A 144,179-nucleotide genomic window follows, 5' to 3' on the forward strand; every position below is an offset into this window, starting at 1 on the left:
AATGCCTTTATGGCCGTCCCTTTATGAGTCATCAGAATGCCTTTATAGCCGTCTCTTTATGGGTCATCAGAATGCCTTTATGGCCGTTCCTTTATGGGTCATGGAAAACGTCTCTGTGCACATGAGTCATTGGAATGCCTTTAAGGCCGTCCCTTTATAAGTCATCGGATTTGTTAGCACTAATGGATATGCCACGTACTATGATGTGAAATATATGAATTTTGAAAATGAATATGAACATGTATATGAATCTGTTTCTAATTTGAAATCTAAATATGCATAAGACTATGTTTTTGATAAGAATCTGTTTCTGATATAAACTTTGATTTATGACTTTGTGATGGACATCATTCATTAAAACCCTTTACTATGTTATTATTCACTGGGCTCCAACTCACTGTATTATTTACGTAAGTAGGTGATCAGACGCGTGACCAGGCCTAGAGCTTCTGCCTGGATTCTGTTTTGTCAGCCAGCCTATGTGCCTCCCGTGGAGGTTCTAGATATGTCTAGTGGTTATGGCTAAGTACATTAAGTTCAAGTTTTGTTTCTTGTTTGGTTAAACAAGTCTTTGTTTATTTTGTAAATAGGGTTAAGTCCCTTTTTGTCTAATCTGTAAATATATATGAAAACGTAAGAATGATGTGTAAATATGACTATAAAAAGTTTCAAATTTTTCTGTCTCATATAAGTCTGCATAGCTCAATGGATGTTGTATATTGTTATTTGCTTTCGCTAACCCCTAATATTATGTTAATATGTCTCTGAGGCCTTCGGTAATCCCAGGATTACTGGCCAGTTACGATGTTAAACCTATGGGGCGCGGGTTTGGATCGTGACACCACCCAAGCCCAGCCCCAGCCTAAGGCTCAAATAACCTCTGGGCCTGGGCCTAATTTTTTGACCCATGGATCGGCCCAACCAGGCCCAAATTTTGATAGAAACTCGCGAGGCTTGACATGAGCTAGGCCGAACTGGACCAAATTTACATTCCTACCCCTGATGGTCCCTTTCCTTACCAGGGTCCATAATTGTTGGAATTACATAATTATTGATGACATAAGAGTGACCGTAACAATAATTTCTCACATTTTTTTGTGGTTAGGCAGTGCTTATGGTGTTTGGGATTTTTTTTGTGGTTGAGTGTTAGAGTCAGTTTACGAGTACTTTCACTAATTTTAGGATTTACATAAAATATTTTCTTCATGTGGATTGGATAAATATCGAGTAGAATTAACGGGTGTGGGATCAAGAAATTAATAAAACTTTGAAAAATCTAGAAATCTCCTAAATGTTGATTTGTGATTATGTATCAATTTTAAGTAGTATATAACAATCCCAATCAAACAATCAAGACAAATCGACACAATAATTTTACGTGGAAATCCACAATCAATTGTGATAAAAAAATCACGGGCAATAACCACAGAACAATTCACTAAGAAGATATAAAGGAATTACACAGGTATACTCTCAATTACCTAGCGAATCCACGCCCGAATTGAACCAACCTCCATGTGTCTCTTCCAACCCCGTTTTCACCTCGGAATTATCTTGACGATGAGCCACTCCAGAATCCACCAAAGCTTCAGGCTCGAATTCTTCAAAATCCACCGAAGAACAACTCTCTCTTTTGTGTAGAATAAACAAACAAACGTTTGATGTATGCTTCTTAAACCATGAGTTGAATACTCAATGAAAACATCAAAGAAAACTAGCAAAATATCACCAGATATAAACCTTAGAACCCAAAAAGAAGATCTGGAGAAGTACTCCTAAATTTGGGCTGAAACACGTATTTATAGAAAATTGTCCCACGATCTCCGCTCGAGCGTCAAAATGGCTGCTCAAGCGGACTTACGCTCAAGCGCGGAAAGTTTCGCTTGAGCGGGAAAAAACAGCATCCAGTATTTTTGCAGGCGAACAAACTTCTGAAACCCAGCATTCTCCGCTCGAGCGGGGGAATGTCCGCTCGAGCGGACAGGCAACTTGGAATGCATTTTTGCATTTTACTTTGGGAGCGCTGCCCCTTGACCCCACCGTGGCGCTGCCCTGGACCCACCAAGGGGCGCTGCTCCTTCGACCCCGCGAGCTGACCAGGTAGCTCGATCCCTGTCATAATCAACGAAGTGGCAATCTTGAAAGTATTAACATCACAAATTTCTCTGCAAGGCACAATTCGGATTGGATTCGCATCTAAACACTCATAGCCTCACTGAAATAAAAAGTGCGAAAACAAATACAACTTAAAGGAGTTTTGTCAAACAGGGTTGCCAAGAAAAAAAACCTAACAAACTTAATGGGAGTTAAATCTGAGACCTAAAAATATACCCCAAGCTCTAAATTGCACCCACTAGACTAATCACTTGGGTTTATGGTGTTTGTGATTTGTTTATGGGGAAATAAAACGTCGGAGGCAACATGTAAAAATTATTACAATTTCATAAAAAAAAATTATAAAATTATCTTTTAATATTATAAAGTTTTTCATTAATATGCTATAATTTTTCTACGTCTCATTGAAATGATATTTTTCCTTTGTTCATTTGGTAATTTTTTTTAGTTTATTTTTATTTTGAGTAATTTTTAAAAAAATTACAAAAGTTTTAATGGTCTAGATTCAGTTTAACCAAACAAATCGAAAAATTAATTTTTTTATAATTTTTTTAAAAAGTCCATAAAAGAAGGGAAAAAAAAAATCAAAAAATAGTTAATTTTTTATATTTATTTTTGCTTTTTTATTTTTTTAGGAAATTTCAAAATTTTATACTTTTTTAAATTCGTCTACACAAGATGAATTTAAAAAAAAATATTACTAATATTTTTCAGATTCATCTAGGTTTGGTTCTAATTTTTAGAATTCAATTTTCTGATATTTAAGTTTTTTATTTTTTCATATACTTTTTTCATATTTAGTGAATTTTTTTTAATATTTTAATAATTTTTTTTAAATTTTTTTTAGATGCACATCATCTAGATGTGCTTAAAAATTAAAATATTTGAAAACAAATATTTAAAAAAATTAATAAATACACAAGAATATAAAATGTATTATTTTTTTTTTGAATTTTTATGTTTTTAGTATTTAGTGAATTTTAATTTTTTTTTATAAATGTTGTACTTTTTTATTGTATTTATATTAAGTGTATCTAAAAAATAAAAATAAAAATTTGCTTAAAAGAGTGAAATAAAAATTAACTAAAAAAATGAAAAATAAAAAATAAAAGAGTTAACTACTTAAAAGTCCTGTTTACAAATATTATGGTAGTTCAGGTCGTATCTACGGTTTTTTGAACCAATAATTTCTATGTAGTACAACTGAAAATATTATCAGTTTTTCCTAATTTTTAAAATTAAGAATATTGTCAATTTTGCATAGTAATGTTTCAGATAATTATTTTACTAACTGACAAAAAAAAAAAAAAACAAAGCATGAGATTAAACGTTTTTGTCCTTCTATTTATTGGTTTGATTCAACTATCAAATAAAATTGAGAACATTATCAGTTTTTTCCAGTATTAAAAATGAGAACATTATAAGTTTTTTCATTTAAATTTTTTTTTTCCAATTTTGCACATCAATGTTCCATCATCAAACTCCTTCATAGACACAAAATTTTCAATTTTGCACAAAAAATAATTCAATTTTTTCAATTTTTTGCAAAAAAAAAAAAAAAATTTGCACATAAATTTTTTTTTTTAGTTTTTTCAATTTGAAAGTTGATGTTTGAAAGTTTTAAAAAATCAAAATAAATGTCAAATCATCATATTACTTTATACATAAATGATGAAAAATTATATTTTAGTGAGAGAATTAACTAGATGAAATATCATAAATATCCTTTGGTGTTTTTGATATATTTTAATATTAAAAAAATTATATTTTATAAATATTTTTAAACTATATTATTTCAATATATATATATATATATAATGACATAATACCCACACACACAAAAAAAATAAATAGATAAAAAATACACAAATACACAATACACGACATGGGCAAAATAATCTTTTTTAACCTAATCCTCACAAGCTGCTTCTATTGCTAACCTTATTCTCTCCACCTGGATCCCTCTGTTGCAAGATCAGATCAAGTTTAACTGTGATGCTAGTTTCTCTAAGGATGGTTCCAGCTCCTCTATCACGGTGGTCTTGCAGGACTGGAAAGGTAGATTGATTGCTGATTCTACCTCTACTATTCCATCTTCTTCTGTCTCTCAAAGTGAAGCTCGAGCAGTCCGCCTGGCTTGTTTGCTGGCATCCTCTCTTGGCCTTGTTAATCTTCAGGTAGAGAGCGACAACAAGTCTGTGATTGAGCTAAGTGCAACTGAACTTGTTCCACCTTGGGAGAGTGTGGCAATTTTCCATGACATTCATGCTTCTCGCTCAAGACATGGGCTAGACTTTCGCTGGATTCCAAGGACTGCTAACAGAGTGGTACATTGGTTAGCTTCTTGTAGTCTGAAGGGTTCACTCCCTCTTGATTGGGTTGGCAACCCACCTGCTAAGTTTAAGGCTCTTCTTGTTTTTGATTTCCCGTTGTAGCTGTTTTTGCCATTTCCTAGTTCAAATATAAAAAAAAAAAAAAAAAAAAAAAAAAACCTAATCCTCTCACTAGTTTTGAAAGCCAATCCTTAGAGGCCTCTGTTAATCCTTCCATCCAAAGTCTAGCAACGGACTATAAATCTCCTTCCTTATTTTGTAAACAAACCCCACCCATGTCTATTCTTGTCCAATCCCCTCCTCTATTGTCCAAAACAAACAGGCCTAAGGACTCTTTAAATTGGGCTTGTTAGTCACTCCAATGACCTACTTATTATAATAGCTATTTCAGTAAAATTTTATAAAGTTAGTTACATTTAAAGAGTTTTGAAATACCGTTTAAAGTGATTTGTGTGTATATATAAGTAAAATAAAGAGCAACGTTGGAATACATAAACAAATAATATACTTTTTATATGTAACTAGTGAAAAAATGTAGAGTATGATTAAAATTATTTTAATACTACAAACTCATAAATTTTACTCACAAAACATCCCAAAACATTAATATATAATTTAAATTCATTTTAAACATAGACTTTATAATACATGGTGTCAATTTCCACGACACCTCCATTATTGACACAACTATGAAAATGGACGTTTGGTAGAGGTGTAAATCTGATTTGGCCCGGCCCATGTCGGAGCTCGTAGGCTCCCACCAAAATTCGAGTTGGGGGCCTAGGCCTAGTCCTAAGCCTAGTGGTATTTGGGCCTCGGACGGGTCAGTGGGTCGGGCCTTGGGCTAGCCTGATGGGTCTAGGCCTGGCCTCGGGCTTAGGCAAGCCTGACCATTTTTTTTTTTTTTTAAATTTTTTCTATTAAAATTTTGTTATTTTCCACTAAAAAAGACACTAGGCCTCGGGCGAGCCGAGCCTTTAATGGGCCATAAGCGGGCCGATGGGCAGGGCCAGGCTTCAAAATGATGGCCCAAACCCAGGGGCTCGGGTTGGGCTTAGGCCTAAACAGGTCGGGCCCAACCCAAGCCGCAGACGGGCTTCGGGCCATTCACGAATCGCGGGTCATTTTTACACTCCTAACGTCTGGTCCTAGACTTAATCCTTATCTATATTGTTCTTTGTTCCCAAGTGAAATGAAAAAAAGAAGGTGATATGAACATCGAAGAATTGCAACTAAGTGGAAAATTGAAAATAATTATACAAAAAATCTTCTGGTGCACCACAAATTAACATAATAAAATATTCAAAATTTTGTAAGGATTCATTTGGGAAGTGGGTTGGCTTTTTGGCTATTTTAGTCTGAGGCTAAAAATTCTCGTTTGAAAGGACTTTTTGACTTTTTTGACTTTTTTTGAGAGAAAAAATGTAATGATTATGGATTGAATGTGATGTTTTGTTTTATTGGGCTAAAAAACCTAATGCGTTTTTTTGGTTAAAATAGCCCCAAACCCAGCCCAAACCCTTCTTCCCAAACGAAGCCTAAGTAATATTGCAAAAATTTGTGATTTGTGGTTTGATGTTGCAAAGTGCTGAGTTATTAATTAAAATATATTTATGGTATTATTAAAAATTATTAATTAATTTAATAATTTAGAAAAATGATTCATTTACTGAATTTGAGTTTACTCGAATCACCTAAATTTGTGCATGCCGATCGACTATCCAGACGATTGGTGCAATCCTTGTCAACCGTGACTGTCACCCTTATTATCGGATGACTAGCTAGACGACCGGTCGGATGACTAGCCAAATGACTGGCATGCACAAATTCAAGCAAGTCAAAATTTTGTGAATGTAGCATTGCTAGATAATTTATTAATAAAAAAAGTCATTTCATTTGATATGAAATTATAAATTTCAAGAGGCAAAATATAACTTTTAAAATTACAAAAAATAATTATATTTTAAACAAATTTAAAAGAGTATATTTGTAATTTGTCCTTCAAATAACAAATATCCAACAAATATTGTGCCAAGTCATAGGATATAAAAATGTAGCATTAAAATAATTTTGACCTATTTTAAGAAGTAAGTTAAAAGTCAATATTTTGATTTTTTAAATTTTTTTAAAAGAATATATAAAAAATAAAGAAATAATATAATTTTTAACTCATTTATCAAAATAGACCTTTGTCAAAGTTTTGGTGGTTTGGTTTGTTTCTTACACGTGAATCACTTCACTAACTGCCAAAATCCGAGGGACACGCAAGCAAATTGAAAGTGGAGTGACCCCCCTGATGTACCCGTTCACCAGGGTCCATAATTGTTGGAATTACATAATTATTGATGGCATAAGAGTGACCGTGACAATAATTTCTCACATTATTATTATTATTATTATTTATTATTATTATTATTTTTTGTGGTTAGGCATTGCTTACAGTGTTTGGAATTTTTTTTATGGTTGAGTGTCGGAGTTAATTTATGAGTATTTTGACTTTTTTTTTGGTATAGATCGGATAAGTATGGAGCAAAATTTATGAGTTTGGTCTTAAGAAATTATTAACACTTAATAGAAGTAAAATTCGAGACTTAAAAGTACATCTTAGGCTTTAAACGACACCTATTAGACTAACTACTTAACCTTTATAGTGTTTGTGATTTGTTTATAGGGAAATAACATGTTAGAGGTAACATGTAAAAATTATTACAATTTCATGAAAAAATTTATAAAATTATTTTTTAATATTATAAATTTTTTCATTAATATGTTATTATTTATCTACATCCCACTTAAATGATATTTTTCCTTTGTTTATTTGGTGATTGTTTTTAGTTTATTTTTATTTTTAGTAATTTTTTTGAAAAAAAAAATTAAAAAATTTTAACCGCCTAGATTCAGTTTGATGAAATTGAAAAATTACAATAGTGTCTGATAGAGTTTTCTAAATATGATTTGAGAATAGAGTTGTATTTTGAGTTTGTGAATTTTAGAATTATGATTTGAGTGTGAAAAATTTATTTGGTCATAAATTTTGTTGAGAAGATTGGCTCCATCATTCGCAAATCGAGAATCGGACTCTTCTCGAAGCCTCTTGCCCCTGCACTTCCACCGATTGCCAAGTCTGATGCGATCAAAGTCAAGAAAGACGACGCACCGATTGCCAAGTCTACTGCGATCAAAGTCAAGAAAGATGACGTCCCAACGATCCGGTGGAGGAAAGATGAATTGATCGGTTGCGGCGCATTTGGAAGGGTTTATATGGGACTCAATATCAATTCTGGAGCTCTTCTAGCCATCAAGCAGGTTAATTTTTAATTTTTTTTTTTTTGAAATTTGTTTGGTTTTGATTTTGTTACTTTCTAATTTTTTAATATCTATGCAATGCAGGTTTCAATTGCAGGCAACAGTGCTGCAAAAGAGAAAACACGGGTTTTGTATTTCATAAATTAAAATTTTATTTGTTAGTTAAGTAGATTTCATGTCTTTATTTCTGCTCCTTCTTTTGTTTTAAATCAGATGAATGATGATGCTAGAGGGGTTTTATACCCCAGAACCTTGACTACTTTATTCTATTAGTTCACTGTTTTACCAAGAAAAAAAAAAAAGGAAAAAAAGAAGAAGAAGAAGTTATGAAAAATATACGAATTCAATGTATAAATGGTTTAATACAATGTGTTTGTTAATTTTATAATATTTATACAACTAGACAATTTTCTCCCATGATTTTTTTATTTTATTTTATTTTACATTATGAACCAACATGTATTTTCTTTGTACAATCACTCAAGAAACTCTGAAATTGTGTTTGGATAGAATTTGTAAAAATAAAAATAATAATAATAAAAAAAAGAATGGAAAAGTGAACGAAACAGGCTTTTATTTCATGCACAAATCTATTTAATTTTTTTATATATATAAATTCAAAATTCTATGATAATTGTTTTTGTACAAATCTAAAATTCAATAGTCAAACTGATTTTATTCGAATAGTTTCTTTGGCTCCAAGCAATTTGGGTGGATATAGAATACTCATTTGTGCATAATCAACATCAATGAGTATAATATGAATTCTAAAGAATCAAAATATTTTGATGGAGATATGAAGTTGTTTGGTAATTTTTAATTTTTAAAGGAATTTCTAACAAGATAGGATTGTAAAGTAGTTAATAGATATTTTTAAGCTAATAATTTTAATATTATTTTAAATTTTGGCCAAAAGTCATGATTAAATTGTAACAAATAATTCAATTAGATTTTTTGAATTACTTAAAAAAGCCCAAGTTTATTTCTAGTAATAGTATAAATCCGGTATTAGATCTATTTTTAGTGTGTAATGTGACTTCAAACCAATAGATGTATTTTTTAAATTATTCGTGGCATATAGATAAAGGAGCAAATGAACTAAATAATAGATTTTTTAATTAATTACAAATTAAGAAAATTAACAAATTAATTTGAATTTTTGATGCTTCCAAAACTCATCGATTAAATTTTTAAAAAAATAAACAAAAATTTATTGATTTTAGGAGAGTCCAATGCATACATATAATTGAACAAAACTCACAACTTGTTTAACAACCAGCAAATAAATGTTTAAATTTAAAGATAAACACAAATAAAATATTATTTTTTTAATATTATTAAGTTTGTATTCAATTTTGCACATTAATTCAAGTCCTCCTAGTTTTTTCATCTCCTTCTTCTTTTTACCCTTAACTTTAGCTTCTTATGATGATGATTATAAAAAGATATTCATTACTCTCAGTCACCATAGTGCCATACCCTCAACTTTAGCTTCTTATGATGATGATTACAAAAAGATATTCACCACTCTCAGTCACAACAGTGCCATTACTTTTTTGTTTGTCCAAAATATTTGAAAAGGAAAAACACTATGAAAATGGAGAAATGATTGAATAATTTTTAAGAAGTGATTCAATATTAAAAATAAAAATAAAAATATGAAGCACACAATTGAAAAATGTCCGAGAAAAAAAAAAGCAAATGAAAATAAAACCTTTAGAATTGTAGTGATATACCCATGTCTTTATAGGTAAATTGTAGATAAACAAGTTTTGAGCGAGTGTTTGTTTAGAAAGATGTAGAGAAGTAGTCATGTTGTTGTAACAAAGAAGAGAGCATGTAATCAAGAGTTGTGAGTGTTTTTTTTTCCTTCATCATCTTTAATTTCATTTTGGTGAGAATAGTACAACTATTTATGGAGACTGGAACACGAACATAAGAGAAGTTTTTTTTAGATTTTTTATAGAAAAGAAATAAGGATAACTATGTAGGATTTTTATCTCTCTTTTTTTTAATTTTATTTTTAATTTGCTTCTTTTTATCTCTTGGTTTTTTTGTGTTTTTATTTTTTTTTAGATTTTTGTAGAAGAGAGATGAGGATAACTGTATTGGATTTCTATTCTTTTATTTGAATTGTGGGAAATAAAGATATTATGTGATTTTTTTTTATTATTTTACTTTTATTTTTTTATATAGGGAGAGGGAGTGAGAAGATTTGAAAAGTGAAAAGGGAGCTAGAGGGGGGTTCCATGTATTTTTTTTTTCTTTTTAAAATTATGAGAATTTAGGAATGAATTTTTGAATTTTTTTGAGATAACACTGCATTTGCTTATATATATAGTATAGATCGCGTTTGTAGTACTAAGTGCCTGTAGACACCCCATTTTTGACCGATCTTAAGACTCAGGCGTCACCGATTGAGTGCTTGGTGATGTTGCATATTGTGCTCGTTCTGAGGTTTCAAAGTTTCGACTGCGAGCTTTGCCTCCGGACTTTGGGGCTCTTGCGTGCTTTGCCTCGGTTCGCGAACCAGGCTCGATTTTCTCTGTTTCTCTTCCAGAAGGGAGAGAAAGGTCTCATAGATCATCTCTCAGTGGCCGTAGGCTACGTTTCGTGGTCGTAGGCCATTTTGCCCGTTTGGAGTCCGGTTTCTAATTTTTCGGAGCCGTTGGCCGTGTGCCTCGGTTCGGGACCGCTTAACCATCTCCGTTTGCTCCGGTGTTTGGCATGCATCTCATTTACTCCCTTTTGAAGGACACTGCAGTCTGAAAAACCAACTTCGTGGTCGAACACCACTTTCGGTGCCTAACAGTCAGTTTTCGGGGCCTCGGGCTGCGCGTTTCGGCCCCCGAACCTCCATTTTGCATCGGTTTCAGTTCATTTTTGACAGGGACCTCTGTTTCATTGTTAGGAAGGTCGTAGAAGGGTGGGAGGCCAGTAATTGTTCTGACAACCAGTTTTATTCCTCCATCGCCCTCCGTCACCCGTTTTTCTCACTTGAAAGCCAATGTTGACCACCCTAAGGCCACTTTTTCCAGCCCTAAACCACATATTTGTGTTGTACACACCTGGGAGGCCACCAATATCACATGGCCGGCCAGTAATTGTGTTTGACCCTTTTGAACCCCTCCAAAAAGTGGGCTTTTCTCTCTCCTGGTTTACTTTCTCCAGTTTTTGACTACATGGTTGTGTTGTGCACACATGGGAGGCCACCAATCTGGGGTGGCCGGCCACTAATACTGCTTGAACCTTTTGACCTTTGGCCGACCGGCCATGGGGAGGGCCGGCCGGCCACCTGCAACTTAAATACCAGGCCGGCCTTGCTCCCCTCCTCTGGTACATTACAAATCTGTATTTTGTTTCCCCCTAGATTGTGTATCCGGGGGGTTGCACTTTTGGAGGGAAATTTGAAATCCATTTCCCCCATTTTTTCACACACTCTTGCCTATATATCCAGGCCCTCCAGCTCCCTTTTGAAAGGTGAGAAAGTTTGGTTTAAGCCTCCTACATTGTATCTCCCTCTCTCTACACTCCAACTCTCAAAACCTCTCAAATCCTACATCCATTCTACTCCATCTCCAAGCCAACCAATCCACACTCCATTCCAGCAGCTTCAAGGCCATTTCCAGAGGTCAAGGGCTCCCAAACTTGGTCCAAGAGTTGTTGAAGCATTGGTCTTCAAGGGTAAATCTTCTATCCCTCTCTTTGACCCTACTTTTGCTCAATATATTAGCTCCTCTTGCTTGCATATTTGGGCTCCGACCCTAACTGAAAATAGAATTATTTTGAGCTTCTTTTCATGTTTGTTTAAGGGCCTCTCCCTGTTTAAGGCTTCCTTTTTACACTTGCTTCTTTACCTCTCTTGTATGCCTCTTTCTTGCATAGTATTTTAGGCCTATTTGTAAACTATTTTGAGCTTGGTTATAAACTTTAAAGTATCTTATTTTGAGCCCTTCTTCAACATTGTTGAAGGGCTCTTCACTGTTTGAGGCTTCCTTTTGTCACTTGCCTCTTTATCCCTCTTTTGGCCTTATTTTTGCATTTTTTGTTAGCCCATTGTGCTTGTATTTTTGGGCTCTGTTCCAAACTATAAATAGACTTATTTTGACCCTCTCTTCATGTTTTATCAAGGGACTTTTGCTTTTTGAAGCTCCCTTTTTGCTCTTTGTGTTTAAACCTCTTTTTAGGCCATATTTTGCATAGTATTTTAAGCTTGCATGTGCACTGTTTTGGATTTGGTCACTAACTGTAAAATACCATGTTTTGGGCCCCTCTTCAACTTTTGTTAAAGGGCCCTCCTCTGTTTGAGGCCAGCAACCATCACTTGCTTCTTTGTCTCCCTTTTAGCCCATTTCTTGCACAATAGTTTAGCCATACTTGTGTTTGTTTTCGTGGCTTGTTGTAAACTGTAAAGTGATTCATTTTGAGCCCCTCTTCAACTTTTTTGAAGGGTTATTGGCCATTTAGGGCCAGAAGATGCTACTTGCTTCATTATCTCTCTTACGGGGCCATTTTTGCATGCTAACTTAGCCCTATTTGTGTTCACTTTTTGGCCTTGCTTAAAACTGGAAATATGCATGTTTTGGGACTGCCTTGCTTCTGTATTCATACTTCATGATCAAATAATACATGTTTTGTATAGCTATAGGCCAATGCATATGCCTAGTTTTGTGTTTCGAGTTCATTCCATGCATCGGGTGCCATGTTTCCATGTTTTGGGGCTGTTTTGCATCATATTTCAGCACCGAAATTTGCATACCATGTGTCATGCCTTGCCATGCCTTGTTAGTGTTGCATGTTATGCCTTGGGTTCAGTCCTCGGTTTGCGTGCATGTGTGCACGTATCTCGAGTGTCTCATTTTCATCCAATGGCTACTGATTTGAGTGTGGATGAGGTCCACTCATATTGGTGTAAGTCCATTGTGCATTGTGTATGCCATTTCATTTCATAGCATTGCGTATGCTAGGTTGTATGTTAGAGCATTGTGTATGCCATGTTACCTCGTGCATCGTGTATGCCATTTCATAGCATTGTACATGCTAGGTTGTATATTAGTTGCATTCATGCATGTCATGCATATTGTATTGTGTTTGGGATAGGAGTTAGCCCGAGCACGGGAAACGAGGGACGTTTCGTACTTCGAGTGACGGAACGTGTCTTAATTCCCAGTCACCGACACTCCGGATTATCCATGATGGAGTTTAGGTTTTGTTGTGTTTATATGTGCATTCATTTCATATTGAGTCGTGCAATTCGACTCCTCGGCCATCATGCATCGATATGCGTGATTAGTGGCACGAGGACCGAGGACTACACTCCCTGAAGAGTAGTCATGCATACATATGTGAAAATACGTTGCCATGCCTCTTTGTTGCTCTCTGTTGCAGCAAATCAGAAGTCGACAGCCTTCTGGAGCTTGGCACGCATTCCAAGAACAATTGCAAACAGAGACAAACCGGGGCATCGCGAGGGATTCTCCGCACAAGGCAACCCGAGCATGCATCATTCATCATCCGGAGCAGATTTGAGGCAGTCCCTGGCTTGCATGCCAATTTATTGCTTTCCTAATTTAATTTGTTAATTAATTAGGGTTTTGTACATATTTGTACTGTAATTATTCATTTGGGACTGTATATTATTTATTCGGATCCTCTGCGCGAGGGCAATGTTGTAATAAGTGTGCGTGTGTGTGATGTATGTCTTCCAACCCCACGTCTTTCTCCCTTTTATTTACCCGCTTATGATGGTTAGATTAGGGCATGTTTCAATTAGCATACAGTATGATAGCATGTTTGCATTCATTCATCTGTTTTGCATGCACCGGGCTCGACGCATCATACTAACTGCATTGTATTTTCAATTCCAAGTTGAATACATGTTAGTTGTAGCATTTCATATGCCATGTTTAGAATAGCCGAGCCTGCTATAGTTGCATTTTTGCATGTGTTGCATTAGGCATTTTCGTATAATTAGGATCATGCATGGATTTCTAATTACCTCCTGTTTTGGCTTGGAGTACTCGGTAAGTTTTTATGCTTTAGCATCCATGCATGTGTGTGAGTGACTGCCATGATAGCATACTTATCATGAGGCTATTTGCTTATGTGATATAACTACCTGAATGCTTGTGGGTGAAGGTTGGGTTATTTGAATTGGAACAATTCATCAAATGTGTGTTTTAAGTCCACTAGATAGTGACAAAATCATGTTTTTCTAAGCCCACCCGAGGGTGGCAAATCCACGTCTTAGCCTACTTGCGGGTAGCACCATCAAACCACTTTAAAAAAATAAACATGAAATGTTTTGTTCCAAATCAGATGATCCAGTCTATACTTGTATGCTGTGCGCATCACATAGTAAATCTAGGCTAATAACCGGAATAAGAACACATAATGTTTTCAAAAATAGATATCATGGTTAGTAGAGGCCGATCTTTGATCGGGCGAGCGGGGGTGCTCACGAAGTGACCTTCCCCAATCGTACCCAAGTTCCCGAGCTGAGGTAACTTTGGTGATGACGGACACGTGGCCTTAGGCAAACGAGTCAGGGTTTCCTAAATTTTCCCAAAATAAAACATTTAGGTGGTGACTCTGTATCTGGCAAAGCAGTCCATGTTTGGCACTTCTTTCAAAATCTGTTTTCTCAAAACGATTTGTCGGATTTGGACTCTTTGGTTCAGATTAAGAACCGTGACAATTTGAGTCCGAACTGTAGTGAGCCCAAATGAACAGAGCGAGACTCACCCTCCCGGGGCGTTCGGGGACGTCTACAGTTTCTGGCAACTCTGCTGGGGAATTAGAGAACTTGACTCGAACTCATGATATCTGGTTTTGACTACACTTATGTGTTTCTTTGCATTGCATTTGCATTGGTGCACCTAGGACACCGTGTTTGCCATCTACTATTCCTGAACGGTTTGCCGGAGGCTTGTCTTGTCAAGACATGACCATAAGGCTGACCGGTTGTGGGCTCTGCCAGTATGGGAACACAAACCCCGGTTTTACCGGGGCACCCTTTTGACCATTCGACCTAGTGCATATTCGGAATCCATAGTGACCATTCCAAGTTAGGACAGGTTGCTTACCCGATTTAGGTTGTTTGAAACCGCTGCGTGCGTAGTGAAACCCTAGCACCTGACAAAATAGGACAGGGAAACCCTCCCCCAAAATAGGGGTGTTTTGGCTCTCAATTATCCGTTATGTGCTGTTAGAGTGCATCTCTATAGGAATTCATGTATCAGTCTACATGTTTGGACATCAGGCTTGCGGGCACCAGTTTAGTAGTTTGGGCATCAGGCCTGCGGGCACCAATTCAGTATTTTGGGATTCAGTTTACCAAAGGGTAACAGTTTACAGGCCGAATTTTGGGGCAGAATTCAATAGAGGGCACAGTCATCCTGTTATGCTCATATCTGTTTTGGTGAAATTAGGCTGAGATGCTGCATGTTTTCTCTTTTGCTAGATAGTCCTAGAACTATAGCTTCAGAAGGCTTCGATATCCCCCGAGTACATTGGACTAGTGCTAATAGACTTTGTTAGGTTAGAAATTCAATTCAAGGGCAACCAGTGTTCTTTCGCTGAGGCAAGGCAAAGAAAAGCCAGTCAGGGCTCACCGGTTCATCTGATCCGTCAGTCGCCAGTCACATCACCTTTGTTCAGACTCAGCAGACCGTGATGGCACAGGGTTCAGAAGAATTTGTGGCCGTGATAGCAGCGCTAGATCAGGGAACTGCCATGCAGGTTGAGACCAGTATTGAAACGCAGCGCCCATCTGGGGCGTCTGCTTCACATCCAGCTTTGGGAACCCCCAGCCGAACTTTGACCCACTTCCACCAGCCGAAGATTTGCAGGGTCCATATCCTCAAGAAGGGTTAGCTCAAGCCCGAATTTTCAAACCCCTGGTGCAGCCTAATGAGAGACTTTATCCCCTTGATGCTAATGACCTCGATCAGACCGCAGTGAAAATTGCAAACCTTGAGAAGCAGTTCAAAAAGGCACAGGGCCTTAACTCCATTCCCGACATTGAGGATGGGTACACCGAGTCTGCCGTACGGCTCCCAGACAGATTCAAAATGCCATATATTAACCGTTTCAACGGGTTTGGGGATCCAATGGTACATATCCGACTTTTCTTGGATGTCCTAAAGCCGATGGGTCTGACTAAGCCACAAAAACTCTCTCTGTATGGAAGAACCCTGTCGGGTGTAGCAGCCACTTGGTACGCTAAGTTGGAGGACAAAGTGAAGCAAAATTGGGAAGAATTAGCTGAGGCCTTTGTCGAACTGTAGACGTCCCCGAACGCCCTCGGGAGGAGGAACGAGCCCCCTCCCCCGGGTTCCGTTCGATATTGGGCTCACTACAGCTCAGGACTCTAAAATTGTCACGGTTCTAAGTCTGAACCAAAGAGTCCAAATCCAGCAAATCGTTTTGAGAAAACAGATTTTTTGAAAGAAGTGCCAAACATGGACTGCTTTTCCAGATACAGAGTCGCCACCTAAATGTTTTATTTTGGGGAAATTTAGAAAACCCTGACTCGTTTGCCTAAGGCCACGTGTCCGTCATCACCAAAGTTGCCTCGGCTCGGGAACTTGGGTACGATTGGGGAAGGTCACTTCGTGAGCACCCCCGCTCGCCCGATCAAAGATCGGCCTCTACTAACCATGATATCTAGGTTTGAAAATCTTATGCGTTCTTATTCCGGTTATTAGCCTAGATTTATTATGTGATGCGCACAGCATACAAGTATAGATTGGATCGCCTGAATTGGAACAAAACATTTCATGTTTGTTTGTTTGAAAATGGTTTGATGGTGCTACCCGCAAGTAGGCTAAGACGTGGATTTGCTACCCTCGGGTGGGCTTAGAAAAACATGATTTTGCCACTATCTAGTGGGCTTAAAACACACATTTGATGAATTGTTCCAATTCAAATAACCCAACCTTCACCCACAAGCATTCAGGCAGATATATCATATAAGCAATTAGCCTCATGGTAAGCATGCTATTCATGGCAGTCATTCACACGCATGCAAGGATGCTAAAGCATAAAACTTACCGAGTACTCCAAGCCAAAACAGAAGCTAATTAGAAATCCATGCATGATCCTAATTATGCGGAAATGCCTAATGCAACACATGTAAAAAATGCAACTATAGCAGGCTCGGCTATTCGGCTATTCTAAACATGGCATATGAAATGCTACAGCTAACATGTATTCAACTTGGAATTGAAAATACAATGCAGCTAGTATGATGCGCCGAGCCCGGTGCATGCAAAACAGATGAATGAATGCAAACATGCTATCATACTGTATGGTAATTGAAACATGCCCTAATCTAACCATCATAAGCGGGTAAATAAAAGGGAGAAAGACGTGGGATTGGAAGACATACATCACACACACGCACACTTATTACAACATTGCCCTCGTTCGGAGGGTCCGAATAAATAGTGCAGTCCAAATAATACAGTCCAAATATATACAAATTCCTAATTAATTTACAAATTAACTAAGAAAAATAATAAACTGGCATGCAAGCCAGGGACTGCCTTGACTCTTCTTTAGATGATGGATGATGCATGTCCGGGTCGCCTTTGTGCGGAAATCCACTGGGATGTCCCAATTAGCCTCTGTTTTACAATTATTCTTGGAAAGTGCGCCATGCTCCGGAAGGTTGCTAATTCTTGATTTGCTACAACAGAGAGCAGGAAAGGGGCATAACAATGTATTTTCACAAATGTATGCATGCCTCGATCCTCGTGCCACCAATCACGCATCTCGATGCATGATGGCCGAGGAGTCGAATTGTGCAACTCAATATAGAATGAATGCACACATAAACACAACAAAACCTAAACTCCATCATGGATAATCTGAAGTGTCGGTGACTGGGAATTGAGACACGTTCTGTCACTCGAAGTACGAAACGTCCCTCGTTTCCCGTGCTCGGGCTAACTCCTATCCCAAGCACAATGCAATATGCATGATATGCACGAAATGCAACTAAGATACAACCTAACATGCACCATGCTATGAAATGGCATACACGATGCACGAGATAACACGGCATACACAATGCGCTAACATAAACCTAGCATACACAACGCTATGGAATGAAATGGCATACACAATGCGATAATGGACTTACACTAACACAAGTGGACCTCAGCCACACTCACATAAGAGGCCATGAGATGAAAATAAGACAACTCGGAATGCGTGCACACATACACGCAAACCGAGGACCGAACCTAAGGCACCAGATGCCACTCTAACAAGACATGGCAAGGCATGAAACATGGTATGCAAACATGCAAATTTCAGCGCTAAAATATGACCCAAAACAGTCCCAAATCATGGAAACATGGCATCCGATGCATGGAATGGGACCCGAAATGTAAAACTAAGCATGCGCAATGGCCTATAGCTATACAAAACATGCACTATTTGATCATGAAATGTGAAGACAGATTCAAGGAAGCCCCAAAAAAAGCATGTTTACAGTTTTAAGCAAGGCCAAACAGTGAACACAAATAGGGCTAAAGCAATATGCAAAAACGGCCCTAAATGTGAGATAAAGAAGCAAGTCATGGCTTCCGGCTCTAAAAAGATGAGGGCCCTTCAACAATGTTGAAGAGGGACCCAAAATATGACCTTTTACAGTTTATAACCAGACCCAAAACAGTGCACAAGCATGCTCAAAATACTATGCAAAACAAGGCCAAAAAGAGAGCTATAACACAAAGTATAAAAAGGATGCCTCAAACAATGAAAGACCCTTAATGAAACATGAATAGGGGGTCAAAATAAGACTACTTACAGTTCGGACCAGAGCCCAAAAACAGAAGCACAAGAGGCTAACAAATCATGCAAAAATGGAGCCAAAAGAGAGATATAAAGGCAAGTGGCAAGTGGAAGCCTCCAACAGTGATGACCCCTTCAACAATGTTGAAGAAGGGCTCAAATTAAGCCACTTTACAGTTTATGACATGCCTCAAAACAATTTATACATAGGCCAAAAATACTACACAAGAAAATGGCAAAAAAGGGAGCTAGTGAAGCAAGTGCAACAAGGAGGCCTCAAACAGTGAGAGGCCCTTAAACAAACATGAAAAATACCTCAAAATAATGTTAGCTCCAGTTAGGGTCGGAGCCCAAAACAGCAAGAAAGTATGGCTAATGTATTGAACAAAATAAAGCACAAAAAAGGAGAATAGGGACTCACCCTTGAAGACCAATCTTTGACAGCCTCTTGGCTTGAGTTTGGTGGCTCCTTAGCTCTGGAAAACAGCTTCAAGTGGCTGCAATGGAGGTTGGAGGTATGGTGCTAGGTGGTGGTGTAGAAAGGGGTGTAGGAACTTAAAGGTTTGGAGGGTTGAAGTGTAGAGAGAGGGAGATACAATGCAAGGGGCTTAAGGCAAATTTTTGTAACCCTAAAACATGCAGCTGGAGGGCCTGTTATATAGGCAAAAAAGGGGGGAAAAAGGGGGGGAAAAATGGAGGGAAATGAAGCCAAGTTTCCCTTCAAAAGTTGGCCCCGCCGGATACAGAATCTGGGGGGAAAAGGAGAGTGTATCTGCACTGTACTTGATGCAAGGATTCTGGCCGGCCAGTTATCTAGGGTTTAGGTGGCCGGCCGGCTACCTCCCATGGCTGGTCGGCTAGGGGTCAAAAGGGTCAAGAAGCATTAGTGGCCGGCCACCCCAAAAAGAGAGCCTCTGATGTGTGCACAACACAACCAAGTGGTTAAAAACTGGAGACAATGAACCAGGAGAGAGAACAATCCAAATTTCAAAGGGGTTCAAAAGGTTCAAAAGCAATTACTGGCCGGCCACCAAATATTGGTGGCCTCCCAGATGTGTATATCACAAATATGGGGTTTAGGGTGCAAGAAAATGGCCCAAGGGTGGTCAATATTGGCTTTGAAGTGAGGAAAAACGGGCGACGGAGGGCGATGGAGGGATAAAACTGGTTGTCTGAACAATTGTTGGCCTCCCACCCTTCTACGACCTTCTTACCAATGAAACAGAGGTCTCTGCCAAAAACGAACCAAAACCAATGCAAAATGAAGGTTCGGGGGCCGAAACGCGCAACTCGAGGCCCCGAAAACTGACTATTAGGCACCGGGAGTGGTGTTCGACCACGAAGTCGGTTTCTCGGACCACAGTGTCCCTCAAAAGGGAGCAAATAAGACGTATGCCAAAAACCGGAGCAAACGGAGATGGTTAAGCGGTCCCGAACAGAGGCACACGACCAACGGCTCCGAAAAAATCGAAAACCGGACTCCAAATGGGCAAAATGGCCTACGACCACAAAACGTAGCCTACGGCCACTGAGAGATGATCTACGGGACCTCTCCCTCCCTTCAGGAAGAGAAAACATAGAAAACAAAGCTTGGTTCGTAAACCGAGGCAAAGCACAAAAGAGTCCGGAAGTCGGGAGGCAAGGCTTGCAGCTGAGACTCTGAAACCTCTGAACGAGCACGATATGCAACATCACCAAGCGCTCAATCGGTGATGTCTGAGTCTTAAGGTCGGTCAAAATAGGGTGTCTACAGTTGCCCCTCTTTGACAGAACTCAAAAGTCATAAGTGACGGGAGTGAATGTCAAAGCCCAAAGACGACCCATTTTTGACAAGGCCGAAGACTTAGACAAACAGGCAAGATAAACAGAGATGTGCCCGCAGGCATGCCCGCAAGCAGGGGGCAAGATGCAAAATGATATGCAGGAAGATTTTGATAATTGGACTTATACGCTACGCGAAGCCGGTTTGAAAATTGGACTTATACGCTACGCGAAGCCGGTTTGATAATTGGGCTTATACGCTACGCGAAGCCGGTTTGAAAATTGGACTTATACGCTACGCGAAGCCGGTTTGTAGATTGGACTTATACGCTACGCGAAGCCGGTATGAAAATTGGACTTATATGCTACGCGAAGCCGGTTTGATAATTGGACTTATACGCTACGCGAAGCCGGTTTGAAAATTGGACTTATACGCTACGCGAAGCCTGGTTTGATAATTGAGGATTCATGCAATGCACTGTAATGTAATATCTGAAATGCAATGTAATAGCTAAGAGGTAAAGGTACCTTACAGGGGCAATTGGCAATGACTTACCTCATGCTGCTGGGGATCTTTCGCTTCTTCTTGGTTGAACTGCAGGTACTACTTTTCTCCCTGACTATGGTCGCAGCTTTCCCTATTCTCCAACAGGGTGACAGACTAGGTTAGATCAGTATCCAAAATTGAGGCGCATACACATGCTATCTCAACCTATGGGGCTGCCATACAGATTTCAAGCTGAGGATATACCTCTGGGTATTTAAACCAGACTTTAGTCTCGGAAATCCCGAACCTTTGCGTTCTAGGCATAAGCCATTCGAACTCTAGTTTCCACCGTCTCAGTTGGTCTTTTAGGAACTCACCGCAAACACAGGCAGGTGGCTATACCAGACCACCAGAAGTCATTCGGGCACGACAAACACCAAAGGAATTACACCTTTAGAGGATTTAAGGTCTCCTAGACCGGAAAGTGCGCAAGACGGTGCGAATAAATGCAAGTGCGATGCGCAAAACAACGTGAATGATGATGCAGGATTTAAGGTCTCCTTAGACCGAAGGATTTAAGGTCTCCTAGACCAGGTGAGTGCACAAGACAGTGCGATACATGTAAGGTGCGCAAGATAGTGCGAGTATAAATTGCACCAAACAGTGCGATGCACAAAATAGCGCGGTAAAATGCATGCACAATGCAAGTAATGGTCACAGCGCAAAATAGTGCGATGAGATGCATGCACAATGCAAGACTTAGCACACAGCTTACAACATAGCATTTCATTCAGTTGGCACACAGCTCACACCATAACACTCTGTTTAATCTCGGCACACAGCTCTTTTGGGCAGACAGTAGATCTCGGGCACACAGCACATTCTTCAGGTACGCAGTTCATTTTTGGGCACACAGCTATTTCTTCGGGCACACAGCTCATTTCCGGGCACACAGCTCGTTTTTCGAGTACATAGCTCCTTCTTCGGGCACACAGCTCCTTTTCAGGCACACAGCTCATTTTCCGGGCACACAGCTCCTTTTCGGGCACACAGCTCCTTTTGAGGCACACAGCTTATTTTTCCGGCACACAACTCCTTCTTTGGGCACACAGCTCATTTTCCGGGCACACAGCTCCTTTTCAGGCACACAGCTCATTTTTCGGGCACATAGCTCCTTCTTTGGGCACACAGCTCATTTCCCGAGCACACAGCTCGTTTTCGGGCACACAGCTCATTTTCGGGCACACAGCTTTTTTTCGGGCACACAGCTCGTTCTTCGGGCACACAGCTCGTTTTTGGGCACACCGCTCATTTCTGGGCACACAGCTCATAACACTGCTCAATCTGAACACTTAGTCCATAACACAGCATTTGGTTTGCATTTTGAACACACAGCTCAAGCACTTGAATTTCTAAACACGCAGCTCAAACTTTTGGCGTGACAACGTAACCCACATTTTTGAAATCTGAACACACAGCTCGAACTTTTGTCGTGAACACGCAGCCCACATTTTCTTGAAATCTGAACACACAGCTCAAACTCTTGCGGTGAACACGCGGCCCATATTTTCTTGAAATCAGAACACACAGCTCAAACTTGTTGTCGTGAACACACAGCCCACAATTTCTTGAAATCACACAGCTCAAACTCTTGCGGTGAACTCGCGGCCCACATTTTCTTGAAATCTGAACACACAGCTCAAACTCTTGCGGTGAACACGCGGCTCACATTTTCTTGAAATCAGAACACACAGCTCAAACTTGTTGTCGTGAGCACACAGCCCACAGTTTCTTGAAATCTGAACACACAGCTCAAACTCTTGCGGTGAACACGCGGCCCACATTTTCTTGAAATCTGAACACACAGCTCAAACTTGTTGTCGTGAACACACAGCCCACAGTTTCTTGAAATCTGAACACACAGCTCAAACTCTTGCGGTGAACACGCAGCCCACATTTTCTTGAAATTTGAACACACAGCTCAAACTCTTGCGGTGAACACGCGGCCTACATTTTCTTGAAATCAGAACACACAACTCAAACTTGTTGTCGTGAGCACACAGCCCACAGTTTCTTGAAATCTGAACACACAGCTCAAACTCTTGTGGTGAACACGCGGCCCACATTTTCTTGAAATCTGAACACACAGCTCAAACTTGTTGTCGTGAACACACTGCCCACAGTTTTTTGAAAGTTGAACACGCAGCCCAAACTTTGAGGTGAACACACAGCACACACTAGTTGAGAGTTGAACACGCAGCCCAAACTGTTGAATTTCTGAATACGCAGCCCAAATTTTGAGGTGAACACACAGCACACACTAGTTGAGAGTTGAACACGCAGCTCACTGTCTTTGAAGTCTGAACACGCAGCCCGAATGTTGAGGTGAACACACAGCACACACTAGTTGAGAGTTGAACACGTAGCCCAAACTGTTGAATTTCTGAACACACAGCCCATTTTTTGAGGTGAACACACAGCACACACTAGTTGAGAGTTGAACACGCAGCCCAAACTGTTGAATTTCTGAACACGCAGCCCATTTTTTGATTGTGAACACGCGGCGCACACTTGTTGAAAGTCGAACACGCAGCCCAAACTTTTGAATTCCTGAACACGCAGCCCATTTTTTGATTGTGAACACGCGGCGCACACTTTGTTGAAAGTCGAACACGCAGCCCAAACTTTTGAGTTTCTGAACACGCAACCCATTTTTTGATTGTAAACACGCAGCACACATTTGTTGAAAGTTGAACACGCGGCTCAAACTTTTGAACTTCTGAACACGCAGCCCATTTTTTGATTGTGAACACGCAGCACACACTAGTTGAGAGTTGAACACGCAGCCCAAACTGTTGAATTTTTGAACACGCAGCCCATTTTTTGATTGTGAACACGCAGCACACATTCGTTGAAAGTTGAACACGCAGCTCAAACTTTTGAACTTCTGAACACGCAGCCCATTTTTGAAAGTTGAACACGCAGTCCGAACTCTTGATGGTGAACACACAGCCCACAGTTTTTAGAAGTCGAACACGCAGCTCATTCATTTCATTTGCACGCAGCTTATACATCACACTTTGAACACACAGCTCACACATTTTACTTGTGAACACGCAGCCCACACATTTCTCTTCTGAGCATGCAACTCATTTATTTCATTTGCACGCAGCTTATACTGAACACACAGTTCATACACTTCACTTCTGAACACACAACTCATTCACTTTAGTTTGAACACGCAGCTCACATATTTCAATTCTGAACGCGTAGCTCATTCATTTTCATTTGCACGCAACTCATTCTTAATTCTGAACACGCAGCTCATAAATTTTCACTTCTGAACTCACAGCTCATTCACTTCATGTTGAACACACAGCTCACATACTTCAATTCTGAACACACAGCTCATATACTTCAATTCTGAACACACAACTCATATACTTCAATTCTGAACACACTGCTCATATACTTTATGTTGAACACGCAGCTCACATACTTCAATTTTGAACACACAGCTCATATACTTTATATTGAACACACAGCTCACGTACTGCAATTCTGAACTCATAGCTCATATACTTCAATTTTTGAACACGCAGCTCATATACTTTATGTTGAACACGCAGCTCACATACTTCAATTCTGAACACACAGCTCATATACTTCAATTTTGAACACACAGCTCATATACTTTATGTTGAACACGCAGCTCACGTACTGCAATTCTGAACACACAGCTCATATACTTCAATTTTTGAACACGCAGCTCATAACATAACACTGCTCAATTTGAACACACGGCCCATAACTCAGTAGTCTTTTAATTTTGAACACACAGCTCGTTCTGAACCTATAGGATGCGATGACGGAACTTGCAAAAGTTGAAACAAACTCAGATGTCCGACATCTTCCTCTTTTCCTTTTGCTTTGAAGTTTGGAACCTATATAGCTTCAGATGGGTTCTGGCTTTACTGTTCCCACATGGCTCAGAACAAAATCTTGTTTTGCACAAATGTGGAGAACGACACGGCACTCTGAGCACAAGACAATTTTTTGAAATTAAGAAATGTGTTCTTAACTGGGCATTGAGCCTACGACTGAACACAGTGAAAAAGACTGAACAATGGAAAAGAAAAGGTAAACAACCTAAACGCATCGAGACACACTCGAAACGACTCAAAGCAAGAATCGAGACAAACAAAACAAAAGACACGACACACAGACGTGTTACAAAGACGAGAGACCTCTCAATACGCGAGGAGCCAGTTTCTTCAGGTATTGTTTCCCACCCTTTCTCATTTGTGATTCTCACATCACTCGGCCCTCAGGCTCTGTTTTTGCTGAAAAAGCCATTTTCCTCACTTTTTCTCTCAGTGCACATCTCTCTATTCTTTAATCTCTCATTTTTTATCCCTTCCCTGGGTGGTTGATGGATGAACAGGAAGTTGCGGGCTCACGCCCAACATAATCAGCTCGCGGCTATTTCCTTCGGTGACATCTGTCGATGCGCCGGATGAGGGAATGGAGCATCTCGATCCATTCCAATTCGTGCTTCGCACTCGGCTTAATACCTCGCTTCTTGGAGGATGAGAGAGCTTTCAACCCTTTGTTGTTAACTTCAGTTATCCCCTTTTCTGGCGGGTAGAGTGTCCTTTCTGGCAAGTAGAGTGCCCTTTTCTGGCAAGTATGTTGACAATGGGGAAAAGACAGAACACCTGACTTAACTTTGCCCTTAGTTCATTATTTTGACCATTTTTGGTTTTTGACGTTCTGTTAAAACAATTTTGACCAACATGAGAGTTAGATTAACATGCTTGTTCGATTTTCTGATTTAAAATCATGCAAGTCAGGTTATGAACACTGAAAATTTTCCTTTTTTGGGTCTAAGAAATGGTCCAGTTTTGAAAAATGGAGTACTTTTCGAGAAGATTAGTCAACCTCAGTAAAAATTCTCAAAAACTATTTTTGCAAATGACCACTACTCAACGAGCACGGAACCTACTCTTGAGATGCACGACTTCGGACCCATAGCAATGGAAAATTGCCCCTTGTTTGAAGGACACTGCATGGCAACAGAAAGTTGCCCCTTGTTTGAAATGATACTCCGGCGTTTTGAATGGCAACGGAAAGTTGCCCCTTGCTTGGATAGCACCGCAGCGCATTGTAGTCAGTCCTCAGAGCGACGAACACAACCAGACTCTCAGATACAGAGAAGACAAAGATGACCAAAACCATCGCATGGACACAATCGAATTTGGAAGTGTTTGTGGTTGGACTTCAGAATGAAGTTGCCTACGTATCCCAAACATGGGAATCAAGCCTTACGTAGTTCGGGGTTAAGGTACACTCGGGTATTTAACCTCCCCTTTTGCGCTCTAACTTTTGCCAAGGCCGCCCTTCCGGGTTTTCAGCCTTGCGAGCTTTGTTTTTCTTTTTTCTTTTTCTTAATTTTTCTTTCTTTTTCTGTTTTGATATATTTTTTTGAATTTTTCTTTTTCTTTTCTTTTTGCATTTTTTTGTCTCGCTCTAACTTTTGCCTGAGTCGCCCTTCTAGGTTTTCGGCCCAGCGAGCCTCTCAAGGGTAAAAGTGTAGCTTGGTCCATGTCAAATGGTTCTGAGATCTCGAATCCGTCTGAATCCAAGAGAATGGTTGTTGTTCGTTGATGATGTAGGAGTCTATCCAATGGGGGGGCTGAATTTGCCCCCTAGTGTTTGTAGATCGGAACTCAGTTTTTCTTCAGCAATACTTTCTTCTTTCTTCCCCTCTGGGATTTGGCATTCTTGCCGATTTTTGTTAGCTTGAGAAACATCCCAAATTTTTTTACTCTTCGAGCACATCTGACAGTTTTGCCCCTAGTTTGAGGGCTTTTGATCTAGCTTCGCAAGCTTCCTTTGAAAACACTTGATCTTCTTGATCTAACTTTTCTTGCCCCTAGTCCGAGAGCTGCTTCGAATTTGGCCACGCAGGCCTTACATTATGGTTGACCCTTGAACTTTCTGAGTCCGAGTTTGAGGTTTGAAAGCAAGGGGTCGAGTCTCGAGGCGGAGGGCGATCCTAGGTTGCACAGTCTCAAGAGCGATTCCACACAGGTCTTCGCAGGACCGCGCAAAACATTTTTTGAAATCTTTTAAGAAAGCGACTAGTCGCTTGCGCTGAAGACAATGTAGAACCAATCTGGATCAAGCCAGGATCATTCTCAGTACTCACATTAACAAACATGATCTCATTCATTAAGGGCTTAGCACGCCTCTCTTTCTCTCAGTTGATCAAATTTTTGCAAATCCCGAGGAATTCCTTCCTCTTTGTTTTCACCACAGTGTTAGAAAAAGTTTTAAAAACTTAGGTTGATGCAATGAGTTCAAGGCACAGAAAAGACACAGTTCTGGTCAAATGCTGCCATCTCAACCAGAACTTCTGGCACAACTGGCACACGACAGAAGCAAATACAAGAGCGTGAAAATTACCGTTGTTCCATTCAAATTTGTTGGTGTAACTGGCTCCAAGCGGGAACAGACTCAAAGCAAAATGAAAAGACAAACACAAAACAAAATGGTGATGCTCGAGGTAACACCCCCGAAATCACCCGACCTTTGTACAACAGGACTGACTTGATACAACAAGACAGACCCTTAACTAACTCAGTATGAGAAGATTGACTCAAAACAAAAGGACAGACTCAAAACAAAACTACAGAACTGACTCAACACCCAAGTCAGAAACTACAAAACTAGCATTCGTAAATGCTCAAAATAGTGCTTGCCATACGCCACATCCGAGGTAAACCGCGCGCCACCCGCAGGTGGTCCAACCCCTGATCACATACTTGCATTATCCTTAAAATCCACCAACCCAGTGGTGATAGACTTTGCCAAGCTTGGAGGGAGGATGACTTCATTGTCAATCAAATCTTGCACTTCGTGGCGAAGACGGAAGCAGTTGTCGGTGCTGTGACCGGTTTGTTGATGGTATGCACAGTACTGGGTACCATCATGCTTAGCTGGAAGGGGACTCGGGAGAGGCCGAGGCTCAAGGGTTTTGAGATGCTCTTTTTTGATGAGGATTTGAAGGGCCTTAGACAAAGGCATGTAAAGGGCATGGAAGACCCTGCGACCTCGGGGCGGATACTTCGAGGCTTGCTGACTTTTGCTGGACGCACTCGAAAAAGGGTCGGCAGGTGCTACCTTGGCTCTCTGATCTTTTCCAGGTGCAGGGCTAGGATTGGAAGGAACTGTTCTGGTACGACGGTCCCCATCTCGATTTTCCCTCTGGCTTAAACTGCTCTCGGCCTGAGTGGGGAAAGTGTCATCCACAGTTTTTACAGCAACAGCGAGCACCTGTTGTTTATTCAATCCTTCGGCTTTCAAAGCCTCAACAGCCCACAGGAGTTGTTCGTAGGGATCGGTGTCCAGCTTCATCTTGTTCTTACCACTCGCCTCGGCTTGGTAGAAGGTTTGAGTTGCTACATCAGAGCGGAGCCCCGTTGTTGTCGACATGCCATTGCCGGAACTTGGTATGGCTTCAGGTTGGCTAAGTTTGATTACAATTCATCCCAGTAGCGGGGGCTCCTCCGATATGAAGTTCCCGGCATACGATGTGGTTGGTGGCGGAGCCGACATTCCGTAGGCTAAATCCGCCACAGATCTTTGAAGGTCACCAATCATTCCCATCAACTCGAATGTGGTGGGCTCACGGGTTTGACATAACTTGGGGTTCCCAGATCGGATGTGCGGCAGGTGACCTGGGTGGGTGTGGCACTTCAACATCGGTATCACCTTGCAATGTGATTCCTTGGTCTGATGCGGCTGCCATAATTTCTTCCGAATTTTGCGTCATCACGAGTTTTGCTAAACTGAACAGAGGTGATGTGACTGGTGACTGACGGATCTGATGGACCGGACTGGTGACTAACGGATCTGAAGAACTGGTGAGCCTTTTTCTGTCTTGCCTCAGCAAAGGAGAACACTGGTTGCTCTGAACCGAGTCTCTGAACCCCCCCTGAAAGAGAAAACATGCAGCGTCTCAGCCCAATCCCACTAATACAGACATGAGCATAACTGAATAACTGCATTCGACTGCTGATCACTGTTTCCAAAATTACTGCCCCCAAAACTGAATCCGATACCCGCAAATATAACTAATTCCCAAAATGCTGAACTGGTGCCCGTAGGCCCTTGATACCCAGAAACACTGAACTGGTGCCCGCAGGCCTGATGCCCAAACTTGCAAACTGATACATGCATTCCTGTAGGGACACACCCTAAAAGCACATAGCAAGCAAGTGAGAGCCAAAACACCCCTATGTTGGGGTAGGGTTTCCCTGTCCTATTTTGTCAGGAGCTAAGGTTTCACTACGCACGCAGCGGTTTCAAACAACCTATAAACGGGTAAGCAACCTGTCCTAGTTTGGAATGGTCACTATGGATCTGAATATGTACTAGGTCGAATGGTCAAAAGGGGTACCCTGGTAAAATCGGGGTTTGTGTTCCCATACTGGCAGAGCCCACAACTGGTCAGCCTTATGGTCATGCCTTGACAAGACAAGCCTCCAGTAAACCGTTCAGGAATAGCAGATGGCAAACACGGTGTCCTAGGCACACCAATGCAAATGCAATGCAAAGAAACACATAAGTGTAATCAAAACAAGATATCATGAGTTCGAGTCAAGTTCTCTAAATCCCCAGCAGAGTCGCCAGAAACTGTAGACGTCCCCGAACGCCCCCGGGAGGAGGAACGAGCCCCCCCCCCCGGTTCCGTTCGATATTGGGCTCACTACAGCTTAGGACTCTAAAATTGTCACGGTTCTAAGTCTGAACCAAAGAGTCCAAATCCGGCAAATCGTTTTGAGAAAATAGATTTTTTGAAAGAAGTGCCAAACATGGACTTCGTGAGCACCCCCGCTCGTCCGATCAAAGATCGGCCTCTACTAACCATGATATCTAGTTTTGCAAATCTTATGCGTTCTTATTCCGGTTATTAGCCTAGATTTACTATGTGATGCGCACAGCATACAAGTATAGACTGGATCGCCTGAATTGGAACAAAACATTTCATGTTTGTTTGTTTGAAAATGGTTTGATGGTGCTACCCGCAAGTAGGCTAAGACGTGGATTTGCCACCCTCGGGTGGGCTTAGAAAAACATGATTTTGCCACTATCTAGTGGGCTTAAAACACACATTTGATGAATTGTTCCTATTCAAATAACCCAACCTTCACCCACAGGCATTCAGGCAGATATATCACATAAGCAATTAGCCTCATGGTAAGCATGCTATTCATGGCAGTCACTCACACGCATGCAAGGATGCTAAAGCATAAAACTTACCGAGTACTCCAAGCCAAAACAGAAGCTAATTAGAAATCCATGCATGATCCTAATTATGCGGAAATGCCTAATGCAACACATGTAAAAAATACAACTATAGCAGGCTCGGCTATTCGGCTATTCTAAACATGGCATATGAAATGCTACAGCTAACATGTATTCAACTTGGAATTGAAAATACAATGCAGTTTGTATGATGCGCCGAGCCCGGTGCATGCAAAACAGATGAATGAATGCAAACATGCTATCATACTGTATGCTAATTGAAACATGCCCTGATCTAACCATCATAAGCGGGTAAATAAAAGAGAGAAAGACGTGGGATTGGAAGACATACATCACACACACGCACACTTATTACAACATTGCCCTCGCTCGGAGGGTCCGAATAAATAGTGCAGTCCAAATATATACAAATTCCTAATTAATTTACAAATTAACTAAGAAAAATAATAAACTGGCATGCAAGCCAGGGACTGCCTTGACTCTTCTTTAGATGATGGATGATGCATGTCCGGGTTGCCTTTGCGCGGAAATCCACTGGGATGCCCCAATTAGCCTCTGTTTTACAATTATTCTTGGAAAGTACGCCAAGCTCCGGAAGGTTGCTAATTCTTGATTTGCTGCAACAGAGAGCAGGAAAGGGGCATAGCAATGTATTTTCACAAATGTATGCATGCCTCGATCCTCGTGCCACCAATCACGCATCTCGATGCATGATGGCCGAGGAGTCGAATTGTGCAATTCAATATAGAATGAATGCACACATAAACACAACAAAACCTAAACTCCATCATGGATAATCCGGAGTGTCGGTAGCTGGGAATTGAGACACGTTCCGTCACTCGAAGTACGAAACGTCCCTCGTTTCCCGTGCTCGGGCTAACTCCTATCCCAAGCACAATGCAATATGCATGATATGCACGAAATGCAACTAAGATACAACCTAACATGCAACATGCTATGAAATGGCATACACAATGCACGAGATAACACGGCATACACAATGCGCTAACATACAACCTAGCATACACAACGCTATGGAATGAAATGGCATACACAATGCGATAATGGACTTACACTAACACAAGTGGACCTCAGCCACACTCACATAAGAGGCCATGAGATGAAAATGAGACAACTCGGAATGCGTGCACACATGCACGCAAACCGAGGACCGAACCTAAGGTACCAGATGCCACTCTAACAAGACATGGCAAGGCATGAAACATGGCATGCAAACATGCAAATTTCAGCGCTAAAATATGACCCAAAATAGCCCCAAATCATGGAAACATGGCACCCGATGCATGGAATGGGACCCGAAATGCAAAACTAGGCATGCGCAATGGCCTATAGCTATACAAAACATGCACTATTTGATCATGAAATGTGAATACAGATTCAAGGCAGCCCCAAAGAAAGCATGTTTACAGTTTTAAGCAAGGCCAAACAGTGAACACAAATAGGGCTAAACCAATATGCAAAATGGCCCTAAATGTGAGATAAAGAAGCAAGTCATGGCTTCCGGCTATAAAAAGATGAGGGCCCTTCAACAATGTTGAAGAGGGGCCCAAAATATGACCTTTGACAGTTTATAACCAGACCCAAAACAGTGCACAAGCATGCTCAAAATACTATGCAAAACAAGGCCAAAAAGAGAGCTATAACACAAAGTATAAAAACGATGCCTCAAACAATGAAAGACACTTAATGAAACATGAAGAGGGGGTCAAAATAAGGCCACTTAAAGTTTGGACCAGAGCCCAAAAATAGAAGCACAAGAGGCTAACAAATCATGCAAAAATGGAGCCAAAAGAGAGATATAAAGGCAAGTGGCAAGTGGAAGCCTCCAACAGTGATGAGCCTTTCAACAATGTTTAAGAAGGGCTCAAATTAAGCCACTTTAAAGTTTATGACATGCCTCAAAACAATTTATACATAGGCCAAAAATACTACACAAGAAAATGGCATACAAGGGAGCTAATGAAGCAAGTGCAACAAGGAGGCCTCAAACAGTGAGAGGCCCTTAAACAAACATGAAAAATACCTCAAAATAATGCTAGCTCCAGTTAGGGTCGGAGCCCAAAACAGCAAGCAAGTATGGCTAATGTATTGAACAAAATAAAGCACAAAAAAGGAGAATAGGGACTCACCCTTGAAGACCAATCTTTGACAGCCTCTTGGCTTGAGTTTGGTGGCTCCTTAGCTCTGGAAAACAGCTTCAAGTGGCTACAATGGAGGTTTGAGGTATGGTGCTAGGTGGTGGTGTAGAAAGGGGTGTAGGAACTTAAAGGTTTGGAGGGTTGAAGTGTAGAGAGAGGGAGATACAATGCAAGGGGCTTAAGGCAAATTTTTGTAACCCTAAAACATGCAGCTGGAGGGCCTGTTATATAGGCAAAAGTGGGGGGAAAAAGGGGAGAAAAATGGAGGGAAATGAAGCCAAGTTTCCCTCCAAAAGTTGCCCCCCCCGGATACAGAATCTGGGGGGAAAAGGAGGGTGTATCTGCACTGTACTTGATGCAAGGATTCTGGCCGGCCAGTTATCTAGGGTTTAGGTGGCCGGCCGGCTACCTTCCATGGTCGGTCGGCTAGGGGTCAAAAGGGTCAAGAAGCATTAGTGGCCGGCCACCCCAAAAAGAGAGCCTCTGATGTGTGCACAACACAACCAAGTGGTTAAAAACTGGAGACAATGAACCAGGAGAGAGAACAACCCAAATTTCAAAGGGGTTCAAAAGGTTCAAAAGAAATTACTGGCCGGCCACCAAATATTGGTGGCCTCCCAGATGTGTATATCACAAATATGGGGTTTAGGGTGCAAGAAAATGGCCCAAGGGTGGTCAACATTGGCTTTGAAGTGAGGAAAAACGGGCGACGGAGGGCGATAGAGGGATAAAACTGGTTGTCTGAACAATTGTTGGCCTCCCACCCTTCTACGACCTTCTTACCAATGAAACAGAGGTTCCTTCCAAAAACGAACCAAAATCGATGCAAAATGAAGGTTCGGGGGCCGAAACGCGCAGCTCGAGGCCCCGAAAACTGACTGTTAGGCACCGGGAGTGGTGTTCGACCACGAAGTCGGTTTCTCGGACCACAGTGTCCCTCAAAAGGGAGCAAATAAGACGTATGCCAAAAACCGGAGCAAACGGAGATGGTTAAGCGGTCCCGAACCGAGGCACACGGCCAACGGCTCCGAAAAAATCAGAAACCGGACTCCAAACGGGCAAAATGGCCTACGATCACGAAACGTAGCCTACGGCCACTAAGAAATGATCTACGGGACCTCTCCCTCCCTTCGGGAAGAGAAAATAGAGCCTGGTTCGCAAACCGAGGCAAAGCATAAAAGAGTCCGGAAGTCGGGAGGCAAGGCTCGCAGCCGAGACTCTGAAACCTCTGAACGAGCACGATATGCAACATCACCAAGCACTCAATCGGTGACGTCTGAGTCTTAAGGTCGGTCAAAAATGAGGTGTCTACAATCAGTATTCCTACAATACCCAAGTTGAAATGGCCATCCAAGAACTTGAAGCAACCCCCCAGAACCCAACAGAGCCTTTTGTGGAATTTGTTACAAGGTGGAGAGCAAAGGCAGCACAGATGACAGATCGTCGCCCTTCTGAGAGGGATCAAGTGCAGATGATGGTGCGAAACCTCGAGCATGATATGTTGCAAAATTTGATAGTCGCTCCGCTATCCACTTTCAAAAGTTTGCACGAACTGGGGGTCCAGATCGAGAATGCGTTCAACAGTGGGATCATTCCCAGAACAAGTGAATCGACAAGGAGGGTGATTTTAGGGAGTACCAACGCTGGTAGTAGCGCTATTCCCAAACCCACCGAAATCAATACAGTCGCCACAGCTGACCCTTTTTCCAAACCAAGCCTATAAACAGCTAGCCTAGCCCGAGCTCAGGGTAGAACTTTCACCCCCCTTTATATGAGCCTGACTAGCGCACTAAAAGCCTTGATGGAAAGAGGGCATCTCAAACCCCTCGATCCTCAAACTCTTTCTGACCCACTTCCAGCCAGACATAACCCCTCCAAGTACTGTATGTACCATTAGCAGTGCGGTCATGGCACCGACCGTTGCTACCGCCATCGTCATGAGATCCAAAATCTCATCGACAATCAGACGATAGCTCCACCTTCAGACCCCAATGACCAAATATCCTGCCTACCTCAATCTCATCCATATACTGCCATCCACCTATGACCCCAACATATACATCACCCCGGCCCATCTACCCAAGCCTGAGGTGTTTATCCCAGAAAGCATGGACTTATGCATAATGGGCGAACCTGAACCTCAACCATCTCAAACCCGTGAACCCACTACTTCTGAGTTGATGGGAATGATTAAAGATCTTCAAAGAATCGTGACAGATCTGGCCTCTGGGACATTGGCTCCATCATCGACCACACCACATACCGAGAACTTCATGTCAAAAGGCTCCTCGATCTTGGGACGGGCTGCATTTGAGGAAGGCCAATCCCTTGGCAAAGTGGAGGCGAGTGGAAAGAACAAAGTAGGGGCGGGCATGGATCACCATGAACATCTCCTGTTCGCTGTTAAGGCTTTGAAAGCCGAGGAACTGAACAAAGAGCAAGTCCTCGCAGTTGTTGCAAAAGCTGTGGATGACACTTTCGCTACTCAAGTTGGGGGCAGTCTGAATCAAAGGGAACATCGGAAGAAGGGCTGTCATACCAGAGACGATCCTGTTATCTCTAATCCTCCACTCGAAAGAGATCGGCAAACCAGGCCAGCACCTGCCAATCCCTTTGCTGGTGCGCCCAGTAAAAATCCACAAGCCTTGAAGTACCAACCCCGAGGTCGGAGGGTCTTCCATGCCCTCTATATGCCTTTGTCCAAATCTCTCCAAATCCTTATTGGACAAGGCCATCTCAAATCCCTTGAGCCTCGGCCTCTCCCGAACTCTTTTCCGGCTACACATGATGCTATCCAGTACTGCGCGTACCATCAACAAACTGGCCATACTACCAACGACTGCTTCCGTCTTTGCCATAAAGTAAAGGATCTATTTGACAATGGGGTCATCCTCCCGCCGAGCTCAGCAAAGTCTACCAGCACTAGATCGGTGAATTTGGGGGGATAATGTTATGTGATCGGGGGATGAACCACCTGCAGACAGCGCTCGATTAACTCCAGACGTGGGAATGGCATGCACTGTTCTGAGCAATATGCAAATACCAATTTTTTTGCTTTCTGACTTGGGTATTGGGTCAGTCCTGTTGTGTCGTACAGAGTCAGTCTTTTCTTACTGAGTCAATTGGGTCTGTCTTGTTGTACGGAGTCAGTCCTGTTTTGTTAGAGTCAGGTGATTCCAGGGGTGTTACCTCGGGCATCACTGTTTTGTTTTGTGTTTGTCTTTTTGCTTTTTTTTTGAGTGTGTTTCTGTCTTGGAGCCAGTAACGCCAACAAATTTGAATGAACAGCAGTGATTTTCACATTCTTGTGTTCGCTTTTGTCTTGTGCCAGTTGTGCCAGAAGTTCTAAATGAATCGACAGTGCTTTTCACCTGCTTTTCTGTGCTTTGAAAATCATTGCATCGACCTAAGTTTTTCAAAACCTTTTGAACATTGTGATGAAAACAAAGGGGAAGGAATTCCTCGGGATTTGTAAAACTTTGATCAAATTGAGAGAAAGAGAGGAGTGCTAAGCCCTTAATGAATGAAATCATGTTTGTTAACGTGAGTACTGAGAAGGATCCTGGCTTGATCCAGATTGGTCCCACACCGTCTTCAGCGCAAGCGATTAGTCGCTTTCTTAAAAGATTTCAAAAAAAATGTTTTACGCGGTCCTGTGAAGACCTGTGTGGAATCACTTTTGAGATTGTGCAGCTTAGGATCGCTCTCAGCCTCGAGACTCGACTCCTCATTTTCAAACCTTGGACTAGAACTCAGAAAGTTCAAAGGTCAACTACAATGTAAGGCCTGTGTGGCTGGATCTAGAGCAGCCCGTGAATTAGCGGCAACAAAGTCAGATCAAGAAGCTTGCGAAGCCAGATCAGGAGCATCCCTCGAACTAGGGGCAAGAATTTCAAATGTGCTCGAAGAGTCCAAGATGAAGATCGGCAAGAATGCCAAACCCCAGAAGGGAGGAAAGAAGAAGACATTGTTGAAGGACAACCGAGTTCCTATCCACAAACACTAGGGGTAAATTCACCTTCCATTGGATGGACTCTTGCATTGTCAGCGAACAACATCCATTCTCCTGGATTCAGATGACTTTGGGATCTCAAAACCATTTGACATGGACAAAGCTATACTTTTACCCTTGAGAGGCTCGCTGGACCGAAAACCCGGAAGGGCGGCCCAGGCAAAAGTTAGAGCAAGAAAAGAAGAAAAAGAACAAAAAAAGAAAATCAAAAAAGAAATGAAATGAAAAGAAAAGAACACAAAAATTGAAAAGAAGAAAAACATAGCTCGCAAGGTTGAAAACCCGCAAAGGGCGGCCTTGGCAAAAGTTAGAGCGCAAAAGGAGAGGTTAATACTCGAGTGTACCTTAACCCCGAACTACGTGAGGCTTGATTCCCACCTTTGGGATACGTAGGCAACTTCATTCTGAAGTCCAGCCGTAAAACACTGTGTCCATGTAATGGTTTTGATCATCTTTGCTTTCTCTGAATCCGAAAATTTGGTTGTGTTCGTCACTCTGAGGACTGACTACAATGCGTCGCGGTGCTATCCAAACAAGGGGCAACTTTCCATTGCCATTCAATACGCTGCGGTGCCGTTCAAACAAGGGGCAACTTTCCATTGCCAGGAAGCTCTCTTCAAGCACGGGGCAATTTTGCTCCGGATCTGAAGTTGTGCATCTCAAGAGTGGGTTCCATGCCCGTTGAGCAGTGGCCGTTTGCAAAAATAGTTTTTGAGAATTTTTAATGAGGTTGACCAATTTTCTCTCAAAAATTATTCCATTTTTCCAAAACTGGACCATTTCTTGGACCCAAAAAAGGAAAATTTTCAGTGCTCATAACCTGACTTGCATGATTTTAAATCAGAAAATTGAACAAGCATGTTAATCGAACTCTCATTTTGGTCAAAATTGTTTTAGTAGAAAGCCCAAAAAACAAAAAATGGTCGAAATGATGAACTAGGGGCACAGTCGAGTCAGGTGTTCTGTCTTTTCCCCATTGCCACAATACTTGCCAAGAAGGGCACTCTACCTGCCAGAAAAGGGCACAACTGAAGTTAACAGCAAAAGGGCTGAAAGCTCTCTCACCCGCCGAGCAACGAGGTATCAAGCCAAGTGCGAAGCACGAACTGGAATGGATCAAGATATTCCACTCCCTCATCTGGACAAATCTGATCACATCCAAACTCCCCAGTAGAGCATCGTCAACCGATGTCAGTTGCAGATTTGCTACACACCCAGTTGTAGCACAGCCCCTCTGTGGGAGAAACTCACTAGCCGCGTGCAGAAGAAGAAAAATCTAGCGGAATGCTAGGGGCAAGAGCCCACAACTTTCTGTTTATCCATCAACCACCCAGGGGAGGGATAAAAAATGAGAGATTAAAGAATAGAGAGATGTGCGCTGAGAGAAAAAGTGAGGAAAGGGCTTTTTCAGAAAAACAGAGCCTGAGGGCCGAGTGATGTGAGAATCACAAATAAGAAAAGGGTGGGAAATAATACCCGGAGAAACTGGCTCCTCGCGTACTGAGAGGTCTCTCGTCTTTGTAACACGTCTGAGTGTTGTGTCTTTTGTTTTGTCTCGATTCTTGCTTTGAGTCAGTCCGAGTGTGTCTCGATGTGTTTAGGTTGTTTACCTTTTGTTTTCCATTATTGAGTCTTTTTCGCTGTGTTCAGTTGTAGGCTCAATACTCGGCCGAGAACTCATTTCTCAATTTCAAAAAAATCATCTTGTGCTCAGAGTGCTGTGCCATTCTCCACATTTGTGCAAAACAGGATTTGTTCTTTCATAAAACTGCAGGGTCCACCCCCGATAAGTGTGAACGGTAAAACAAGGACCTATCTGAATTCCGGACTGCAAAGCAAAAGAAAAGATGGAAAATTTTGAGCATCTAAGTGTGTTTCACCTTCAGAAAATTCTGAGATTGCATTCCATATGTACCTCTTCAGGCCTTGTCAGTGCTCCGAAGAATGAGTGTGCCTCTACTCCAAGCTTAAGCATGCTTCAAGTCAAAATGGCAATTAAAGTAGCAGCAGATGTTATCTCTCGCCAATATGAACAGGGTGTGCCCTTTTTAAGCTGAGTGTGTTGCAAAGTCCTCTAAGAGGTAAATCAGAGGCACCAGAGTACATATTTGATGCTCCTCTACTGCATAGAATGTGAACTTTCATATACACTGTTGTTGCATGCGTGCCGCGCATCGTTATGATTCATGCATAGAATATGCTTGCTTTCGATTCCGCATAGAATATGCTTTGCTTGTTTCATGCATAGAATATGCTTGCTTTCAATATTGCATAGAATGTGCTTCCATACTTGCATAGAAAATGCCTGTATCTTTTGCATAGAAAATGCCCCCATACTTGCATAGAAGATGCATTTTATCGCACTTTCTTGTGCATTTTACCTCACTCGCACTGTCTTGTGCACTTACACTTTGTGTCTCACTTGCACTGTCTTGTGCATCTTGTGGTTGTATCTCAATCGCATTGTTTTGTGCATTTCAAATCACTCACGCTGTTTAGCGTATCGCACTGTCTTGTGCATTTCAAATCACTCGCGCTGTTTAGCGTATCGCACTGTCTTGTGCATTTCAAATCACTCGCGCTGTTTAGCGTATCGCACTGTCTTGTGCATTTCAAATCACTCGCGCTGTTTAGTGTATCGCACTGTCTTGTGCATTTCTAATCACTCGCGCTGCTTAGCGTATCGCACTATTTTGTGCATTGTACCATTCACGCTATCTTGCGCACCTCACCTGCACTTGTTAGTGTATTACATCGCGCTATCTTGCGCCGTGACCATTACTTGCATTGTGCATGTATTTTATCGTGCTATCTTGCGCACCTCACCTTTAGCTCGCACTGTCTTGTGCACTCACCTGGTCCAGGAGACTTTAAATCCTCCGGTCTAAGGAGACCTTAAATCCTACATCTTTATTCGCACTGTCTTGTGCACTCCCTGGTCTAGGAGACCTTAAATCCTCTAAAGGTGCAATTCCTTTGGTGTTTGTCATGCCCGAACGACTGCCAGTGGTCTGGTATAGCCACCTGCCTGTGTTAGCAGTGAGTTCCTAGGAGATCAACTGAGACGGTGGAAACTAGAGTTTGAATGGCTCTTGCCTAGAACGCAAAGGTTCGGGATTTCCGAGACTAAAGTCTGGTTTAAATACCCAGAGGTATATCCTCGGTTTGAAATCTGTGTGGCAGCCCCATAGATCGAGATAGCATGTGTATGCGCCTCAATTCTGGATACTGAACCAACCTAGTCTGTCACCCTGTTGGAGAATAGGGAAAGCTGCGACCATAGTCAGGGAGAAAAGTAGTACCTGTGGCTCAATCAAGAAGAAGCGAGAGATCCCCAACAGCGTGAGGCACGATATTGCATGTACGGTTCATTCGAAGCTGGTGCAACCAGACGAATCACGCAGGTATTGTATCTTCTCCGTGTGAAACGTGGCGAGAATCGAATAACTCTCCGAATTCTTAACTGCATGAAATGCAGTTGTTGCTTTGCATTCTTGCTTAAAACTGTTGCATCTATTTGCGAATACTTGCCTCATTACAGCTTGCTGCATTTGCATGATCATGAGCTACATTCGGCTTTGTGCATATCATTTTGCATTTTGCCCCTGCCTGCGGGCATGCCTGTGGGCACATCTTTGTTATTTTGTATGTTTGTCTAAGTCTTCGGCCTTGTCAAAAATGGGCCGTCTCTGGGCTTTGACATTCACTCCCGTCACTTATGACTTCCGAGTTCTGTCAAAGAGGGGCAACTGTAGACACCCCATTTTTGACCGACCTTAAGACTCAGACGTCACCAATTGAGCGCTTGGTGATGTTGCATATTGTGCTCGCTCTGAGGTTTCAAAGTTTCGGCTGCGAGCCTTGCCTCCGGACTTCGAGGCTCTTGCGTGCTTTGCCTCGGTTCGCGAACCAGGCTTGGTTTTCTCTGTTTCTCTTCCAGAAGGGGGAGAGAGGTCTCGTAGATCATCTCTCAGGGGCCGTAGGCTACGTTTCATGGTCGTAGGCCATTTTGCCCGTTTGGAGTCCGGTTTCTGGTTTTTCGGAGCCGTTGGCCGTGTGCCTCGGTTCAGGACTACTTAACCACCTCCATTTGCTCCGGTTTTTGGCATGCATCTCATTTACTCCCTTTTGAAGGACACTGCGGTCCGAAAAACCAAATTCGTGGTCAAACACTACTTCCGGGGCCTAACAGTCAGTTTTCGGGGCCTCGGACTGCGCGTTTCGGCCCCCGAACCTCCATTTTGCATCGGTTTGAGTTCATTTTTGGTAGGGACCTCTGTTTCATTGTTAGGAAGGTCGTAGAAGGGTGGGAGGCCGGTAATTGTTCTGACAACTAGTTTTATTCCTCCATCGCCCTCCGTCACCCGTTTTTCTCACTTGAAAGCCAATGTTGACCACCCTAAGGCCACTTTTTCCAGCCCTAAACCACATATTTGTGTTGTACACACCTGGGAGGCCACCAATATCACATGGCCGGCCAGTAATTGTGTTTGACCCTTTTGAACCCCTCCAAAAAGTGGGCTTTTCTCTCTCCTGATTTACTTTCTCCAGTTTTTGACGACATGGTTGTGTTGTGCACACATGGGAGGCTACCAATCTGGGGTGGCCGGCCACTAATACTGCTTGAACCTTTTGACCCTTGGCTGGCCGGCCATGGAGAGGGCCGGCCGGCCACCTGCAACTTAAATACCAGGCCGGCCTTGCTCCCCTCCTCTGGTACATTACAAATCTGTATTTTGTTTCCTCCTAGATTGTGTATCAGAGGGGCTGCACTTTTGGAGGAAAATTTGAAATCCATTTCCCCCCTTTTTTCCCACACTCTTGCCTATATATCCAGGCCCTCCAGCTCCCTTTTGAAAGGTGAGAAAGTTTGGTTTAAGCCTCCTACATTGTATATCTCTCTCTCTACACTCCAACCCTCAAAACCTCTCAAATCCTACATCCATTCTACTCCATCTCCAAGCCAACCAATCCACACTCCATTCCAGCAGCTTCAAGGCCATTTCCAGAGGTCAAGGGCTCCCAAACTTGGTCCAAGAGTTGTTGAAGCATTGGTCTTCAAGGGTAAGTCTTCTATCCCTCTCTTTGGCCCTATTTTTGCTCAATATATTAGCTCCTCTTGCTTGCATATTTGGGCTCTGATCCTAACTGAAAATAGCATTATTTTGAGCTCCTTTTCATGTTTGTTTAAGGGCCTCTCCCTGTTTGAGGCTTCCTTTTTACACTTGCTTCTTTACCTCTCTTGTATGCCTCTTTCTTGCATAGTATTTTGGGCCTATTTGTAAACTATTTTGAGCTTGGTTATAAACTATAAAGTGGCTTATTTTGATCCCTTCTTCAACATTTTTGAAGGAATCTTCACTGTTTGAGGCTTCCTTTTGTCACTTGCCTCTTTATCCCTCTTTTGGCCTTATTTTTGCATGTTTTGTTAGCCCCTTGTGCTTGTATTTTTGGGCTCTAGTCCGAACTGTAAATAGACTTATTTTGACACCTTCTTCATGTTTTATCAAGGGACTTTTTCTTTTTGAAGCTCCCTTTTTGCTCTTTGTGTTTAAACCTCTTTTTAGGCCTTATTTTGCATAGTATTTTAAGCTTGCATGTGCACTGTTTTGGGTTTGGTCACTAACTGTAAAATACCATTTTTTGGGCCCCTCTTCAACTTTGTTGAAGGTCCTTCCTCTTTTTGAGGCCAGAAACCATCACTTTCTTCTTTGTCTCCCTTTTGGCCCATTTCTTGCACAATAGTTTAGCCATACTTGTGTTTGTTTTTGTGGCTTGTTGTAAATTGTAAAGTGCTTCATTTTGAGCCCCTATTCAACTTTGTTGAAGGGCTCTTGGCCATTTAGGGCCAGAAGATGCTACTTGCTTCATTATCTCTCTTACGGGGCCATTTTTGCATGCTAACTTAGCCCTATTTGTGTTCACTTTTTGGCCTTGCTTAAAACTAGAAATATGCATGTTTTGGGACTTCCTTGCTTCTGTCTTCATACTTCATGATCAAATAATGCATGTTTTGTATAGCTATAGGCCAATGCATATGCCTAGTTTTGTGTTTCGGGTTCATTCCATGCATCGGGTGCCATGTTTCCATGTTTTGGGGCTGTTTTGCATCATATTTCAGCACTGAAATTTGCATGTTTTCATACCATGTGTCATGCCTTGCCATGCCTTGTTAGTGTTGCATGCTATGCCTTAGGTTCAGTCCTCGGTTTGTGTGCACGTGTGCACACATCTCGAGTGTCTCATTTTCATCCAATGGCTACTGGTTTGAGTGTGGCTGAGGTCCACTCATATTGGTGTAAGTTCATTGTGCATTGTGTATGCCATTTCATTTCATAGCATTGCGTATGCTAGGTTGTATGTTAGAGCATTGTGTATGCCATGTTACCTCGTGCATCGTGTATGCCATTTCATAGCATTGTGCATGCTAGGTTGTATATTAGTTGCATTCATGTATTTCATGCATATTGCATTGTGTTTGGGATAGGAGTTAGCCCGAGCACGGGAAACGAGGGACGTTTCGTACTTCGAGTGACGGAACGTGTCTCAATTCCCAGTCACCGACACTCCGGATTATCCATGATGGAGTTTAGGTTTTGTTGTGTTTATATGTGCATTCATTTCATATTGAGTAGTGCAATTCGACTCTTCGGCCATCATGCATCGATATGCGTAATTGGTGGCACGAGGACCGAGGACTACACTCCCTGAAGAGTAGTCATGCATACATATGTGAAAATACGTTGCCATGCCCCTTTGTTGCTCTCTGTTGCAGCAAATCAGAAATCGACAGCCTTTCGGAGCTTGGCACGCATTCTAAGAACAATTGCAAATAGAGGCAAACCGGGGCATTGCGAGGGATTCTCCGCACAAGGCAACCCGAGCATGCATCATTCATCATCCGGAGCAGATTTGAGGCAGTCCCTGGCTTGCATGCCAATTTATTGCTTTCCTAATTTAATTTGTTAATTAATTAGGGTTTTGTACATATTTGTACTGTAATTATTCATTTGGGACTGTATATTATTTATTCGGACCCTCTGCGCGAGGGCAATGTTGTAATAAGTGTGCGTGTGTGTGATGTATGTCTTCCAACCCCACGCCTTTCTCCCTTTTATTTACCCGCTTATGATGGTTAGATTAGGGCATGTTTCAATTAGCATACAGTATGATAGCATGCTTGCATTCATTCATCTGTTTTGCATGCACCGGGCTCAGCGCATCATACTAACTGCATTGTATTTTCAATTCCAAGTTAAATACATGTTAGCTGTAGCATTTCATATGCCATGTTTAGAATAGCTGAGCCTGCTATAGTTGCATTTTTGCATGTGTTGCATTTGGCATTTTCGTATAATTAGGATCATGCATGGATTTCTAATTAGTTTCTGTTTTGGGTTGGAGTACTCGGTAAGTTTTTATGCTTTAGCATCCTTGCATGTGTGTGAGTGACTGCCATGATAGCATGCTTACCATGAGGCTATTTGCTTATGTGATATAACTGCCTGAATGCCTGTGGGTGAAGGTTGGGTTATTTGAATTGGAACAATTCATCAAATGTGTGTTTTAAGCCCACTAGATAGTGACAAAATCATGTTTTTCTAAGCCCACCCGAGGGTGGCAAATCCACGTCTTAGCCTACTTGCGGGTAGCACCATCAAACCACTTTAAAAAAATAAACATGAAATGTTTTGTTCCAAATTAGACGATCCAGTCTATACCTGTATGTTGTGCGCATCACATAGTAAATCTAGGCTAATAACCGGAATAAGAACACATAATGTTTTAAAAAATAGATATCATGGTTAGTAGAGGCCGATCTTTGATCGGGCGAGCGGGGGTGCTCACGAAGTGACCTTCCCCAATCGTACCCAAGTTCCCGAGCCGAGGTAACTTTGGTGATGATGGACCCGTGGCCTTAGGCAAACGAGTCAGGGTTTCCTAAATTTCCCCAAAATATAACATTTAGGTGGCGACTCTGTATCTGGCAAAGCAGTCCATGTTTGGCACTTCTTTCAAAATCTGTTTTCTCAAAACGATTTGTCGGATTTGGACTCTTTGGTTCAGATTAAGAACCGTGACAATTTGAGTCCAAACTGTAGTGAGCCCAAACGAACAGAACGGGACTCACCCTCCCGGGGCGTTCGGGGACGTCTACAGTGCCCATTTGAGAACCAAGATTAAAAGCTACGTTTTTGTAGCTTGGGGGTAAAAGGCTAGATTGGCTTTTTTGACAATAAGTCATTTGGGAAGTCCAAAAAAGTTGCATGTGAAATTACCATTATACCCTTCATGTTGTCTAGGGTTGTACATGGGTGAAAATGTAAATTTACTAAATTGGGTAGGGATATTTTGGTCATTTGATTGTGATGTGACATTATAAACAAATATTAACCGAAAAAGTCAAAAGCAATTTTTTACGAACTTCCCAAATCACTTTCTAAAAAAGCCAAATACTTGGTAAAAAATCAAAAGTCAGCATTTTACCATCTTTCCAAAACACTCCTAAATTGGTAGTTTTCTATTTTAATGTTTAAAGATTTTTGCTTTAGTTTATTGGCAAGAGTATGTTATTTGAATTTGACCTTTTTTTAATTTTTGTTAGGCCCACATTAGAGAGCTTGAAGAAGAAGTGAACCTTCTTGAGAATCTTTCACATCCAAACATTGTTGTAAGTATTTGATTTGCATTCTTCCTGAAGCAATGGTTGTTCATTTTTATTGTCTTGTCTGTCTATTTTTATATTTTTGGTCGGTTTTCTAACTTTACTCGTCTTTTCTTTTTCTTGAAGAGATACTTGGGAACAACTAGAGAGGACGCATCGTTGAATATTTTGTTGGAAATTGTCCCTGGTGGATCTATCTCTTCACTTCTGGGAAAATTTGGTTCATTTCTCGAGTCTGTAAGTTGATTACCACTTATTCAAATTATATATTTTTGTTTTTAAGTATTGAAGTTTATATCAAATAACACTCTGTCGAGAGGCAAGGCCTGCTTATTGACTTAAAAAAATTTCATTTTAGGATTTTTTTTAATCAACAAAATAAGAAAACTTTATTGATAAAATCAAAACATTACATATGAAGACCATCAATAAAGAAAAGACGAGAGCTCGATAGCATCATAGCACCTCAACCTGATCCCAACTAGGTTGACACCAAGAAGGATGCCCAATCTTGTGCTAGCTCAAGCCAAAATGTTGGTGAGGAACCAACAACAAACAGAAAAATCACCCCAAAACAAAGGAGTAACAAACAATCAAACCGACCCCACCTGTTAAAACTACCAAACAGCAGCCATCTATCCTACAGACAACAATCTCCACAGCCAAAAATTAGCCCAGAATTCTGATTCTGTTCCGTTGCCTTGAGCAAGATCTTACTTGCTGAAGGTTGAACGCCACATCATTAATAAAAAAATATATCCCATGTGTTATATTTCAACCATAAAGCAATTCTAACCTTCAGCAACTCCCCAAAATCCGTAAAATCTGGTTGAATTGCATTGAACACACATTCATTTTTGAGCTTCCACACAGACCACGTGATAGCAAAAGGAATAGAATGCCATATCCTCCTTTCAAACCTGCTACAGCTTGTACCTAACTACTATTCCAGAAGATCTCCAATAGACCCAGGAATTACCCAAGACAAGTTCCACCAATCCAATCATTTAGACCACATTCTCCATACCCAAGGGCAATGTAGCAGGAAGTGATTGACAGTTTCCTTATTCTCCCTGCAAAACAGACAATAATTGTTCACATTGGGATCCAAAACTGCAATTCTTTGAAGATAGAAAGCCGTTTTCACTCGACCTTTCCAGGCCAACCAACCAACCAAAAGATTTCACTCTTGGTGGTGCATTGTTACCCCACAGCAGTTTAGTAATCCTAAAAGATGGGCCTTGAGCAAACTCACACCATCTTCTGGCAGAGGAAACAAAAAAAGAGCCTGATGGTTCTGCATTCCACCAAGCTTGATCATCAATATTGATCCTTAGATTGGGAACATCCTCCAATACCTCAATAAGCCTTTTAACCTCCTCCTCTTCCCAGGCTCGTAAAGGTCTTTTGAATGAAAACTGCAACCCTCCAGCTGCACATCTCTGGTTTGAACAAAAGACTTCAAGGAGCCATCCTTACCCCCTAATAAGTTAAAAAGCCTAGGGAAGACATCCTCCAACTTTCCAATCACCAACCATTTGTCTCTCCAAAAGTGTGTCCTTTCACCATTACCAATCACAATTTTAAAATTTTCAACAAAAAATAAGTGCAGATCAACATTTGACAGAATAGAAGATAATATATCTCGCCAAACTAAGGACATAGATCTAGTAATCACCACATTTGAAATTTCTCCTGGAACCTGTTTTCCAAGTAGGTTATGAGAATGTACATGAGATGAAAAGCTACACTCAGAACTTGAAAACCTTGCTTCTATACTATGTAATTTGCTTGTTTTTTTTTTTTTTGATATTCTTGCTGAATTTGTATGCTGAGCAGGTTATAAGAATGTACACAAAACAATTGTTGTTGGGAGTGGAATACCTCCACAGGAATGGAATAATGCGCAGGGACATTAAGGTATCTTCACCTTCTTGCAAATGATTCTTAACAAGGATAAAACTTCTCTCTCTCTCTCTCTCTCTCTCTCTCTCTATGTATATATATATGTATGATAAAGGGCTTGCTTTTGTCAGGGAGCTAATATCCTTGTTGATAATAAGGGGTGCATAAAACTTGCAGACTTTGGTGCATCAAAGAAAGTTATTGAGCTGGTGTGAACAATGTTTCCTCTATTTCATTTTTTATTTAATTTTTCTAGTTATTTATTTTGTTTTCTTTCTAAGGTAATATTATGTTAAATTATTTTATACCCGAGTTATGTATGTTGCTAGTACAGGCTACCATGATTGGTGCAAAGTCAATGAAGGGTACTCCATATTGGATGGCTCCAGAAGTTATCCTTCAAACCGGTCATAGCTTGTGAGTACAATCACACATTCCCATGCTTATAGCTGATCTATGATATGGATAAGACAAATGCGACCATGTGTTTTCTTACTAGCTCAACCCATGTCACCTTAGTTACATCTTCAATGTGGATAAAGTTACTCTTACGCATTGGTGCAGTAAATGCTTGCAATATTTTCACTTAAGCACGTACATATACACCATGCTTGTTGCACTCCTTATTTTGTGCTTGTTTTAGCTCATTAGTTTAATATCAAACATTCCAGCTCTGCTGATATATGGAGTGTTGGATGTACGGTTATTGAGATGGCTACAGGAAAGCCTCCTTGGAGCCAGCAGTATCAGGAGGTATTTTGAAACCATCATCTTCCATTGTTTTCCTACTGAAGTATTTATTTGTTCTGTTGACTACAACTTTGGGACTCAGTAAGATGTTAGTTCATTGTTTGTGAACTAACTAATTGGTGTTTCTTTTAGGTTGCTGCTCTCCTCCATATTGGGACAACTAAATCTCATCCACCCATCCCTGAGCATCTCTTTGCTGAAGCAACGGATTTTTTTGTTAAAATGTTTGCAGAAGTATGTTTCACATGCCTATTATTTTTGTTTCTTGCTTCTCTTGCCCTTTGTGTCCATTGTCAATTATTTTTTTTAGGCTGATATACAAATTTATAAGAAGATAATTTATGCTTTACTTTTAAATTTGTTTCATCCTCTTATCCTTCTATGGCAGGGAACCAAACTTAAGGCCAGCTGCATCAGATCTGCTGCGGGTACTATTACACTGCAGGCTAATTTAACTTATCAATTCCTTACAAATTAAGCTCTTGACTCATATATATATATATATATGTAAGGTTATCTTGTAGCAGAACATTCTTTGATTCTGATGAAAAACACAATGTTAGATAATAAAAGTTGTCACTTCTTTTAATAATTGTTCTAAAAAATGTTTTTGGCTTATCGTATGCAGCATCCATTTGTTACTAGGGAGTATCAGGAAACCTATACTGTGTTACGCGCTTCAGTTAAGTTCAGTATAACTGCATGAAGCCTTCTTTGTTTGCATTATGCAGCTTTTGTTTTTCCATTCTTATTTATTTTACAATCATTAGGAAAATTCTGGAAAAAAGATGGTAACACCTGAGATGGAGCTTAAGAACTCTTAAGGGTTTTTGTTAAATAACCTTGGGTGCTTTCAAGATATATTATTGTCTGTTATTTCTAATTATAACTCTGAGGTTGAATTTCTGTTTTAGCATGGACCCTATTATCAGGACAACCTACACACAATTGAAGGATGTTCATAATAGTGTGAGGTGCTCAACTATTTATCCTGAGAAGTTCCCAGGAAATGTCCCACATTGGGGATCAGGAAATTGTGATAATGACATGTGTCAGATAGATGATGCAGATGATCTTGTGAATAGAGCATCAGCAAAGTTTGATTTTACTTTACTTTGTGGTGATTTTAATAAGGTAACATATTGCTTTTATGCCTTCCAACAAATATAATATTTGTCAGCATAGTAACCCCTAACAACCAATGGTTTGTTGTTTTTGTTAATCTAGAGTTTTAATCCTATGTCTGAGCCCGACGATAATTGGCCATGCAAGTCTGATGACACTCTAGAGTTGGAAAGTAAAGTGAACTTATTGTTTGGTCAAACAGTTAACAAGGCTACTGACATCCCTCGAGCATCTGGTAAGGGGAACAATGATTTTACATTTCCATGTGGCCCCTCTGTAGCTGAGGATGATGATGATGATAATGAAGTTATTGAGTCAAAAATTAGAGCATTCCTTGATGAGAAGGTTTTATCGCTTTCACTTAAGTTTTCATTTTTGGTTATGGAAGCTTTGGGTTGTTTGTTGTCCAGGGCGGTTCATGGCGGTTTGTTGCAGGGACTTGAGGTGGATTATTCAGGATCAGGCCATTGTGATGATGACATGTGTCAGATAGATTATGAAGATGATTTTGTGATTGGAGTATCAGCAAAGTTTGATTCTGCTTTACTTTCTGATGATTTTAATGAGGTAACATATTTCTTTGATGCCCTCTAACAAATATAATATTTGTCAGCATAGTAACCCCTAACAACCAATGGTTTGTTGTTTTTGTTAATCTAGAGTTTTAATCCTATGTCTGAGCCTAACGATAATTGGACATGCAAGTCTGATGACACTCCAGAGTTAGAAAGTAGAGTGAACTTATTTTTTGGTCAAACAGTTAACAAGTCTGCTGACATCCCTAGAGCATCAGGTAAGGGTAACAATGATTTTACATTTCCATGTGGGCCCTTAGTAGCTGAGGATGATGATGATGAAGTGCTTGTGGCGAAGTATGGTTTGGGTAGAGGGGGGTGGTGTTCTGGAAGCGTGGGGCTGACACATGGTCGGGGTATTTGGAATGGCATTTGGTTGGGTTGGGAGGCATTTTGGCATCGGGTTCGGTTGAAGGTTGGAGTGGGGTGATTCTGCAGTTGTTAACGTTGCCTGTACTGCTAGCTTCGGAACTTATTCCCAATGTGTATCAAATATTGGCACTGAAAGTGTTCAAACTCTGTCGCAAGTACAACCACCTAAGCCTAGTGAATGGAAAGAGATTGTTCGTGATGATCAGGAGCTGATTAATCCAAGGTTTGTGAGTAGATGTTTGATGCTTGCTTTAGTTTGTATTTTCTTTTGGTGGACCATGTTTTCTTTCTGTAAACTGAGAATGAAAAATGTTTTACTGGCAGCACAAGCTTCTGTGAGAGAAAAAGAATATGGGAAGAAGAGCTTTATGAAGAGCTTGAAAGGAAACGAGGCAAGTGAAAATTTACCTTATATTCAAAAGATTATAAAAGCAAGCTGTTATGTTTATTGTGATTTGCTTGCTAGTCTTCAGGATCAGCGATAGTCTACTCTAGGTCTAGCTTGTTGCATTCTAGGTCCTGTGAGATCAAATCATTGAAAATCTCAAATTAAGTTCTGTTGTGAAACTGCACAAAGGACAATCTTGCATCATGCCATTGTATACCTTAACAAGACATGTAGAACAATGTTTCAAAGGTTTTGGACCTCTTTTGATTAAGTGGAATTCTTGTGTGTAAGGTTGTTGGAACTCCTGTTACAAATTGCAGAACACAAGCAACAAGAAGTCTGTGGCCTAGAGAACTCTGTTTCAACTACATATGGTTCTTGGGAAGAGGTATTGTGTTTGCTCGTTGAACATGGGGCTCTGATTGTAGTTGATATATATAGTACCACAATCATATATGCTTACATGTTTTATAAAATGTTTTATTCTGTTTATTTACTTGTTTATTTTTTGTGGAAACAAATTTTTAATCTGATATGGGACAATTAGTGAGTTGATTTCAGCTCAGGTTCATTGAACTTGGGGCTTTTGACTGGAGTTGCAAGTTCTAATTTGGTTCATTTGAGTTAGTGATGCACAGCTGGAGGTTGAACGTTAAGAGTGCATAGGCTCCACTCATTTTGTTAATATATTTGGACCCTTAATCGAACCTTATTTGTTAATCTATGGTTTAGTTTCATCTGCGAGGAATATTGCTTGGTTAGATGATTAGTCTTGTATGGATTGATTTTTATTTTTTTCCAAAATCATGAACTTCAATTTTTACTTAAGAAGTTAAGCTGGACCTCTGGCTTCAATTTGTGCTTGTTGCAACAACGAGCTGGGTTCTACAATGTTTGCCAAGCTTGTTGAGCCAATGCTGAGTTGGTGAGCAGTTCTAGATGAGCACTGTAGTAATTATTTACGGTAACCAAGGGTTGAAGGTAATACACCTTTTTGCTAAATCGGAAAATTTGGTTAAGACTCCACTGTTGATAATTTGATGCTCTTGAAACTGTATCTTCCCATTATGGCGTCTGTGCGCAAATTTTATTTGGTGATTATTGAACTTCCGTTTTCGTTTCTATCTCATTTTCAGTAGTTGCTTGCTCTTGTTTTGGCATTGTGCATTCATGTCCTCAGTGTGGAGGCTATGAAAGTTGCATTCATGGATATGCATGCTTTTTATCAAGCCAAAAAAAGCTCTTTTTGTTCATAACATATAATAATATACTTTCCTCCTGCACAACCCAGATCATGCACAATCTCTTGCATGAAAATACATTAAACATTAAGGCCATATTTGGGATTGCTTTCATTTTTTATGTTTTTGGTTTTGGTGAAAATAGAAATAATGAAAAACATTGAAAGCACCTATGATTTTTATATGGTTTTCACTTTTGTATGAATTTGTTTTCAAAGATTTACAAAGCAATGTAAAAGTAATTCCTAAAAAAGGGGTGTGTGCAGAATTTTTTTCAAAAATAGTCTGCAAACAAGTTTTGTTGTGTCAGTTTTCGTTTTTTCTATTTTCTAGAATAGAAAATGAAAACAGTACCAAATGTGCCCTACTTGTTTATTTGGAACCGTTCTTTTCTAGCTTGCAAGTGTTAATTTATTTATTTGTAATTTATATTTTATCACAAATCATGCAGATCACCATCTGGGTCAGTAGTATATCTTTTCATGCATATGCTGAGATTACATTTTAGAGCACATCTGATGTAAGTATTTACACCTATCTTTAGCCCGATTCTAGCTTTGTCTTCTGATGGTTTGCAAATGATTTCTATACCTTAACTGTTATAAGGGAGGCAAGGGGGATTACAGATCTGAAATTTGCTTTCCAGGTAATCATGGACCACCCATCTTAACCTATTCCCTTGACATCCAATATATATTTACTCATTGAATTCTGATCTTTAAGTCATTCCTTACAGAATATTTTTCCTTGGAATATTGTTGAGAAAAAGGAGGATTTCTTTCAACGGAGTGTGATTATGTTAAGTATGTTTCGTCAATGACTTACCTTTACATTTGATGCTTTCTTATTTTGTCTTCTGAAATTGTGTTATCTTGGTTGCTAGATTATTGTTAAATTTGATATTGTGATTTTTGTTCTTTGTCACAGATCTATTGTCTCGAAAGGGGAGATATTGCAGCAAAACACCACCAATGCGCACAACAGTGATTCTAACAGTTATTTGAAGACAGATTGTTCTGATTTGGAGGTGTTCTTTAACGCCTTTGCTATATTATTGTTAGTGAATAGAGTGTTTTCTTTGTTTTGCATTTCATGGATTTGCTATAAAGACTTACTATGATTAATGATACTGAATCTTGGGTAGTTAATAAAAGAAATGTTTGTAAAATGACTAACTGAAATGAGAATATTGAGATAGATGGTCTTTCATACAATGGTTAAGCTTTCTTGGCATGCTATCTACTAAAGATAGGATCAAGGATTGGGGTGTGGTAGATGATATATCTTGTGTGCTTTGTAATGTGGAGATGGAATCACATAATCATTTGTTTTTTCAATGCTGCTTTTCCCACTATGTTTGGAAAGAGATTTTGTTGAGTAAGCATGTGAGTAGAAAGAAACCCTATGTCCTTTGTAGCTGAGATTGATTGGGTAGTTCACAATATAGGTGGAAAGTCTTTTGGCCATTCAGTACACAAATTGGCAATAGCTGCTACTATCTATCTTGTGTAGATGGAGAGGAACTACAGAACTTTTTCTCACAGAAGGACTGATGAAAATTCAGTTCTAAATAAAGTGATCGATGACATAAGAGCAAGATTATATTCATGGGAGAATATAAAATAGTCATACAAATAACAAGTTATGTTCTTCTTGGGGATTTCCCCAACAAGGGTCAGTATTGGATGAGATGAAGGAATAGCTAAATACTCGATAGCTAGTTGATAGTTCTTTTATATGTGTAGTTTGTGAAAATATCTGTTCTGTTGAAAGCTACTAGGCTGTTGATCTTTGTTATAACTGGTTTGACTGGAGGATGCCCCTGTAAGGGTGTATCTATTTGTTTTATGAAATGAAATTTAACTTACGAAAAAGAAAATTAAAAATAATAAATGAATTCAATATAAAGAAGTTAAAAGTGGCACTAATTGAAGATAAAATGAGGTAAATCATTGGAGATTTTATGATCTTATGCATCATAGACCAATTAATGGTCATGTAAGGAGTATTGATTTGATGCACATAGAGGGTGACAAAAGAAATGTAGGAAGACGCGGGAGAACTTGGGTTGAAGTGATAAGAAATGACATGACTATCGTGAACTTGACTAAGAATGTGACTGTGAATGGAGCCAATGGCAGGAAATTGATCCATGTAGCTGGCCCCAAGTAAGTAGGACCAAGGCTTGTTGAGTTATAGACTTTCGAAAATGTCTTGCCTTTCAAAGACTCCTTGCTAGTAGACTTGTTCCCTCGTTCGTTCTTGGGAAGATTAAGGATGAGAACATACTCAATAAATCCATTTGCATCTTCTCACCCCCACCCGCAAAAATAATAAATAAGTAAACAAAAGAAAAACAAATTCCCTCCGTCATAGTTGCTTTTTAGAACACAGTGTAGCCATTACGCTTGAATTTTTTTTGCTGATAATGACAGTTCTTATTTTCTTTTGATTGTCATAATTATGGTTTCTTTCCAATTGGACCAGGTTATTCGGGTTGTGGTGGGAACCATGCCTATTGGGCACCTCTACAGTCGATTGGTACCTTTTGTTCTTATCCTTGTAGATGGTAATTTTTCGCCTCTATGCTTTCTTATCACATTCCTTGTAATAAAACTGAGCTGCAATTTTTAACCATTCATATCATTGAATCACGTAGCAATCCTATTGACATTATTGATCCAAGATGCGAGATTCTTCTCATAGTTCAAAAGAAAATTGATCTGCAGGGCGGCAATCAACTTAGATTGCTTGGTTTTGCAGCGATTTATCGTTTTTACGATTACCCCGACAGTTTGCGCTTGCGGCTTAGTCAGGTTTACACTTTTTTACATTAATAACTTGTTATCTTGAATTAAACAGAACCTGGATTTGGGGGTTCTATGATGCGTGTTTGATATCTTTGATTTTGTATGTCAGTGGAGTTTGAGAATTGCTTTTTTAGAAACTTTTTTGTTGGCTTTTTTTCGTCTTTAGTGAATTTTTTAGTAAAACATTTCAAGAAGCCTTACACTTTAGGTTCTACTGAATTAGACAGACTTGAAAAGTAAAAAATTAAAAATAAAAATTTAGTTGAAAGAAGTTGACTTTTTTTTACTTTAGTTAACCTTTTTTTGTTGTTGTTGTTATTTTGACCTTTTAAATCATTCTAGACTAAATAGATTTGAAAAGTAAAAAAAATTGAGAAATTTTTTTAAAAAGTTTCAAAAAAATTGGAGTTTTTTTTAGCTTATTCCAAAAAAAAGATGCGGTTATTTCTAGCATTTGATGAGATTTCTATTTCTATTGTGGGCAGATATTCGTATTGCCTCCTTACCAGCGCAAAGGTTACGGCCGTCATCTTCTAGAGGTGCTTAATAATGTTGCAATTTGTGAAAATGTTTATGACTTGACAATTGAAGAGCCTTTGGATTCCTTACAACACATGCGAACATGTATTGAGGTGGGACGCCTACTTGTTTTTAACCCAATCCAGAAAGCCCTCAATTCCACAATTTTACGTGTGAATCAAGAAAATCTCTCAAAGACAAGCCAAACTTAAGCAAATCGACAATTTCATGACTGTCATTTCAGATTATGTTAGAGCTAAGGTCATAAGGAAGGACTCGGGGGCTGCAGAGAAGCGGGTGATTGAATTTCCAATAGATTATGATCAAGAAATGTCATTTGCACTACTAGAAAAATAACTTTTTGCATATAATTATTTGACCGTTGCAAAAAAAATTATTTGCAACGGCAGATTAGCCGAAGCTAAAACTTATGAACCCCAGCCTAAGCAAAAACTTGCGAACCCACTATGCCCAATTTATATTTTCCTTTTTTTTTAAACTCTAATTTCCCCCAAATCTAATTTCGCTCGATCGTGTCTGAGTAAGAGAATCTGATTTCCCTCTCTCGATTTCGCTCTATAGATCACCATGGTCGTCTGAAGAAGAGATCTCCAACGGTATAAACTCTCTCTCTCTCTCTCTCTCTCAATGAGTCTCTTTGAATCATTCATTCATATTTCAACTTTTTCATCTCTCTACTTCGATCACTTGAACTCACTGTAATTCGTATTCAACTTCTTCATCTAAACTCACTGTAATCCAATCACTTTTTCATCAATCTATTGATTTTTCCACCAGGTAGCCTGATTCTGGAATCAAGCTTTGGTTTGAATCAATCCTTCCTCATCTGCTACAAGTACAAGTTGAACTATTCAATTCTTAATTGTTATCGCTTCACCTTCCAATTCTCACCTCTCTCTCTCTCTCTCTCTATATATATATATATATATAGCATTGCTCTCACATGCTTGCTTGTTTTCACCTCCTTGGTTGTAACTAATTGTGATCATATGTCATATAAGAATTGAGCATTTTTTTGTTTGATTTGCTGATGTCTTGCTAGTTGTGTGTTGTTGTTTTATCGAGACAGTAGAACTGCATTTCCATATGTATGTATTCTATGGAGCTACAACTAAATAGAAATAGACACTTGATTTTTTAATTTATTCTGTATAGTTGAATTGTGCCAATCCAATAAGGTTAGATGTTACTTTAGTCCCGGTCCCAATGTTAGAGAGCTTGCATCCCTGAGGGCTAGCTTGAAAGGGTAAGTCCCCAGGAAAACAATCAGAGCTCTTAAATTTGAATTCCTACCTCTCTCTATATATAACGTTAATGGATGGTTATATTTGGAGTTTTATCCTGGGTCTCACCAAATGTGGGATCAAGGGTTCCTCGTTATCTATACTATTATTAATATTATTATTATTATATACATACAACTCTGTTAGTGTGAACTATTACACTTATTTCCAAATTATCCCAATATAACTATCTCATATTTTGATTTTGAGTTTCAAATTTTGATAGCCTTTTCAATTTATTTATTTATTTTATTTTACATTCAACTGGTTGATTTCATAACACACCTATATCTATGGTAACACATTCACAACTTTGCTTGCATCTGTAATGTCTATTGGTTATGAGCAGAGCACCCTTGCATTTCTGGATTCCTGATATCTTGATGATAGAAACATGCAATTTTGCTCTATGTTGGGCAGCAACTAAAGAGATTGTTTAGACAATCCAATTTTTTTTTTTTTTTTTTGGGTGTCCTTTTCTTCCCTTTCTCATTCCTCTTGCTAAAAAAAGAAGATCATTTTGCAGTTTTTATAGATCTTTCACTTTCACTGACAAGGACCAACCAAAAAAGAAAGAAAAAGAAAAAAACTTAATCAAAAAAGGGGCATTCCGAGAATTGAACTTGGGACCTCTTGCACCCTAAGCAAGAATCATGCCACTAGACCAAATGCCCTTCTATATTAAGTACTTTATCTATTTTATATATCATGTAATTAATTAGGTTTGAATAAACAATGTTGTGCATCTATAACAGATTTGCTTGTTCAAATAATGATGACAATTCCAGAATGCAGTAAATAGCATCAAGGAGTGTTTTTAAGCAAACTTCTTCAATCCCAAGAATGACTTCTAAAATCATAAAATATCAACGATGATAAACTATGCATATTTAAATGTATTGTTCATCTGTTAACGTTATTGATCCAACAACTATAAATAGTGATCTCTAATTCTAGAAAAATATTCATGTTAAACATTAGGTTGGGCATTACATTTTATCTCTCTTCTGTTTTTCATTTTGTGAAATCTTTATGTGCAATTAATTGATTCTGTTAATTTGTTAAATATTGATGTTGGGCACGGCCTTATGTGTCCTTGTTACAATATCTGTAAAGGAACACATTGTTTACATACACCATAACAAATCACCAAAATCTATTTCACTAATGTTTCTAAATACTTTTTAGTGTTCTAAAGAAATGTAAACACTGATATTTATGATTTTGTTTTCCTCACAATGTTTCTGAAATATGCACTAATGTAGGGGATCACTACCTAAAACCATTTGTAATATGAAACCGACTACATGATAACAAATTGAAAGAGTGTTTCTCCTAATTAGTCAGGATTGAACTGCGTTTGAAAGTTTTTGTTTTTGAATTTGAGTTGAAGATGCTTTTATTGGAAGAAGGTGGTTTATTTTAGTTCTGTGCTAGTGTATGGGTAGCATTGGAGTGGTTTTTCTAAGAGATTTACTGATTTTTCTAAGTGGTTTTTCTAGGTGATTTTTCCAAATTAGAACCCCTCAATGCTCTTGAAAATGATGTACATGTGCCTAAAACCAAGGGTAAGGAGCATCGACGCAAATCAAAAGTTCAAGATGACAAGAATGGAACAATCTCACTTCCAGTGCCGGTCAAACGAAGAAGGATGTGTGTAGTTGATAAAAAATGCAGTTGGGAGGTTGTGTGCCCCGGCACAGGCTATGCTTGAAATGCTTGGAGCCAAACAGCACAGAAGAAAATGTTCAATTCGGTTCTCATTGGTTGCCTCAGAATACCAGTAAGAACATCCTGTAGTGGTGAAAATAACGCAATTTTTAATTTTTTTTTTTTTTATTTTGGGATATTTCAAGTTTTGATCGGTAATCATTTTATCTATGTTAAATGGTTTCAAGGGAGGAGATGTTCCCTTGCCACAGATATCTGCATGTTACTTGAGGATAAAGTAAGTTTTCTGGTCCCATCACTAATCTGTAGCTTTGTCAGTGATATTTTTCCCAATTGGATACTGTCAGGCCATTTACATGTTTGTCGGGTCATTTTTGCATGTTCTTCTATGCATACTTATGCTTGAGTAGTGTTTGAAAAGAGAAGTTTCTTGTGGCAAAAAAAAAGAAGAAGAAAACGGCCATGGAAAAGCAATGAAAAATAAGTTTTTGAAATGTACTTATGTTCAATAAGATTTCGTATATCTATTCTGTAGATAAATTACAAGTGTGGAACACTTTATGGAGCATCAAGTGGCTTGGGTTTTATACCTAAAGTACTTGCTTTTTCACTTCCAGAACTCCATTAAAAAAATTAGGAGCCACTTGATTTTTTATTTTTGATACCAAAAATAGTAAAGAATTATCTATCATATCAGATACTTTGTAAAATTAATTTATTGACAAATTGTTCCAAAAATATATTCTTGTCACTGACTTAAGTTATCTAATTAAAAGAGGAATATATTGAGGAAGGGCCTAAGGAGGTACACGTGGTGGCTGAGATTAGGTTGAGCCTTTGATTTTGAAACCTAAGTAGGATACAACTCTTGGGGAGAGTAAGAGAGGGGATGATATAAGACCAATGTGGTCAGGCAACGTTGGACTGAGCCAATAATCATCTGGGTAAGATAGTCATAAGGTGTGAGTTGAGGCAATTCTCTTGGACAGAGAAAGGTAAATGGTCCATGCATGAAAGTAAGTCACCAAAAATTTAAACCCCTAAATAAATGTTCCAATCCAGATGATATAAAATTGCAGGAGGGAGGTGGGTTTTCAAGGGTGGGCTGTTCCTTAGTGAAAATAAGATTTGAACGTAACACGGTCTTCATAAATTGTGACCTTGGTTATGAAGTTGGCAATGGACATCTATGGGCATATTCCTCTTCTCAACGTCAAATAACTTATTTAACTTCTTGGTTATGAAGTTGGCAATGGACATCTATGGGCCGTTCCTTGAAGATTTATTTGTTGGCTTGGTAGTAATTACAAGAAGTGGCTACTAGCTGTTTATTGATGCATCCATCTACAGTGACAAGGAATTGTCAAATTTACATGATCTAACATGATGCATGTTAGGTTATACATATGCATTTGGCTTCATAAATTCAGATGATTCAACACAAAAGAGCACATTAATACATGTTTGCATTTCATGATTCACATTATAGCTAATAATATCTGGGACAACTCAATACATACAAGAACTAAAATGAATTAAGGAAAAGAAAAGATAAAGGGATGAAGAAAAGAAACATACACCAATAGTATAGCGACCCCGGTCTTTTCCCATTTGATTATTATATAATTGTTGTTGTTGTCTTTTATTTTCTCATTTGGAATTATAGGATGTGTTGGGCAGGTTTGTTTCAGGTTGGTTGGGTTTAGAAACCAAGTGTTGCTGTCCAGGATTTTGGTTCTTCGCTCGAGCAAGGAGTTGGTCGCTCGATCGAGAGATGGCGTCCAGTATTGACCTGTAGCTCTGCATTCTTGGCTCGAGCGAGATTTTCTTCGCTCGAGCGAGTTAGTTTGTCCTTCGCTCGAGCGATGGTTCTTTCGCTCGAGCGTGAGTCTGATTACAGACCTGAGGATTTGAGTTCTTCGCTCGATCGAGTTTTCTTTCGCTCGAGCGAGCTTTTGGGTTGTTGGCTCGAGCAAGGTTTCCTTGGCTCGAGCGTAGCTTTTCTGTGTCTGGTCGCTCGAGCGACAAAGGCTTCGCTCGAGCGAGCCTGTCCAGTTTATATACACAGCAGCGGGTTTTGATCAGTCCTTTTCATCTTCTTTTTGATTCCAAACCCTAGGTCCGACTTCTCTCTCTCCCTACTCACCTTCTCTCTTAGATTTGATCCACTTAGGGAGTGTTTCTACCCTAGATCCTTTATTAAAAAGATAGAATGAGTCGAGGGCTTCCATTTAATCTGAACATTTGGCGATTTGGAGCACTTTGGTATTTGGGCACTCATCTCTGTCTTCACCATTTGGGTTGTTTTCTTTGAGGTAGGGATTTCCTACTCCATTTTATAGGTTTTGTTCTAAGTTTTGGTATTTTGATACGTTGGGGATACTTTGGTAAATTCTGGGAAAAACCCTAGTTGTATTATTAAATTAATTTGTATAATTAATTCATGGAGTTGGGAAAAGATGGTTTAATTCATGGAATTGGGAAATTCATTGATTAAATGGCGTAGTTGGATAATTTGAATTATTTGTCTATTGAATTGTTGACATAGTTATTTTCAGTTTAGAAATAACTGTTTTGGGCTATCGGTGGAGGATAGTCGTGATTGTTGTAGACATTGCATGTGGATTAGGAATAACTGAAACTAATCACATTGGTTAAGTCATTAATTTTGACTATTGCATTGATACAAAAAATACATGTATTGATTGAGCATTGCATTTGCATACATTGTTTTGTGTGGGAGGAGATAGGGGATGTACTCCACGGTTTAGGGGAAGATAGGGGATGGACCTCTAAACTGGATTCTTGTTTGGGAGGAGATAGGGGATGGACTCCATTAGCATCACTTTTATGTGTGCTTATTTATATAGAAGTGTTTTATTGATACAGCACTAAAATGTGTATCAATCTGGAAGTATGAAGTGTTTTGAATTGAGCTTGAGTCTCATTTGTTTGCTGATATTGGAAGAATGTGATTATGATATATATAATTCACTGTTGTAAGTTCGGCCAGGTTCTGAGCCATGTTGATTAAGTTGGAGAGTAAAATGTATCTTAGACAATAGTGTCATGAGGCTGTAAAATGAAGTAATTGATTATCTTGGTTAACCATCTGTTGAATGCTATTGCTTTATTCATTGCTTATATGTGGTTTAGAATATTTCTACTGGGCTGTGGCTCACCCTTTATGGGAACATCATTTTCAGGTTCAGGTGATAAACTACCTCCAAGGACTTAGCTTGGGAGGGTTTGGCTTCTGGTTTGAAGAAGACTACCTTTAGTTAATTGTCTTTATTTGTTAGTACATGTAAACATTCAAGCCTAGGGCTTTTCTTGTATTGAGTTAGAACTCATATTTTTGTATCCAAGTGTTGGCTTGGAAAGATGTAAGCCTGTAAGGCATTTTATTCAATGTTGCATGTAATGCTTTATTTAGTAATACTCTGATGAATGAATTAATAAATTGTCTTCTTTAAATAATGCATGTCAACGACATATATATAATGGGTTAATTTTGAGGGCGTTACAACTTGGTATCAGAGCGTACCGGGTTTGAATACTTTGGGTACGTGGGACGTGATTAGCATCACATTGGGTTCGTCTCGTTTTATAGAGACTTAGTGTAATGTTATATGCTTATGTGATAACATGTTTATGTGATTATGTGGGTATGGAATGTAATTTCTAGGATGTTGATTGGACCCTTGAGTTTCTAGTAGTCTTGTTGGAAAGGCACTTGATCACTGCTGCTTCCAACCGGAACTATAGTAACGCATTGGGACTATCATTATCCGGGAATGAAATTCGTAGGTGCTTATGTGATTATGTGCTTACGTGGAATGTATTATTGTTGTCCAGTGCATTAGGACGCGAGTGTTTAGCTTCGACACATTTATTAATGTGCTAATGCCTCTGTTTCCTTTATTAGGATGTCAGGACGAGGACGAGGACGCGGTAGGCGTGGTAGGCCGGGTAGGCAGGAGGTGCCTGTGCCAGAGGAGATTCCGGCAGTTCAGGAGGGAATTGGCCAGGCTAATGTGGCCAAGCCAGTAGGCCAGCAGGCTATGGGCGCTTTAGCTCGAGAGATAGCAGGAGCATTCAGGGAGTTAGTAGGCATTCTCAGAGCTGAGAATCAAGCTCAGGTTGTTGCTGCTGATGCAGGACCTTCCTTTCTGAAGAGGGAGTTCTTCCGGTCTAATCCGGATGAATTTGTGGGTGATCCTAAAGAGCCGCTTAAGGCAGATGAATGGCTCGAACAGACAACGAAGACGTTTGAGATGCTTGGCATCGAAGACGAGGGGTTGAAAGTGACCTTGCCATCTTTCCAGTTGAAGGGGGATGCAGGTCAGTGGTGGAAGTTTACTAAGGGGCGTATAGGAGGTACGTGGGAGGCTTTTGTGAATGCTTTCCAGGAGAAGTTCTTATCTCCAGCAGTCGGGGAGAAGCTGCGAGACCAGTTTTGTCAGCTTAAGCAGGCGAGTTCTTCAGTGGCCGAATTTGAGGCTGCATTCACTAGTTTGTCCAGGTTTGCACCTGAGTTGGTGGCGTCTGAGGAATGCCGTTGTATTGAGTTTGAGAAGAAGTTGAGGCGTGGCCTCAAGCTGAGAGTTGGGGGAACTATGATTCGGGATTATGGGCGTATGGTTGATGCTGCAGCCCACATGGAAATCATGATGCAGGAGGAGGAGGAAGGGCAGAAGGGCTCCAAGAGGAGTCAGGATGGTCAGAATGATGGTAGGAGACAGAAGGGTTTTAATCCCCAGCAGTCTCAGGGTAGCTTTTCTAGATCAACTTTTCCTGTACCGAGTGCTAGTTCGGGGAAAGGCAGTCAGGGAGACATTACCTGTTTCAAGTGTGGCCAGCTGGGCCACAAGTCTCCAGTTTGTCCTCAGAGGGGAGGAGTTCAGAGAGCAGCATCTTCTTCGGCTCGATCTCAGAGCCAGAGTCAGGGTAGAGGTCAGCCACTCTCGTGTTATCAGTGTGGTCAGCCAGGGCATATGAAGAGGTATTGCCCGCAGTTGGGTGGCACATCTGGTGCATCTGGTTTGAGGCCGATTCAGGGTCAGCAGCCAGCTCAGTCGGGTCAGGCCTCGAGGGCCAATCAGGGGGGGACTTCATCGTCTCAGTCGGTGCAGCAATCTTATGCTCCTAGGGTTGAGCAAGTTGATCAGAGGTCGTCTGGACGCGTGTATACTATTACCGCGCCAGATCTTGTGCCAGCACCATCAGTTGTGCGAGGTACCTTCTTGTTTTGCAACTCGGTTGCTAATGTTTTGATTGATACGGGTGCATCTCATTCTTTTGTGTCTGCTGCATTTGCATCTGTTTTGGAGTTGGAGTTAGCACAGCTAGCATCTCCTATTTGTGTAGTGTCACCTCTTGGGGGTGAATTGATTTTGAAACAAGGCGTTAGGGGTTGTGATATAGAGGTTGATTATCATAGAATCCCATTTTCCTTTGTAGTTATGCCTATGAGGGGTTTTGATGTTATTTTGGATATGGACTGGTTATCGTCATACCGGGCAGTTATTGATTGCTACCGCCAGAGGGTCACTTGTTGTACTGTGAGCAGAGAGTATTTTCATTTTCTGGGGGACCGGGTTGGTGATGTGTTGCCACCGGGGTATATTCCACGAGGACGGAGTGAGCTTAGTGGTCTACTTGCTAACCTTTCGATTAGTGAGGATGAGGAAACACAGATTGTGTTGCCAAGGGTGGTTTGTGAGTACTCGGACGTCTTTCCCGAGGATCTTGTTGGTTTGCCACCGCATAGGGAGATTGAGTTCTCCATTGACCTAGTGCCCGGCACGGCGCCGATTTCGATGGCACCTTATCGTTTTGCCCCAGCTAAGTTAGTTGAGTTGAAGATCCAACTCCAGGAGTTGCTAGATAAGGGCTTTATACGTCCTAGTGTTTCGCCGTGGGGAGCACCAGCCCTCTTTGTTAAAAAGAAAGGAGGCGCTTTGAGACTTTGTATAGATTACCGGAAATTGAATCGGGCTACGGTTAAGAATAAGTACCCTATGCCTCGTATAGATGATTTGTTTGACCAGTTGAAGGGTTCCCGTTGTTTCTCTAAGATAGACTTGAGATCGGGTTACCACCAGTTGAGGGTCAGGGAAGAGGATATTTCGAAGACGGCATTCCGTACGCGGTATGGCCACTATGAGTTTTTGGTGATGCCATTTGGGCTCACCAATGCACCGGCAGTTTTTATGGATTTGATGAACCGGATCTTCTGGAAATTCTTGGATCGATTTGTAATCGTTTTGTGGATGATATCCTTATCTATTCGCCTTCTGAGGAGGAGCACGAGGAACACTTGAGAGTGGTGCTTGAGTTACTTAGAGCCCATAGGCTGTATGCCAAGTTTGGGAAGTGTGAGTTCTGGCTGAGAGAAGTCAAATTCTTAGGCCATGTGGTATCCGGTGAAGGAGTGTCTGTTGATACATCCAAGGTAGAGGCAGTGCAGGATTGGGCACCGCCTAAGAGTGTATTTGAGATCCGCAGTTTTCTGGGATTAGCTGGGTATTACCGTCGGTTTGTGAAAGATTTCTCCAAGTTAGCATCACCGTTGACTAGACTGACTCGGAAGGGAGTCAAATTTTTATGGAGTGAGACTTGTGAAAAGTCGTTTCAGGAGTTGAAAGTTAGATTGACTACCGCTCCAGTATTGATTATTCCAGAGAGAGGGTTGGGTTATACAGTCTATTGTGACGCCTCACGAGAGGGTCTGGGTTGTGTGTTAATGCAAGAGGGGAAAGTAGTTGCCTATGGCTCACGTCAGTTGAAAATTCACGAGCAGAATTACCCTACACATGATCTAGAGTTAGCAGCTGTGATATTTGCCTTGAAGATTTGGAGGCATTATCTTTATGGTGAGAGGTTTGAGGTGTTCTCGGATCATAAGAGTTTGAAGTATTTGTTTACACAGAAAGACTTGAACTTGAGGCAGAGGAGGTGGATGGAATTTATAGAGGATTATGACTTTGAGTTGCATTATCATCCGGGAAAGGCCAATGTGGTGGCCGATGCCCTTACCAGGAAACCTGTTGGTGACATAGCTAGTATAGCCATCCGAGAATGGGAGATGTTGGGTGCACTTGGGGAGTTTGATTTACTTCTGGGCGAATCCGTTGAGGCTGCGGCCTTGTTTTCTGTTATTGCACAGCCTTCACTTGTGACTCGAGTGTTAGAGGCTCAGAGAGGTGACTTCGAGGTAGAATCTCTCCGTGAGAAGATTTCCAGTGGGAAGGTTGAGAAGGGTTTGACGGTGTATTCCGACCTGAGTGTGAGATACCGAGACCGTCTGTTTGTGCCGGAGTCTTGCCGAGAGGAGGAACTCCGAGAGTTTCATCATTCACGCCTTGCGGTGCATCCGGGAGGCACTAAGATGTATCGGGATTTGGGTCGCCAGTTTTGGTGGCAGGGTATGAAGAGAGATGTGGTAGCTTTCGTATCTAAGTGCCTTACTTGTCAGCAAGTGAAGGCCGAGCATCAGAGGCCAGCGGGTTTGTTGCAACCCTTGCCTATTGCCGAGTGGAAGTGGGAGCATGTCACTATGGACTTCCTTGTAGGTCTTCCGAGGACTCAGCGGGGTAGTGATGCTATTTGGGTGGTTGTAGACCGGTTGACTAAGTCGGCGCACTTTATTCCTATGCGCGTGAGAGATACGGTAGATCATCTTGCCGACTTGTATATTCGCGACATAGTGAGATTGCACGAGGTCCCAGTGACGATCGTCTCAGATAGAGATCCTCGTTTTACTGCCAGGTTGTGGCAGAGTTTGCAGAGTGCCTTAGGCACTAAGTTGACCTTTAGCACGGCTTATCATCCTCAGACTGACGGACAGTCCGAGCGTACTATTCAGATACTTGAGGATATGCTTCGGGGTTGTGTTCTAGACTTTAGTGGGTCGTGGGAGAGGCACTTGCCGTTGGTGGAGTTTGCCTACAACAACAGTTTCCAGTCTAGTATCGGTATGGCACCTTTTGAGGCCTTGTATGGCCGACCGTGTAGATCTCCTGTGTGTTGGGCCGAGGTGGGTGATGCACCTCTGTTGGGTCCAGAGTTGGTGAGGGAAACGACGGAGAAAGTTGAGCTTATCCGTAAGAGGCTTATTACAGCACAGAGTCGTCAGAAATCGTATGCCGACCGTAGGAGGAGACCTTTGGTGTTTGAGGTGGGTGATCATGTCTTTCTGAAGATATCACCTAGACGGGGTTTGATGAGGTTTGGGAAGAGTGGGAAGTTGTCCCCTCGGTTCATTGGTCCGTTTGAGATCCTTGAGAGGATTGGCGAAGCTGCTTTTCGTTTAGCTTTGCCACCGCAGTTGTCCGGAGTACATGACGTGTTTCATGTGAGTATGCTTCGGAAGTATGAGCCGGATCCATCACATGTGTTGGATTGGACCGATTTAGTGGTTGATGAGGATGTTTCGCATGAGGAGAGACCGGTTCGGGTCTTGGATAGGCGGGATCAAGTTTTGCGAGGCAAGACCATCCCTTTGGTAAAAGTTTTGTGGAAACATCATGGAGTGGAGGAAGCCACTTGGGAGCGTGAATTGGAAGTCCGCGAAAAATACCCGGACATGTTTATTGATTTGTAATCTTGTATTTAGATTTTGTAATATTGTTGAACTTAAGAGCTTTATAAATGTCTTAAGTTGTAAAACACTGGGTATGTTTTGGTCAATGGTTATATTTTGGAATTGAATTCGATATGGGAATTGCTAACATTGAAAGGAATAATGCACAATAGTAATGCAGGTTGAGATATATGTTGTTTTTATATATACATTGTGAGATGCCTCTTGATAAAGAGATGAAGTGACCAGTATTGGGTCAAGTTGTTTATTATTGTTTTATAATATCTTTGGGAATTGAGAAAAAAACCTGTTTTCAAAAAAAAAAAAATTTTTGCTTAATTTCGGGGACGAAATTCTTTGAAGGGGGGGAGGTTATAGCGACCCCGGTCTTTTCCCATTTGATTATTGTATAATTGTTGTTGTTGTCTTTTATTTTCTCATTTGGAATTATAGGATGTGTTGGGCAGGTTTGTTTCAGGTTGGTTGGGTTTAGAAACCAAGTGTTGCTGTCCAGGATTTTGGTTCTTCGCTCGAGCGAGGAGTTGGTCGCTCGAGCGAGAGATGGCGTCCAGTATTGACCTGTAGCTCTGCATTCTTGGCTCGAGCGAGATTTTCTTCGCTCGAGCGAGTTAGTTTGTCCTTCGCTCGAGCGATGGTTCTTTCGCTCGAGCGTGAGTCTGATTACAGACCTGAGGATTTGAGTTCTTCGCTCGATCGAGTTTTCTTTCGCTCGAGCGAGCTTTTGGGTTGTTGGCTCGAGCAAGGTTTCCTTGGCTCGAGCGTAGCTTTTCTGTGTCTGGTCGCTCGAGCGACAAAGGCTTCGCTCGAGCGAGCCTGTCCAGTTTATATACACAGCAGCGGGTTTTGATCAGTCATTTTCATCTTCTTTTTGATTCCAAACCCTAGGTCCGACTTCTCTCTCTCCCTACTCACCTTCTCTCTTAGATTTGATCCACTTAGGGAGTGTTTCTACCCTAGATCCTTTATTAAAAAGATAGAGTGAGTCGAGGGCTTCCATTTAATCTGAACATTTGGCGATTTGGAGCACTTTGGTATTTGGGCACTCATCTCTGTCTTCACCATTTGGGTTGTTTTCTTTGAGGTAGGGATTTCCTACTCCATTTTATAGGTTTTGTTCTAAGTTTTGGTATTTTGATATGTTGGGGATACTTTGGTAAATTCTCGGAAAAACCCTAGTTGTATTATTAAATTAATTTGTATAATTAATTCATGGAGTTGGGAAAAGATGGTTTAATTCATGGAATTGGGAAATTCATTGATTAAATGGCGTAGTTGGATAATTTGAATTATTTGTCTATTGAATTGTTGACATAGTTATTTTCAGTTTAGAAATAACTGTTTTGGGCTATCGGTGGAGGATAGTCGTGATTGTTGTAGACATTGCATGTGGATTAGGAATAACTAAAACTAATCACATTGGTTAAGTCATTAATTTTGACTATTGCATTGATACAAAAAATACATGTATTGATTGAGCATTGCATTTGCATACATTGTTTTGTGTGGGAGGAGATAGGGGATGTACTCCACGGTTTAGGGGAAGATAGGGGATGGACCTCTAAACCGGATTCTTGTTTGGGAGGAGATAGGGGATGGACTCCATTAGCATCACTTTTATGTGTGCTTATTTATATAGAAGTGTTTTATTGATACAACACTAAAATGTGTATCAATCTGGAAGTATGAACTGTTTTGAATTGAGCTTGAGTCTCATTTGTTTGCTGATATTGGAAGAATGTGATTATGATATATATAATTCACTGTTGTAAGTTCGGCCAGGTTCTGAGCCATGTTGATTAAGTTGGAGAGTAAAATGTATCTTAGACAATAGTGTCATGAGGCTGTAAAATGAAGTAATTGATTATCTTGGTTAACCATCTGTTGAATGCTATTGCTTTATTCATTGCTTATATGTGGTTTAGAATATTTCTACTGGGCTGTGGCTCACCCTTTATGGGAACATCATTTTCAGATTCAGGTGATAAACTACCTCCAAGGACTTAGCTTGGGAGGGTTTGGCTTCTGGTTTGAAGAAGACTACCTTTAGTTAATTGTCTTTATTTGTTAGTACATGTAAACATTCAAGCCTAGGGCTTTTCTTGTATTGAGTTAGAACTCATATTTTTGTATCCAAGTGTTGGCTTGGAAAGATGTAAGCCTGTAAGGCATTTTATTCAATGTTGCATGTAATACTTTATTTAGTAATACTCTGATGAATGAATTAATAAATTGTCTTCTTTAAATAATGCATGTCAACGATATATATATAATGGGTTAATTTTGAGGGCGTTACAAATAGTGCCAAAGCCTGCCCCAACTGTTCAATAATTGCCCATTGTACACTAAAGATGGTCTTGGTTTGATAAAAGGTTTCCAAAATTCTTTATTGCTAATTCTTGAATTACATAGTGAAATCAATAACTTGATGTAAACTTTTAAATAGTGAAGTCAAATTTCTTCTTCTTGTTTCCCATTGGTATTAATCTATGCTAGGACAAAGATTATGTTAATCATGTTCATTTTTCAAATTCTTTGGTTTATTCATTAATCTGATTGGATTGGGTGACCATTTTCTTGTCTATTTATTTGTGCAAATTACGAATTGGCATCTATATTTTTGTAATTTACTCCAAGCAAAAGAATTAAGAGAATGAACCTTTTTTTTTTCTCTTGACATTTTCTTTTGAAATAGTTTTATTTTTATTATTTCAAGTTAAACTACATTAAATTTTCAAGTCACGTGTATATGTTTTGCAGGTTTTGTTGAGGGAGTAATTGATATAATCGAACGAGTGATGTTTGGGAGCCAAACTGAGATTATGGTGCTTTTTTCTTTTTCTTTTTTTCTTTTTTTTTTGGAGGACTTAAATCTTTTAGTACAATATATTTTAAGGATGGTTGATGGATATTTGTTTAGCATGTATGAAAGTTTATATTTTGTTTGCACACTTACGTGTGAATAGGTTAATATTTCTATTATGAGTTTAAATGAATTTGTTAATTTTGTTATTTTTTATTAAAAAAAACTTGTTAGGTGCTTGCAATTGATTTTTTTGTTGTAGCAAACATATATGTGATTTTATTATAAAAATAATGATTTGTGACGGTAAAAAAATAGTCGCTAAACGTGTTTTTTTTGTTTTTTTTTGCGACGACAAAATAGCTGTCTCAAAAAGTAGGTTAGGCAGTCACAAATAGTTTGCGACTGTTATTTTGCGGTCACAAAGTATTTGCTACCCCCGCATTAGCGTCCCCAATTTGTGGTCGCATGGACCGTCACAAAAGGTCTTTTGCAACTGTATTTTCATTATTTGCGATGGCTTGTGACGATTGCAAAAAAACACTTTTTTTAGTAGTGTTGTCATGTTCAGGTGCACGAATGGTGAAGCCAGTAGGATTGAGATGGATGAAAATCAAACCAATCAAGAGCAGCAGCTGAAGGGACTAGTCGATGAAAGGATGAAAGAGATCAAGTCGATTGCACAGAAGGTATGCAAGGCCATTCCATTGTTGTTTGGTTTGTTTGGTGTCCATGAATCTACCAAGAAAGTGAAAGCTTTGGAAGAGGTTGGAATGCATTGAGGGCTTGCCTGTAAATGAATGAGCTGTTTTCCTTAGTTCTAGGATGAACTTTAATTTGCAGTCATGTTATTTGGATTATTAGCTAGAACTCCTTCATGATTTATGAAGTGAAACTTGAAATCATGCTATTGTTCTATATTTTGAGCAGGCTGTAGGTAGGCACTATTATTAACACACATGGAAAACAACCAACTTTTATGTTCAATTTGTTTTGGCATATTTTATTATGTTCAATTTGTTTTGGCATATTTTATTATGCTCAATTTGTTTTGGCATATTTTATGGCGTTTAGTACGATGACATGAGACAAATGTTGACAGAAAATGTGTTTTTGTGATCAACGAACAAGTTTATTTGGGTGTGGAAAATATTTTCTACTTTTGAATTGGGAAAAACATTTTCAAATTAAAGTTTGACCAATGTCACCATACTATCACCGCCATCATCTCTCCACCACCACTGCTGACACCGCACTACCACCTCTGCATCCCAATACTACTAATACAATCTCTAGTATATGAGTTTCAAAGTTGAACATAACTTGAAGCTCAAAGCCTTGCTCGGATCAAAGGTACTTGTACTAGTTATATCCCAGGAATCCTAGTAGCACTTGACAATTCCGTGAACTTTCACAGATAACTAGCTCAATAATAAATGCACATAGTAAAACCCCTAGATCTGCTTCCTGGCACAAACAGTAATTTTCTATGGAATCACTTCATTACAATACCATAAATTGTAGCCAAAAAAAGTGTTCTTTGAATATCTAAACTCTACAACTCGTTAATTCCAAGCACACATCCTTGCACAACCATCTCAAAATTGCATACATTTTGTACTACTCTTTAGACTCTACTACACCTATCTTTGGTTTGTTCAGGCATACAAAATAAGATATCGGTAAGATTGTAAGATGTTATAACTCATAAGGCAATGGTAATCATTGATGAGAAGGTATGGAATGATCCGGAAAGAAGAAGCATGATGCTGACATTCTCGTGATGTTCACTCAAGTTGCCTTAAATCTTGTGGATGCTATAACCTGCATCCTCCGCCTTCAAGTCCTCCCTCCAGTTCTCGAATTCATATCCACCAAACACCACTTGCTTAATTCCAATGTAGCTGTCAAATGAAAAGGCAATTGGGTAAGTTTCCTTTGGCAACAGCCATTTTTTTTTTAAATTATGTCAAAATCTACTCTCTTTTTTTAGTTCATCTAGACTAGATGACTCTGAAAATTAAAAAGAAAAAATAAAAAATTCAAAAAAAAAAGCTAATTAAAAACGGAATAAGTCAAATTTTATCAAAAAAGCCTATAAAAATTGACCCCCTTTTCCCCTTCTAATTCTTTAAATAAACAAAAAATTTAAAAAAAAAAAGAACAGAACATAAAACAAAAAATTTAGGATTGTCTAGTCTATAGATGAACCTAAAAAGTATCATATTTTGACTCAAAAGTTGAAAAAAGTTCACTAAAGCCAAAATAAGCCAAAAACATTTGTCAACTTATTTGAAACAAGAGGCTTAACTGCAAATTCAATTGGAGATGAGGGTGTGAAAACAACAAAAGTTGAAACAAAACTAGCAAAAGGTGATCGACCAACAAATGAGCAAAGAGCAGCATGACAGAAGGAAGCATAGCCTGGCAATTCATATCACATTCGTATACACAAGTTTACAGGAATCATGTTGTAGGAAAAATTGTGCAATCATGCTCCAGAAAACCATAAAAGTTCATCATGAACTGTTTTCTTCATTTTTTTTTAATTTTTTTTCTTTTCTTGTCTTTGGTCTCCTTTTTAGGATTATTATTTATTTATATTTAAACAGAACTACAGACTTTTAGTATTCTTTTCTTATATCTAATTATATTATATATATACAAATATACATCATTTATTTATATATTATTAATTATATCAGGTCAGGTTTGGATCGGGGAAGGTGATATCTGCCCCCCTCCCACTCTCATTGCAGGTGATCAAAATATAATTCACCCCTGCCCCACATAAGTGTCAAGTTGAGTAAAATTCGTCCCATTTGTGCGGGTATAGATGGATCGTCACGGATCAGACTAAAATAGTTATCCCAACATGCCTCCTTACCTTCGGGAAAAGTCATGCTTATGTATTACTTCTATAGCAACAAATGCTTTACATCTAATAGACTTGCCCCTCTCTTGCTTCACATGTGTCATTTGGTTTGAATTGATATTCATTAAGGCTACTTTCACATTAAAAAAATGTGTATAAGAAATTTAAAATGTGATAAGTAAAGCTTTTAATTTAATGATTGTATATCATTATTTTTGTAAGATTACGAGTGACACTTATTGCAGTGTTGAGTTCTCTCCCATCATGGGATTATTTCACGTAATTGTTTATTTTTTTTGAAGTTAATGTTATTTCTTGTGATAGTTGTTGGGCTTGGTGACTTTCTAGTTATGTAATGCTTTTTATATTTATAATATATCTTTTATAAATTTACAAAAATAAATAATTAATTAAAATGTGATTTCGACTCAATCTATATGTTATGAGGACCAAATTAAAATAAATTTAGATAACACATTTTACTATAGAGTCAATTGTGAAAGTTTTTTGGCATTTTAGAATTTAAAATGACGTTGAATTCTAGTTTGATAAATGTACAAAAAATCAATTAATTTATGACTCATTTTTTTATTATTCAATTTATGACTCTTGTTAAGATTGAATATATGACTTTTTATTTATTATACGTTAAGGGTTGTTTTGGCAACAACTTAAAATAGTTAAAAAATCAAATAGTCACTTCAGAAAAATCAACTATTCTCTTCTTTTGTGTAAATCTTTTCGTAAAGTCAAAAAATTAACTAAAATAGTTATTTTCTAAAACAACAATAGTACTAAAGAAATATTGGTTTATGTATATATATATATATATATTAATTTATTACTCATTATTCAATTGAAATATGTATAAGAATTGTTAAAATAAAAATTATTCATGACTCGGCCCCCTAAGATAAAATTATGGTTCCGTCCCAGATGAAAACAAATGATGTTGGTAGTATAATTTTTTGATTATTTTCTTATAAGCTCAAGGTTAAGTACTCAAATGTTTTAACTAATTTATTGGTAAGTATTTTTTCATCTCTAGCAACAAAATTAAATAATATAAAATATAAATATATGAAATGAGTGGATTGAGTCAGGCTTTAAGTGGTCATTCCAAACCTGCCATCAAATTTAAACGGGTCTAAAAAAGTTCTGTAGCTTGAACGTGTAGAAAGTTGTAATAAAATTAAAAAATAAATGTAAATATTGGTTATAAAAAAAATATATTTTTCTTGATGAATCTAAAATTGAACATAGCCTATAATGTAACGCCCTCAAAATAATAATATTAAATCCAACAAATAAGACATGCATTGATATTCAAAAGTTCCACATTCTTTCATTTCTCAGAGTTTCATTACAAAATGTATTACATGTTAACAACAAAAGTAAATGCCCTACAGGCTTACAGCTTTCCAAGTTAACACTTGGTTACAACAAAAGAGTACTAACTCATACACGTTAAGCCCTTGGCTTGTATTTACATGTAATACATCAAAAGTAAAACGACAACATTATGTCCGCCTCTAGCCCCCCAAGCTATGTCCTTGGAGGTGGCATGCTACCTGCACCTGAAAATGATATTCCCATATAGGGTGAGCCACAGCCCAGTAGAAATATACTAAACCAACCATGAACAATGACTAAAATATTAGCAATTGATAGATGGCCAACACTGATACATTCACATAAATCACATATTTATGTCATACGACTTATGAGTCCAAGTTTCCTTTCATTTTCCCTTTTTCAACGGATAGGCATATAAGCACTAACCACATTCTCAACAGATATGTATAACAACAATATCCACATTCTCAGATAAGCAAATAAGCTATATCCACATTCTACAACAGATATGTATAACCACAATATCCACAGATAAGCATATAAGCTATATCCACACATCACAAAGATAAGCATATAAGCTCTATCTTCACTTCTTTAGACAAGCATATGAGCTGTATCTACGGAGTTCATCCCCTATCTTCTCCCAACACTATCCGGTTTAGAGGTACATCCCCTATCTTCCCCTAAACCGCAGAGTACATCCCTTATCTCCTCCTCTACACATAACGTATACAAACACATTGGTTCTATATACAATCACTCAATACATGTAGTTAATGTATTCTATCAACCGTCAAGTTCCATGACACACTTCATTGATTAGTTTCAGTTTGCCTAATCATCATGCATTGTCAACAACAATCATGACTATCCTCCACCGATAGCCCAATGCAGTTATTTCTAAACAGAAAATAAATGCACAAATGGATATTCAATCAACATTTCATTTCCTCATTCCTCACAATTAATTATCCCAATTAATTAACAATGTAATTAGGTCAATTCCCATAATTAACATTTCAACCCTTAGGTCCCATTTTCATCAATGATTTAACATTTATCCCATTTCTCTATGCCAAACATGCATCTAGGTTTATTATGAATAAAATCCCAACTTTTGTAAAATTACACAAAATCCCCAAACTTTTATCAAATTACCAAACCAACCCCAACATCTCAAAATACTAAAATTTAAAGACAAAAGCCATAGAGAGGAGTAGGATATCCCAACCTTGAAGTTTGAGCCAAAAAGGAGATGAAGACTCGAAGACCAACGTGCTCCAAATCCAAACTTTTTCAGATTAAAACAAAGCTTTCAATGCCCTCTATCTTTTTAACAAAGCCCCTAGGCTAGAATCACACTCTAGGGAGATCAATTCTTAGAGAGAATATAAGTGTAGAGAGAGAGAGTCTCGGATCTAGGGTTTAAAAGAAAAAGAAGGTGAAAAAGTGATGTTTAAAATCGCTACTGTCCGCTGATATAAAACACGCTCGCTCGAGCGAATCCTTCGTCGCTCGAGCGACCAGACACAGAATACTCTCGCTCGAGCCAAGAAGCTCTTGCTCGAGCCAAAAACTCAAAAGTGCGCTCGAGCGAAGGAATTCTCGCTCGAGCCAACAACTCAAACCCTCAGGTCTGCAACCACAAGCACGCTCGAGCGACAGACCTCTCGCTTGAGCGAAGAACAAACCAGACCGCTCGAGCCAAGAAAAGCTCGCTCGAGCCAAGAAACGCAACTCTCAGGTCCAGAACCAGACGCCATCTCTCGCTCGAGCGAAGCCACTCTGGCTCGACCCACCAGACACAACTCAACTCTCGCTCGAGCGACAAACTCCTCGCTCGAGCGAAGGACCAAAAAAAATCTGGGCAGCAACACTAGGCTCCCAAACACAACCAACCTGAAACAAACCTACCCAACACATCCTATAACTCAATAAGAAGTAAAAAGGATGCAAACAAGATAATAAACAACTACCAACATCCACGGACACATGTCCGGATCACTGTACAACAAGGGTAAACCCGGGATCGCTATATATAATGTATTTGTTCAGAATTTTAACATTGCATTCGCATAAATTTATCACCTTATTACCTAATTATCAACTAACAATTAATCAATAAATGCTCAATTTTAAAATACTAGGCATGCAAGCGGATGGGGCCTGCCTCTCATGGACTAAGAAGAGTCAAATCTGATCAGCAGGCTTATAGTCTAATGGGTTGAGATTAAGTGGTTGCTTGGCATGTGTTAAAATAGCATATATTATTTTAGCACATTATCTTATTTAGGTCACAATTATCTTATTTAAGTCACATCACCTCTCTAATACATCACTTCAAATCCAACTCATATCTCATGTTTTTTCGTAAAAAATCAAAAAACATATTAATTTAGCACTTCTCAAACAAAGTCTTATATTTTTTAGTTTTAGTAATTTTATACGCTTTGTTTTATTTTGTTTGTTTTCATATTTTCTACAGGATTAATCGCCAACAGATGGATCAAGCTTTAAGCTCCAACCTCAACCAAGTCTCATTTGGGTTGTGGTTACAATCTTGGGCCAAATAAAAATCCACATATTGACAAGATTTTTAGATTAAGAATTGTTTTGGAAAGATAGTTAAAAGTTGGTTTTTTTATATATTTTTTGACTTTTTTTTTAAAAAAAAGTGTAAAAAATATGAGAGATGATGTGATCCAAAATGGGTTAAAAGCTGGAAGGTGACTTTTAAATATCTTCCCAAAATAGCCCTAAATGATGACTCTTAATCCTAATTAGTCATAGATTATGACTCTCTTATGTAAAGTCATGGGTTCAAATTTGAAGTGGTAATCAATTATCTAATATTTCATTTTCCACTCTTCAAGAGACTCTCTACCACATTACTTTCGTCTGGTGTGTGGAACGAGGGACTACATATGTCAAGGAGATTAGTCTCAACAAAGGTCTCAACAAATTTATGAGCAAATTAAATATATATACATATATTTAGTAGATAAAAAACTCTCCTCTAAAACCTAGAAGATTATCATTTTTTTTTCAGTTTTAAAATTGAGAATATTATCAGTTTTTTCATTTTTCATTTTTTTTTCAATTTTGCACATCAATGTTCCATCACCATACTCCTTTATAGACACAAAATTTTCAATTTTGCATAAAAAAAAAAAAAAAAATTTAATTCAACTTTTTCAAAACAACATCTCACTTTGCTTGGTTTTGGTTTTCAAAAAACAATTTTTCGAAAATTTTGCTTTTTTATGTTTTTTTGTTTTCACTGTATTTTTTTAATATTTTAAGCAATTTTTTTAATTTTTAGACACATCTAACATAAATATACTTAAAAAGTATAATATTTGTGGAAAAAAATCTTTAAAAAATTTACTAAATACCAAATATAAAATAAAATAAAATAAAAACCTAAAATTCAGTATATTTTTCGTATTTTTGTGTATTTATTAATTTTTTAAAATATTGTTTCACAAATATTTTACTATTTAGATACATCTAAGTAAGGTGTATCTAAAAGGGTAAAAAAAATGCTTAAAACTTCAAAAATATTCACTAAAAACAAAAAAAACATAAAAACGAAAAACTCTATTTCTAGAAAACTGAACTCAGAAAAGTGAAACAAAACACACTGATTAGTGTTTTTTTTTTTTTTTGACATATTTTTTTTTTTTATAGTTTTTTCAATTTGAAAGTTGATGTTTTAAAGTTTTGAAAATCAAAATAAATCTCAAATCATCATGCTCCTTTATAGATAATCATAAATGATGAACAATCTTTATTTGAAGAGTAATTTCGACTATTAAATTTAATATGACTACAAGGTCTAAAAAATCTTAGTTAGGGTGGCATATAAGTTCATAAATTAGGATTTGTGTGGAAATGTTTCTAAAAAAAATTACAATTTTAATTATTAATATTTATAAAAAAAATTCACTAATTTATTATTATTTTTACAAAATTACACTGATTTGATATTTCTCCTACAAAATTTCATAGAGAAAGTTTTTCTAACCTTGTTACTGTGGGGACATATTTTTGTGGATGACAACACGTGGCCAAGGTGGCACCGAAGTACCAGCCGAGGTGCCACGTGTCTAGGTTATAGCGCCGAGGTGATTTCGGCTAGGTCAAGGTTATCTACGAAGATATCGAAATCTGAGATGGACGGATAAGCCAAAAAATTCCTATAATGGAGAAGGACCTCAGCCTGGATAAGGATAAAACTCTTAGGGAGTTTATCTTTATCCATTGTAGAGTCCAAGATAAGCATTGAGCTAGAGTCCAAGAGAAGCTAGGCTTCTACAGAGATCAGGTTAATTCAGGCTATAAAAGTAGGACACCCTCGTGGGTCTAAGTTACGCATTTTGTATCCTAGCTAATGAGTTTAGCACTATTTGTTATCTTTGAGAGATAATTGAGTACAGACTTGATCGTCGGAGTGCCCCCCGGGTGGACGAACCACCACTGGAGTCTAATCTTTCTGTGACAGGTTGTTCAGGCGTAATCTATTCTGCCGGTGTTCTCCAGCTCAGTACCTGTTTGGCAGTGTGGTCAGAAATCAACACCTACAATTTGGTACCGTCTGTAGGAAAGAAAGGAGAATAGATGGCTAATGACGGACAAAAAAAGAAGATTGGGGACGACATCCCTACTGGAAGTGGTAAACACATTGACCCTAACGTAGAGGAGGATAACTACAACGAAGAACCTCGGGATAAGAATCTTGGAGAGAAAGACGTCGGCCAGAAGGGAGACGTACCAAAGAAGGTAGACCGAGGCGAGTACTATAATGAGAACGACCTACAGGTATGAAAAGATAGATGCCTAAAGAGTGACGGCGAAATGAAGGGAATGGCGAACAAATTGGCAGACCTGTAATCGATCGTCATTTTCATGATGCAGAATAACGTCATGTAGCCACTATTTCCATTACAAGACAGGTTGATTTCGGCGGCCAAGAATGATGCCTAGAAAGGGGGACAGAAAACAGTTCCTGCAGTCCCTCGGCGTGACAGGACAAAGGAACATTCTCACCAGCCTTCACGGGAGGTCAGGCAGGGAGAGTCGATGAAAGGAGAGTCTCAGAAGACACATCGTACCAAAGATGCCTACACCAAAGAACATCGTCATGTTCAAGGGAAAGAGCTTTGTTTCGACACGACTAATGGAGGGAGGTCCAAGAGGACTCATAACGACACCAGAAGTAGCGCGCCAAAAAGGCTGCAATCCGTTGATAGCTGAGCTCCTAAGCAGACCAAGGAGGATTTACGGGATTACCTCCAGAGGAAGCGACTAGATGCCAAGGTGACCTCTCCGGTCAAGCCGAGAATGCCGTTTTCGGTAGAATTGAACGAATTTGAAGCTCCAAAAAGGTTCCACATGCCGAGATTCTAGATATACGATGGTAAGTCTGACCTTAACTTTCATGTCAGCTTGTACCTAAACTCAATGGCACTATGCATTGGGAACGAGCCGTTGCTCTGCAAGGTGTTCCTCTCATCTTTTGAGGAAATCACATTAGACTGGTTTCACAAGTTGCTAAAAGAAACTGTGAAAAGCTGGAAAAGCCTGGCCGAGATGTTTGTGGCCAGGTTTGTGACAAACAAACTACAGCCATTGAGGGTGGACTCCCTGATGGCTTTGAGAATTGGCGAGGATGAAAGTCTCAGGGCTTATTCCAAGAGGTATTATGAGGTATTTAATCGAATACCAGGGTGCAACCAAGAGGTGGCGGTCGTATCCTTTAAGAACGGCCTGAACGATGACTGTCTACTTCGAAAATCACTGGCAAAGACACTGCCAAAAAGTATGGAGGAACTCATGGCCAGGATTGAGAAGTATGTAAGAGCCAAGGAAGACAAGCCAGGGACAAAGGCATCAAAACAAGAGAAGAGAAACGGCTCGCCGAAACAAGGCCGAGATAATACTGGATACAACAAGCAAGAGACAGGACTGCGGGTTGCACAGGCAGTCACTACCGTATTGTGAATTCCGGTTTACAAAGTCTTGGAAAGAATTCGGAATCAGCCCTCTTATAGAGCGCCAGAGAACATTCCTGGCAAATTTATGGGAAGAAGTCTGGGGAAGCGCTGCACCTACCACAATGAGGATGGGCATCTGACTCAGGGATGTAGAGCCCTAAAAGCACATCTGGAAGACCTGGTAAGATAAGGTCATTTTAGGGACTTAGTAGATGAGGTCAGGACAAGGGAAGAACAAGCGAGATTGCCTCAGGCACCAACAGCACCACCTCTGCCAGCACTACAACTGTAAGCAGGCGAACCTCGAGTGATCAATGTGATTCACTCGAAGGTCAATGAGAACGATATACGTGGGGAAACTCAGAAGGTAAAACACTTACAGCATGTGCATTAGGTCCGACAAAAAAGACCTAGGGCAGACGAGTACCAGGGACCAATGGTGTCCTTTACTGAAGATAATCTAGACATGGTGCAGCATTCACACAACGATGCCCTGATAATATCCCTCAAGATTGGAGAGTGCCAGGTAAAGTGCATTCTAATTGACCAGGGTAGCTCTTGTGACATCATGTATGTCAAATGTTACAAGGAACTTGGCCTTCACCAAGATAATCTGGAGTAGTCCAATGGTCCGATGGTTGGGTTTAACGGAACACTGACGTGGCCCCTGGGAGCAATAAGTTTAGAGGTGCAAGCTGGCACCACGAAGGTAAACATAGAGTTCATAACAATTGACACCCCTTCCCCTTACAATGTTATCCTGGGAAAACCATGGTTGCTTGCCATGGGGTTATTCCTTCAACACTGCACCAGCTGTTGCGGTTCCCAACAAAGCATGGAATTGAGGAGGTCACAGGAGATCAGGTGTAGGCAAAGAATTACTCCATGGAAGTAATGAAATCCACCTGCAACATACGAGAAGCAGAAACAGCAGAGATTGAGGACGAGGACATGGAGGTCCTGGAGGACGTCGACAAAGAACCAGCCGAGATTAGTGAGGAAGCCCTGAAGAAGATCCTAGTCCAACAAGGGAACGAAAAGCATTTCTTCCTTCTCGGCTCAGGCTTGGCTAAGGAAGAGGAAAGGGAGTTAGAGGCATTCTTACAAGCAAACACTGAGGTGTTTGCTTGGATACCATACGAGATGCCTGGCATTGACCCCGAGGTAACTTGCCATAGAATGAATGTAGACAGGTCGGCTAAACCTGTCATTCAACGGGCTAGAAGGCCGACCTTGATGCATGTCGAGGCAGTAGAAGAGGAAATGGACAAACTGCTGGAGGTCAGAGCCATTCGAGAGGTAAATTACCCAACTTGGCTATCTAACACTGTGGTGGTGAAAAAGAAGAATGAGAAATGGAGGGTCTGTGTGGACTTCACTAGCCTCAATAAGGCCTGTCCCAAAGACAGTTTCCCACTCCCCAAGATTGACAAATTAGTAGATACCACTTCAGGGCATGGAAGGATGAGCTTCCTGGACGCTTACAGGGGGGTACCATCAGATAGTCATGTACCCCCCTGATGAGGAGAAAACTGCATTTATCACCCCAAAAAGACTGTATTGCTACAGAGTAATGCTTTTCGGGTTGAAAAATGCAGGAGCAACTTACTAGAGATTAGTGACTAAGATGTTCAGACATTTGATAGGCAAAACAGTGAAGGTATACATTGATGACATGGTCGTGAAGACCAAAGAGCCTGAAGATCATCTGGTAGACCTGAAAGCAGTTTTTGATATCCTGAGGATATTTCAACTCCGACTCAATGCGTCAAAGTGCGCATTTGGAGTTAGGTCAGGAAAGTTTATGGGATACTTGGTTACTAGAAGGGGTATTGAGGCAAGCCTAGATCAGATTAAGGCCATCTTGGACTTTAAGAGCTCGACATCGGCAAAACAAGTGCAGATGTTGACTGGAAGAGCTATAGGCCTGAATACGTTCATAAGCAGAAGTTCTGACAAATGCAAACCATTTTTTAGTTTAGTGAAGAAGGCCACAGATTTCTTATGGACAAAAGAGTGCAAAGTTGCCTTGGCCGACTTGAAAAAATATCTAACCACAGCTCTAGTACTCTCAATTCTAGTACCTGAAGAGGAACTGTTCTTGTACTTTGCGGTCTCAGAGCATGCGATAAATGCAGTGGTAATCAGAGAAGAGAAGTAAGAACAGAGGGCAGTTTACAATGTGAGTAAAACACTAGTAGGCGCAGAGACCAGATACTTACCCTTGGAGAAACTGACACTGGCCTTAGTAATAGCTTCCAAAAAGCTGAACCATTACTTTCAAGTCCACAAAATTATAGTATTAACTGAGCATCCATTGAAGTCCGTGTTGCAAGAAGGAGATCTGACTGCCAGGATAGCCAGATGGGCAGTGGTGTTGGGCTAATATGACCTGGAATTCAGACCCAGAACAGCGATCAAAGGCCAGGTTTTGGCCGATTTCGTGGCCAAGTTCACACCAAGCGCCATGCTACATCGAGCTCCGTTGAGTCGTGGTTTAGGATGTCCAGGTGAACGAGAAGAAACCCGGCTGGGGATAGCAGAACAGAAAAAAGAAGAGAAACTTAAGCCTTGCAATATTTACATCGGCGACTCCTTCCGCCTATTTATTGATAGGAGTTCAAATCGTCAGGGAGCAGGGGCAGGAGTAGTACTAGTATCACCAGATAGGCAGATACTGGAACAATCTATGCATTTGGGGTTTAAGGCCTTAAACAACGAAGCAAAATATGAAGCACTGATCGCAGGATTGAAGTTGGCAGTAGCAATGGAAGCCGATGAGGTGGTGGTCTTCTGTGACTCCCAGCTTATCGTAAACCAAGCAACAAGCGAATACACAGCCCAATATGAAAGAATGATGGCCTATGTAAAGGAGGTTGTCAGACTGATAGCCTTATTCCAAGATTGTCGACTACAACAAGTTAGTCGAGATGACAATAACCATGCTGATGCTTTGGCTAACCTGGCTAGTGCAATAAAATCAAGAGAGGCAAGGACAGTAATGGTTGACTATTTGTCAAGCCCAAGTGTAGAACCACTAAACACGGAGTATGAGGCAATGAGTGTAGAGATGGGATCAAGTTGGATGGATGTGATAGTAGTGTTCCTTAGAGATGGGAAGTTGCCAGATGATCACAAAGAAGCACACAAGACCAGACTGAAGTGGGCGAGGTTCAGTCTGACAGCAGAAAGACATCTCTACAAAAGGTCTTTTTCTGGTCCCCTGTTGAGATGTGCATCCTTCATAAGTTGAAGACTTCCTGTATGAAATACACGAAGGAGTATGTGGAAGCCACGCTGAGGGAACGTCACTTGCTCATAGGACCATTACTCAGGGGTACTGGTGGCCCTATATACAGAAAGATGCTGAAGCTTATGTCAAAAAGTGTGAGAAGTGTCAGAGGTTTGCACCTTTGATACATCAACCAGTAGCAAATTTAAACCCAGTGTCCCGCCCTTGGCCATTTTCCCAGTGGGGCATGGATCTTGTTAGACAACTACCTCAAGCGATTGGACAGAGAAAATTCATACTGGTAGCAACAGATTACTTCACCAAGTGGGTAGAAGCAGAACCCCTTGCAAAAATTCGAGATATTGATGTGAAGAACTTCATATAGAAGAACATCATCACCAGGTTAAAATCCCAAGGGCAATAATAGCAGATAATAGTATACAGTTTGACAGTAAGCTAATTAAGAGCTTCTGTGCAAAACACAAAATCAAAAACTACTATTCCACTCCAAGCTTCCCCCAAAGCAATGGTCAGGCAGAAGCATCCAACAAAACTATCTTGAATGTCATCAAGAAGTGGCTGGAAGCAGCAAAGGGAAAGTGGGTGGATGAGTTGCCCAATGTGCTCTGGGCATATCAGACTACGTCGAGAAGATCTACTGGAGAATCTCTATTTGCCATGGCATATGGCACTAAAGCAGTTATCCCACTAGAAGTCGGCATCCCAGGGATCAGAACCCAGGGAGTAAAGAATGGGACTAATGAGGCATTCCTGGCCTGAGATCTGGACTTGTTAGAAAAAAGAAGGGAGAGAGCATCAATTCGGCTGGGGGCATACAAACAGCAACTTGCTGAGGCTTACAATAAGAAGATTAACCCAAGAGAGTTTCAAATTGGGGTCCTCGTCCTGAGAAAGGTCGTCGGCAACAAGAAGGATCCCAGAGTTGAATTATACTTGCATTTAATAGAGTTGAACTAAGTTGGCAATGTTTCTGATTGAAACAAGACGAATAACTTAGACTTATTATATGGCAGAGTTGAATTATACTTACATATAATAAAGTTGAACTAAGTTGACGATGTTTTTGATTGAAACATGATGAATAACTTAGACTTATTATATGGCAGAGTTAAATTATACTTACATATAATAGAGTTGAACTAAGTTGGCGATGTTTCTGATTGAAACATGACGAATAACTTAGACTCATTATATGGCAGAGGTAAAATTATACTTGCATAGAATGGAGTTGAACTAAGTTGGATTAAACTAGATCTGCCATATCAAACTCAGATTGGAACTAAGTACATTTGAGTAAGATTAACAGAGGAACCAAGGTTGAGAACCTCAACTATTCTTTGTTTGAATCTAACTTCAGTAACAAGATCATAGGCACAAGCTTAAATGTGAACATAAGTGAAACTTAAGTTCACATTAGGGGGCAGAGAACTGGAGAATAAAGTTCAGAGTACCTTGGAGTTGTTGAAACTTTTTTAAAGTTAAGCCAAGGTAAATATTGAAAGCCATACCCAACATACGTTCTACCGAGGTAATCGTGTTGCCAAAGTTGGGAAATATAGAAAACAGAAGTCTTGATAAGTGAGGGTGAAGTGGCAAGTTTAAACCAACACTTGTGAAAATATTTTTACAATGTTTTTAAGTGTTAAGCCAAGACCGAGATAAAAAATAACGAAATTATGTCCGAGGTATTATACTCTGAAAAGGTTATACAGATAGAGGTATAGTTTGAAGACACGCAAAATTATTCTAAGTATGGAATGGTAAACATACATAGAAAAAAGAAGTCATACATTCAAACATTTGGAGGAAAATATAGAGACATGCATGCAGAAAAGAAAGTTGATCAGATACAAAAAAAGGCGCATCGGCTTGCAGAAGGATTACTTGTTCACAGTTACAAAATGAGGCGTATCGGCCAAATATGAAACTGAAATATTGTTCAGGCAAGACAAAATACAAAGATAGAAAGAGAAAGAATACAAGGAAAAGCATAAAATATTCTAAATGCTAAGATTGGCTTCATCGGCTGGTAGTGTTACACTCTTGTCGGCCTCTACCTCGGCATCAATCTCAAGCAGTGTGTCATCTAGGCTCTTGCTGGCAGTCTTGACCTCGGCTTCAGAAGTGGTCTTTTGGACCTCGTCCTCCTCATCCTGAGTCAAGTCCAGGACTCGCTCATTCAGAGTTGGGGACTTGGCCACAGCAGAACCTTCGGCGTTGGCTTCCACTTTGGCCTCTTCGTCTTCTTTTTCTCCTTCTTTCCCCTCAGTCTTAGCCGCAGATTAGCTTGAAGCAGAAGGGAATGGCAAAGCAAGTCAGAATTCATCTCTGAGGGAAAAGTCCTCGGGGACAGCCAATTCCTTCCGAGCACCCATCCAACTAAGGGTGTAACCCTTGTTGCATGCCTGTCTGACTTGTTTCTTGTACTCCTCGCGGACATCAGCTGCCCCCTCAGCGTAGGCTTTCTCCTCCACTGCTTTGATTTCGGAGTCTTTTGTGGCCAAGGCATCTCGGAGCTCTGCTTGGGCTTCGACAGTTTTTATTTCGGCCTCTTTTATTTTAACTTTGAGGACTTCAGCAACAGCCTCTGCAGCACCGGCCTTTTCCTCGGCTTGGTCTTGGGTTTGTTTAGCTGCCTTGGCCTAATCTATCAGGACTTTCATTTTGTCCTTGGCATTGTTTAAGGACTTAAGCAAGCCAGTGGCCTCCTTGGTCTTGAGGACCAACTCCTTTTTCATGTCCTCAGCCTGTATCGCAAAGGAGTGGACGTGCTGGATCGCCTAGAAAAAATGGAATGAACAAAGTTAGTAAACTTTATTAGTATGGAAACAAAGAATGGAGAGCACCAACTGTTAGGAATTTACTAGTACAAAGTGCTGCACCATCAGAGCAGAATTTTCATATTCGCTGACCTCGGCTATACAGTTGAGGTCATTAGGAAGAAGCAACGCAGTGGAGAGGGCAACGCCGACCTCAATATCAAAAGCGCTATTGCCGGCTCTGACTGGCCTGTCCTCAATCATGACAGAGGGGGCCCAGGGGTCATCAGGTTTAAGAGAACCCGAGATGGTTGCAGAGTCCGACCTCGACTTTTTTGACTTAGTGGATTCGGAAGGGTCAGCCTCAGAGGGCTTCTTCTCGGCGGCAAAGGGCTTTTCTCAACCTCGACCAGCTTAGATATAGGGAAAGTGTCCTTAGAGTCGATTTGAGTCACTGTTGCCTTGGCTTTGGCCTTCTTCTCCCTTTTTGGCTTTGCCTTTGGTTGGGATTGGGATGGTAAAGATTGGACTGTGACAACATTGAGGATGTTGGCTAGAAGGTCTTCGGCGACGGCCTTGGTGCACCCCATCTCGTTAGTGGTGACGACAACAGTGACTTTTATGCCAAAGTGGATTGTTGGAAAAGTAGTAGGGGAGTTGGCCGGATCGAAAGCTGACGCCTCCGTACTTTCGCATTTTTGGCTACAAGTTCTACCTGCGGGGGCAAGCAGTAGAGCTTGACAATGACGTTGACACTGGGCTGGAGGAATTAGGTGGGGAGCAGATGTCGATGGCTGCTTTGATGGGTTAAAGGTTGAGGCCTAATCAGGCCTTGGCGATGAAGTGGTAGAGGGAGTTGTTACTGAAGATGGAGACTTGCTTTTCTTGGGGACGTCGGGCAAGGTGGATTTGTAGGTTGGAATGTAGTTAAGCAGCAGAGGGGCCTTACACTGATTAACAGGCAAGCCCAGCATCTTATTGAAGTCTTTACTGGGGAAGAATGTCTTGCGAAAGTCTTTGGGTGGCTGAGGAAGAGCTGCAAGTGCAAAAAACCGACATTAGAACATATAAAAGGAACAAAGTAATAAAGACTTGAAAACCAGTAAAGTGACACTTGGTTCTTACCATTACTCTCTTTAAAGACTAATGGGCTCAAGGGGTAAAGATGGAGGTCATCATCTGGTGAGAACTTTCAATTGCCCAAGACAATGAAATAATCATCTCCAGCACCTTTGCTAGAGTCTGGGAGGTTGGCAATAAGTTTGTACTCAGTCAACCTTGGCTTAAGGTAATAGATGTAGCCTTTTTCTGATTTAAGGCCACACATGGTATAGTAGTATTGGATGTCGGCTAGTGTTATCTTAGCATTTTCTCGGCTAGCTAGGGAAATTATATTGTTAATGACTCTGTAGGAGTTAATGACTAGCTGCATTGGGTTAAGTTTGTAATAGTGAAGGACTTGGCAAAAAAGGATGTCGAGAGGGAACCTAAGTCCGCACTCGATGAGAGCAACTACTGGGAAGGGCATGAGGTTGTTATTGGGCATAATGGAGTCCTCCTCCCCAGCCAACTTGAGTTGGACATCGGTAGGGATGGAGAACTCTCTCCTAAAATACTCAAGCTTCTCTGGGATGTCCACCTTCCACCTAAACATACGCATGATGTCGGCAAGAGGGGTAAGGTGAGAGAATTTAGTAGAAAAAGGTTTGTGTTGGTTTCAGGAACCTCAGCTAAATCCAAAACAAAAACTAGGGCAAGGGTTTTTCAAGATCAATGGGAGTTTTTTTCAATTTTCCTAAAAAAGTGATTTCTATACCAAGACTCAAGCCTAAATCTATATAGAATCAAAAAATTGAAGGCAAGAATCTAGAAAATGCAATAAGGAAACAAAACAAAGAGTGTGATTCAGACTCACGAAAGAAACAAAAATTCACGAACATTGTACGAAGTGTGTGCAGATGTACAAAGCCAAGTACAGTGGCAAAATAAACAAGTGTGTGAGTGGTGTGTGTATATGTATACCCAGAAAGAGATTGGGCAGAAGCAAAATCATGAAACAAACATGCTCGATACACGAATAATGGAATTCAACATACAAGCAAATATTCAAGAACAGGTTCGCAATGGCCACAATTGAATACAATAAAATTTTGAAATGAATTGAAAACTGAAAAGGGGGAAGAACAGAGACTCACCAAAGAAGATGGCGCTGATAGAAAACTCGCCGGAGTCAAACGGCGTGAGTAGTCAATGCCAGATGATGGTTGGAGCAAGTTACAGAAGCTTCAAAGTACGAAAATGGAGGATTTGAGAGAGAGGTTTTTTAGAAAGAGGAAGCTTGAGAGAAATCAGAAAACGTGAAGTGAAAAGACGAGGAGAAAGGGAAGTATTTTTGTTAAAACATGAAAAGGCAGCAAAATTACATTAAATATGCTTTAGACGACGTGCCTATCAGCTAGCGCGCAGAAGCGACGCAACTTGATGGCGTGTGTCAGGTTCGATTCAATAAGAAATAGACGTGTAGCAGAAACGGTTGAGAAATTGTGCGTGACAGCTCATGCACAGATAGAACTCTTGGAGTTCTTGATTTAATGAAGCAAGAGCCTCGGCTAGAGGGACAATCCCGGTTAAAGAACATTAAAAACTTGATTCTTGGTTTTTGGGCATTGGTAAAACAGACTACAAGTCTTATGGAGCTGACGTATTATGACCTCGGTAATGAAGATAACGTAAGTCTTAGTCGACATGCTATATGGACAAACGATTTAGGTTCCATCACCTCAGGATGCCGAGGTAATAGAACCTAGAAGGCAGTTGTGGGGACATATTTTTGTGGATGACAACACGTGGCCAAGGTGGCACCGATGTGCCAGCTGAGGTGCCACGTGTCTAGATCATGGTACTGAGGTGATCTCGGCTAGGTCGAGGTTATCTGTGAAGATACCGAAATCTGAAATGAACGGATAAGCTAAAAGAATCCTATAATGGGGGAGGACCTCAGTCTGGATAAAGATAAAGTTCTTAGGGAGTTTATCTTTATCTATTGGAGAGTCTAGGATGAGCATTAAGCTAGAGTCCAAGAGAAGGTAGGCTTCTACAAAGATTAGGTTAATGCTAGCTATAGAAGTAGGGCACCCTCGTAGGTCTAAGGTACGCTTTTTGTATCCTGGTTAATGAGTTAAGCACTGTTTGCTATCTTTGAGAGATAATTGAGTACTGACTTGATCATTGGAGTGCCCCCGAGTGGACGAACCACCGCCGGAGTCTTATATTTCTGTGACAGGTTGTTCGAGCGTAATCTATACTGCCAGTGTTCTCCAGCGGAGTATCTGTTTGGCAGTGTGGTCAGAAATCAACACCCACAATTTGGCACCGTCTGTAAGAAAGAAAGGAGAATATATGGCCATCAAAAGAAAGCTAACTGCAATGAACATGCGCAGAGCTAATACTCAAAAAAATAAAAACAGAACAATTGGTCATCCTAAAAGAGTGAAGCTGACCTCAATAAGTCAGGCCTGCATAGGATATTTAACATGACCTTTAAGCATTGAATCAACTATGTTATTCTACAATGTAGCCTCATTAGACAGAGACCTTTATTATTGTAATAACCGTGTCCTGTACTATGTTAATTAATCATGATTATGTTTGTAAATATGTGCTTAATTTGAATTTGGGTGTTAATTGCATGATTATATGTGAATTTGGCTTTGTATCTGTTCATCATAAGAAAATCTGTTAGAATTGGTGCTTTGAACTGAAAATTGAAGGCCTTATCGGCCACAGAAATCGAAATTGACTACGCCATTGTGATTAGCGTAATTTTTAGAACATACGGTGAAATTTAATTAAAAACTGATTCGGAACGAATTAATTAGTTTAAATCGAATTAATTAAGCACTATTGATTAGTTCTAATTAAGTGTGATTAAGGAAAGCCTATATAAATGAGCCATACATGCTTAAGTTCATTTTTTTGAGCCCAAATCAGGTTCTACACTCTAGAGAGAGAGGGTGAACTGAATTTAGAGAGAGAAAGGAGCTATTCTTGAAGGTATTGCAAGAGAATTCAAGAAACTAAGAGGATTAGCTCAAGAATTGGCTATAATTGGAAGAATTGAAGCTCCAAGGTGAGTAATCAACCCTTAATTCATGAGTTTGAGTTTGTAACTATATGAATTCAAAGAGAATATGTGACCCAAAAGCAAGAATTGAGTGGTAATTGATGAATTTGGAGTCAATGAATGCATGCATGTAAGAAATTGCTATGAATTTGCATATTTGAGCATAAAATGTATAATCCATGTTGAACGTTGATTGAAGTTCATGCTTTTGATCATCTCTTCACCATATAAGTTGAGAATAGAGGTTATATCCCACATGCAAGAGCAATTCATAGTGGTGTGAGTTTTGAATGCATGAATTTAATGTATTGGAAATAAGTTTGGTATAATTTGGGTTTGCATGTGATTGATTCATAAGATTTGAGCTTCATAATGTAGTAAATTGGTGTTTGTATCATGTTAGTAGCTGCATATAAGAGTTATGGGTTATAAAATGCAAGCTATGTTAATTTAAATGCAAGTTTGAAGCTCAAATTGGTTGCTGAAAATTCCAGAATTCGACATGTCCGCTCGAGCGGAGAAAGCGCCGCTCGAGCGTGAAATATTAGTTCCCAGAACTTTTGCAGACTTTGATGTCCGCTCGAGCGGGGGGAGTTACGCTCGAGCGTAAGTCACATGTGTTGACTCTCAGCTCGAGCGTCCGAAGTCGCGCTCGAGCATAAAAATAAGGCAACCAGTACTTTTGCAGACAAAATAGGTCCGCTTGAGCGGCTAAAGCGACGCTCAAGCAGGGAGCCCTATTTCTGAAACTTTGAAAGGATGTTTTGTGCTTCATTTTCCGTTCTCTTTCATTTCTAAGCACTCTTAGGCATGCATTGAGCATTATGAATGAATGTAGAAGATAAGGAAAAGGCCTAAGCGGAATATGTGAATTAAGAATGGATTGAATCGTTTGTGACCCATATGTGTTATGTAATGTATAGGGTCGAGCTCAAGGGCAAATCCATCAGTAGAACACTGTGAGTAATATCTTAGTAAAGATATTTTCAAGTATGTTACTTTCCAAATGCTACTTTTGTATAAGCTTCATGGAGTTGTTGATTTGAAATGTGAATGAGTATTCTATATGCCCAATTTCGTATAAGACCATTTGATACATTTGATATATCTGAATTCGGCCAAAGGCCATTTGACATGAATGATTGGGCCAAAGGGCGTTGGATATGAATGATTAGGCCAAAGGCCGTTGGACATAAATGATTGGGCCAAAGGCCATTGAACATGAATGATTGGGCCAAAGGCCGTCGGATATGAACGATTGGGCCAAAGGCCGTTAGACATGAATGCAAAGATGGGCCAAAGGCCGTTTTGAATGTCATTTGATATGTTTGAATACTGTGATGGGCCAAAGACCGTTTGAATGAAAGGGATCATGATCATGAATATGAAATACGCATGGATATGAATACAAAGAGAATGGGCCCGAGGCCGTTTGATACGCCTGATATATTTGAATTGGGCCCGAGGCCGTTTGATATGTTTGGATTGGACCAAAGGTCATTTTGAATAAAGAGTTGGTTAGACCAAAGGTCGTTTCGTATAGATGGACCCGAGGTCATGTTGTCTTATGCAAGAATTGGACCTGAGGTCGTTTTGCATATGGATATGATGTGTTGGATCCAAGGTCATTTTGCTTTGTTGAGATTTGTAAATCTGGTATGAATGAGAATAGTGGTTCAAATGTGTACACTATAAGTATGATTCATTTATGAACGAACCTCATTCATTAACCTCTTTATTTTGATATTATTCACTGGGTGTTAGCTCACTTTTATTTATATGTATATCGGTGAGCAAAGGGACGTTCAACCCCAGCCTTAGTGGAATTTAAGAAAGGAACCCGAGTTATGTGAAGTCAGCCCAGGTGCCTCACGCAAGAGGCTTTGTTTATGATCTTTTGTATTTCTTTTGCTATTTCTATTGGTCATGATAGACCGTTTATGGGTACAAAGCTTTTGGTTTAGCTGGCTATGTGTTTGAATGATCCTAGGTATACACGATGTTAACTACTGGTATGTGGTGTGAGTTATTATTAAGTATATGTGAAATATTTTGATATGCCATGTAAGTATAGTTCATTGGACAAAATTTTTAAGTTTGCTTCCACATCTGGCCCCATATTATTAATTATTAATTGATATCAAGTTTGAGGCCGTAGGTAATCTCATGATTACTGGCTGGTTATGACCTTAATCTATAGGGGCGGGTTTGGGACATGACAATTATGTACAAGTTTTTCAAAAACCAGAAAGCACTACAACAATAATGTCCTACAAAACAAAGCTATAATAACAAAATTGCTACTCAAATGGACAATTTTATGGGATAATACATGAGCAATAATCTGAGTGGAGGAATGAGACCTGTGTCAACAAAATTCTTCATATTCATCAAGTTACGGACACGTGGGTCGTGGAAAACTAGAATTCCTTCCAAGATAATTACATCAGATGCATTTACCTGACAAAGAACGTTGAATTGTAATTCAACGAAGTTGAAGGAAAATTCATAAATCATCAAAACAACATTGTCAATATAAAAAACACAACATTCTCTCTCTCGCTCCCTCTTTGAGACACTCGGGGCAGACCAAATATTTTTGATGCAGACAATAATTACACTGATCCTTTTGTAGATAATGAAGATGACTCCTATTTCAGACCAAGAGCTTCTCCTAACATGGAAACAATTTTCAAACTCAAGCCTTTGAAAGTGATCTGAAGTTTTGGCTGGTGATAGCATGCATTTTTCTTTAAGTAGTGTGATATTGAATAGGCATTAACCAAATTCTGACATTGAAAGAGCTTGTCTTATTTCTTTTTTACTGTCATGAAATAGCTTTCACTTGGAGACAATGAGATTAGATTCAAAAGTGGACTCAACGTGCTCCACTCACATAAATACAAGAATTACCAATTTATTCTTTTTCTGTAAAATAAATAATGACGCAAGCATTAACAGTTTCTTCGTCTCCCAAAATGCAATGAAATACAAAATCAGCATCAGAAGTTGTCCATAAATAGGTGAAACCTGTGGCTAGTTGCTTTGCTTAGGATGCTCACATAGTGGCCATGCTAGCTAACGGCAATAAAATGCAAAATCAGCATCAGAAGTTGGCCATGCTAGTTGTCCACTTTAAATTGAGGTATGCCATCTATTCTTAGGCTAGAACCTGTTTCCTCTTTTAATAGGTAGGGAAAAACTATGAGTCTGTAAGTTGTCAGTAAAATAAATAAAAAAAGCAATCCCAATTATGAGTGGAAAAAGATTAATTTACTGGCAAACAGGTGTGTGGAGCCAACTAAGATTGTTAATGTAAGGCATGGGCATGGCCATGTCTGGTCAATTTTAGCTAAAGCAGAACACAAATGGATAGAAACAAAGAGGAGAAGCCTAGAGCCTAACCAGGAATTTTTTCACAACTTATTTCTACTTCATTCAGCCCGAGGAGTTTGTTATTCAAAGAAAACTCTGTTTTTCACAAGCCCTCTCATGGGCATTGAAAGTATCTGCTGCAAATGTTGAGAACTGTGAGAAAAATTGATCCACTCATCTCCTTACTGGGATCAAGGACATTTATAAGCTAAATTTTGAAATAGATTCTTACCCACACCCCTAACAAACGTAATTAATAATACCCAACCCAACCCAGCCCAGCCTAATGCCCTCTTTTCTCACATCAGAATTGTTAAGAAGCTTGGTGTTTTACCTGTGATATTAATGTGGTAAGATAATATTAATGCAGGAGAAATTTATCCGAGAAAGGTCAAAACAATTATTGAATTTACAATGACTTAATAAGTCTTTGTGGCTCAGAGACATTCTATGGACTTTGACCATAGCATGTAATAAGGAAGGACATGCATAGCCAAAATTAGGATATTAAAATGAATGATTAGCAATAACATAAAACCTAGAAGTTGATTTATTCTTGACAAGTTCAAGGTCACAACAATTCTTAACAAAATTATATAAAGGAGCTGAGAAGCTTTTATCAAGTGCGATACATACCGACTACCACATTAATAGTACATACAAAATGTTGCATAAAATATTACCTATCTGCGATGGTTTTTAAAATCATATATTGGGACCTGGACAGATTCGCCACTTTTGAGTTTCTCAATGCACTCTACAAGCTGTTCGGAGTCAAAAGCATCTACACACAAGCAAACATATATTTTAGATTTGCATAAAAGCTCCTGTGCTTTCTACTGCATTCTAGTTGTACCATATAGTCAGCAAAGCAGAGAAAAAAACACCAACAGAGTTTACGTACAAATTAAAGGCCTATAGCAATACTTAATTATAAATTTTATTACCAGGATGATCAAAGTTATATTCATGTAGTCGTTGTGCTTCTTTAGTTGTCAAGCCAAAATAAAATGAATCCTACATATAAGCCACACCAAACATATATCCGAAAATTTGAAAGAGAAATTTGCATTCATAAAAGAGTGAGTAATCCAAGCCAATCAACCAGGTGTTTATCAAAATTCCTATTGCATTCCATATTGTAGCCATAGAATCCTTAACAACAAAAGTTAAAAAATATACATACCATACATGACATTTAACTCTTTGGTAAAAAAATCCCAACCATACACTGCCAGGTATTACCCACACTTACGATCATGACCATAATACCAGAAGGCCGTAGTAAAACACTCAATAAAGTGAGCTAGGTTTTTACTGGGGTCAAATATCATTCAATGAAATAATAAACTAAAAGAAAGAAAATTACAGGAAAAATGAAATTTAGAAAAGAAACCAAGAGAAATAAAGTGTGCCGAACACAACAATTGGTCAAAATTATCAAAAAGTTCATTACATTCACCACCGCAGTAGTACATTACACTGAGCATCAAATTTTAAGTAAGAATACGTATATCAACTTAAAAACACCTATCAATGAGAGCATCACAGAAAATATAATCATAACTAACTAACTTGACATTTCAACATAACAAAAAAATCATTACAGATCAAAGTATTTCAAAAAAAAAATTGTACTACCACACTTAAGAGAGGTAGAGAAAGAGGGAAACTCTACCCATGTGAAATGAGACTATTAGCTAAAAAGTCGAGACAAAATTTTTAAAATGTCAGAGAGTGGAATGCAATTAGATCAAATTTTAGGGTGTCAAGTGTAATTTACCATAAATTAATAGAACTGTGAGGATGTTTGTGCAAAAGAATACGAAAAACCAAGCCTTTTCCCTCGCTATCTCCCTCTCATCACTGTCAGTGTTCCCTCGCTCTGCGTTACATTCGAACCCTACATTTTCTCTGTCCGACACTAAATCTTCTTCAATCTCTCTCGATCCAGCCTACATTACTCGCTATACAATGCAAGATTTCATCGGCTCAGTTTGCCGATCTCTGGTTTTCAAGCCCTCCGACGATGGAGGTGTCTTCGGAGGCTTCGTTGAGAAGATCGGCTCCATCATTCGCAAATCGGGAATCGGACTCTTCTCGAAGCCTCCAGTCCCTGCACTTCCACCGATTGCCAAGTCTGATGCGATCAAAGTCAAGAAAGACGATGCACCGATTGCCAAGTCTACTGCGATCAAAGTCAAGAAAGACGACGCCCCGACGATCCGGTGGAGGAAAGGTGAATTGATCGGTTGCGGCGCATTTGGAAGGGTTTATATGGGACTCAATATCGATTCTGGAGCTCTTCTAGCCATCAAGCAGGTTAATTTTTAATTTTTATTTTTTTGAAATCTGTTTGGTTTTGATTTTGTTACATTCTAATTTTTTAATATCTGTGCAATGCAGGTTTCAATTGCAGGCAACAGTGCTGCAAAAGAGAAAACACAGGTTTTGTATTTCATAAATTAAAATTTTATTTGTTAGTTAAGTAGATTTCATGTCTTTATTTCTGCTCCTTCTTTTGTTTTAAATCAGATGTATGATGATGCTAGAGGGGTTTTATACCCCAGAACCTTGACTACTTAATTCTATTAGTTCACTGTTTTACCAAGAAAAAAAAAAAGGAAAAAAAAAGAAGAAGTTATGAAAAATATATGAATTCAATGTATAAATTGTTTAATACAATGTGTTTGTTAATTTTATAATATTTATACAACTAGACAATTCTCTCCCATGATTATTTTATTTTATTTTATTTTATATTATGAACCAACATGTATTTTCTCTGTACAATCACTCAAGAAACTCTGAAATTGTGTTTGGATAGAATTTGTAAAAATAAAAATAATAATAATAAAAAAAAAGAATGGAAAAGTGAACGAAACAGGCTTTTATTTCATGCACAAATCTATTTAATTTTTATATATATATAAATTCGAAATTCTATGATAATTGTTTTTGTACAAATCTAAAATTCAATAGTCAAACTGATTTTATTCGAATAGTTTCTTTGGCTCCAAGCAATTTGGGCGGATATAGAATACTCATTTGTGCATAATCAACATCAATGACTATAATATGAATTCTAAAGAATCAAAATATTTTGATGTAGATATGAAGTTGTTGGGTAATTTTTAATTTTTAAAGGAATTTCTAACAAGATAGGATTGTAAAGTAGTTAATAGATATTTTTAAGCTAATAATTTTAATATTATTTTAAATTTTGGCCAAAAGTCATGATTAAATTGTAACAAATAATTCAATTAGATTTTTTGAATTACTTAAAAAAGCCCAAGTTTATTTCTAGTAATAGTATAAATCCGGTATTAGATCTATTTTTAGTGTGTAATGTGACTTCAAACCAATAGATGTATTTTTTAAATTATTCGTGGCATATAGATAAAGGAGCAAATGAACTAAATAATAGATTTTTTAATTAATTACAAATTAAGAAAATTAACAAATTAATTTGAATTTTTGATGCTTCCAAAACTCACCGATTAAATTTTTAAAAAAATAAACAAAAATTTATTGATTTTAGGAGAGTCCAATGCATACATATAATTGAACAAAACTCACAACTTGTTTAACAACCAGCAAATAAATGTTTAAATTTAAAGATAAACACAAATAAAATATTATTTTTTTAATATTATTAAGTTTGTATTCAATTTTGCACATTAATTCAAGTCCTCCTAGTTTTTTCATCTCCTTCTTCTTCTTACCCTCAACTTTAGCTTCTTATGATGATGATTATAAAAAGATATTCATTACTCTCAGTCACCATAGTCCCATACCCTCAACTTTAGCTTCTTATGATGATGATTACAAAAAGATATTCATCACTCTCAGTCCCAACAGTGCCATTACTTTTTTGTTTGTCCAAAATATTTGAAAAGGAAAAACACTATGAAAATGGAGAAATGATTGAATAGTTTTTAAAAAGTGATTCAATATTAAAAATAAAAATAAAAATATGAAGCACACAATTGAAAAATGTCCGATAAAAAAAAAAAGGAAATGAAAATAAAACCTTTAGAATTGTAGTGATATACCCATGTCTTTATAAGTAAATTGTAGATAAACAGGTTTTGAGCGAGTGTTTATTTAGAAAGATGTAGAGAAGTAATCATGTTGTTGTAACAAAGAAGAGAGCATGCAATCAAGAGTTGTGAGTTTTTTTTTTCCTTCATCATCTTTAATTTCATTTTGGTGAGAATAGTACAACTATTTATGGAGATTGGAATACGAACATAAGAGAAGCTTTTTTAGATTTTTTATAGAAAAGAAATAAGGATAACTATGTAGGATTTTTATCTTTTTTTTTTTAATTTGCTTCTTTTTATCTCTTGGTTTTTTTATGTGTTTTTATTTTTTTTTAGATTTTTGTAGAAGAGAGATAGGGATAACTATATTGGATTTCTATTCTTTTATTTGAATTGTGGGAAATAAAGATATTATGTGATTTTTTTTTATTATTTTACTTTTATTTTTTTATATAGGGAGAGGGAGTGAGAAGATTTGAAAAGTGAAAAGGGAGCTAGAGGGGGGTTCCATGTATTTTTTTTTTCTTTTTAAAATTATGAGAATTTAGGAATGAATTTTTGAAATTTTTTGAGATAACACTGCATTTGCTTATATATATAGTATAGATCGCGTTTGTGGTACTAAGTGCCCATTTGAGAACCAAGATTAAAAGCTACGTTTTTGCAGCTTGGGGGTAAAAGGCTAGATTGGCTTTTTTAACAGTAAGTCATTTGGGAAGTCCAAAAAAGTTGCATGTGAAATTACCATTATACCCTTCATGTTGTCTAGGGTTGTACATGGGTGAAAATGTAAATTTACTAAATTGGGTAGGGATATTTTGGTCATTTGATTGTGATGTGACATTATAAACAAATATTAACCGAAAAAATCAAAAGCAGTTTTTTACGAACTTCCCAAATCACTTTCTAAAAAAGCCAAATACTTGGTAAAAAACCAAAAGCCAGCTTTTTACCATCTTCCCAAAACACTCCTAAATTGGTAGTTTTCTATTTTAATGTTTAAAGATTTTTGCTTTAGTTGATTGGCAAGAGTATGTTATTTGAATTTGACCTTTTTTAATTTTTGTTAGGCCCACATTAGAGAGCTTGAAGAAGAAGTGAACCTTCTTGAGAATCTTTCACATCCAAACATTGTTGTAAGTATTTGATTTGCATTCTTCGTGAAGCAATGGTTGTTCATTTTTATTGTCTTGTCTGTCTATTTTTATATTTTTGGTTGGTTTTCTAACTTTACTCGTCTTTTCTTTTTCTTGAAGAGATACTTGGGAACGACTAGAGAGGACGCATTGTTGAATATCTTGTTGGAAATTGTCCCTGGTGGATCTATCTCTTCACTTCTGGGAAAATTTGGTTCATTTCCTGAGTCTGTAAGTTGATTACCACTTATTCAAATTATATATTTTTTGTTTTTGAGTATTGAAGTTTATATCAAATAACACTCTGTCGAGAGGCAAGGCCTGCTTATTGACTTCAAAAAATTTCATTTTAGGATTTTTTTTTAATCAACAAAATAAGAAAACTTTATTGATAAAATCAAAACATTACATATGAAGACCATCAATAAAGAAAAGACGAGAGCTTGATAGCATCATAGCACCTCAACCTGATCCCAACTAGGTTGACACCAAGAAGGATGCCCAATCTTGTGCTAGCTCAAGCCAAAATGTTGGTGAGAAACCAACAACAAACAGAAAAATCACCCCAAAACAAAGGAGTAACAAACAATCAAACCGACCCCACCTGTTAAAACTACCAAACAGCAGCCATCTATCCTACAGACAACAATCTCCATAGCCAAAAATTAGCCCAGAATTCTGATTCTGTTCCGTTGCCTTGAGCGAGATCTTACTTGCTGAAGGTTGAACGCCACATCATTAATAGAAAAATATATCCCATGTGTTATATTTCAACCATAAAGCAATTCTAACCTTCAGCAACTCCCCAAAATCCGTAAAATCTGGTTGAATTGCATTGAACACGCATTCATTTTTGAGCTTCCACACAGACCACGTGATAGCAAAAGGAATAGAATGCCATATCCTCCTTCCAAACCTGCTACAGCTTGTACCTAACCACCATTCCAAAAGATCTCCAATAGACCCAGGAATTACCCAAGACAAGTTCCTCCAATCCAATAATTTAGACCACAATCTCCATACCGAAGGGCAATGTAGCAGGAAGTGATTGACAGTTTCCACATTCTCCCTGCAAAACAGACAATAATTGTTCACATTGGGATCCAAAACTGCAATTCTTTGAAGATAGAAAGCCGTTTTCACTCGACCTTTCCAGGCCCACCAACCAACCAAAAAATTTCACTCTTGGTGGTGCACCGTTACCCCACAGCAGTTTAGTAATCCTAAAAGATGGACCTTGAGCAGACTCACACCATCTTCTGGCAGAGGAAACAGAAAAAGAGCCTGATGGTTCTGCATTCCACCAAGCTTGATCATCAATATTGATCCTTAGATTGGGAACATCCTCCAATACCTCAATAAGCCTTTTAACCTCCTCCTCTTCCCAGGCTCGTAAAGGTCTTTTGAATGAGAACTGCTACCCTCCAGCTGCACATCTCTGGTTTGAACAAAAGACTTCAAGGAGCCATCCTTAGCCTCTAATAAGTTAAAAAGCCTAGGGAAGACATCCTCCAACTTTCCAATCACCAACCATTTGTCTCTCCAAAAGTGTGTCCTTTCACCATTACCAATCACAATTTTAAAATTTTCAACAAAAAATAAGTGCAGATCAACATTTGACAGAATAGAAGATAATATATCTCGCCAAACTAAGGACATAGATCTAGTAATCACCACATTTGAAATTTCTCCTAGAACCTGTTTGCCAAGTAGGTTATGAGAATGTACATGAAATAAAAAGCTACACTCAGAACTTGAAAACCTTGCTTCTATACTATGTAATTTGCTTGTTTTTTTTTTTTTTTTTGTTTTTGATATTCTCGCTGAATTTGTATGCTGAGCAGGTTATAAGAATGTACACAAAGCAGTTGTTGTTGGGAGTGGAATACCTTCACAGGAATGGAATAATGCACAGGGACATTAAGGTATCTTCACCTTCTTGCAAATGATTCTTAACAAGGATAAAACTTCTCTCTCTCTCTCTCTCTCTCTCTCTCTCTCTCTCTCTCTATGTATATATATATGTATGATAAAGGGCTTGCTTTTGTCAGGGAGCTAATATCCTTGTTGATAATAAGGGGTGCATAAAACTTGCAGACTTTGGTGCATCAAAGAAAGTTGTTGAGCTGGTGTGAACAATGTTTCCTCTATTTCATTTTTTATTTAATTTTTCTAGTTATTTATTTTGTTTTCTTTCCAAGGTAATATTATGTCAAATTATTTTATACCCGAGTTATGTATGTTGCTAGTACAGGCTACCATGACTGGTGCAAAGTCAATGAAGGGTACTCCATATTGGATGGCTCCAGAAGTTATCCTTCAAACCGGTCATAGCTTGTGAGTACAATCACACATTTCCATGCTTATAGCTGATCTATGATATGGATAAGACAAATGCGACCATGTGTTTTCTTACTAGCTCAACCGATGTCACCTTAGTTACATCTTCAATGTGGATAAAGTTACTCTTACGCATTGGTGTAGTAAATGCTTGCAATATTTTCACTTAAGCACGTACATATACACCATGCTTGTTGCACTCCTTATTTTGTGCTTGTTTTAGCTCATTAGTTTAATATCAAACATTCCAGCTCTGCTGATATATGGAGTGTTGGATGTACGGTTATTGAGATGGCTACAGGAAAGCCTCCTTGGAGCCAGCAGTATCAGGAGGTATTTTGAAACCATCATCTTCCATTGTTTTCCTACTGAAGTATTTATTTGTTCTGTTGACTACAACTTTGGGACTCGGTAAGATGTTAGTTCATTGTTTGTGAACTAACTAATTGGTGTTTCTTTTAGGTTGTTGCTCTCCTCCATATCGGGACAACTAAATCTCATCCACCCATCCCTGAGCATCTCTCTGCTGAAGCAACAGATTTTTTGTTAAAATGTTTGCAGAAGTATGTATCACATGCCTATTATTTTTGTTTCTTGCTTCTCTTGCCCTTTGTATCCATTGCCAATTATTTTTTTTAGGCTGATATACAAATTTATAAGAAGGTAATTTATGCTTTATTTTTAAGTTTGTTTCATTCTCTTATCCTTCTATGGCAGGGAACCAAACTTAAGGCCTCCCGCATCAGATCTGCTGCAGGTACTATTACACTGCAGGCTAATTTAACTTATCAATTCCTTATAAATTAAGCTCTTGACTCATATATATATATATATATATATGTAAGGTTATCTTGTAGCAGAACATTCCTTAATTCTGATGAAAAACACAATGTTAGATAATAAAAGTTGTCACTTCTTTTAATAATTGTTCTCAAAAATGTTTTTGGCTTATCATATGCAGCATCCATTTGTTACTAGGGAGTATCAGGAAACCTATACTGTGTTACGCGCTTCAGTTAAGGTCAGTATAATTGCTTGAAGCCTTCTTTGTTTGCGTTATGCAGCTTTTCTTTTTCCATTCTTATTTATTTTACAATCATTAGGAAAATTCTGGAAAAAAGATGGCAACACCTGAGATGGAGCTTAAGAACTCGTAAGGGTTTTTGTTAAATAACCTTGGGTGCTTTAAAGATATATTATTGTTTGTTATTTCTAATTATAACTCTGAGGTTGAATTTTTGTTTTAGCATGGACCCTATTATCCGGACAACCTACACACAATTGAAGGATGTTCATAATAGTGTGAGGTGCTCAACTATTTATCCTGAGAAGTTCCCAGGAAATGTCCCACATTGGGGATCAGGAAATTGTGATGATGACATGTGTCAGATTGATGATGAAGATGATCTTGTGATTGGAGCATCAGGAAAGTTTGATTTTACTTTACTTTCTGATGATTTTAATAAGGTAACATATTGCTTTTATGCCTTCCAACAAATATAATATTTGTCAGCATAGTAACCCCTAACAACCAATGGTTTGTTTTTTTTGTTAATCTAGAGGTTTAATCCTATGTTTGAGCCGAACGATAATTGGCCATGCAAGTTTGATGACACTCCAGAGAAGTTCCCAGGAAATGTCCCACATTGGGGATCAGGCAATTGTGATGATGACATGTGTCGGATAGGTGATGAAGATGAGTTTGTGATTGGAGCATCAACAAAGTTTGGTTCTGCTTTAGTTTCTGATGATTTTAATAAGGTAACATATTACTTTTATGTCCTACAACAAATATAATATTTGTCAGCATAGTAACCCCTAACAACCAATGGATTGTTGTTTTTGTTAATCTAGAGTTTTAATCCTATGTCTGAGCTCGACGATAATTGGCCATGCAAGTCTGATGACACTCCAGAGTTGGAAAGTAGAGTGAACTTATTGTCTGGTCAAAGAGTTAACAAGGCTACTGACATCCCTCGAGCATCTGGTAAGGGGAACAATGATTTTACATTTCCATGTGGCCCCTCAGTAGCTGAGGATGATGATGATGATAATGAAGTTATTGAGTCAAAAATTAGAGCATTCCTTGATGAGAAGGTATTATCGCTTCCACTTAAGTTTTCATTTTTGGTTACAGAGGCTTTGGGTCGTTTGTTGTCCAAGGCGGTTCATGGCGGTTTGTTGCAGGGACTTGAGGTGGATTATTCGGGATCAGGCCATTGTGATGATGACATGTGTCAGATAGATGATGAAAATGATTTTGTGATTGGAGTATCAACAAAGTTTGATTCTGCTTTACTTTCTGATGATTTTAATAAGGTAACATATTTCTTTGATGCCCTTTAACAAATATAATATTTGTCAGCATAGTAACCCCTAACAACCAATGGTTTGTTGTTTTTGTTAATCTAGAGTTTTAATCCTATGTCTGAGCCTGACGATAATTGGCCATGCAAGTCTGATGACACTCCAGAGTTAGAAAGTAGAGTGAACTTATTTTCTGGTCAAACAGTTAACAAGTCTGCTGACATCCCTCGAGCATCGGGTAAGGGTAACAATGATTTTACATTTCCATGTGGGCCCTTAGTAGCTGAGGATGATGATGATGAAGTGCTTGTGGCGAAGTATGGTTTGGGTAGAGGGGGGTGGTGTTCGGGAAGGGTGGGGCTGACACATGGTCGGGGTGTTTGGAAAGGCATTTGGTTGGGTTGGGAGGCATTTTGGCGTCGTGTTCGGTTGAAGGTTGGAGTGGGATGATTCTGCAGCTGTTAACGTTGCCTGTACTACTAGCTCCGGAACTTATTCCCAATGTGTATCGAATATTGGCACTGAAAGTGTTCAAACTCTGTCGCAAGTACAGCCACCTAAGCCTAGTGAAGGGAAAGAGATTGTTCGTGATGATCAGGAGCTGATTAATCCAAGGTTTGTGAGTAGATGTTTGATGCTTGCTTTAGTTTGTATTTTCTTTTGGTGGACCATGTTTTCTTTCTGTAAACTGAGAATGAAAAATGTTTTACTGGCAGCACAAGCTTCTGTGAGAGAAAAAGAATATGGGAAGAAGAGCTTTATGAAGAGCTTGAAAGGAAACGAGGCAAGTGAAAATTTACCTTATATTCAAAAGATTATAAAAGCAAGCTGTTGTGTTTATTGTGATTTGCTTGCTAGTCTTCAGGATCAGCGATAGTCTACTCTAGGTCTAGCTTGTTGCATTCTAGGTCCTGTGAGATCAAATCATTGAAAATCTCAAATTAAGTTCTGTTGTGAAACTGCACATAGGACAATCTTGCATCATGCCATTGTATACCTTAACAAGACATGTAGAACAATGTTTCAAAGGTTTTGGACCTCTTTTGATTAAGTGGAATTCTTGTGTGTAAGGTTGTTGGAACTCCTGTTACAAATTGCAGAACACAAGCAAAAAGAAGTCTGTGGCCTAGAGAACTCTGTTTCAACTGCATATGGTTCCTGGGAAGAGGTATTGCGTTTGCTCGTTGAACATGGGGCTCTGATTGTAGCTGATATATATAGTACCACAATCATATATGCTTACATGTTTTATAAAATGTTTTATTCTGTTTCTTTACTTGTTTATTTTTTGTGGAAACAAATTTTTAATCTAAAATGGGACAATTAGTGACTTGATTTCAGCTCAGGTTCATTAAACTTGGGGCTTTTGACTGGAGTTGCAAGTTCCAATTTGGTTCATTTGGGTTAGTGATGCACAGCTGGAGGTTGAACGTTAAGAGTGCATAGGCTCCACTCATTTTGTTAATATATTTGGACCCTTAATCGAACCTTATTTGTTAATCTATGGTTTAGTTTCATCTGCGAGGAATATTGCTTGGTCAGATGATTAGTCGTGTATGGATTGATTTTTATTTTTTTCCAAAATCATGAACTTCAATTTTTACTTAAGAAGTTAAGCTGGACCTCTGGCTTCAATTTGTGCTTGTTGCAACAACGAGCTTGGTTCTACACTGTTTGCCAGGCTTGTTGAGCCAATGCTGAGTTGGTGAGCAGTTCTAGATGAGCACTGTAGTAATTATTTACGGTAACCAAGGGTTGAAGGTAATACACCTTTTTGCTAAATTGGATGCTCTTGAAACTGTATCTTCCCATTATGGCGTCTGTGCGCAAATTTTATTTGGTGATTATCGAACTTCCGTTTTCGTTTCTATCTCATTTTCAGTAGTTGCTTGCTCTTGTTTTGGCATTGTGCATTCATGTCCTCAGTGTGGAGGCTATGAAAGTTGCATTCATGGATATGCATGCTTTTTATCAAGCCAAAAAAAAGCTCTTTTTGTTCATAACATATAATAATATACTTTCCTCTTGCACAACCCAGACCATGCACAATCTCTTGCATGAAAATACATTACACATTAAGGCCATATTTGGGATTGCTTTCATTTTTGATGTTTTTGGTTTTGGTGAAAATAGAAATAATGAAAAACATTGAAAGCACCTATGATTTTTATATGGTTTTCATTTTTGTATGAATTTGTTTTCAAAGATTTACAAAGCAATGTAAAAGTAATTCCTAAAAAAGAGGTGTGTGCAGAATTTTTTTCAAAAATAGTCTGCAAACAAGTTTTTTTGTGTCAGTTTCCGTTTTTTCTATTTTCTAGAATATAAAATGAAAACAATACCAAATGTGCCCTACTTGTTTATTTGGAACCGTTCTTTTCTAGCTTGCAAGTGTTAATTTATTTATTTGTAATTTATATTTTATCACAAATCATGCAGATCACCATCTGGGTCAGCAGCATATCTTTTCATGCATATGCTGAGATTACATTTCAGAGCACATCTGATGTAAGTATTTACACTTATCTTTAGCCCGATTCTAGCTTTGTCTTCTGATGGTTTGCTAATGATTTCTATACCTTAACTGTTATAAGGGAGGCAAGGGGGATTACAGATTTGAAATCTACTCTCCAAGTAATCATGGACCACCCATCTTAACCTATTCCCTTGACATCCAATATCCATTTACTCATTGAATTCTGATCTTTAAGTCATTCCTTACAGAATATTTTTGCTGAGAATATTGTTGAGAAAAAGGAGGATTTCTTTTAACGGAGTGTGATTATGTTAAGTATGTTTCGTCAATGACTTACCTTTACATTTGATGCTTTCTCATTTTGTCTTCTGAAATTGTGTTATCTTGGTTGCTAGATTATTGCTAAATTTGACATTGTGATTTTTGTTCTCTGTCACAGATCTATTGTCTCGAAAGGGGAGATACTGCAGCAAAACACCACCAATGCGCACAACAGTGATTCTAACAGTTATTTGAAGACAGATTTTTCTGATTTGGAGGTGCTCTTTAACGCCTTTGCTGTATTATTGTTAGTGAATAGAGTGCTTTGTTTGTTTTGCATTTCATGGATTTGCTATAAAGACTTGCTATGATTAATGATACTGAATGTTGGGTAGTTAATAAAAGAAATGTTTGTAAAACGACTAACTGAAATGAGAATATTGAGATAGATGGTCTTTCATACAATGGTTAAGCTTTCTTGGCATGCTATCTACTAAGGAGAGGATCAAGGATTGGGGTGTGGTAGATGATATATCTTGTGTGCTTTGTAATGTGAAGATGGAATCACATAATCATTTGTTTTTTCAATGCTGCTTTTCCCACTATGTTTGGAAAGAGATTTTGTTGAGTAAGCATGTGAGTAGAAAGAAACCCTATGTCCTTTGTAGCTGAGATTGATTGGGTAGTTCACAATATAGGTGGAAAGTCTTTTGGCCATTCAGTACACAAATTGGCAATGGCTGCTACTATCTATCTTGTGTAGATGGAGAGGAACTACAGAACTTTTTCTCACAGAAGGATAGATGCAAATTCAGTTCTAAATAAAGTGATCAATGACATAAGAGCAAGATTATATTCATGGGAGAATATAAAATAGTCATACAAATAACAAGTTATGTTCTTCTTGGGGATTTCCCCAACAGGGGTCAGTATTGGATGAGATGAAGGAATAGCTAAATACTTGATAGCTAGTTGATAGTTCTTTTATGTGTGTAGTTTGTGAAAATATCTGTTCTGTTGAAAGCTACTAGGCTGTTGATCTTTGTTATAACTGGTTTGACTGGAGGATGCCCCTGTAAGGGTTGTATCTATTTGTTTTATGAAATGAAATTTAACTTACGAAAAAGAAAATTAATAATAATAAATGAATTCAATATAAAGAAGTTAAAAGCGGCACTAATTGAAGATAAAATGAGGTAAATCATTGGAGATTTTATGATCTTATGCATCATAGACCAATTAATGCTCATGTAAGGAGTATTGATTTGATGCACATAGAGGGTGACAAAAGAAATGTAGGAAGACGCGGGAGAACTTGGGTTGAAGTGATAAGAAATGACATGACTATCGTGAACTTGACTAAGAATGTGATTGTGAATGGAGCCAATGGCAGGAAATTGATCCATGTAGCTGGCCCCAAGTAAGCAGGACCAAGGCTTGTTGAGTTGTAGACTTTCGAAAATGTCTTGCCTTTCAAAGACTCCTTGCTAGTAGACTTGTTCCCTCGTTCGTTCTTGGGAAGATTAAGGATGAGAACATACTCAATAAATCCATTTGCATCTTCTTACCCCCACCCGCAAAAATAATAAATAAGTAAACAAAATAAAAACAAATTCCCTCCGTCATAGTTGCATTTTAGAACACAGTGTAGCCATTACGCTTGAATTTTTTTTGTTGATAATGACAGTTCTTATTTTCTTTTGATTGTCATAATTATGGTTTCTTTCCAATTGGACCAGGTTATTCGGGTTGTGGTGGGAACCATGCCTGTTGGGCACCTCTACAGTCGATTGGTACCTCTTGTTCTTATCCTTGTAGATTGTAATTTTTCGCCTCTGTGCTTTCTTATCACATTCCTTGTAATAAAACTGAGCTGCAATTTTTAACCATTCATATCATTGAATCAGGTAGCAATCCTATTGGCATTATTGATCCAAGATGCGAGATTCTTCTCATAGTTCAGAAGAAAATTGATCTGCAGGGCAGCAATCAACTTAGATTGCTTGGTTTTGCAGCGATTTATCGTTTTTACCATTACCCCGACAGTTTGCGCTTGCGGCTTAGTCAGGTTTACACTTTTTTACATTAATAACTTGTTAGCTTGAAATAAACAGAACCTGGATTTGGTGGTTCTAAGATGCGTGTTTGATATCTTTGATTTTGTATGTCAGTGGAGTTTGAGAATTGCTTTTTTAGAAACTTTTTTGTTGGCTTTTTTTCGTCTTTAGTGAATTTTTTAGTGAAACGTTTCAAGAAGCCTTACACTCTAGGTTCTACTGAATTAGACAGACTTGAAAAGTAAAAAATTAAAAATAAAAATTTATTTGAAAGAAGTTGACTTTTTTTTACTTTAGTTAACCTCTTTTTTTTTATTATTATTATTTTGACCTTTTAAATCATTCTAGACTAGACAGATTTGAAAAATAAAAAATTGAGAAATTTTTCTAAAAAGTTTCAAAAAAATTGTAGTTTTTTTTAGCTCATTCCAAAAAAAAGATGCGGTTATTTCTAGCATTTGATGAGATTTCTATTTCTATTGTGGGTAGATATTTGTATTGCCTCCTTACCAGCGCAAAGGTTACGGCCGTCATCTTCTAGAGGTGCTTAATAATGTTGCAGTTTGTGAAAATGTTTATGACTTGACAATTGAAGAGCCTTTGGATTCCTTACAACACGTGCGAACGTGTATTGATGTGGGATGCCTACTTGTTTTTAACCCAATCCAGAAAGCCCTCAATTCCACAATTTTACATGTGAATCAAGAAAATCTCTCAAAGACAAGCCAAACTTAAGCAAATCGACAATTTCATGACTGTCATTTCAGATTGTGTTAGAGCTGAGGTCATAAGGAAGGACTCGGGGGCTGCAGAGAAGCGGGTGATTGAATTTCCAATAGATTATGATCAAGAAATGTCGCTTGCACTACTAGAAAAATAACTTTTTGCGTCTAATAATTTGACCGTTGCAAAAAAAAATTATTTGCAACGGCAGATTAGCCGAAGCTAAAACTTATGAACCCCAGCCTAAGCAGAAACTTGCGAACCCACTATGCCCAATTTATATTTTCCTTTTTTTTTAAACTCTAATTTCCCCCAAATCTGATTTCGCTCGATTGTGTCTGAGTAAGAGAATCTGATTTCCCTCTCTCGATTTCGCTCTATAGATCACCATGGTCGTCTGAAGAAGAGATCTCCAACGGTATAAACTCTCTCTCTCTCTCTCTCTCTCTCTCAATGAGTCTCTTCGAATCATTCATTCGTATTTCAACTTTTTCATCTCTCTACTTCTATCACTTGAACTCACTGAACTCACTGTAATTCGTATTCAACTTCTTCATCTAAACTCACTGTAATTCGATCACTTTTTCATCAATCTATTGATTTTTCCACCAGGTAGCTTGATTCTGGAATCAAGCTTTGGTTTGAATCAATCCTTCCTCATCTGCTACAAGTACAAGTTGAACTATTCAATTCTTAATTGTTATCGCTTCACCTTCCAATTCTCACCTCTCTCTCTCTCTTTCTCTCTCTCTATATATATATATATATAGCATTGCTCACACATGCTTGCTTGTTTTCACCTCCATGGTTGTAACTGATTGTGATCATATGTCATATAAGAATTGAGCATTTTTGTGTTTGATTTGCTGATGTCATGCTAGTTGTGTGTTGTTTTATCGAGACAGTAGAACTGTATTTCCATATGTATGTATTCTATGGAGCTACAACTAAATAGAAATAGACACTTGATTGTTTAATTTATTCTGTATTGTTGAATTGTGCCAATCCAATAAGGTTAGATGTTACTTTAGTCCCGGTCCCAATGTTAGAGAGCTTGCATCCCTGAGGGCTTGCTTGAAAGGGTAAGTCCCCAGGTAAACAATCAGAGCTCTTAAATTTGAATTCCTACCTCTCTATATATAAGGTTAATGGATGGTTACATTTGGAATTTTATCCTGGGTCTCACCAAATGTGGGATCAAGGGTTCCTCGTTATCTATTCTGTTATTAATATTATTATTATATACATACAACTCTGTTAGTGTGAACTATTACACTTATTTCCAAATTATCCCAGTATAACTATCTCATATTTTGATTTTGAGTTTCAAATTTTGATAGCCTTTTCAATTTATTTATTTATTTTATTTTACATTCAACTGGTTGATTTCATAACACCTATATCTATGGTAACACATTCACAACTCTGCTTGCATCTGTAATGTCTATTGGTTATGAGCAGAGCACCCTTGCATTTCTTGATTCCTGGTATCTTGATGATAGAAACATGCAATTTTGCTCTATGTTGGGCAGCAACTAAAGAGATTGTTTAGACAATCCAATTTTTTTATTTTTTTTTTTGGGTGTCCTTTTCTTCCCTTTCTCAATCCTCTTGCTAAAAAAAGAAGATCATTTTGCAGTTTTTATAGATCTCTCACTTTCACTGACAAGGACCAACCAAAAAAGAAAGAAAAAGAAAAAAACTTAATCAAAAAGGGGCATTCCGAGAATTGAACTTGGGACCTCTTACACCGTAAGCAAGAATCATGCCACTAGACCAAATGCCCTTCTACATTAAGTACTTTATCTATTTTATATGTCATGTAATTAATTAGGTTTGAATAAACAATGTTGTGCATCTATAACAGATTTGCTGGTTCAAATAATGATGACAATTCCAGAATGCAGTAAATAGCATCAAGGAGTGTTTTTAAGCAAACTTCTTCAATCCCAAGAATGACTTCTAAAATCATAAAATATCAACGATGATAAACTATGCATATTTAAATGTATTGTTCATTTGTTAACATTATTGATCCAACAACTATAAGCAGTGATCTCTAATTCTAGAAAAATATTCATGTTAAAAATTAGGTTAGGCATTACATTTTATCTCTCTTCTGTTTTTCATTTTGTGAAATCTTAATGTGCAATTAATTGATTCTGTTAATTTGTTAAATATTGATGTTGGGCACGGCCTTATGTGTCCTTGTTACAATATCTGTAAGGGAACACATTGTTTACATACACCATAACAGATCACCAAAATCTATTTCACTAATGTTTCTAAATACTTTTTAGTGTTCTACAGAAATGTAAACATTGATATTTATGATTTTGTTTTCCTCACAATGTTTCTGAAATATGCACTAATGTAGGGGATCACTACCTAAAACCATTTGTAATATGAAACCGGCTCCATGATAACAAATTGAAAGAGTGTTTCTCCTAATTAGTCAGGATTGAACTGCGTTTGAAAGTTTTTGTTTTTTGAATTTGAGTTGAAGATGCTTTTATTGGAAGAAGGTGGTTTATTTTAGTTCTGTGCTAGTGTATGGGCAGCATTGGAGTGGTTTTTCTAAGAAATTTACTGGTTTTTCTAAGTGGTTTTTCTAGGTGGTTTTTCCAAATTAGAACCCCTCAATGCTCTTGAAAATGATGTACATGTGCCTAAAACCATGGGTAAGGAGCATCGACGCAAATCAAAAGTTCAAGATGACAAGAATGGAACAATCTCACTTCCAGTGCCGGTCAAACGAAGAAGGTTGCGTGTAGTGGATAAAAAATGCAGTTGGGAGGTTGTGTGCCCCGGCATAGGCTATGCTTGAAATGCTTGGAGCCAAACAGCACAGAAGAAAATGTCCAATTTGGTTCTCATTGGTTGCCTCAAAATACCAGTAAGAATATCCTGTAGTGGTGAAAATAACGCAATTTTTTTTTTTTTTTTTTTATTTTGGGATATTTCAAGTTTTGATCGGTAATCATTTTATCTATGTTAAATGGTTTCAGGGGAGGAGATGTTCCCTTGCCACAGATATCTGCATGTTACTTGAGGATAAAGTAAGTTTTCTGGTCCCATCACTAACCTGTAGCTTTGTCAGTGATATTTTTCCCAATTGGATACTGTCAGGCCATTTACATGTTTGTCGGGTCATTTTTGCATGTTCTTCTATGCATACTTATGCTTGAGTAGTGTTTGAAAAGAGAAGTTTCTTGTGGCAAAAAAAAAAAAAAGAAGAAAATGACCATGGAAAAGCAATGAAAAATAAGTTTTTGAAATGTACTTATATTCAATAAGATTTCATATATCTATTCTGTAGATAAATTACAAGTGTGGAACACTTTATGGAGCATCAAGTGGCTTGGGTTTCATATCTAAAGTACTTGCTTTTTCACTTCCAGAACTCCATTAAAAAAATTAGGAGCCACTTGATTTTTTATTTTTGATACCAAAAATAGTAAAGAATTATCTATCATATCAGATACTTTGTAAAATTAATTTATTGACAAATTGTTCCAAAAATATATTCTTGTCACTGACTTAAGTTATCTAATTAAAAGAGGAATATATTGAGGAAGGGCCTAAGGAGGTACACGTGGTGGCTGAGATTAGGTTGAGCCTCTGATTTTGAAACCTAAGTAGGATACAGCTCTTGGGGAGAGTAAGAGAGGGGATGATATAAGACCAATGTGGCCAGGCAACGTTGGACTGAGCCAATAATCATCTGGGTAAGATAGTCATAAGGTGTGAGTTGAGGCAGTTCTCTTGGACAGAGAAAGGTAAATGGTCCATGCGTGAAAGTAAGTCACCAAAAATTTAAACCCCTAAATAAATGTTCCAATCCAGATGATATAAAATTTCAGGAGGGAGGTGGGTTTTCAAGGGTGGGCTGTTCCTTAGTGAAAATAAGATTTGAGCGTAACACGGTCTTCTCAAATTGTGACCTTGGTTATGAAGTCGGCAATGGACATCTATGGGCATATTCCTCTTCTCCACGTCAAATAACTTATTAACTTCTTGGTTATGAAGTTGGCAATGGACATCTATGGGCCATTCCTTGAAGATTTATTTGTTGGCTTGGTAGTAATTACAAGAAGTGGCTACTAGCTGTTTATTGATGCATCCATCTACGCTGACAAGGAAATTGTCAAATTTACATGATCTAACATGATACATGTTAGGTTATACATATGCATTTGGCTTCATAAATTCAGTTGATTCAAAACAAAAGAGAACATTAATACATGTTTGCATTTCATGATTCACATTATAGCTAATAATATCTGGGACAACTCAATATATACAAGAACTAAAATGAATTAAGGAAAAGAAAAGATAAAAGGATGAAGAAAAGAAAAATACACCAATAGTGCCAAAGCCTGCCCCAACTGTTCAATAATTGCCCATTGTACACTAAAGATGGTCTTGGTTTGATAAAAGGTTTCCAAAATTCTTTATTGCTAATTCTTGAATTACATAGTGAAATCAGTAACTTGATGTAAACTTCTAAATAGTGAAGTCAAATTTCTTCGTCTTGTTTCCCTTTGGTATTAATCTATGCTAGGACAAAGATTATGTTAATCATGTTCATTTTTCAAATTCTTTGGTTTATTCATTAATCTGATTGGATTGGGTGACCATTTTCTTGTCTATTTATTTGTGCAAATTACGAATTGGCATCTATATTTTTGTAATTTACTCCAAGCAAAAGAATTTAGAGAATGAACACTTTTTTTTTATCTTGACATTTTCTTTTGAAATAGTTTTATTTTTATTATTTCAAGTTAAACTGCATTAAATTTTCAAGTCACGTGTATATGTTTTTGCAGGTTTTGTTGAGGGAGTAATTGATATAATCGAGCGGGTGATGTTTTGGAGCCAAACTGAGATTATGTTGCTTTTTTTTTCTTTTTTTGGGGGGACTTGAATCTTTTAGTACAATATATTTTAAGGATGATTGATGGATATTTGTTTTGCATGTATGAAAGTTTATATTTTGTTTGCACACTGACAAGTGAATAGGTTAATATTTCTATTATGAGTTTAAATGAATTTGTTAATTTTGTTATTTTTTATTAAAAAAACTTGCTAGGTGCTTGCAATTGATTTTTTTGTTGTAGCAAACGTATATGTGATTTTATTATAAAAATAATGATTTGCGACGGTAAAAAAATAGTCGCTAAACATGTTTTTGATTTTTTTTTTTTTTTTTTTTTTTTCGACGGCAAAATAACTTTCGCAAAAAGTAGGTTAGGCAGTCGCAAATAGTTTGCGACTGTTATTTTGCGGTCACAAAAAGTATTTGCCACCCCCACATTAGCGTCCCCAATTTGTGGTCGCATGGACCGTCACAAAAGGCCTTTTGCGACTGTATTTTCATTATTTGCGACGACTTGTGACGATTGCAAAAAAACACTTTTTTCAGTAGTGTTGTCATGTTCAGGTGCACGAATGGTGAAGCTAGTTGGATTGAGATGGATGAAAATCAAACCAATCAAGAGCAGCAGTTGAAGGGACTAGTCGATGAAGGATGAAAGAGATCAAGTCGATTGCACAGAAGGTATGTCCTCGAAGTTCACGAAGACTTGCAAGGCCATTCCATTGTTGTTTGGTTTGTTTGGTGTCCATGAATCTACCAAGAAAGTGAAAGCTTTGGAAGAGGTTGGAATGCATTGAGGGCTTGCCTGTAAATGAATGAGCTGTTTTCCTTAGTTCTAGGATGAACTTTAATTTGCAGTCAAGTTATTTGGATTATTAGCTAGAACTCCTTCATGATTTATGAAGTGAAACTTGAAATCATGCTATTATTCTATATTTTGAGCAGGCTGTAGGTAGGCACTATTATTAACACACATGGAAAACAACCAACTTTTATGTTCAATTTGTTTTGGCATATTTTATTATGCTCAATTTGTTTTGGCATATTTTATGGCGTTTAGTACAATGACATGAGACAAATGTTGACAGAAAATGTGTTTTTGTGATCAACGAATAAGTTTATTTGGGTGTGGAAAATATTTTCTACTTTTGAATTGGGAAAAACATTTTCAAATTGAAGTTTGACCAATGTTACCATACTATCACTGCCATCATCTCTCCACCACCACTGCTGACACCGCACTACCACCTCCGCATCCCAATACTAATAATGCAATCTCTAGTATATTAGTTTCAAAGTTGAACGTAACTTGAAGCTCAAAGCCTTGCTCGGATCAAAGGTACTTGTACTAGTTATATCCCAGGAATTCTAGTAGCACTAGACAATTCTGTGAACTTTCATAGATAACTAGCTCAATAATAAATGCACATAGTAAAACCCCTAGATTTGCTTCTTGGCACAAACAGTAATTTTCTATGGAATCACTTCATTACAATACCATAAATTGTAGCCAAAAAAAGTGTTCTTTGAATATCTAAACTCTACAACTCGTTAATTCCAAGCACACATCCTTGCACAACCATCTCAAAATTGCATACATTTTGGACTACTCTTTAGACTCTACTACACCTATCTTTGGTTTGTTTAGGCATACAAAATAAGACATCGGTAAGATTGTAAGATGTTATAACTCATAAAGCAACGGTAATCATTGATGAGAAGGTATGGAATGATCCGGAAAGAAGAAGCATGATGCTGACATTCTCGTGATGTTCACTCAAGTTGCCTTAAATCTTGTGGACGCTATAACCTGCATCCTCTGCCTTCAAGTCCTCCCTCCAATTCTCGAATTCATATCCACCAAACACCACTTGCTTAATTCCAATGTAGCTGTCAAATGAAAAGGCAATTGGGGTGAGTTTCCTTTGGCAACAACCATTTTTTTTTAAAATTATGTCAAAATCTACTCTCTTTTTTTAGTTCATCTAGACTAGATGACTCTGAAAATTAAAAAGAAAAAATAAAAAATTCAGAAAAAAAGCTAATTAAAAACAGAATAAGTCAAATTTTATCAAAAAAGCCTATAAAAATTGACCCCCTTTTCCCCTTCTAATTCTTTAAATAAATAAAAAATTAAAAAAAAAAGAACAGAACATAAAAAAAAAAATTTAGGATTGTCTAGTCTAGATGAACCTAAAAAGTATCATATTTTGACTCAAAAGTTGAAAAAAGTTCACTAAAGCCAAAATAAGCCTAAAACATTTGTCAACTTATCTGAAACAAGAGGCTTAACCGCAAATTCAATTGGAGATGAGGGTGTGAAAACAAAAAAAGTTGAAACAAAACTAGCAAAAGGTGATCGACCAACAAATGAGCAAAGAGCAGCATGACAGAAGGAAGCATAGCCTAGCAATTCATATCACATTCGTATACACAAGTTTACAGGAATCATGTTGTAGGAAAAATTGTGCAATCATGCTCCAGAAAACCATAAAAGTTCATCATGAACTGTTTTCTTCATTTTTAATTTTTTTTTTCTTTTCTTGTCTTTGGTCTTCTCTTTAGGATTATTATTTATTTATATTTAAACAGAATTACAGACTTTTAGTATTCTTTTCTTATATCTAATTATATTATATATATACAAATATATATCATTTATTTATATATTATTAATTATATCGGGTCAGGTTTGGATCGGGAAAGGTGATATCTGCCCCCCTCCCACTCTCATTGCAGGTGATCAAAATATAATTCACCCCTGCCCCACATAAGTGTCAAGTTGGGTAAAATTTGTCCCATTCGTGCGGGTATAGATGGATCGTCACAGATCAGACTAAAATAGTTATCCCTATATGCCTCCTTACCTTCGGGAAAAGTCATGCTTATGTATTACTTCTATAGCAACAAATGCTTTACATCTAATAGACTTGCCCCTCTCTTGCTTCACATGTGTCATTTGGTTTGAATTGATATTCATTAAGGCTACTTTCACATAAAAAAATGTGTATAAGAAATTTAAAATGTGATAAGTAAAGCTTTTAATTTAATGATTGTATATCATTATTTTTGTAAGATAACGAGTGATACTTATTGCAGTGTTGAGTTCCCTCCCATCATGGGATTATTTCACGTAATTGTTTATTTTTTTTTTGAAGTTAATGTTATTTCTTGTGATCGTTGTTGGGCTTGGTGACTTTCTAGTTATGTAATGCTTTTTATATTTATAATTAATCTTTTATAAATTTACAAAAATAAATAATTAATTAAAATGTGATTTCGACTCAATCTATATGTTATGAGGACCACATTAAAATAAATTTAGATAACACATTTTACTATAGAGTCAATTGTGAAAGTTTTTTGGCATTTTAGAATTTAAAATGACGTTGAATTCTAGTTTGATAAATGTACAAAAAAATCAATTAATTTATGACTCATTTTTTTATTATTCAATTTATGACTCTTGTTAAGATTGAATATATGAATTTTTATTTATTATCCGTTAAGGGTTGTTTTGGAAACAACTTAAAATAGTTAAAAAATCAAATAGTCACTACAGAAAAATCAACTCTCCTCTTCTTTTGTGTAAATCTTTTCGTAAAGTCAAAAAATTAACTAAAATAGTTATTTTCTAAAACAACAATAGTACCAAAGAAATATTGGTTTATATATATATATATATATATTAATTTATTACTCATTATTCAATTGAAATATGTATAAGAATTGTTAAAATAAAAATTATTCATGACTCGACCCCTAAGATAAAATTCTGGTTCCGTCCCAGATGAAAACAAATGATGTTGGTAGTATAATTTTTTGATTGTTTTCTTATAAGCTCAAGGTTAAGTACTCAAATGTTTTAACTAATTTATTGGTAAGTATTTTTTCATCTCTAGCAACAAAATTAAATAATATAAAATATAAATATATGAAATGAGTGGATTGAGTCAGGCTTTAAGTGGTCATTCCAAACCTGCCATCAAATTTAAACGGGTCTAAAAAAGTTCTGTAGCTTGAGCGTGTAGATAGTTGTAATAAAATTAAAAAATAAATGTAAATATTGGTTATAAAAAAAATATATTTTTCTTAACGAATCTAAAATTCAACATAGCCTATAATGTATTTGTTCAGAATTTTAACATTGCATTCACATGAATTTATCACCTTATTACCTAATTATCAACTAACAATTAATCACTAAATGCTCAATTTTAAAATACTAGGCATGCAGGCCGATGGGGCCTGCCTCTCATGGACTAAGAAGAGTCAGATCTGATCAGCAGGCTTATAGTCTAATGGGTTGAGATTAAGTGGTTGCTTGGCATGTGTTAAAATATGTAACGCCCTCAAAATAATAACAATAAACCCATCAGATAAGACATGCATTTACATTTAAACTAACTGCATTCCTTTCATTCATTAGAATTCCAAGACATAAGTATTACATGTTAACCTCATAACAAAATGCCCTACGGGCTTACAGCTTTCCAAGTTAACACTTGGTTACAACAAAGAGTTCTAACTCGTTTACACATTAAGCCCTTGGCTTGAAATTACATGTAATACATCAAAAGTAAAACGACAAAACTATGCCCGCCACTAGCCTCCCAGCTATGTCCTTGGAGGTGGCATGCTTCCTGCACCTGAAAATGATGTTCCCATATAGGGTGAGCCACAGCCCAGTAGAAATACACTAAACCAACCATGGACAATGACTAAAACATTAGCAATCGATAGTTGGTCAACACTGATACAATCACATAAATTACATATTTATGTTAACGACTTACAAGTCCCAATTACTTTTCATTTTTCCTTTTTCAACAGATAAGCATGCTAGCTCTATCATCATTTCCACAGATATGTATAAAAACTATATCTCACATTCAGATAAGCATAAAAGCTATATCCACATTCTCAACAGATATGTATATCAACAATATCCACAGATAAGCATACAAGCTGTATCCACATTCTACAACAGATATGTATATCAACAATATCCACAGATAAGCATACAAGCTGTATCCACATTCTACAACAGATATGTATATCAACAATATCCACAGATAAGCATACAAGCTGTATCCACACTTCACAAAGATAAGCATATGAGCTCTATCTTCACTTCTCTAGACAAGCATATGAGCTCTGTCTACGGAGTTCATCCCCTATCTCCTCCCAATACCTATCCGGTTTAGAGGTACATCCCCTATCTTCCCCTAAACCGCGGAGTACATCCCCTATCTCCTCCTCTACACATAACGTATATAAACACATTAGTTCTACATACAATCACACAATACACACAATTAATGTATTCTATCAACCGTCAAGTTCCATGACACATTCCATTGATTAGTTTCCGTTTACCTAATCATCATGCATTGTCTACAACAATCTCGACTATCCTCCACCGATAGCCCAAAGCAGTTATTTCTAAAACAGAAAATAAATGCACAAATGGATATTCAATCAACATTTCATTTCCTCATTTCTCACCAATTAATTATCCCAATTAATTAAACAATGTAATTAGGCCATTTTCCATAATTACCATTTCAACCCTTCGGTCCCATTTTCATCAATGATTCAACAATCATTCCACTTTTCTATGCCAAACATGCATCTAGGTTTATTATGAATAAAACCCCAACTTTTATAAAATTACATAAAAGCCCCAAACTTTCACAAAATTACCAAACCAAGCCCAACATCTCAAAATACCAAAATTTAAAGACAAAACCCATAGAGAGGAGTAGGTTATCCCTACCTCAAATTCGGAGTCCCAAAGGAGAAGACGACAAAACCCAACGTGCTCCAAAACCCGAGATTTTCAGATTAAGATGAAGCCCTCGACGATCAACAACTTTTTTGTAAAGGCCAAAGGTGAGTAAATCACTCCTACTAGATCAAAACCTAGAGAGAAGGTAGAGTCTAGAGAGAAAGACTCAACAATGGTGTTTTGGGAAAAGTAAGAGAGAGAAGAGAAAGTGAAAAAGTGATTTGAAAAGTCACAATTTCGGGATTTAAACCCAGTCTTCCGCTCGAGCGTAAAACACCCCGCTCGAGCGGCCACTCACAGACTTCCGCTCGAGCGGCCAACCTCCCGCTCGAGCGCAGAATGCACTCGCTCAGCACATTTGCAGAACCAGGCCTCCGCTCGAGCTCCCAACCCTACGCTCGAGCTCACAACACTGCACAACAAGATACTGGATGGATGTATTCCCCGCTCGAGCGCCAACACCTCCGCTCGAGCGGACAGGCCAAAAATCTGGGCAACTAGTTTTGGTTTCTAAACTCAACCAACCTGTAACCAACCCGCTCAACACATCCTATAACTCAAATACAAAGTAAGAAAGGATGTAAACAAGATAATAAACAACTACCAACATCCACGGACACATGTCCGGATCACTGTACAACAAGGGTAAACCCGGGATCGCTATAAAATAACATATATTATTTTAGCACATTATCTTGTTTAGGTCACAATTATCTTATTTAAGTCACATCACCTCTCTAATACATTACTTCAAATCCAACTCATATCTCATGTTTTTTCGTAAAAAATCAAAAAATATATTAATTTAGCACTTCTCAAACAAAGTCTTATATTTTTTAGTTTTAGTAATTTTATATGTTTTGTTTTATTTTGTTTGTTTTCATATTTTCTACAGGACTAGTCGCCAATAGATGGGTCAAGCTTTAAACTCCAACCTCAACCAAGTCTCATTTGGGTTGTGGTACAATCTTGGGCCAAATAAAAATCCACATATTGACAAGATTTTTAGATTAGGAATTGTTTTGGAAAGATAGTTAAAAGTTGGTTTTTTTTTTTATATTTTTTGACTTTTTTTTTTTTAAAAAGTGTAAAAAATACGAGAGATAATGTGATCCAAAATGGGTTAAAAATTGGAAGGTGACTTTTAAATATCTTCCCAAAATAGCCCTAAATGATGACTCTTAATCCTAATTAGTCATAGATTATGACTCTCTTATATAGAGTGATGGGTTCAAATTTCAAGTGGTAATCAATTATCTAATATTTCATTTTCCACTCTTCAAGAGACTCTCTACCACATTACTTTCATGTGTCTGGAACAAGGGACTACATATGTCAAGGAGATTAGTCTCAACAAAGGTCTCAACAAATTTATAAGCAAATTAAATATATATACATATATTTAGTAGATAAAAAACTCTCCTATAAACATAATATGTCTAGATTCAAATTTTACTGCTGTAACAGTATCTTCTATATAGCAATTAAGGAACAATACAACTTTTTTAAGCCACCTGGGTCTCCCACAGAGCCGCCCCTGAGTAGTCCTCTTTGTTTCCTAATAGATAAGCATCATGGAAATTAGTTTAGAGAATTACTTTAAAAAAAAAATCAATTAGAGGATCCAAAATCAAATCAATGGACTCAAGTAATAGATTATTAATATTTAATTTAAAATTTTACCGAGGTTAAAAATTTATTTAAACTTGACTTATTTATATTTTTAAATTGGATTTGAATTGTAACCCAAGTGATTTTGAGAGGGAACTTACGTGCTAGTGTCATCACCAGATTTGAGTCTATGAAAAAGTATTGAGGTGTGTTGTATTATAACTATTAACTCTTTATTTAAAATATAATTAAAATATATATATTAACCAAAAAAATCTCATTTGTTTGCTGACAAAATGCAATGCAATCAACCAACAAAATTCAATTAAGTTGGTTGGTGAAGTCAAAAGAATCATTAGATTTTCTTATATATTTGCTTTTTGTTTTGTGTGTGTGATAGTTTTTGTAGGAGAGAGAAAAAGTGAGTGGAGCAATTAGAGGGCATGCATTTGATTTGAATGGAGGATGTGCTTGCAAAACAATAATAAAAGCTAGGCTTTTAGAAAAGTTAACAAGAAAATTATCCAGAATTAATAAGTATGGTTGGGATTCAATGAATGTTTTGTAAGTTCTACATATAAAATAAATTTTAATCACATATTGATATTTTGAAAAAAAAATTAAGTACAAATTCTAGATACATAGTAATACTGTTTGCAAAATTATAAGAAGGGATTAAAGTGCATGAATGAAGAGATGGCGGTTTTTTTCAATTTTTTTTTATTATATGGATGCATGGTTTTGAAAATCAGACCAAATTGCTCGGTTCGATCGGTTGAGCCATCGACCAGTCGGAATTTCGGTCCGGATATACCCTTTAAACTGTTAAAAAGCAAAAATCGGCCTATGTAGAGAGAACCAGGGAAATTGGCGGTAAAACTGCCGAACCGGTCAACCTGGGGATGGTTCACCGAATCGATGAAAGTGAAAATTTTGAACCTTTTTTTTTTTCATTTTTTCTAATTTTTTTTTATTCTTTCTTTCTTTTCTTTCTTTCTTATTATATATTATATATAAGAAAATTTTAATTGAAAACTCTCTTTCAAGGGTCTTCTCTTGTGAGGAATCTCATTAAGAGAATGAATTTATCGTAAAAGTCTCTACCTATTAATAAGGGGAAAAAAAAATTCAAAAAAACTCAAGAAATCCATGTAGGATTTAATCAAATTTATTGGAGGAAGACTTAAAGTTTTGATATCCCTCCAAATTTTTTGTTATTCTTTCAATCAAATTATTTGAATTAAAATTATATGAAAGGAATATTGAATATTTGATTTCCTCTTCCAAAATTAAAATTAATAATATTTTAAAATATATTATTATATTTTTTAGTAAAAAATATATTAGAAGAAATATTTAAGATAATTTAATATTTTTAATTTTTAATTTTATTACTTATATTTTTATTTAAATATATTTTAATATATTTATTAAGTCATGATTCAATTCTGGTTTAACTCGATGGTTGAACCGATGACCTTTCCATCCGATCCCTTTTCTAATTCGCTCACCAATCCGATTTTTATAACATTGTATGGATGATGAGGTGAGCATATCTTTTTCCCTCTTTTGCAATATTAAAAGGAGAACCTTTTGATGGTAAATACCTGCATTATGGTATATTAATATTGTGATAAAGTGGATTAGATCCTTCCTCATAAATCTCATTTTGATAATTTAATTTTTTTTATTTGAATTTTAAATGTTTATTTATAGACCATCTAAAAAAATTGATCTAATGATTGTATTAGCATGATTACATCATATTTATTTTTGAAAAATAAATGATTTATTTTTTAAATTATACTTGCCTATTTATATAAAGACAAATATGATAATTTATGTGACTATTATAATCTAATCTATGTGATTTTTTAATGAATAATTTATACAAAAATGCTTTAAAATGCATGAATCAAATCATAAAAAAAAATAAAATCCATGGTGAGCCCCGAATCCAAGCTACATGATCTGGTCGAGCTAGTGAAATGAAAACAAGCTAAAAAAATTCAATTGATTTATAGAAAGTTGCACAGCAAGATATCACCCCCTAAAAATCAACTAGAAGGATATTCCATGTTTGGTTCTCATGATTTTAGGAGTATTTTAGGAAGATGATTAAAAGTTACTTTTAATTTTTTTTTAATCTTTTTTGTGAGAGAAAGCGGGTTAAAAGTTAAAAAATGGTTTCTAACCTAGTTTTCAAAATAAGTCTTAGTCAAATAAATGCGGTTGTTGGCTTCCACTTTTTCTTTTGTGTTCATTTAATTGATATTAGTAGTTGGCAAATGTGATACAAGTACAATTTAAATGATAAAATAATTAATATGATAATATGAGTATTGCTCAAATGGTATGAATTTTTTTTTTTTTTTTTTTTAAACATTAAAGTTTCAAACCTTGTATATTTATCTATAGGGTTCGTTTGGAAAGTGTATTGGCTATTTAGCTTTTTGACTATTTTAGTTTAGGATTAAAAAATCTTGTTTGGGATAGATTTTTTTAGTTTTTTTGACTTTTGTGAGAGAAAAAATGTGATAATGATTATGAGTTAGATGGTGATGTTTTGTCTTATTAAATTAAAAAATCTATTTTATTTTTTTGTGATTATTTTAACCAAAAAGTCTCAAACCTCAACTTCCCAAACGAGTCCATATAAATTTTTTATTTTAAATAAAAAATTAAATAATACGTGACATAAAGATTTTTTTTTAAAGAAATGAGAAAGGACACCTGACGTAAGGATTTTTTTTTTCTGAAACTATGCCCTGACAAGACAATTATTATGAATTTGGACCAATATTAACGAATTTGTTCCAAAATGTTGATGTTCAATTGAAATGACCCGACAAACAAAATTCATTGTCTTGCTTTTATTGTAAATAATTGTTTAAAAATCTTAGGACTCATTGAGGCTAAGTTCAGCAACAATTCAAAAACTTAGAAAAAAAAAAAAAAAAAATTTTAAAATTTGTCTTTAGTGGAATTTTTAAAAAATTTATGTCAATTTTTCTTTTTTACTTCTAGTTCCTCCTAATTTTGAAGAATCTAAAAGTAAAAATTTTAAAAAAAAAACTAATGGACTTTTTAAAAAATATAATAATTTAAGATCTACTAATCTAGTAGGATCTAAAAGTTTAAAAAAAAATTGTTTGTTTTTTAAAAAAGTTCACTAACAACGAAATGATTATAAAAATAATAAAAAAATAAAAAAACAATTAACCAAACTCCACCTCTATCATACAAAATTGGGGTAATTGCACCCCATTGGAATGTTAGAAGAAAAAAAATTACATATCCATAAAAAAAAAGTATTAATTACATAAAAGTCCTATTTACAAAAGTTATGGTAGTTTAGGTCGTATTTAAGGTTTTTTGAACCAATAAGTCCTATTTAATAAAACTGAGAATATTATTAGTTTTTTCTAATTTTTAAAACTAAGAATATTATCAATTTTGTATAGTACTGTTTCAGATAATTGTTTTACTAACTGATAAAAAAAAACAAAGCATGATTAATTTGATTCAACTATCCAATAAAACCTAGAAGATTATCAAATTTTTTTAGTTTTAAAACTGAGAATATTATCAGTTTTTTCATTTTTCATTCTTTTTCCAATTTTGCACATCAATGTTCCATCACCATACTCCTTTATAAACACAAAATTTTCAATTTTGCATAAAAAAAAAAAAAAATTAATTCAGCTTTTTCAACTTTTTCAAAACAACATCTCACTTTGCTTGGTTTTGGTTTTCAAAAAACAATTTTCCGAAAGTTTTGCTTTTTTATGTTTTTTTGTTTTCACTGTATTTTTTAATATTTTAAGCAATTTTTTTTTAATTTTTAGACACATCTAACATAAATATACTTAAAAAGTATAATATTTGTGAAAAAAAAATCTTTAAAAAATTCAATAAATACCAAAAATATAAAATAAAATAAAATAAAAACATAAAATTTAGTATATTTTTCGTATTTTTGTGTATTTATTAATTTTTTATAATGTTGTTTCACAAATATTTTACTATTTAGATACATCTAAGTAAGATGTATCTAAAAGGGTAAAAAAATGCTTAAAACTTCAAAAATATTCACTAAAAACAAAAAAAATATAAAAAACAAAAAACTCAATTTCTAGAAAACTGAACTCAGAAAAGTGAAACAAAACACACTGATTAGTGTTTTTTTTTTTTGACATCTATATTTTTTTTTTTTATAGTTTTTTCAATTTGAAAGTTGATGTTTTAAAGTTTTGAAAATCAAAATAAATCTCAAATCATCATGCTCCTTTATAGATAATCATAAATGATAAACAATCATTATTTGAAGAGTAATTTCGACTATTAAATTTAATACGACTACAAGGTCTAAAAAATCTTAGTTAGGATAGAGTATAAGTTCATAAATTAGGATTTGTGTGGAAATGTTTCTAAAAAAAATTACAATTTTAATTATTAATATTTATAAAAAAAATTCACTAATTTATTATTATTTTTACAAAATTACACTGATTTGATATTTCTCCTACAAAATTTCATAGAGAAATTTTTTCTAACCTTGTTACTGTGGGGACATATTTTTGTGAATGACAACACGTGGCCAAGGTGGCACCGAAGTGCCAGCCGAGGTGCCACGTGCCTAGGTTATAGCGCCGAGGTGATTTCGGCTAGGTCAAGGTTATGTACAAAGATACCGGAATCCGAGATGAACGGATAAGCTAAAAAATTCCTATAATGGAGGAGGACCTCAGCCTGGATAAGGTTAAAACTCTTAGAGAGTTTGTCTTTATCCATTATAGAGTCCAAGATAAGCATTGAGCTAGAGTCTAAGAAAAGCTAGGCTTTTACAGAGATCAGGTTAATTCAGGCTATAAAAGTAGGGCACCCTCGTGGGTCTAAGTTATGCTTTTTGTATTCTGGCTAATGAGTTAAGCACTGTTTGTTATCTTTGAGAGATAATTGAGTACTGACTTGATCGTCAGAGTGCCCCCCAGGTGGACGAACCACCGCTGGAGTCTTATCTTTATGTGACAGGTTGTTCAGGCGCAATCTATTCTGCCGGTGTTCTCCAGCTCAGTACTTGTTTGGCAATGTGGTTAGAAATCAACACCTACAATTTGGTGCCGTCTGTAGGAAAGAAAGGAGAATAGATGGCTAACGACGGACAAAAAAAGAAGATTGGGGACGACATCCCTACTGGAAGTGGTAAACACATTGACCTTAACGTAGAGGAGGATAACTGCAACGAAGAACCTCGGGATAAGAATCTTAGAGAGAAAGACGTCGGCCAGAAGGGAGACGTACCAAAGAAGGTAGACCGAGGCGAGTACTCTAACGAGAACGACCTACAGGTATGAAAAAATAGATGCCTAAAGAGCGACGGCGAGATGAAGGAAATGGCAAACAAATTGGCAGACCTACAATCGGTCGTCAGTTTCATGATGCAGAATAACTGTAACAACCCCCATACTGCTTATTGATTAATGACTGCTTGATTACCGATAATCACCGATTACTGTTAAACGAAACGGATAATGACTGATAACTGACTGATAATTGAACTGATTAAAAGTACTGAACTGACTGACTGAAATTGGAAACCGAATTGATTGAGTATATGTTAGTTAAATTGCATTTTATCTGTTGACAGTATGATTATCTGTTCATGTTCATATGTTTAAACCGCTAATTGAAGGCCTTATCGGCGGCCGAATCCGAAACCGATTAGTGTTCTATGACCCTCATAATTTATGTGATTTTATAGTGCAATTATCTGAAAATTGATTAGGTATGATTAAATTAGATTAAATAAGCTAATTAAAGAGTTGGACTTAATTACCGAATTGCCACCCTTAGTGGTCCACTCAAATACACACACTTGAGCCTTGTATACACTTCAATCAGAGCATTTCATCAGCTCATTTCTTGAGCTTAACCGACCAAGAGAGGGAAAGGGAGAGGAATTGAGTTCTACCTTGTGAATTGCTTGGAAATTGAATGAATTGGAACATAGGTTGCAAATTTAGCTTCCTCACCTTGTAACTAAAGCTCTAGGTAAGGAATTCAACCCCTCTTTGTTGTGTTTAAGCTCATTCATGTAAGATTCTTGAGCCTCTAGTGATTCAAGTCTAGAATTGGTTCATTGTTGTTGATTTGGAACTCATTTCATGCATGCATGTTTGTAATGTAGATGTTTGAGTTGTTTTCATGGCAAAAGGTTACATGCATGTCCATCTTTTGGTCATACTCCATGAATTCATCATGTTCTTGAAGAAATGAGTCCATTTGAACAAGCTTTGAAGATTGAATTTGGTTTGAATCCATGCATGTTTGCATGTTTTTCATATTTTTGAAAATAGGTTTGAATGTGGTTTTAATTGACTCACCTTTGGGGCTTGAATTCATAAATTGAGCTTTGAAACTTGTTATACATTGAATTTAGTTACGTTTTCCAGGATTTGGGCCCAAGAGGTCGAGTTTGGAGTGGTTGAATGCTTGGTTTGAGCTTGGGAGGCAAATCTGGAAATTCCAGATTTGGCTTCCTCGCTCGAGCGAAGGGTTCCCCGCTCGAGCGAGCACCTTTGTCCAGGGCTCCGCTCGAGCGACCATCGAGCGACCATCGCGCGTAAAATCTCAGCATCCAGTATCTTTACTGTTTTGCAGACCGCTCGAGCGAAGGATTACTCGCTCGAGCGAAGCCTTTGATTTTGGACTTCCGCTCGAGCGAAGAAAGTCTCGCTCGAGCGAGGCTCCTATTTTCAGCAAAGTTTGCAAAATGTTTTCTAAGTGTATTTTTGCATCCTCATCCCATCCTAGGCATTCTTAGGCCTAGTTTAAGACATTTAGATGAGGATATCGTTGTAGAACACACCAAGGCAAATTAGGGATTAAGTTATGATATTTCCCAACTGTGTAGCTTAGTGTGTGTTCAACCTGTGAACTGTGTAGGGTTGGCGACTGGGGAGACACACTCTAGCATACTGTAGCCCAGAACTCTGTGAGTAACAATTGTGTAAAGATATGTTCAACTGATATCTTTTGAATACTGAACTGAACTGTTTACTGAACTGGTATTATTTACTGAATGAATGTATGTCCTTTATTTCTGAACTGTACTGTGGCATCCTTAGTACTTACTGTTTACTGTTACTGTTACTGTTACAGAGATCTCTGTCGGTTCCCTCGTGGAGCCACTACTGTCTACTGACTGATGGCCATCATTACTGTTCGGTCTTTTAAGACCTACTGTTACTGTTATGCTAATGGATGTACCACATATGACTGTTTACTGTACTGAACAACTGAAATACTGATTGAATTGAACTGTTTTCATTACCGTAAGGACATTCATTCTAAACCCCTTTACGCTTTATGCTATTCACTGGGCTTTAGCTCACTGCTCATATATATATGTAGGTGTACAGGCACCAGACCGCAGCTAGGAGCGTCAGGGTAACTCCAGTTTTGTCAAGCCAGCCTATGTGCCTCACTGCGAGGTTCCGAGCCTATCTGTTAAGGCTTAGGGGTCTTTTACAATTCCCCTAAGAACATGGAGGTCCTGGAGGACGTCGGCAAAGAACCAGCCGAGAAGAGTGAGGAAGCCCTGAAGAAGATCCTAGTCCAACAAGGGAACGAAAAGCATTTCTTCCTTCTCAGCTCAGGCTTGGCCGAGGAAGAGGAAAGGGAGTTAAAGGCATTCTTACAAGCAAACATTGAGGTGTTTGCCTGGACACCATACGAGATGCTTGGCATTGACCCCGAGGTAACTTGCCATAGAATGAATGTAGACAGGTCGGCTAAACCTATCATTCAACGGGCTAGAAGTCCAACCTTGATGCATGTCGAGGCAGTAGAAGAGGAAATGGACAAACTGCTGGAGGTCAGAGCCATTCGAAAGGTAAACTACCCAACTTGGCTATCTAACACTGTGGTGGTGAAAAAGAAGAATGAGAAATGGAGGGTCTGTGTGGACTTCACTAGCCTCAATAAGGCTTGTCCCAAAGACAGTTTTTCACTCCCCAAGATTGATAAATTAGTAGATGCCACTTTAGGACATGGAAGGATGAGCTTCCTGGACGCTTATAGGGGGTACCATCAGATAGTCATGTACCCCCCCGATGAGGAGAAAACTGCATTTATCACCCCAAAAGGGCTGTATTGCTACAGAGTAATGCTTTTCGGGTTGAAAAATGCAAGAGCAACTTACTAGAGATTAGTGACTAAGATGTTCAGACATTTGATAGGCAAAACAGTGAAGGTATACATTGATGACATGGTCGTGAAGACCAAAGAGCCTGAGGATCATCTGGTCGACCTGAAAGCAGTTTTTGATATCCTGAGGATATTTCGACTCCGACTCAATGCGTCGAAGTGCGCATTTGGAGTTGGGTCAGGAAAGTTTCTGGGATACTTGGTTACTAGAAGGGGTATTGAGGCGAGCCTAGATCAGATCAAGGCCATCTTGGACTTGAAGAGCCCGACATCGGCAAAACAAGTGCAGATGTTGACTGGAAGAGCTACAGCCCTAAATAGGTTCATAAGCAGAAGTTCTGACAAATGCAAACCATTTTTTAGTTTAGTTAAGAAGGCCACAGATTTCTTATGGACAGAAGAGTGCGAAGTCGCCTTGGCCGACTTGAAAAAATATCTAACCACAGCTCCAGTACTCTCAACTCGAGTACTTGGAGAGGAACTGTTCTTGTACTTTGCGGTCTCAGAGCATGCAATAAATGCAGTGGTAATCAGAGAAGAGAAGTAAGAACAGAGGGCAGTTTACTGTGTGAGTAAAACCCTAGTAAGCGCAGAGACCAGATACTTACCCTTGGAGAAACTGACACTAGCCTTAGTAATAGCTTTCAAAAAGCTGAACCATTACTTTCAAGACCACAAAATTATAGTATTAACTGAGCATCCATTGAAGTCCCTGTTGCAACAAGGAGATCTGACTGGCAGGATAGCCAGATGAGTAGTGGTGTTGGGCCAATATAACTGGAATTCAAACCCAAAACAGCGATCAAAGGCCAGGTTTTGGCCGATTTCATGGCCAAGTTCACACCAAGCGCCATCCTATATCGAGCTCCGTTGAGTCGTGGTTTAGGATGTCCAGGTGAACGAGAAGAAACCCGGCTGGGGATAGCAGAATAGAAGAAAGAAGAGAAACTTAAGCCCTGCGATATTTACATCGGCGATTCCTTCCGCCTGTTTGTTGATGGGAGTTCAAATCGTCAGGAAGCAGGGGCAGGAGTAGTACTAGTATCGCCAGATGGGCAGATGATGGAACAATCTATTCATTTGGGGTTTAAGGCCTTAAACGTAGCAGAATATGAAGCACTGATCACAGGATTGAAGTTGGCAGCAGCAATGGAAGCCGATGAGGTGGTGGTCTTCTGTGACTCCCAACTTATCGTCAACCAAGCAACAAGCGAATACGCAACCTGATATGAAAGAATGATGGCCTATGTAAAGGAGGTTGTCAGACTGATAGCCTTATTCCAAGATTGTCGACTACAACAAGTTAGTCGAGATGACAATAACCATGCTGATGCCTTGGCTAACCTGGCTAGTGCAATAAAATCAAGAGAGGCAAGGACAATAATGGTTGACTATTTGTCAGGCCCAAGTGTAGAACCACTAAACACAAAGTATGAGGCAATGAGTGTAAAGATGGGATCAAGTTGGATAGATGTGATAGTAGTGTTCCTTAGAGATGGGAAGTTGCCAGATGATCACAAAGAAGCACACAAGACCAGACTGAAGTCGGCGAGGTTTAGTCTGACAGTAGAAAGACATCTCTACAAAAGGTCTTTTTCTGGTCCCCTTTTGAGATGTGCATCCTTCATAAGTTGAAGACTTCCTATATGAAATACATGAAGGAGTATGTGGAAGCCACGCTGAGGGAACGCCATTTGCTCATAGGACCATTACTCAGGGGTACTGGTGGCCCTATATGCAGAAAGATGCTGAAGCTTATGTCAGAAAGTGTGAGAAGTGTCAGAGATTTGCACCTTTGATACATCAACCAACGGCAAATTTAAACCTAGTGTCCCGCCCTTGTCCATTTGCCCAATGGGGCATGGATCTTGTTGGACAACTACCTCAAGCGACTAGACAGAGAAAATTCCTACTGGTAGCAATAAATTATTTCACCAAGTGGGTAGAAGCAGAACCCCTTGCAAAAATTCGAGATATTAATGTGAAGAACTTCATATAGACGAACATCATCACCAGGTTTGGGGTCCCAAGGGCAATAATAGCAGATAATAGTATACAGTTTGACAGTAAGCTAATTAAGAGCTTCTGTGCAAAACACAAAATCAAAAACTACTATTCCACTCTAAGCTTCCGCCAAAGCAATGGTCAGGCAGAAGCATCCAACAAAACTATCTTGCATGTCATCAAGAAGTGGCTGGAAGCAGCAAAGGGAAAGTGGGTGGATGAGTTGCCCAATGTGTTCTGGGTATATCAGACTACGCCGAGAAGATCTACTGGAGAATCTCCATTTGCCATGGCCTATGGCACTAAAGCAGTTATCCCACTAGAAGTTGGCCTCCCAGGGATCAGAACCCAAGGAGTAAAGAATGGGACTAATGAGGCATTCCTGGCCTGAGATCTGGACTTGTTGGAAAAAAGAAGGGAGAGAGCAGCAATTCGGCTGGGGGCATACCAAGCAACTTGCTAAGGCTTACAATAAGAAGATTAACCCAAGAGAGTTTCAAATTGGGGTCCTCATCCTGAGAAAGGTCGTCGGTAACAAGAAGGATCCCAAAGAGGGCAAGCTTGGCCCAAATTGGGAGGGACCTTATAGAATCATATCGGTAGCTGGCAATGGCGCATATCGGCTTGAGGACAGTGATGGTAAAGAGTTGCCAAGACCCTGGAATACTTACAATTTGAAGTTTTTCTATCATCAGATTTTTTTTTTTTATGTTATACTTTTATTAGCCGAGGTATTAATAAAGTTTTAGTTTGGTGAATTTGAAAATTTGTGTGATTGGACTAACCAGTCCTTTGGTGATGTTTCTGATTGAAACATGACAAATAACTTAGACTTATTATATGGAAGAGTTGAATTATACTTGCATATAATATAGTTGAACTAAGTTGGCAATGTTTCTGATTGAAACATGACGAATAACTTAGACTTATTATATGGCAGAGGTGAATTATACTTACATATAATAAAGTTGAACTAAGTTGACGATGTTTTTGATTGAAACATGATGAATAACTTAGACTTATTATATGGCAGAGTTAAATTATACTTACATATAATAGAGTTGAACTAAGTTGGCGATGTTTCTGATTGAAACATGACGAATAACTTAGACTCATTACACGGCAGAGGTAAAATTATATTTGCATATAATGGAGTTGAACTAAGTTGGATTAAACTAGATCTGCTATATCAAACTCAGATTGGAACTAAGTACATTTGAGTAAGATTAACAGAGGAACCAAGGTTAAGAACCTCAACTATTCTGTTTTTGAATCTAACTTCGGTAACAAGATCATAGGCACAAGCTTAAATGTGAACATAAGTGAAACTTAAGTTCACATTAGGGGGCAGAGAACTGGAGAATAAAGTTTAGAGTACCTTGGAGTTGTTGAAACTTTTTTAAAGTTAAGACAAGGTAAATATTGAAAGCCATACCCGACATACGTTCTACCGAGGTAATTGTGTTGCCAAAGTTGGGAAATATAGAAAATAGAAGTCTTGACAAGTGAGGGTGAAGTGGCAAGTTTAAACCAACACTTGTGAAAATATTTTTACAATGATTTTAAGTGTTAAGCCAAGACCGAGATAAAAAATTACGAAGTTATGTCCAAGGTATTATACTCTGAAGAGGTTATACAGATAGAGGTATATTTTGAAGACACGTAAAATTATTCTAAGTATGGAATGGTAAACATACATAGCAAAAAGAAGGCATACATTCAAACATTTGGAGGAAAATATAGAGACATGTATGCAGAAAAGAAAGTTGATCAGATATAAAAAAAGGCGCATCGGCTTGCAGAAGGATTACTTGTTCACAGTTACAAAATGAGGCGTATCGGCCAAATATGAAACTGAAATATTGTTCAGGCAAGACAAAATACAAAGACAGAAAGAGAAAGAATACAAGGAAAAGCATAAATATTCTAAATGCTAAGATTGGCTTCATCGGCTGGTGGTGTTACACTCTTGTCGGCCTCTACCTCGGCATCAATCTCACGCAGTGTGTCATCTAGGCTCTTACTGGCAGTCTTGACCTCGGCTTCAGAAGTGGTCTTTTGGACCTCGTCCTCCTCATCCTGAGTCAAGTCCAGGACTTTCTCATTCAGAGTTGGGGACTTGGCCACAGCATAACCTTCGGCGTCGGCTTCCACTTTGGCCTCTTCATCTTCTTTTTCTCCTTCTTTCTCCCCAGTCTTAGCCGCAGATTAGCTTGAAGCAGAGGGGAATGGCAAAGCAAGTCGGAATTCATCTCAGAAGGGAAAGTCCTTGGGGACAGCCAATTCTTTCCGAGCACCCATCCAACTAAGGGTGTAACCCTTGTTGCATGCCTGTCTGACTTGTTTCTTGTACTCCTCGAGGACATCGACTGCCCCCTCAGCGTAGGACTTCTCCTCCACTGCTTTGATTTTGGCGCCTTTTGTGGCCAAGGTATTTCGGAGCTCTGCTTGGGCTTCAGCAATTTTTATTTCGGCCTCTTTTATTTTAACTTTGAGGACTTCAGCAACAGCCTCTGCAGCACCGGCCTTTTCCTCGGCTTGGTCTTGGGTTTGTTTAGCTGCCTTGGCCTGATTTATCAGGACTTTCATTTTGTCCTTGGCGTTGTTTAAGGACTTAAGCAAGCCAGTGGCCTCCTTGGTCTTGCGGACCAACTCCTTTTTCATGTCCTCAGCCTGTATCGCAAAGGAGTGGATGTGCTGGATCGCCTAGAAAAAACGGAATGAACAAAGTTAGTCAAATTTTTTAGTATGGAAACAAAGAATGGAGAGTTCCAATTGTTAGGAATTTACTAGTACAGAGTGCTGCACCATCAGAGCAAAATTTTCATATTCGCTGACCTCGGCCATACAGTTGAGGTCATTAGGAAGAAACAACGCAGTGAAGAGGGCAACGCCGACCTCAATACCAAAAGCGCTATTGCCGGATCTAACTGGCTTGTCCTCAATCATGATAGAGGGGGCCCAGAGGTCATCAAGTTTAAGAGAACCCGAGGTGGTTGCAGAGTCCGACCTCGACTTTTTTTACTTAGTGGATTCGGAGGGGTCAGCCTCGGAGGGCTTCTTCTCAGCAGCAAAGGGCTTTTCTCAACCTCGACCAACTTAGATATAGGGAAAGTGTCCTCAGAGTCGATTTGAGTCACTGTTGCCTTGGCTTTGGCCTTCTTCTCCCTTTTTGGTTTCGCCTTTGGTTGGGATTGGGATGGTGAAGATTGGACTGTGACAACATTGAGGATGTTGGCTAGAAGGTCTTCGGGGATGGCCTTGGTGCACCCCATCTCGTTAGTGGTGACGACAACAGTGACTTTTATGCCAAAGTGGATTGCTGGAAAAGTAGTAGGGGAGTTGGCCGGATCGAAAGCTGACGCCTCAGCACTTCGGCGTTTTCGGCTACAAGTTCTGCCTGTGGGGGCGATTAGTGGAGCTTGACGACGACGTTAACACTGGGCTGGAAGAATTAGTTGGGGAGCAGATGTCGATGGTTGCTCTGCTGGGTTAAAGGTTGAGGCCTGATCAGGCCTTGGCGATGAAGTGACAGAGGGAGTTGTTACTGAAGGTGGAGACTTGCTTTTCTTGCGGACGTCGGGCAAGGTGGATTTGTAGGTTGGAATGTAGTTATGCAGCAGAGGGGCCTTACACTGATTAACAGGCAAGCCCAGCATCTTCTTGAAGTCTTTACTGGGGAAGAATGTCTTGCGAAAGTCTTTGGGTGGCTGAGGAAGAGCTGCAAGTGCAAAAAACCGACATTAGAACATATAAAAGGAACAAAGTAATAAAGACTTGAAAACCAGTAAAGTGACACTTGGTTCTTACCATTACCCTCTTTAAAGACTGATCGACTCAAGGGGTAGAGGTGGAGGTCATCATCTGGTGAGAACTTCCAGTTGCCCAAGACGATGAAATAATCATCTCCAGCACCTTTGTTAGAGTCTGGGAGGTTGGTAATAAGTTTGTACTCGGTCAACCTTGGCTTGAGGTAATAGATGTAGCCTTTTTCTGATTTAAGGCCACACATGGTATAGTAGTATTGGATGTCGGCTAGTGTTATCCTAGCATTTTCTCGGCTAGCTAGGGAAATTATATTGTTAATGACTCTGTAGGAGTTAATGGCTAGCTGTATTGGGTTAAGTTTGTTATAGTGAAGGACTTGGCAAAAAAAGATGTCGAGAGGGAACCTAAGTCTGCACTCGATGAGAGCAACTACTGGGAAGGGCATGAGGTTGTTATTGTGCATAATGGAGTCCTCCTCCCCAGCCAACCTGAGTTGGACATCGGCAGGGATGGAGAACTCTATCCTAAAATACTCAAGCTTCTCTGGGATGTCCACCCTCCACCTAAACATACCCATGATGTCGGCAAAAGGGGTAAAGTGAGAGAATTCAGCAGAAAAAGGTTTGTGTGGGTTTCAGGAACCTCGGCTAAACCCAAAACAAAAACTAGGGCAAGGGTTTTTCAAGATCAATGGGAGTTTTTTTCAATTTTCCTAAAAAAGTGATTTCTATACCAAGACTCAAGCCTAAATCTATATAGAATCAGAAAATTGAAGGCAAGAATCTAGAAAATGCAACAAGGAAACAAAACAAAGAGTGTGATTCAGACTCACGAAAGAAACAAAAATTCACGAACATTGTACGAAGTATGTGCAGATGTACAAAGCCAAGTATAGTGGCAAAATAAACAAGTGTGTGAGTGGTGTGTGTATATGTATACCCAGAAAGAGATTGGGCAGAAGCAAAATCATGAAACAAACATGCTCGATACACGAATAATGGAATTCAACATACAAGCAAATATTCAAGAACAGGCTCGCAATGGCCACAATTGAATACAATAAAATTTTGAAATGAATTGAAGACTGAAAAGGGGGAAGAACAGAGACTCACCAAAGAAGATAGCGTTGATATGAAACTCACCGGAGTCGGACGGCGTGAGTAGTCAATGCCAGATGATGGCTGGAGCAAGTTGCAGAAGCTTCAAAGTACGAAAATGGAGGATTTGAGAGAGAGGTTTTTTAGAAAGAGGAAGCTTGAGAGAAATCAGAAAACGTGAAGTGAAAAGACGAGGAGAAAGGGAAGTGTTTTTGTTAAAACATGAAAAGGCAGCGAAATTACATTGAATATGCTTTGGACGACGTGCCTATCAGCTAGCACGCAGAAGCGATGTAACTTGATAGCGTGTGTCAGGTTCAATTCAATAAGAAATAGACGCGTAGTAGAAACGGTTGAGAAATCGTGCGTGACAACTCATGCACAGATAGAACTCTTGGAGTTCTTGATTTAATGAAGCAAGAGCCTTGGCTAGAGGGACAATCCCGGTTAAAGAACATTAGAAACTTGGTTCTTGGTTTTTGGGCATTGGTAAAACAGACTACAAGTCTTATGGAGCCGACGTATTATGACCTCGGTAATGAAGATAACGTAAGTTTTAGTCGACATGCTATATAGACAAACGATTTAGGTTCCATCACCTCAGGATGCCGAGGTAATAAAACTTAGAAGGCAGTTGTAGGGACATATTTTTGTGGATGACAACACGTGGCCAAGGTGGCACTGAAGTGCCAGCTGAGGTGCCACGTGTCTAGGTCATGGTGCCGAGGTGATCTCGGCTAGGCTGAGGTTATCTGTGAAGATACCGAAATCTGAGATGAACGGATAAGCTAAAAGAATCCTATAATGGGGGAGGACCTTAGCCTGGATAAAGATAAAGTTCTTAGGGAGTTTATCTTTATCCATTGGAGAGTCTAGTATGAGTATTAAGCCAGAGTCCAAGAGAAGGTAGGCTTCTACAAAGATCAGGTTAATGCTAGCTACAAAAGTAGGGCACCCTCGCGGGTCTAAGGTACGCTTTTTGTATCCTGGTTAATAAGTTAAGCACTGTTTGCTATCTTTGAGAGATAATTGAGTACTGACTTGATCATCGGAGTGCCCCCGGGTGGACGAACCACCGCTGGAGTCTTATATTTCTGTGACAGGTTGTTCGAGCGTAATCTATTCTGCCAGTGTTCTCCAGCTGAGTACCTGTTTGGCAGTGTGGTCAGAAATCAACACCCACAATTTGGCACCATCTGTGAGAAAGAAATGAGAATATATGGCCATCAAAAGAAAGCTATCTGCAATGAACATGCGCAGAGCTAATACACAAAAAAATAAAAACATGACAATTGGTCATCCTAAAAGAGTGAAGCTGACCTCAATAAGTCAGGCCTGCATAGGATATTTAACATGACCTTTAAGCATTGAATCAACTATGTTATTCTACAATGTAGCCTCATTAGACAGAGACCTTTATTATTGTAATAACCGTGTCATGTACTATGTTAATTAATCATGATTATGTTTGTAAATATGTGCTTAATATGAATTTGGGTGTTAATTGCATGATTATATGTGATGGCTTTGTATCTGTTCATCGTAAGAAAATCTGTTAGAATTAGTGCTTTGAACTGAAAATTGAAGACCTTATTGGCCACAGAAACCAAAATTGACTACGCCATTGTGATTACCATAATTTTTAGAACCTACGGTGAAATTTAATTAAAAAATTATTCGGAACGAATTAATTAGTTTAAATCGAATTAATTAAGCACTATTGATTAGTTCTAATTAAGTGTGATTAAGGAAAGCCTATATAAAAAAGCCATACATGCTTAAGTTCATTTTTTGAGCCCAAATCAGGTTCTACACTCTAGAGAGAGAGGGTGAACCGAATTTAGAGAGAGAAAGGAGCTATTCTTGAAGGTATTGCAAGAGAATTCAAGAAACTAAGAGGATTAGCTCAAGAATTGGATATAATTGGAAGAATTGAAGCTCCAAGGTGAGTAATCAACCCTTAATTCATGAGTTTGAGTTTGTAACTATATGAATTCAAAGAGAATATGTGGCCAAAAGCAAGAATTGAGTGGTAATTGATGAATTTGGAGTCAATGAATGCATGCATGTAAGAAATTGCTATGAATTTGCATATTTGAGCATAAAGTGTATAATCTATGTTGAACTTTGATTGAAGTTCATGCTTTTGATCATCTCTTCACCATATAAGTTGAGAATAGAGGTTATATCCCACATGCAAGAGCAATTCATAGTGGTGTGAGTTTTGAATGCATGAATTTAATGTATTGGAAATAAGTTTGGTATAATTTGGGTTTGCATGTGATTTATTCATAAGATTTGAGCTTCATAATGTAGTAAATTGGTGTTTGTATCATGTTGGTAGTTGCATATGAGAGTTATGGGTCATAAAATGCAAGGTATGTTAATTTGAATGCAAGTTTGAAGCACAAACTGGTTGCTGGAAATTCCAGAATTCAGCATGTCTGCTCGAACGGGGAAAGCGCCGCTCGAGTGTGAAATGTTAGTTCCCAGAACTTTTGCAGACTTTGATGCCCGCTCGAGCAAGGAGAGTTACCCTTGAGCGTAAGTCATATGTGTTGACTCTCAGCTCGAGCGTCCGAAGTCGCGCTCGAGCATAAAAATAAGGCAATCAGTACTTTTGCAGACAAAATGGGTCCGCTCGAGCGGCTAAAGCGACGCTCGAGCAGGGAGCCCTATTTCTAAAACTTTGAAAGGATGTTTTGTGCATCATTTTCCGTTCTCTTTCATTTCTAAGCACTCTTAGGCATGCATTGAGCATTATGAATAAATGTAGAAGATAAGGAAAAGGCCTAAGCGGAATATGTGAATTAAGAACGGATTGAATCGTTTGTGACCCATATGTGTTATGTAATGTGTAGGGTCAAGCTCAAGGGCAAATCCATCAGCAGAACACTGTGAGTAATATCTTAGTAAAGATATTTTCATGTATGTTACTTTCCAAATGCTACTTCTGTATAAGCTTCATGGATTTGTTGATTTGAAATGTGAATGAGTATTCTATATGCCCAATTCTGTATAAGACCGTTTGATACGTTTGATATATCTGAATTCGGCCAAAAGCCGTTTGACATGAATGACTGGGCCAAAGGGCGTTGGACATGAATGATTAGGCCAAAGGGCGTTGGACATGAATGATTGGGCCAAAGGCCGTTGGACATGAATGATTGGGCCAAAGGCTGTCGGATATGAACGATTGGGCCAAAGGCCGTTAGACATGAATGCCAAGATGGGCCAAAGGCCGTTTTGAATGTCATTTGATATGTTTGAATACCGTGATGGGCCAAAGGCCGTTTGAATGAAAGGGATCATGATCATGAATATGAAATACGCATGGATATGAATATAAAGAGAATGGGCCCGAGGCCATTTGATGCGCCTGATATTACCCTTGTTTGTGTTTGTTTTGAGTTCTCGGAGGTTTCAGCTACGCGCCTTACCTCGAGACCTCTCCACTTGTTTGTTTTGTGTTTGGTTTTGCATCAAACACTTGTTGTTTTGCTTCTGAGGGTGGGAAATAGCTTGTAGGCCATCCTCACACCTCACCGGCCATGGCTTGAGGCCACCGGCCTTGTTTCCTTGCCACCGGCCATTGGTGATGGCCGGTCGGCACTATTGATGGTCGGTCGGCATTGTGTTTGGTCGGACGGCCACTGATTTTGGTCAATCGGCCACTTTTTCTAGCCGAGACCTTTTCTTGAGGGGATTTGAACCTTTTGAACCCTTGGTTTTAGCTGCTTAAGGAAGCTTGAACCTTTTGAACCCTTGGTTCTAGGTTCTTGAGGAAGCTTGAACCTTTTGAACCCTCGGTTGTAGTTTCTTGAGGAAGCTTGAACCTTTTGAACCCTCGGTTCTAGCTTCTTGAGGAAGTTTTATAGCGACCCCGGTCTTTTCCCATTTGATTATTGTATCCGGACTTAGGTTCCGTAGATTCTGTCATTGTATATTTGTTGTTGCCGTTCTTTATTTTCTTATTTAGAGTTGTAGGATGTGTTGGGCAGGTTTGTTTCAGGTTGGTTGGGTTCGGAAACCAAGTGTTGCTGTCCAGTTTTTGGGTTGGTTGCTCGAGCGAGGGTTGTATTTTGTGTTTGGTGGCTCGAGCCAGATTTTCTTAGCTCGAGCGAGCGTTTGCGTCTAGTGTGGACCTGTAGCATTGCATTCTTGGCTCGAGCGAGCTTTTCTTTGCTCGACCGAGTATTTCTTGTGTCTGGTCGCTCGAGCGACCAAGTCTTCGCTCGAGCGAGCCTGTCCAGTTTAATTAGACAGCAGCGGGTTTTTAATCAGTTTTTCATCCTCTTTTTAGATTCCAAACCCTAAGGTCCGACTTCTCTCTCACCCTGCTCACCTTCTCTCTTAGATTTGATCCACTTAGGGTGTGTTTCTACCCTAGATCCTTCATTAAAAAGAGTGTGCGAGTCGAGGGCTTCGTTTTAATCTGAATTGTTGGTAGTTTGGAGCACTTTGGAGTTTGGGTCTTCATCTCCATCTTCTCTTTTCGGGTTATTTTCTTCGAGGTAGGGATTTCCTACTTCATTCTATAAGTTTTGTTCTAAGTTTTGGTATATTGATATGTTGGGGTTACTTTGATAATTTTGGAAAAAACCCTAGTTGTATTAATTAATTAATTTGTATAATTAAATTAAGGGAATTGGGGAATTTGGTTAAATTCATGAAATTGGGGAATTTATTGATTAAATGGTGTAGTTGGATAATTTAAATCACTCGCCTATTGAATTGTTGATATATTTATTTCCAAGTCTAGAAATAACTGTTTTGGGCTATCGGTGGAGAATAGTCGTGATTGTTGTAGACACTGCATGTGGATTAGGGATAACTGAAACTAATCATTGATTAAGTCATCAATTTTGACTGTTGAATTAATACAAACATTATGTGTATTGATTGTGTGTTGTATATGTTATGTGTTTACATACATTGTTTTGTGTGGGAGGAGATAGGGGATGTACTCCATTGTTTAGGGGAAGATAGGGGATGGACCTCTAAACCGGATTTTGTTTGGGAGGAGATAGGGGATGGACTCCATTAGCATCACTTTTATGTGTGCTTATCTATATTGAAGTGTTTTATTGATACAGCACTAAAATGTGTATCAAACTGGAAGTATGAAGTGTTTTGATTTGAGCCTGAGTCTCATCTGTTTGTTGACATTGGAAGAATATGATTATGATATATATAGTTCACTGTTGTAAGTTTGGCCAGGTTCTGAGCCATATTGATAATGTTGGAAAGTAAAACGTGTCTTAGACATTAGTGTCATGAGACTGTATAATGATGTAATTGATTATCTTGGTTAACCATCTATTGAATGCTATTGCTTTATTCAATGCTTATATTTGGTTTAGTATATTTCTACTGGGCTGTGGCTCACCCTATATGGGAACATCATTTTCAGGTTCAGGTGATAAGCTACCTCCAAGAACTTAGCTTGGAAGGACTTGGATTTTGAAGACTATTTTCAGTTATTTGTTTTTCATTGTTAGTACATGTAAACACTCAAGCCTAGGGCTTTATTTGTATTTGAGTTAGAACTCATACTTTTATGTCCAAGTGTTGGCTTGGAAAGATGTCAGCCTGTAGGGCATTTAATTTGATGTTACATGTGATGTTTTTATTTGGTAATACTCTGATGAATGAAATAACAAAGTGTTTTCTTTAAATAATGCATGTCAATGATATATATATAATGGGTTAATTTTTGAGGGCGTGACAAGTTTGAACCTTTTGAACCCTTAGTTTTAGCTTCTTAAGGAAGCTTGAACCTTTTGAACCCTTGGTTTTAGCTTCTCCAAGAAGCTTGAACCCTTTTGTCTAGCTTCTCCAAGAAGCTTGAACCCTTTGCTCCAAGCTTCTAAGAGAAGCTTGAACCCTTTTCTAGCTTCTCCAAGAAGCTTAACCCCTTTGCCTAGCTTCTCCAAGAAGCTTGGCCCTTTTGTTCCAAGCTTCTAAGAGAAGCTTGACCCCTTTGCCTAGTTTCTCCAAGAAGCTTGGCCTTTTGCTCCAAGTTTCTAAGAGAAGCTTAGAAGCTTGGACCCTTCTTCCTCTATAAAAGAAGAGCTCCTCTTCCATTGCAAGGGTTCCAAGAAATTTTTCTAAGGCAAAAACTATACACTTCCCTCCATATCTCTACATTCCCAGCTCCAAACTCCAATGTTCCTGCACCTTTGCACACCAACTCTTGGACTAACACCTCCATCATCAACCTAAGGGTCTTGGAGGCCATTTTCAGAGGCTAAGGGACTGTTTTTTCGGACTAAGAAGCTGTTGTCCCCTTTTGGCTTCAAGGGTAATCTCTTTTCCCTCTTTATTCTCCGTTTTTGCACACACTTTTAGCCTATCTTGCAAGCATATTTGGGCTTTGTCATAAACTGAAAAAAATCTTATTTTGAGCTCCTTTTGAAGTTTGTTTAAGATCATTTTTGTGTTTGGGGTCGTTTACCCCCTCTTAGGCCTCGTTTGGCACCATTTTGTGCTATTTTTGGTGAGCTCCCGGACCACATTGTTTGGGCCTCCTCACCACTGAAATTCTCTCAGGATTTCAGTGGTGAGGATGGTGTCTTAAGGTCCTAAGAAGGGGAGGGCCATCCCCTCTCCTTGTTGCCTTCAATATTGGCCATTTTAGCCTCATGTGTGAGCACCATTTTTGAGTTCATGTTGGCCATGTCTTAAGTGTTATTTGTGCTTATTTTGCCATGATAAAGCACTGTTTTAACTTGGCTTAGACACACCATGCTTGCTATGCATACTTGTCTTGTAATGTCATGAATTACCTTAACATGTGCCTAGCATTTAGACCACTATGCTTACTTGTTTTGGCTTAGCTTTGTGAAGCTTTTGTGCATGTTTTAGTGTGCTTGAGGTCTGTTTTTGGTCATTCGGGTCATCCATGCTTTGCTTTATATAGCTATCATGTAATCCCCCTTGGCTTGCCTTGAGTTTTAGACCATTGTTGCATACTTAGCTTGTCTTGTTTACTTGGTTTTGCACCTTCTATAATATGATTTCAGAGCTTTCTATGCATGCCATGTATCCATGTTTATCCTCTTTTAAGTGTGCTTAAAAGTTGCTCTTTGGTGTTTAAGTGTTGGACTTTGTGTGCATGCATGCTTGTATGTGTTTTGGCCCTCATTTCCATGGCATTTGGCCACTGATTTGGGCCTATTTGAGAGCTGCCCATTTTGGTTTAAGACCATTCCCACATGTCGTTGCATGCTCATCCATCTTGCATGCTTGTTAGTTTGCATAACTTGCATGCTTGCATGTTTACATTGCTTGTTCACATGCTCATATTGCATGCTTAGCTTCCATGCCTTGGTTACATAACATTAAGCATGCATCTCTTGCCTCTTGAATTGATTATGATGGAGGTTGGAGCCCATTGTTTGTTTTGTGCATTTCATTCCATATTGAAATTGCACACTTTGACTCTTTGGGCCATCACGCATTGAAATGCGCGATTGGTGGTCCGAGAATCGAGTACCATGCCCCTTTAAGTCATAAGCATGATAAGGGATGTGGTGGTGCACACATTTGCTTGAAATGCATTGCCATGCATTGTTTTGCCCTCTGCTGCTGTCAAAACAGGTTCTGCAGGAAGAATTGGCCGGTCGACTACATACAGTGCCGACCGACCATGTATTGCTGGCCGAGAGCCACACCAGTGGTCAATGACCACATCCCCTTAGCCGGTGATCATTTACCTTGGCCGGTGGCACTCCACAGTGTGCGGAGAGCATACCTTGGGACTTGTGCAGTCTCTAGAGGAGCAGAGCATGGTAAACAGAGGCAGTTTGTGCATGGCAATGGATTTCCGGGCAAAGCCAATCCAAGCTTGCATGCATCCCTCTTCCCGAGGCCATTTTACTGCTTTAAATAGCTTAATTAATTTGTTAATTAGTTAAGGGTTTGTAATATTTAATTAGCTTGTAGGTTAGTAAATTTGTATATTCTTTTGGACCCTCCGAGCGAGGGCAATTGTGTAATAAGTGTGCATGAGTGTGTACATGTCTTCCAACCCCACGTCTTTCTTCCCTTTTATTTACTAGCTTTCGATGGTTAGTCTAGGTCATGTTTCAATTAGCATACAGTATGATAGCATGTTTGCATCCATTCATTCGCTTTGCATGCACCGGGCTCGGCGCATCATTCTAACTGCATTTGTACTTCAATTCCAAATTGAATACGTGTTAGTTATAGCATCTCACATGTCATTATAGATTAGCCGAGCCTATCTTAGTTGCATTTTGCATGTGTTGCATTAGCCATCTTAACATGAACTAGGATCATGCATATGATTACTAACTAGTTTCTGTTTTGGCTCGGAGTACTCGGTAAGTTCTTATGCTTTAGCATCCTTGCATGCGTGTGAGTGTTGCCATGACAACATGCTTACCATGAGGCTATTTGCTTATGTGATATAACTGTTTGAATGCCTGTGGATGGAGGTTGAATTACCTAAATTGGAATAATGCATTAAAACTATGAGTTTTAAGCCCACTAGATAGTGGCAAAACCATTTTTTCTATAGCCCACTTGAGGGTGGCAAAACCTGCATTTTAGCCTACTTGCGAGTAGCAAACCATTTTCAAAACAAACATGTAATGTTTTGTTCCAATTTAGGTGATTTGGTCTATACTTGTTTGTTGTGCGCATAACATAGTAATTCTAGGCTAATA

At 38.5% G+C, this 144,179-nt stretch overlaps 2 protein-coding genes, 1 long non-coding RNA gene and 3 pseudogenes across 4 annotated transcripts; all 6 read left to right on the plus strand.

Annotated features, from left to right (window-relative positions):
* Window positions 1–4,128: 4,128 nt before the first annotated feature.
* LOC114258106 (mitogen-activated protein kinase kinase kinase NPK1-like) lies at window positions 4,129–49,348 on the plus strand (annotated as a pseudogene).
* A 78-nt stretch (window positions 49,349–49,426) lies between these two features.
* Window positions 49,427–72,265, plus strand: LOC114258133 (histone acetyltransferase type B catalytic subunit-like; annotated as a pseudogene).
* A 9,471-nt stretch (window positions 72,266–81,736) lies between these two features.
* On the plus strand, window positions 81,737–82,522 carry LOC145821316 (uncharacterized). Its single transcript, XM_082917823.1, has one exon. The coding sequence runs from the start codon at window positions 81,737–81,739 to the stop codon at window positions 82,520–82,522; it is 786 nt and encodes a 261-aa protein (XP_082773949.1).
* A 12,110-nt stretch (window positions 82,523–94,632) lies between these two features.
* LOC114322755 (mitogen-activated protein kinase kinase kinase NPK1) lies at window positions 94,633–105,241 on the plus strand. The gene is made up of 21 exons (XM_082917824.1): window positions 94,633–95,101; window positions 95,186–95,227; window positions 97,896–97,961; window positions 98,082–98,192; window positions 99,806–99,886; window positions 100,013–100,090; window positions 100,216–100,298; window positions 100,553–100,634; window positions 100,764–100,890; window positions 100,988–101,058; window positions 101,263–101,322; window positions 101,405–101,454; window positions 101,549–101,768; window positions 101,862–102,062; window positions 102,156–102,398; window positions 102,489–102,620; window positions 102,714–103,043; window positions 103,162–103,223; window positions 103,325–103,776; window positions 105,048–105,116; window positions 105,203–105,241. Exons 1-19 carry the CDS (start codon window positions 94,754–94,756, stop codon window positions 103,398–103,400), a joined length of 2,463 nt encoding a protein of 820 aa, XP_082773950.1. The 5' UTR covers window positions 94,633–94,753; the 3' UTR covers window positions 103,401–103,776; window positions 105,048–105,116; window positions 105,203–105,241.
* On the plus strand, window positions 103,627–114,046 carry LOC145821317 (histone acetyltransferase type B catalytic subunit-like; annotated as a pseudogene). The gene is made up of 8 exons (XR_014363323.1): window positions 103,627–103,637; window positions 103,680–103,776; window positions 103,950–104,011; window positions 105,524–105,623; window positions 107,085–107,166; window positions 107,253–107,413; window positions 107,892–108,257; window positions 113,551–114,046. The product of XR_014363323.1 is annotated as a histone acetyltransferase type B catalytic subunit-like (transcript).
* Window positions 109,547–113,124, plus strand: LOC145822334 (uncharacterized). The gene is made up of 3 exons (XR_014363447.1): window positions 109,547–111,021; window positions 111,134–111,184; window positions 112,955–113,124. It is a non-coding gene; the product is annotated as an uncharacterized LOC145822334 (long non-coding RNA).
* Window positions 114,047–144,179: the final 30,133 nt, after the last annotated feature.

The sequence above is a fragment of the Camellia sinensis genome, chromosome 3 (genome assembly GCF_055761805.1).
Source record: "Camellia sinensis isolate YWXY chromosome 3, ASM5576180v1, whole genome shotgun sequence".
Classification (NCBI taxonomy): domain Eukaryota; kingdom Viridiplantae; phylum Streptophyta; class Magnoliopsida; order Ericales; family Theaceae; genus Camellia; species Camellia sinensis.

Coding starts and splice junctions, on each gene's coding strand:
- LOC145821316 (XM_082917823.1), top strand. CDS start 81,737: ATGCTACATCGAGCTCCGTTGAGTCGTGGTTTAGGATGTCCAGGTGAA.
- LOC114322755 (XM_082917824.1), top strand. CDS start 94,754: ATGCAAGATTTCATCGGCTCAGTTTGCCGATCTCTGGTTTTCAAGCCC. Junction 100,299..100,552: donor CTTCAAACCGGTCATAGCTT/GTGAGTACAATC, acceptor CAAACATTCCAG/CTCTGCTGATATATGGAGTG. Junction 100,635..100,763: donor GGAGCCAGCAGTATCAGGAG/GTATTTTGAAAC, acceptor TGTTTCTTTTAG/GTTGTTGCTCTCCTCCATAT.